This window comes from Rosa chinensis, chromosome 3, assembly GCF_002994745.2.
Source record: "Rosa chinensis cultivar Old Blush chromosome 3, RchiOBHm-V2, whole genome shotgun sequence".
Classification (NCBI taxonomy): Eukaryota; Viridiplantae; Streptophyta; class Magnoliopsida; order Rosales; family Rosaceae; genus Rosa; species Rosa chinensis.
The window spans coordinates 17,016,281-17,158,668 of NC_037090.1; the positions used below are offsets into that span (position 1 = coordinate 17,016,281).

A 142,388-nucleotide genomic window follows, 5' to 3' on the forward strand; every position below is an offset into this window, starting at 1 on the left:
ACCAGAGTAAATTTGGGAATGAGAATGGGTTCATCCCAATATAGAATTTTCTTAAATTAATTGTCATTTATAATTTTGTATGGTAATTAAGAGCGAAATATGCGGCTGCCTTCATTCCTTTATTTTCTTCTATAAATTGAGTATGTTTGCTTCTATTGAGTCTCTTCTTTTATAATCTTACCAAATTGTTTAATCTAACTACTATGGATCAATCAACTTTTATACAACGGAATAGACTACATATATTCTCTTAACTATGGTACAACATTTGCGATTGACGAAGAAAATAAAGAGTTATTGCTCTAATCAGAATTCTTCATAGTTGAATTGATAGAGATAAAAAGAAGAAGAAGAAGAAGATGATGATGATGATGATGATGATGATAAATAGTAGTAGTAGTTGTTGTTGTTGTTGTTGTTATAATAATAATAATAATAATAATAATAATAATAATAATAATAATAATTATTATTATTATTATTATTATTATTATTATTATTATTATTATTATTACTACTACTACTACTACTACTACTACTACTACTACTACAACAACAACAACAACAACAACAACTATTGAGAAATCATGTTTGTTTTTAGTATAAAACTTATTCTTTTAGTGACTAATCGCTTGCATACTTGTGACACGTTAATGATATGTTTACTCGACGAGGCATGTTATTGTTTAGTTGACGAGGCATGTTATTCAAATTTCTTAATTTCAAAGTTTGAAATAAGATACATGTATTATTAAAGTGGGTGTTATCTTTGACAAAATGTGAATGATTATCAACCGTTGATATGACGTTAAAGATACGCTCAAAAGCAAACTCAGACAAACTTGTGTTTGTAACAAAGTTGTTGAACCCCCGTTGGTACGCAGATAGTTGACTGAACTAGGAAACCCAGTTTATGGGTTGAACCAAATTGTAAGGCAACAACTGCGTACGTCTAACATATAGGCATTTTTTATTCGTAGAGTTTACTTTGAATCTGTCCAAGTTAATCACATTGGTAAACCGCTGGTCTTACCTAATATAACTTAATACTCCAAAAGCCATAGAGATGACCCAGTCTTATTTCTCTTTTTATTATCTTTTGATTTTTTTCGGCTGTAGTGCAATGACTCGATCATATTGCAAATAGCATTTTGCAATTGCATATCATCAGCATATGCGTTCTCATTAGTCGGCATCAAAATCACAAGTCTATATATGTTAGAGTAAACAACTAATAACTCTAGAATTTGACTAACAATGTATTTCAAGTTATAGCACTGCCGATTTATGAGCAAATTATAACCTAACAATCGGTTGAGATGCTAGAAGCTCATTCAAACTAGAAATATTCCCTTCTAAGCTCGCCCTAGCTTCTCTTATTCACAGTGAACCATGTATAAAATCACTGAAGTCAACAGTTTTGTATTTATATGGCCCCCCTAATTTACTATAAAAATTGTCTTTCATATGTTTTTCTTTTTATTTAATTCATGTTTCTTACTTTCCTAGCATCTACTCGGCCAACCTTTTGCTATTCACAGTGGTGGCTTTTGAATGAATCACTGTCCCATGCAACCTCATGCTTTTTCATATTTTATTATTATAAGTGATTAAATAGTCATCAGAAAGCAAAAAGGAGTCACCCTATTTCGACTTCGACACATCGTCTTCTAGGTCCCAAAAAAAAAAAAAGATTATTGTATTTTTTTTTCCGGCCCCTCCAAGATTCGGCTCCTAGTTCTGCCACTGCTTATTCATCAACAACTCTCAAGATAATTGGGAAAATGCTTGAGACACCAAATATTTATACCAAAATTGAGTGCCAAATGATGTGGCATACAACACTTCATCAATATCATTCCATAAATTTCAATGACAGGGATTTATTTATTTTCAATTTAAAAACAGAATGTTTTTTAGAAAATATTTTGTATATTATCAAAACCCTAATGTTTTACAAAAATCAAAGCAATTACAAATATAATTACACTGCTTCTCGTGAAGAGCAGCCAATGTTATTCGTTAATTGGCTTCATCTTGCTTAAATGGGGAAAAGGATGAAGAATAAAACAGATAGAGAGACCAATATTGATTATTCGAAGTCTATTATCCATCAGCATTCTCAATTTATGGACAAGCTAGTTAATCTCATCCCTGCTCAGTTCTATTTATCTAATGACGACCGGAATAAACCATGGTTTCAAGGCCTCATTAACCTGCAAAAGCTTTAGGTAAGAAAGAAATAAAGAAAGACATTAAGAAAACTCGCAGAGATCGATTCAAAACTCAAACATCAAAGACCCAGTTATAATCTTTCATGTGGGAATTGTTTTTTTTTTCTATATATATTTTGATCTGGGTATCAAGGTTGTAGAGAGCCAGATTGCTATCACAACTCCATCTATTCTAAGCCTGGGCACGGGCCGGGACCGCATGCCAATTTGCTAGGCCCGGGACCAAGCTCGTTTTTTTCCGGTCGGGCTCAAATAACGCTTTTCAGTTATAGAGACCGTGAAGGTCCGGGTTGGTCCTACATGGTTTTCGAGCCCAAAAATCCAATTTTGCTTACCTTCATTTTCTCCACAGTTTCATCATGTTTTCTGATTTTCTGGGTTTAGAAGAAGAATATAACATCATACAAATCACAAACTAAGCTACAAATCACAGCAGTCAAAAGGCACACAAGCACAGCAAGCAAACACATATCACATATACCTACCTACGTTTCCACTTTCCATCAATATCTAAGTTTCCAACAGAAAACAAAATTTCAAAACCAATGAAAGCTGCAGAAAAAACACAACAATTCCTTGAAACTAATTAAAGTAGAGAAGAAGGAAAAAGAAAAAAAAACCAACAATAATGATATTATCTAACCACAGTAGTTGTCATCAAATGATATAATCTTCAGTAAAAATGACTTGTGTATGAAACATGATATTTAACTTAATGATGATGAGATACAGAGCATCTGTGAACTCAACCAAGAACAAGAAGAGCAGAACATAAATTGTCCAAAACAAGCAAAGCTTCAAAATTGCAGATCCAGACTAGCTGAGAGAAGCGGCAATAATTTAGGCAATCAATTTGCAGAAAGCAATGGCTTGCTGGTTGTCTTCATTCCCAACTTTATTCATATTGATTCCTTCATTAGATTCGGGACCTGTGTTTGATTTCCAATCATTTTCTCCACCACCTTGATTTAACAAACATAAAATTTGGATTAATTAGTGCTCTAGAGATATTTATAATCAATCAACAGGGTTAAATTAAGCATCATCAAAATTTGAATATTACAGGGCACTATCATCACCGGCCTCAGACTGGCTGGAAGCCACCATCATCTCGTCCCCACGAACTACAGTTGCTTCGGGTCCATTACCAAAGTCCCAAAGTGATGAACAAAGGCTTCGGGTTCCACCTTAGGATTGGGGTTTCGAAATGGAAAACTGAAGGGGATTGGATTTCAAGTTAGTGATCGAAGAAGGCCAGAAGAAGATTTTTGCTGGGTTTTTGGAAATTAGGGTTCTTGATCGAATTAGAAATCTGGAAAGCTAGAAGAGTAAAAATCGATTGATTGATTGAGGGCTTCGAGTGGGTTCGAGCGGCGAAGGGAAACTGGAAATGCGAAAGGTTCTTGTTGCGAAGGGAATCGAAGAATTGAAGTCAAGACTCAAGACTCAAGAGTGTTGTGTTTGGGAAAGGATCGGGGATGGCTGCGAGTTGATTCAAAGGCTCGTGTTTGAATGTTGACTTGCCATGTCGACACTAAGACAGGCCTAAAAGTAGGGTTATATTGAATCAGGCTTATCTTCGGGCTTTTGGGATTATGGATACCAAGGCCCGGGACAGGCCCGTTTAAACTCAAATGGTCCGGGCTTTATTTTTTTGTCTATTTTTTTCCTCAAGGTAACGGTCCGGATTTTCGAGCTTTCGGGCTAAAATGCCCAGGCCTATGGCCTAATCTATTCATTTTCTAAATTAATTTGGTATTTTGTTTAATTGTGACTTTTATTTAATATAAGTTTTCTTAATTCTTAAAAAAAAACATGAAATTTATTTTATATCCAATAAGGAAATCCATGTCAACATTTAAATATCAGTGCCATGTCATTTGGTAAGTAATTTTGGTACAAAATTTTGGGATCCCTGGCACTACTTAGATAATTGACATGATTATGTGAGAGTAACATTCCAATTAGTCCAATATATGTCTGATGCATTAATTAAGTCCATGCCAGCACTGAAGTTTCTTGCACGCAGTAAGTAAAATACAAAAGTAAACATTAAACATTGGGGACAAGTAGACTGAACGTATAGTAGGGAATTAAAGAGTTGAGTAAATGTCACAAACAGTCCCTAAAATTTGAGTCATTTTACATTTTGGTTCCTAACATTCTAAAACTATCACATTAGTACCTCAAAATTAATTCCCGATATACTTGTAGTATCGTCTGTTAAGAACACTGTTAACTCCTCTATTTTTTTAAGGTATTTTCGTCTTGCCCTCTCTCTTTTTCCCTGCCACAAAACTCAATATTTTCTTGATCAAAATAATTAGTCACCGATCACTAACTAAAAATAAGAAAAATAGAAAGAATAAATAGTACTAATATATGAAAAATGAGAAATAATTATGATAATAACTAATTAACTAACATGAGAGAATGAAAGACAAAAATGCCCTTAACAAAAAAGAAGAGTTAACGATGTTATTGATTGAGGGTATCAAAAGTATATCAGGAATTAATTTTGAGATATCAATATAATATTTTATAATGTTGGGAACCAAAGTGTCGAATCGCCCAAACTTCAGGGAGTGTTTGTGATAAAAACTTTTAAGAGTTTATAAAAGCGGTGGCAATGTGAATAGGTGTTCAAGTCAAGCTCGCGTTGCAGCCATTTTTGTTGAAGTCGTCATATTTTGCTTTGGCCACCTAACCGCGCGATTACGCATTTTTCATGGTAGATTACTATATTTCACCTATTTTGGCTCCATATATCAACCTATATATAACCAATCTTATTAGTAGCAAGGAATTAGACCTTGTGATCTCCTGTCTACTATGGCTTCACAAGCCAGGCAAAAGGAGCAACCTCACTTTGTCTTAGTGCCTCTTATGGCACAAGGGCATATGATTCCCATGATAGACATAGCTAGGCTCTTTGCAGAGCCTGGTGTGATTGTTAGCTTGGTCACCACTCCATACAAGGCCTCAAGATTTGAGTCATGCATTTCTCGAGCAAGAGATCAATCCGGACTTCCAATATCCATTGTGAAAATCTCATTTTCGTGCCAAGAAGTGGGACTTCCAATGGGGAGTGAGAGTCTTGACACCTTACTATCTCGAAATCTGCTGAGGAAGTTCTTTAAGGCTCTGAGCATGCTGCAAGAACCACTAGAAAAGTACCTTGAAGACCAGAAGCTTCAGCCATGGTGCATAATCTCGGACAAGGCCCTCTCGTGGACTTCAAAATTAAAACAGCTCAGAAGTTCAATATTCCAAGGATTGTTTTCCATGGAATGTGCTGCTTTTCACTGCTGAGCTCTCACAATATCAAATTCTATAATGCACACAATTCTATTACTTCTGATTCTGAACCTTTTGTAGTGCCAGGGCTGCCCCATAGGATTGAGAACACTAAGGCTCAGCTACCAGGAGCATTTGTCACGCAACCGGATTTGGATGACTTCCGGGATAAGAATCAATAGGCTGAAGCGAAATCGTTTGGGGTGGTGGTGAATAGCTTTAATGCACTTGAACTTGGGTGTGCTGAGGAGTTGGAGAAGGTGTTTGATAAAAAGGTTTGGTGCATTGGACTAGTTTCCTTATGCTACAAGAGCTATTCAGAAAAATTTTCTAGAGGTAACAAATCCTCAATTGATGAGAGTCAATGCTTGCAATGGCTTGAATCAATGCAACCAAGGTCTGTCATCTACGTTTGTCTTGGTAGCCTTTGTAGATTAGTCCCATCAACTGATAGAGCTTGGACTAGGCTTAGAAGCCTCAGGAAAACTCTTTATCTGGGTAATCAAAACATGTGGGAAGTATGAAGAATTGGAGAAGTGGTTAGTGGAGGAGAGGTTTAAGGAAAGGATCACAGGAAGAGGCCTTTTGATCAAGGGTTGGGCTCCCCAAGTTCTTATTCTCTCAAGTCCAGTAATTGGAGGGTTCTTAACTCATTGTGGTTGGAACTCAAGCATAGAAGGGGCATGTTCTGGTGTGCTAATTGTCGGGTGCATCACAAGTATGAAAACTATGTGCAAATTTGTGTATGATGTGCCCTACTCCCAAGTATAGGAGGTCAAGTTTTAGTAATGGGAAAGTGAGAGTATCGTACCCAAAGGATTGAGTAACTCTACCCTAACTAGATCACTATGAAAAGAAACCAAGAAAAACACATGCAAAGTCTGTCTTTTTACAAATTAATAGTCTCGGCCCTTTGGAATCCAAAACTATCAATAATGATATTTACAATGGTAAAGTGGTGAATCGGCTTGGTTGATTTTACTTATTTATAAAGTAAACTAAGTTGCATAAAAATAAACTAAGCTAATAAAAACTAAATATATTAGAGACTTTGATCAATGAAATAAATAGGTTGTAAGGTATCACATCTAACCTCCTTTGTGCCAAATCTAAGTAATCAAATGTAACATGCTCATGCCAAGATGGAATCTCCCTCGATTCTCTTGATTATCGAGTAACCAAGAAACAATTATACTAGAGAATGTATTTAAGCTACACCTTGATTATCGGACATAACTCTCCTACAAACCTTTTAGTTTCTACCTATTCATTGATTATCGAACACAAGTAGACCTATGTAAATACAAGCTAAGATCCCTTGATTATCGGACACCTAAGCCACATCCACATGATAAGCGCAATTGTAAGGACCCAAGCAACCTTATTTGATTTTCACAAGATTACCATTTCTACATTTGCAATATGCTTTAGTTTACTAAGTTTGTCAAGCCTAACATACTTCCATGAAATTATCAACACTTACCAACCTTAGGTGACAAATCTAAGATGCATAAATGATGAACAATTAAACTAGCAAAGTAGAAATTCATGGCATGATCCATAATAAATTTAACTACATAGTTTGTACACAAATTTGGCTAGGGCTAAACCATAAACCCAAATTTATTCTACTCACAACTAATGGAAATATACATAAAAGCCTTAAAAGAGTAATACATCATAAAAAGAAAGAGAATATGGTGAGAAAAAGTCACAATACCATGGGTTTGGTGTGTCAATACCAAACCGAGATGAATCAATCCCCTCACAAGCTTTCTAGATGCAAATCAAGAAGATGTGATGCTTCAAAGTATAGTATTTTCGGTTTCCTCAAACCCAAAACACTATACAAATCTACAAACACAAAGAGAAGATGAAGAACAAGGCTTTATGAATATATCCACAAGTGTGATTGATCAAAAGGTATATAATCTCCGGTTTTGATTATCAATCAAAAATGCTATACCTCTCTCTCTACACATAGGCTAAACAAAACTAACTAAAAAAATGAAGAACTAAGAAGAGTGGAGAGGAAATGAAGAGTGCTAGGAAGAAGATGAAATGGATGAAGGAATACATGAAAAACATCCAAAGTGAGGGGAGGGTGTTTTTATAGGCCAAAAGTGGTGAATGGAGGGTGGAGATCAAAGGAAATGAAGGGCTAGATGTGATTGACAAATGTGTAATCACAAAATGTGGATCTAGTCTTTATCTCCACATAGAAATGACCTAGAAAACCCATAAATATTTTGGTAGAGGAGAAAAAGAAAGGGTAGAAAGATTATTGTGTAAGGGAACAAGGTAATAAATGGGAGACAAATGTGTAAGGTGTAAGAATGGAACCACTTGTCATATTTCAAATTTTGAATTTCAAAATAACCTAGACCTAAAGTCTCTAACCCTAATCAGCTCTTCCTTCTCCTCCACACATGATCTTGGCCGGCCAACTTGGGCGGAATCTGGTGTTGACCGGCGTTGACTCTCATTTCGTCATGTTTTCGTACTCTCTTTCTTCAATTTAATCTCCACTAAGACTTCAGAATTAGCATTCGATTTATTCATAAAAAATGTTCCTCCATGAGTGTACATCATCATCGTAAATTTCAGAGCTTAGTTCACCGTGGTGTGGCAGAAAATTTTGCCGGAATCCTTACAGGTCCGGTTTTGCAGTTTTTGTCTTCTAGTGCAGAAATTTGCACCAATCTTTTGAAAGCTTTTTATTCTGAAATAGCTCTTGCACTATTCATAAAAAATGATCTTTAAGATGTCTATAATGGATCTGGAAAGTTTTAACTCATTTGGAGTTCATTTGGTCAGTCTACTGCTCCTTCTTCCTTGCCTAGCTCAGTTTCTCCTAACCGGAATAGGAAAATGTGCTAGAGTTGAGTTTTTAGGGCCTTTCCAAGCTTTTCCATTATTTCCTAGCATGATAAGGAAAACATAATAAATATATATAAGGGAAAATCGTCTGTACAGTACCTGACATTTGCCCCATTCTAAACTTCAGTACCTCATGTTTAGAAAATATCATAACGGTACCTGACGTTCTAACCCCGACAGAAGATTGGTACCTGGAGCCGTTAGCTCTGTTACAAAAACTAAGAGTTAAAGGATATTTTCGTCCTTTCATATTTTAATCCATTTTTGTTTTATCTAATTCATTTTTTTTCTATTTTTTTCTCTCTTCCCTACTGTTCATTTTTTTCTTTCTATTTTCTTTTTCTCTTCCCTTCTCTCTCTCTCTCTAGACTGCAGCCTTGACTCTATCTCCATCGTGGACCTGCCTCCTCCGCCGCAGTTAAATCCGCTCAGACCGTCGCCTAACTTGGGAGAGACCATTGGGCCATGGACCGCCTCGGAAAGATTGGGATCCGAAACGGGGAAGGAGTTGACGGCGAAAGTGGCGGCCATGTACTGGGTCTAACCGGGCTCGATTTTGCTGGGAGGGATGAACATGAAGCCAATTTGGTGCTGTGGTAGTGGCAGAAGGCGGCGAGCGGCTGGGGTTGCGGACGATGACGTATTGGGAGAATGTGAAGTTGATGGTGGAGTTGAGGATGGAGAAGGAGGGGAGCTGGACGGAGCTGATGGAGATTTTGGGGTCTTTGGATCAAACCCAGAAACAATTTTTCAAAATCTAGAAGAATCCTTCTCTGCATTCTACAACATGTCTCCTCTTCTCCTAAATCTCTCATTGATGAGAACCCTCTCCAGCTGCTTTACCATTTGCAACAGCGACCCTAGTAGCTGGGTTTGTTTATTCGGTGAACCAGTTTAATCACCAGACCCACCATCCTCTCATTCTCCTCCACTTTCTTCTTGCTCTGCTTTGAATCAGAGTCGGACCCAACTTTAAACCTGTCCAAGAAGTAAACCCAATGACTTGCTCAAGGACTTGGCTTTGTCTGGGTTTCGGGAAATCAAAGTGATCAAGATGGAAATCTTCTCAAGTTGTTTTCCTTTAACCACTTTGGTGGTGTTTTGGGTTGAAATTTGCTACGGGTGTTGTTTGAATCAAAAAGTTTGGGGACGGGGTCGTATGGTTGTGGCTTTGGCTGTGGTGGTGGTGGTGATGGTGGCTGATGGATGATGACTTTCCAATTCCTCTGCTACCTTCTAACGAAGCCAGCCACTCTCGCCACTCGAGCGACTATGTTGGAGTGTTGTTGTGGTACTGGTGATGGTGATTGTAGTTCATGGATAATTGCTCACCGACTTTGTTGGAGTGCTGTTGTGCTGCACCGCCACCTTGAAATTGCTGGGGGCAGATCACGACTTGAGCTTTCCCACCGTCGCCGCCTGACCCCTTCCTACCTATGACCCTCCTCAATCCTCACCCTTTCATTTTGGCATTTTCGTAAAACAATTTTTTTTTGGCTTTATTTTATTATATGAGAAAAAGGGGGGGGGGGAAGGGTAAATTGGTCATTTAATGATCAAAATATGGCAGCTGTCAATTTTTGTAACGGTGCTAACGGCTCCAGGTACCAATCTTTGATCGGGGTTAGAACATCAGATACTGTTCTGATATTTTCTAAACGTGAGGTACTGAAGTTTAGAATGGAGTAAAGGTCAGGTACTGTACGGACGATTTTCCCTATATATAAATAACACAAAGGTTAAGCAAAAGTGAAAGATTAGGGGAATAATTACTAGGTAATTATGGATCTAACACCAATGATCACATGCCCTCTATTCGCTGAGCAATTCCTTAACGAAAAATTGATCATAGAGGTTTTAAAGATCGGTGTTCGGGTTGGTGTGGAGATTCCTGCTAGATGGGGGGATGAAGAGAAAGTTGGAGTGTTGGTGAAGAAAGATGGGGTGAAGAAGGCAATACGTTTGGAGGTGAAGAAGGAGAAAAGAGAAGAAAGAGAGCAACAGAAATTGGAGAGAAGGGAAGAAGAGCAATGGAACAAGGAGGTTCATCGCACTCAAGCATGTCTTATTTGATTCAAGATGTTAGGCAATTATATGAAGCCACTCGAAACAAAGGTCAGAAGCTTTAACTTCAGCATAAATAAATAAAATCAATGTTCCTGCATGTGAAACTTTGTTGCAGATTCAGCTTGAATATATATGGATACAAGCAAGAGTCGCCTGTAACAGTTTCAATATATTGTACATGTTAATTAGTTTCCTCTACTTTAATACTGTCAAGTTCATATCAACAACAGTAGTGCTTTAACACAATATCTTGTTGATATGAACTTCATTTCACTAAACAATTTGTGTTATATATCATATGAATAACAAGTACTGTGTTTCTTAATCCTTTTACTTTTTCCTCATTATATTTATGTTGGTCTTGTATATAATAGTCAATTGCAACCACTAGTCAGTAGTGAGTACCCATGTTAAAGATTCTCACGTCCTTAATTCAAAAGTCAAGACAATCTACAAAATTTAAAATCAATTAATAAGGCATTGTGATGAAATCATATAGTTAATTTCAATGTTTGCAGTAGATCACATGCAGCTACCAAATACACATTCATACATTGGGAGTGAACAGACAATAATAAATAAGTTAATACGTACATAATGTGCTAGATAATAGGAAGATTACAAGATATCCTAGTAGCTAAGAAGCATTTTTCTTTTTCTTTCGGGCAATACATGTACGTTACGAGAATGTCAATCAAATATCAGTATATAACAAGCTGATTATACGCATTTATATGCGTGTAATTATATCTAAAACACTATAAATAAGCAAATCCCCATGTCAATTAATATGTAATTAATCTATTTTTATTTATTTGTAGGTAATAAGCGGAGTTGCGGAAATCGGGAGAAAATTGTACAAAATGGAGCTAATTGGAATTACTGACAAAAATATGAAATTGTCGACACAGTCAACCATGGTCAATGCAAGTTTGAGAGCGAAACCCGACCAGTCCCTTGACAATATATATGGAAATATTCGAGATTGTGGAATGTGGGGAAGAAAGAAAAATAGAAAAGAAGAAAGAAGAAAATTGCAGAAAAGAGAAAATGTTATATTAATTAATCATTAGTTTGATTAATTAATCAAGCATAGCCTCCGGCCAAAACATGCAACAATTACATGAATTACCTCATGCCAATTAAGAGCCAACGTGTGGCTGGCGATCAGCATTTTTTTTTTCTCTTCCTCACATACTCAGCACGTGAAGCTTATCCATCTCTTCCTCTTGGAAGACCAACAGCCACCCACTTCAATAATTAACCATTCTCTCCCTCTCTCTCGAATATATATATCCCACGACCTATTCTCCTCTAGGAGGAGCAAACACCGACAGCGCCGCACACACCAAACAGAGGCAGCCCTTTTGGGATGCTCTCTCTCTCTCCTCTTTTCCTCCATTTTTTTCATATTTTCTTTAGTTTTATTTGGGGAATTTAGAAAGACTCACTCAAGTCTTGAAGGGAATCGTCATCAAGAGCACCACACCTCTATTTTGGGTAGTTGGGTGAAGAAATTGCTTGGTTCATACTAGCTCATAGCTAGGAGTGACTAAGCTAATTCTCCCCTCTCTTCCTTATTATCTATTCCATAATTTTATTTGCTATTGATGATGTATTTAACTATGGATAGTGAGTAGTTCAATTTTGGGAGTTAGGGTTGTGAACCCCTAACTCATCTTGTATAAATATTGATGCTTTAATTTTAATAAATGCAATTTCCATTGTGTATGCTTTAAATTCGAATTTATTGGTCCTTAGAAGCATGTTTCTAGGCTTTGTCAACCTTTGGAATTATGTTGTGGGCAATTACGATGAATAGATTGATAAATTGACAACTTATTAGTCTTGTGGCATCTAGGATTTAAGTGTGGTGACCATTAGCTAGCTTAATTGTAGCTAAGCTTGCTTGGGTCTCTATTATCTTGCTCTCTAGGCCTCTAATTTTGGATATTGCGGCCTTAACCGGCGTAATGCCCAAATTAGAGAGTTGATTGTGGCCCTAACCGGCATAATCGATACACCGAAAGGATAATTGGTTTAGTAGTCTTGACCGGTACTAGATACGGGACTTAACACATATAGGAAATACATGCATTTGTGAAATTGGTATCGATATTTGCAAGAGAGTTAGTGTGAATCACCCGACACTCCCATGTTCCCATTAATTTGAAAACCCAAATTTAATTTTCTAGTTCGTTAATTAGTTGTTTAGTTTACTTTTCGCTTGCGTTTAATTTAGTTGATTCCCAATTCAAAACCCCCTACAAATTTCGACTCATTTGTGCATATCCACCACTAGGCTCTTAGTTTTGATTAGGCTTTGGTGAAACCAAAGCCAAGCATCGCTAAGGCTTGGTGCCTTAGATTAGCCTTTTTATTTATTTTCTTTTTCTTTTCTTTGTTTGCTAAGTGTCTTTATTTCCGATTACCCAAGGATTGTGGGTTAGCCACTAATCCCCGTGGTACGATAAACTTTGGGCATAATATTTCCCTATTTTGACAATGATACGTACGTTTGCGTAAATGTGTATCCAAGTCACAAGCAGTAGATGACAACATGATCACATGCAGCTACCAAATACACATTCATACATTGAGAGTGAACAGACAACAATATATAAGTTAACACATAATGTGCAAGAGATTCCAAGATATCCTCACAATAAAAATGTTATAGTAATCCTAGTAGCTGAGAAGAGTTTTTCCTTTTTCTTTCGGACAATACATGTATGTTACGAGAATATCAATCAAATATCAGTATGCGACACGCCTGGGAGAGGGAACATTACACATACTAGTAAGTAAACTGATAATTGTGCATATGGTAATCTTCATGAAGACTGAAGAGTGGAGTATATAAAAGCCATTCATCCCCATCAATGTAGGAAACATCCAAAAAGGGTGCTGCTCAGATTCGTTGAGCTGCTTTGAATATGAGACCCTATTTGTATTATTTGCTCCTGGTCCTATGCACTCGTACTCCCCATAAAACACTTTCCTGCATTCAAATAGTTATGTAATCCCCTTAGTAAGAGTGTAAAACAAAAAATGAGCAATTGAATTTTGGCCAAATTACAAAAAATGGTCCTTGGAGTTTCCAGTTGGATTCCAATAAAAACCCTGTACTTTTTGGCTGCATCAATTTTGCCATGTGATTTCTGACATTGTACTTAAGAACAAACACTCAATGATTTTTGTGAATTTGGTGGACGGAAAGAGAGCATGTTTTGCACAAGTTTTGTCCATGTGCTTGCTTCATTTTCACTAGAGATAAAAATCATCAGCAACACATTCTCCTTTGGTCTACCAACCCGACAAAATTATTGTCTTGTCCACAAACTGCTCCAATTAGACAGCTACAGATGAAAAATTGAAATTGCGACTTTCAGACCATCTGAAACAACGAGGGGAGAAACCACGTACTGATCTCTAGAAGGGTCACTCCAGTCATTCCAACCATCTGAAGCAACAACGTCAGACATGTACGTTTTGGAGAAAACCACAGTGGCGTAAGCTCCCCAAGCTCGACCAAGCCACACTCTCCCACTTCCTCCAATACTGCAATTCACAAAGGAATACCCACTTTGCTCCTGCATTGATTGCCTTCCTTGTGCTGTGATGGCTCCACTTATCCTACCTTTCAGTGGAATCCCACCTTTCACTGGATTTGCTATTGAATTAATGGTGCACCCCTGTGTTACAAAATAGTAATATATATCCATGAATTGCTTAAAATAGTGGCATTGAACTAATGGTGTACGTGTAACAAATCACGATCCCCAAAAGTTGAGTTATTAGGGAATGAGTCAACAATGCAAATGAAGTTAGGACGCTCACAAAGTCACAAGCAACCTCATCATGCACCTGAAGCGGTACAGAAAATCACATTATAGGTGCAGCCCCTGTCCTATATGTTGACTATTGAGTTGTGATGAGGCTTAGAGGTTACGAAATTAAACCTCTTGAGTTAGTTGGGTTATTCATAATCTCTATGAGGCCGAGGTCATGCACACCAGGCTCATTGCAATGGTTTATAGCTCACTCTGGGCTCTGGCTTTATCACGCTTCCATTGTAACGAAGTCTTGGCCATGTTAGAAAATCACTAGACCAGAAAAGCGTAAGCCATTAATTTGAATCGATCAACAATGTAGATCAAGGTTGACATCATGCATCATCACTGTTATAATAATACAGCATAAAATGAAGTATATGTGATCCCCCTCCAAAGAAGCATTTCTTATATATGTAGGAAAAAATAGAAAAAGAGGTGGCAAGTCCTAATTTTAATCCATGTTGTACCTCATATAGTGATCTAGCGCTTCCGAAAATGAAATCTATGGATCCTTGAATGAAACATTCTCTAAAATAATGTCTTCCACGGTCGTCATTGAGAGTGTCTTGCGCCCCATAGAAACCACATCCATAAAATGCAGCTTGATCTCCAGAAACTCGAAGTGCCACTGCCTGTGCTCCAATTCTGCCTTTTGATGGTGGCGGAGCTGTGTTCTTCTCAAAGAAATTTAATTAACCAAATGCAATACAACATCAGAAACATTAAAGTATCAGCCATTTAGATTTGCTTTACCTTAAAGCTAATGTTGTAGGCAGTGAAATTGGGAGCAGATATAGAAACTGAAGAGCTTCGGCCAGTACCCCCAGAAGAATTGGCCGAGTCATTCCAAGCTATGGCAGTGTTAAGATAACCCTGACCTTGAAATATCAAATTGGTCTTGCTAACATTAACTGTCACCTTCTCCCTGCCATTATATATGTGATAATGCATTTCGTTAGGAAAGTAAATCCAGAGAATTTTCTCTTATTAGATAATCCAACATGTTATATTATCAAACCGTTAATCCGGACCATTAATTGATCATGTGCAGTCTTGCTTGATTATTAGTAGTCCGGATCTGACAAGAATTCATATTACCTGTAAGTACCTGAGTCGATTATGATGAGTGTCCTATTAGTGCTAAGCTCAGGAACGGCATCTACTGCCTTTTGCACACTACTAAAGTTGGTGCAGCCATTTAAGCCAACAGTCAAAACAAGTGACACATTGAATTCGGATATGAGCCTCGAGTTCCATTTTTCGTCGCAGTTTATCCTCTGCTGGTGATGATGGTGTCTGGACACAATGCTTCTCACGGTTGACAATAAGGTCTCAACACTTTGCTTGAAAAAAACATCAAACATGGCAAGATCGGAGCCAGTTTGCACAAAGTTGGAGATTACAGAAGTTGAGGAAAGAGATGAGAAGCTGCGGAGTGCAAAGGTAATGGAAACTAGTGCAATAGCCAAGGCAGAGAGCCAAAAGAAGAATGTTGTTTTGGTTCTCATGCTTAAGAGCTCGGGTAAATTAGAGTAGAAAAGGGAGAGAGGACTTGTGGGAATTGGGTCTCATGTAAAGGGCGTGTGTTGTATTTGGCGTGGGAGGTAGGAGTTGTATGGGATTTTATATGCTGTTTGTATGTATGGAGATGATTACATGGTCTGCTTTAGAAGGATAGGAAGGAATGGAGATGGAAACTGCATACGCTAAGCTAGAGATGGGAAAAAAAATCAATGGGGTTTTGTTCATGATGAAAGCATTTGAAAATGGTAGAAGGTGTGTGCATGCAATTTTTGAATGGTTTGGTGGTGATGATAGAGTCTTTACTTGAACTTCAATTTTGATCTTTTGAAATTTTTTAGTGTACTGAGAGGGAGGGGGGGAATTGAGATTCAAGCAACTCCAACAGCTTTTCTATAAATTATTTTTAAAATGAGTAAAATTGACACCCATTTTTTACAGACACCCCTTCTATTTCCACGTGTATTTCAATGCAAATGTGCATGAACATAGGAAGAGGAAGGATGGGGTTTACAAAAGAAAGGGTGTCAATTTTACCCACCCAATGACCGCCATGCACAATCTCGGGAAGCAGCTGTTTCTCTCCATGAATGCCTACTATGACAAAGGAATTCCACCTAGGTGGAACTTTTGTAGGAAATCTCAGAAACCAGGGAGTCCCAATGACTGAACATCCAGGAAGTTATAAGAAAGTTTGGAACGTGCTCCAAGCATGTAGTGATTTCTCAACGGAATATCAAAACAAATCCAAATCTACTGGACATGGATGAATTTCTACACTTGATGTCTGGCCTGATCCTATCACGAATTTATTGACACTACTTCACATATAGTACCATCAATTCTATCAACAATTTACACCAATTTCAATTAAACTCGATACCACCAATTTATACCAATAGCATCTCACTGTCATGAAACTACCTAGCATTATTCCAATAGCCGCTAGCCAGTCAGTCACTTCACCATGATTTGAATCTGAAATTCTAACTCTTGCATGGTACGATATATAAGCCTTCGGCCTTTCAGAAGCTAAAGAATAAATAGATTAAAAAATAAGCCGAAGGTCAATGAATATGTCGATATGAACAACCGAGACAGAGCTCAAAGGAAGAACAGCAGAGGCTTGACAATTCCAATTCATAAAATTTTACAACCATGAACTGGAAGCAGGGAGCTTGCAAATAATAAACATCAGCAAACATAAAACAAAAACAAAAATCTATCATGCTGTATTTACAAGTCGACATTCAGGAACCTTTTTATGCAACATTGATGTTCCTTTGAAGGTTATCATTTGGTAGCAAGTCCGCCTGTAGTTAATAAGCTGCACGCAAGGGATACACCAAAATATTAGCCAGTCAAAAAGAACAAGTAGAATTATATATGCATCGGCTCAACAAAAATCAAGCATACCTGGTCCGGATCTATCTTTGTAAAACCAAATTTTTCTGTCCATATGGATTCTGCTTCTGGGGCAGCCGGCAGCACAAGGTTCTTCACACTCAAGAAAGCTAGCAGCTTCTCAATGCAGGAAAATAATGATTGGAAGTAGCCCTGTGCATTCAAGAAATTAAATTTAAATTGGTATTAAATACTTACTTGCAGTTGATACGAAAGAGAGAGGAAAGTTGCGCGAACGAGAGCAATGGCTTTGGGTATAATTAGTAGATGTATGTACAACGAAAGAAAAAACAATTAGTCTCACCTTGCCATGGTTACCACTACTTGTAGCAACTAAAGGTAGCTCAGCAACTTCTTGACCAAAAACACGAATAATAGCAGCTGATACAACAGTTGAGCTGCAAAATCAGCATATTAGTTTTATCAATTATGTGACAAGTAAGCAAAGTCCAAGATCAGAAATCAAACAACTAATTCTTACTTGACCATAAGAATTGCACAGTACATCCCCCCATATTCTTGGCTCCTAACATTCCTTCTGAGAGAAAAAGCAGGCAGAGAGTTAGCAAATAATTGGTAAAATGTAAATCTAAAGGCAGCATCAATTATCTAAAACAGAACATTAAAAAAAATTGAATGATTACCCATAAACCATGGCAGGAATGAGATCACGCCCAGATTCTGCATCGATTATTGGATCAAAGCAATCCTGAAACAAAGATATGGGAGAAAGCCATTAAATACTACAATGGTAGGGTCCCATTAATGCTGTCATAAGTAACTAAATCCTTCCGGTATGCAACTGACGAATTACCAATATTAAATCGCATAGTATATTCTACCATTTAGACCTGTTAACTTCTATTTTTCACTCATGCAGAAAAAAAAATTAAGAATAAAAAAATAAAAAATTCAAGCTCGGCCACCAGCTCACCAAAACTGAAAATAGTAACCGGAATCTAAAGCAAATTTTGGCCGGAAACAGACATTCAAGTTCTTTTCAACACGTGCAACAAAATGGAAGAGGCAATCTGTTTCCCTTATTTTAAAGTGATATGAAATAGGACCTCTATTATATTTTTGTCCTCTTTCCTTCTTCCCTACCAACCAAATTTTATGCAATTGTAAAAGTAAAATTTCAGTGGATTACTCACAGAAGAAAAAAAATTGAGGGAATCAAAAAAAACCCACATAAAATGAAGAAACTAGTCTTCTTTAAAAATTAAAAATTTATATAAAAATGAAAACAAAACAAACAAACAAGGAAAAAGTGGAAATAATCATACTGACAAAAAGGTCATTTACCACATAAGCAATGGTATGGTGCAGATGGGGATTATATGAAACATCTCCAAAGTAAATATAACTTGCTATAGCCCAGCATCACAACTTTTAAGAAGAGAGGGCAGCACTTACATGGAAGATAGCAACAGCCTTTGAAAGCAATAACCGAGATTCCTGAGAAGCCATTTTGCCACTAATAAGTCTCCATCTGACATCAAAACCATTGACAGTCTCCAAACCATTTTCCTCGTGCTTTCTCTTCATAATATCCAAATGAGAATCTGGGAGCTCCTCAGCTCCCCTTGATAAACACTTTTGCAAAATAGATTGAATTTTATTGCATTCTGTGCAACAAAACCATTTCCCCTTTGGCAATTCCTGTCAAAGAAGTAGCATCAACACTTCCAATCTACAAAGTATACTTTTAAAGGTGCTTTAATTTATTAAGTTATCTGGTGCACCTACCTTCAAGTTTGCCATTTTATGTTTCTTCAAACAGCCAACATGATATTCCTTCTCACACTGGCACAAGTAAAGAAGAATGCCATTTAGTAGTTTGAATAAAAACAAAAGTATGTTAGTATAGAAACCCAAATGCGCAAAACTGCCAAAGAAAATTACCTGATCACAAAGTATAATAGTACGTGGACCAAATCCCGATTTGCTAAAATCATACCCCCTGTATACACGAACGAATACATAAACAATATCAATTAAGAGCACAAAGAGAACTATATCGAACCGCCCATACCCCACTGCAAATGAATACAATTAACAAAATAATTTTCTAATTATTACCTACATAATACACATCCAGTAAGTTCAGCTTCAATGTCTTTGACAATACGGATGCATCTTTGGGTTATCTGTTCTATAGGATCAATTCCTTCAACCCTTCCAGCGGCAACAGCATTTTCATTATGTTCCACAAACTTCTCCCTTTGAAACATATTCTGGCAAAACTTACAGTACCAGTCACCACGAGGGACACCTGATAGAGATGCACAATCTGCATGGGGCAAACAATTCAACAGAAAATTCATACAAGGCAGATGTAGTTGCAGAAATGTCTCAGAAATGGAAATCGATAAGCATTGTCATCATGAATGCCCCCAAAAACTTAAGTTAATCTACAAATACCAGTGAAATGAATTATATATTTTCCCCATTGACACTATTTCTAGTAGACAACAAAACAAAGCAACAAATTTGAAAGTAGTGTCTAAACATTATAAACTTAAAACATAATTAAAGGATTGCAAACAAAGCATTTGCCCTTTCCTCCCTTTCTTTCACAGCTTTCACGGGCTCCTATTAACCACCCCTCATAGTGGGTAAAGAGCCAAATAAAGTTTTGGCTCAACCAGAAGAACTAATTCTGAGTCAATTAAAAGCTAAACAAGAATTTAAGATTATACCTCTGTGGAAGGCCCGTGGGCATCCATCACAAAGAACAAGATTCCCGCCATCTGCACAAATGATGCACAAGTCATCATTATCTTTGGCTGAATACTTGCGACCCCTTGACAAAGATATGGCCAATTCGTGGAGAGACACGCCATTGGAGGTATATATGTATGCATAGCTGCCAAATATTACAAACACAAACAATAGAATAAAAACGTGTTTAAAAAAAAGTGCAATGCAGCTGTTAAATAATCATACAGAAACTTACGGTTTCCTGCGTGTAGCCCAACCTGCATGAGCCTCAAACTGCGAGGGGCTCACCTGCAGAATGAAAAAATATAGATATGTCAAATTTTATAAAATAGAATTACCGTAAGTGCAAACAGCAGTCGAAAATACCTCAGTGTTGCAGCAACGGCAAAATATTCCAAAACCCTTTTTATAACCAACTAGCAATTTCTGTACAAAAGATGGGAGTTATTGAATTGCTATAAGAATATAAGTAGCATATAAGCATCACCAATCTGTTTCACAACAACCTGTCCACGGGCATAATATGCTACTTCGCTTCCATCAGGCAATCCACCTTCCTCAAAAACCAACTTATGCAGGCGCTGATCTCTTCAGAAAAGATGCACCCAAAACGTAAACAAGAAATTCATGTCACAAATGAGAAGAAAATCCTTCAGCCAAAAATCTGTTTAACCCAAAGTTATCAGAATCAAAACCAATAACAAACAGGAGGGGAAGCAACCTACTTAGTTGTAATCCTCCACTGACTTTTCTTTTGTGAAGAAAAATACATTGAAGCAGCACTAGGGGACCTTGAGATCAGGACTGATTTTGATGACCTATAAACATACAAGCATCTCAAAATCATGAAATGATATACAGAAAGTATCGAGCATATTTGGAAGGCAAAAGAGTGTATAGAAAATAAAATAATATAATAAAAAATTACAGTTAAAAAATAGAAAAAATAAAAACCTTACAAGAATGTTTCTTGAATGAATGATACTTGTGTAAAAAAATAAATGATTTCAAGAATTAGGTGTTCTTCATGCAATTAAACAAAACGCTAGCAGAAAGAATATATTGAAACAAATCAATGATTCTATTTGGATATGGAAGAAAATTAAAAAAGATACCAACTTTGATGTTATCTTCCATCCACTCTTATATTCTGAGCGCATTGGAGAAGCACTTTTTGATGGACTTGAGATCGAAACTGGTGTTGATAATCTGCAGTGAAAGTAGAAGCATATAACTAAAGGCTCCGCAAAAAGCTTTTGAAAAAATAATTTCACTAAATATTGTATCCTTCCATATTCCATATAACTCCAGCACAAGAATAGACATACTTAGTTGTCTTCCAAAGAGAAGCACTCTTGGGAGACTTTGAAATTGCACTTTTTGGGAGCTTTGAGATTGCCCTCTTTGTGGAATTTAAGATTGCACTTTTGGGGGACTTTGAGATAGCACCTCTTGGGGGCCTTAAGATTGTACTTTTAGGAGTCTTTAAAATTCCATTTCTTGCAGACTTCGGTGTTGCAGTTTTTGGGGACTTAGCATTTTTCGGGGACATTGACAACGAAGCAGGCAGCAAAGCTCTGCAATAAGAAATAGCAAAAGGAATTGAAATATCACTACAATCCGATATACAAATATGAAAAACAGAAACAACTGAGTAACATTTTTTCTACCTTCAATATGGATACATAAAAGCAATTTCATAAAATATATAAAACTAATAGTAAAATAATAGTCTCGCATATGATGCCAGTTTATGAGTCAATTGGTCTATACAGAGCACAAACAAACCATATTTAGGCTTCCAAAAATTCATTTCACTAGCAACAGAACTTCATTCATCTGGTCAGTTTCATTAAAAACAAAAACAACAGCAGAGACACTGAATCAACCATAAGGTTAGTGACAGAATCTCAAGAGGGAGCCAACCCCAAAACTGGGCCTTGAATGGCAATACATTGCCAAGTTAAAGAATTAAAAAAAGGTATTTAATGGGAGTCAACATTACCATCAGTTTCTTTATAAATAGCCAACATTTTATAAATTTAAATCTAAAAAGCATAAATTAACACCACTGTAACCCAATTTTGACAAACATTAAAATAATAATAAAAAGTGAAATCAATGGGAACAATTACACAATAGCTTTAATTAACGAAACGAACATAGAAATGTTGATGTGACTTCATCTAAAATCCACCAATTTTATTTCACACTCAGGCGCAAGCCTTGAGACCTTCCCAATATAGGTACCTTCCCAATATAGGTAAGTTAGAAAACAGCAAAACATAGCTCAGTAAAACATAGCTCAAGTACTAGTCAAAGCCTTTACATTAGCCATTAAAAAAAATGAAAAGCAATTTTCTTCTTTTATTACCTAATAATTGAAGTTATAACTTATAAATAAACTGAACACATCCATTCTATTTTTGTATATCATCTATATATATATATATATATAACTGTTACAATTCAATGCAAGTAGCACTGTGCTTGAGATCCCAACTGTTGCTACCAAGGTATAAACATAAGAAGACAAGATGCAAAATATGGGCTAAAACATGGCAAAACTCATAATCAAAACACAACTCAGTTTACCTACAATCAAGTAAACCATAACCCACAAATCTACAGCAAAGGTTGACCTACTTTCCAAATATAAAAGAGCTATATACCTGAGATTTTTACTAGATTCCTGAGATGGGCTGTGAGGTTTATTTGACTCCATGCAAGAATAGCAAAGCGATCCATCTTCCAGAGCACAATAAGGAGGAAAGGACACTAGAAATAATAGAACAGAATAACAATCAAGAAAGATGTTGGAAAAAAATACTCTCATCAACGTGCTTCAAAATATTGCTCCAAAAAGGAACTAAAAAATGGGTCAAAACTCACCGCTACAGTTTTTACAAGTGAAATATTTGTCTATTGGTGAAGAATTGATGAACTTCTGAATTGTTGCCTCCAATGTATGCAGAGAAGCATTCCTGCACACCTTCAGAAGATCAAGCAGGCTCCTTCCATTCTCAAGGCAAATGTACTGTGCTGCTCGTCTGTATGTTTTACAAGCATGAATCTCGAATTGAGATGGTGGAATGACCTGCATTGATTAGCACAGTATGAAGCAAATAAATAAATGCTAACTGAACTCAGAAAACAACTTGGGATGTTAAACAATACTGTAGCAACAAATTTCACTCACTCTGCAGCCATTGCAAGATATACATGAACACAAAATCCCTCCATCTCTTATTGTGCCCCGCAGACCAAACGCCTGAATGAGTAATAACCAACTTTAGCAGAAGACAAGGTTGAAAATATTGATCTTAACAGATACACCAACAATCAAATTGAGGACATAACAACAGATGGATATCGACTAAATATTCCACACACATTTATGTAAAGGATAACATCTTTTTAAAATTAAAAAAATACTTTCAATATTGGGTGAACAAATTGTAGATAACTACACCATCTACATCCAGAAAGAGGTGTGATGAGGTTCAAACGTAAATGAGTGTCCTATAGAAATTGTACGCGTCAAAATATGATGCCTGTGAGTATCTTCTGCTCCGTACTATTCCATCACCAATATTGATTATGATCAGCATAAGATTTATTTATATAATTTATAATATAAAGTGGAAATGCCGATAATAATTATTCCATAAATGTAATATACTCTATAATCATAATACTTTTTTGAGTAACATACAAGATTACTTTATCCACATAAATAATCCCACTTTCTGAGACCATTATATCTACAGACACATAAAGGCCTACTTGGGTGGGTACGGCAGGGTAAATAATGGGTGCTCAATTTGAAATCTAGTTGGGCGGTTGTTTACCTCCATCATTCATTCTTTCTTACTTTCTAGTTCAGCCAAATATCTGTTCATACCAGGTAGATTTCTTCAAAGTATGTTACATGGGACCAATACAGACATAATACCACAGATAAGTGAAAGAAATTACTTCAATCCCAATATTCTGTGAGGTTAACGAGAAAAAAGACATTTCATACAATAACTGAAGATAACATTATAGACATGCAATGCATCATGAAACTAGAAGGTTCTTTATATATATATAAAAATCAAAAGTTACCTTCTTGCTACCCATGTAAATCACTGTTACCCCATCAACCAAGCCTGTATCAAACAGCTCCTTGACAGTAGTAGGCTTCCTGTCAAGCACAACCTTTTTCGACATTTTCAATTCTAGCTTACTATTTGACAGCAGTGTACTGACTTCAACTAGTTTCTCCTCCTCTACATCAGAAATTGCTTCAACTGGCACAATCTCTAACCCTGTCACGGCCTCTGATCCAGGCAAAGCCTCTGATCCTAGCACAGCCACTGATCCATTTTCCAGCGGAGGCTCGACACTAGGTCTCAATGTGGATCGCGTGAAGCGCTTCCTCCTCGATGACCTTGGTTGTGAATCCTTTCCCCTCTTTCTACTATTAGCAGCTCTGCCGTTCAAGGCAGCAGAGCGCTTTCTACTCATTTCGAAACTACAATTGCCCTCTTCTCTAACTACAACTTCAACCAACTCCCCATCGATATCGTGATCCCCAACGAAAGGCATCCATATCTCACTCCCCTTCCCACCCCTACTCCTAGGTATCACCAAACCGCTACTCCCTTCATCCCTAACTACAACTTCAGTCAGCTGATCACTCTCAAACCCTGGAGCATTTCTGACCTCATCCAATCTCGTACTCCCGGCGGCGGCGGCTTTCGCATCCTCCGACAAACCACTCCGGCCATTGATCCCGGGCTTCCTGGCCCGCGTATACACAATCAAACCATCGACAATAGCGCCTTTGAATCTCTTGGAGTTCAGTCTCTCATAAACTCGAAGCGTAGGGCTCGCCTCCTCGGCGCGAGTCCCAACCACAGAATCGGCGAGTTGAGACTGGCCCTCCAATACAGAAGCCAAATCTCGCTTCATGCCGATCCAACCAACACAGAAAATCTCCCCCCTAAATCTGATCGAAACAAACCGAACCAAAAAAAAAAAAAATCAAACACAATCCCCAACAATTCAAAATCGAAATTACTAAACCCTAGAAATCTAGGTTTCTAGGGTTTAGAAACGAAATTGGGGGAGAGAGAGAGAGAGAGAGAGAGAGAGAGTTACCGGATGTATCAGATGAGGGCCATGCGTTGGAATTGTGACGGTTAGAAAGTGAGAGGTGAGATCGGATTAGGGTTTTTGAAGTGAGTCTGGTTTTTTTGGTGTTCGGCTTTTTATTTTGGGGGGCGTGGATTTTAATAGAGAGGGAGAGAGAAAGAGATAGAAGAAGCAGAGCGGGCCACGATATCTCGCTGTTATTGGAAGCTGAACTCACCCCAACTGTGAAGAGAGAGAGAGAGAGGGATCAGCGATGGCCTAGTAGGAAAAGTGCAATGGCAGGATTCGTAATTAAAACTTAACTAGTAGGTAAAATGACCTCAAATCGCTGTAAATCAGTCATTTTTTCAAATTTCGCTTTTTTTACCGAGTTTTTTTTTTTTTTTTTTTGGATATATGGGAACCAAAAGACCCAATAAAAGCAAAGAACAAATTACATCTCAGAATTTATAATCCTAATTCTAGGACTTTCACACAAGTCATCAAGCAAGCTAGAAATAAGTTTGTGGAGGGCAGGAGGGGGTTGCTCCATGAATTTTTTTTTGCTTATTGGAAAAGAACAATCAAATTTAATATTGCAATTTTTTTTTAGGAAATAGCATTTGCTCGTAGATTTAAGAAAAAAAAAATTTTGCTTATTGGAAAAGAACAATCAAATTTAATATTGCATTTTTTTTTTTTAGGAAATAGCATTTGCTCGTAGATTTAAGGAAAAAAAATTTAATCAAATAAACAACTCATATACAACAACTAATCTATTGTAAGTCGAACTCATTACCTCCTACTTAAGTACTTGTAAAGGGGAGACTTATACCACTAGGCAAAATGGTACTTGGCTCGTGGATTTAAGATTTTGAGTTTGAATCCCTTTATTCAATTTTACAAATTACTAATAATAACCTAATATTAATATACATTCACATTTTATATTCTTAAAATGTGATTGCGATCTCGATCGAACGTCTTGTCCCTAGTCACCATCACAAGGGGGAGGAGGAACCCTTTCTCCTTTTTTTCTTTTTATTTTGTTAAATTTTATTATTGTTTTGGTCTCTTGTAGTGAATAATAAGCCCCGAAGGGTAACTGGATATGAGTTATCGCATCACCTATTTTCAAACTTTTTCCTAAATCAGATCTCTCTCCTAAGGGTTTGTTGAAGACTAAAGTTGTTATTTACTCTCAGCCTCCCCTAAAGATTGTTCCCCTAAATCTCAATCTCTAAGATTTCTCATTCTTAAATTTGTTTCTCGATCTCATCAAGTTGAAGACTAACGTTGTTATTTGTCCAAGTGCTTTTACTCATCTTCGTCATATCCAGATTCTTATTGGTTTAGAAGGAGTTTGTTGGGCAATTAGCTACTTCACGCGGTTGGATTGTTGAAGACAAAGTCATTCGATCTCATATCTCACCCATGTTCTACAGTCACTTCTTGGTTAGATGCAATGGTCCCTAAGACAGCAGTGCTTCAGTTAATGGCAATAATTATAATTTAGGTTTATGGTTTTTTTAGTGTTTTTGTTGTTTTGGGTTGCGTGAGATTAGTTACGGTTTAAATTTGATTTTGGTGTCGTGCGGTTAGTAGTTGTTACTACGGCTTTTGTTCACTTTAGTATTTATTGGAGTAATGATTGTTATTTTCTTGTAAAAGGTAGCATCTTTGCTAATAGCATGGGCAATGGTGAATTTCAATTCACCCCTTTGCATTTTCTTTTCGCTCAATGAGTAAAGGATAAAGTCAAACGTTGACCTTGCATTTTCTTTTCGCTCATGAATAAAGACAGACGTTGACCAAAGAAATAAAAAGTCACAAGAGAGTCTCTTGTGAAATTTCCGAGCTTGTAGGAAGCCACTAAACCCAGATTGTTCATCTCTGTTATCGATAAACCCCCCTCTGTAATTTTCGGCCTAAAATCCGAAAGTCCTCATGTCTCCAGTCTAATCTTCATACTGTGAGTCCTAATTTCTGGTCATTTTGGTTGTAAGCCCAACAAAGCATGATGGTGTAGTCAGTCGATTCATGCCGATGTTGTTCCTGTTCCAGCTATGTTTCCATTGACCATGAACGTAGTTACTTGTTACCCCCCTTATGGAAGTATGAGTTGATTGTGGTTTGTAATGTAGTAATAATACGTCATCGGTGGCGTCAACACCATCGTGCCCGTAATCAAAAATGATTTTGGTATGAAATGACAGGTTCAGGTCTATGTTTTAATAGAAGGAAGCGCCATATTAAGTGTTTGAGGATTTACAGTTTGATTGATTATGAGGCTGCTTATGAGGCTACTGATGAGGGTGGTGATGAAGGCAGCGATAATTGCGGTGATGATGGTAGTAATGAGGGTGAGGACCGTAATGAGACTGATTATGATGGCGATGATGATGGGCAATGATAAGGTTGAGCAGAATGGGAATGGAGTAGATGATCAGCTTCTCAATTCACAAAATGTGCAAAAAGATTAATCCACAAAATGTTCAGAACATCAATCAACAAGATGAGCACAATGTTAATCCCCTGGATGTGCAGCATGTCAATCCCCCGAATGTGCAGAGTGTTAATCCACTAGATGAGCAGCATGGAAGATTAGCAGAATGTGAGCGTGGAAGATGAGCAGAACGGGAAGATCAACCCGATATAGTCTCCTAACCCGATATAGTCTTGAGAATTATGCCTCATAATCTCTCACACTCCTATCATCTTGAGTTGGGAAGATAAATTCTCTTTCCAACTGCTCCTACATTCTCAATCTTTTTTCACCACTTTAACCCGAGAATAGCATCCATCACATCAACCACAGGTGGAACAGGCAGCTCAACCTCTGATGCCTCCACCTCATCCTCAAATGTCTCCATAGAAACATCTTGTCCCTACATCGGACTCGACCTCTACCTCAGGGTCTACCTCGACCCCTAGTTATGCTTCCCAATTTGTCCACTACCTCAGAAGCATAGCAATACATGGTTAAAACTTGTATAACACTTAAACATAGCATAAGTCAATACAAGTACATATTAACCAAAATACTAACACACTGAGGGTATTTCGTAACTCCTAATACGACTTAACGCCCTAGATGACTTCTAACGCTCTCACATACCTAATGACTTTGTCAATACTAAAGAGCACACAATGGGGATCCGCTGGAGACGGGCCATCACTCGGAAAGTATTGACACATCACCAAATATGTACCTTAATTACACTCTGATACCAAACTGTCACGCCCCGAATTTTGAATAGCAAATTCAAATCCGAAACATGAATAAAAAACCAACGCAAATAACGTCCTGAATTTTTTTCTTAACCAGCGTCTCACAAACCATAATACAAGCCTCGTAGCAAAACTAACTCTCAAGTCAATTACTACAACACCAACATAGATAAAATGTTACGCTAGAAAGAGTCTATAAAACACACCAAAATAGACCAAGTGCTGATGTCAACCCCGCTGCCCTACTCAGCTCGCTCTCGACCCTGATTATCTTGACCTGCAGGATTATCCGCTACACCGTTTGAATAATGTACCGAGATTGCAACAACACAAAACCCGAAAAGCTTTTTGCAAAGCTCGTGAGTAAATAAGAAATGAACGATTGATTTAGTAAATCACAATTCTTTTAATTCAAGTAAATCAATCCAACAATCCGAACACACATAACAATTCCAACAATTTAATCACCAACCCAACTCACGTGGCACAAAGTACTCACAATGCAATAACCTAGTTACCACCATGACCGTACTCCCACAACAGACTAGAGCTCTAACTGCATCGTAACCTGTTACCTCGGCCGAGGTTCAGCCTTACGATTCAGTACACCCAGGTTACCACTGTAACCTTCGGACTTTAGACCATTCGGCCCTCAGAACAAACCCAGGTTACCATTGTAACCTTCGGACTCACAATTGTCACATCACAACTCACAATCATTCTTTCAACAATATAAATCATCAAAAACCACATATTTCAATGTCACACCATTCCGTATAAAATCATGTAAATATATATATATACGTAATCATCCACTCAGGAATGACCACTAATACCAACTATAGTTCACTCGTAGTAAAACCAAGAAATTCATTTTCTTATATACTTTAAATCTCATTTTCTTAAAACCATTTTCTCACACATAACAATTAATTGTGAAATAAGGAAATTCGGTTCGTAAATGAACCATGTGAGATTTACTCACCTCTCACTCCCGCTGCGTCTTCTATCAACCAAATCCCAATATCTCAATTGTTCGTCCACTCAAACCATCAAGTACCTAATCAAGTGCGGTCTTAACTTAGCAAACAATTCAAAAAATAAACTTAAATGATGATCCAACGGTCGGATCCTCACCCAAGACCACACAATGTCATCGGGACAGTCATACGATCTTCATAATAAAACTACAAGTCGATCGGACGACCTGATCCTCACTGATCACAAACCGAATGATCGAAATCGTAAAATTCATAATTTAATCATATGATCTCCAAAATTTAAGTGTTGTATGTTGAAATGATCGTATCGACATGTAGAACACAAAAATGGGCAGAAAATGCCCTTAAGGTGGCCAGAAGTGGCCGAAAATGGTCGCCGGAATTAGAGGCAAAGCCGCCGCCGACCACCTCCAATGACATCAGGGACAGGCTACTCCTATTTGTTTCATCGATCTGAGAAACTTTCATAACTAGCACGAAGTCAGAAAACGAAAGGAAGTGGTCAAAAATTACCAAAACAGTCGTGTGTGGCCTGAATTTTTCCAGAAACCGATGATGCTCCGACGAACAAGAAAACCTTCACTTCAGGTGCTGTCCTTCTTGGAGCTTGATCAGAGGTTGAGGCGAGTTCAACAAGCCAAGAAACTTGAGTTTTGGTGGCCGGTAACTCGAGATATCGCCATCGACCTCAAATCGGACCAAAACCAAAACAAGCTTCCCGCCGCCACTATAGGTCGTTCCGCGGCGCAAGGCTGCCTCTGGAAGCTGCACAAGGTCAAGACGAAGCCGTGGGAGGTGGTTTGATGTGGTTTGGTGGCCGGAGGATGGAGAACGGAGCCGGAGACTCCTTGCTCTGTTTTCTGCTCGGGCTCGGGAGAGAGAGAGGTGGGATGCCCAAAATGGAAACCCTATTTCTGGCAACTTTCCATTTATATATATACCCAATTTGGCAACTTTTCCAAATGCTATAACTTCTTCATATGAACTCCGATTCTTGCGTTCCACATATGCACGAACTCGTATCGACGGGATCTATAACTTTCGTGAAGGAAGTTTTCCCAAATTCCGTACGTACAAAAAGTCGATTTTAGTGACCCCCCCTAAATAACGTTTTTTTCGAAAATAAACTCATTCGAAACCAAATTTCTCATACAACAACATACGAATCATGCCCAAAATTCATATATAATATAATTGAACAAATATCAAATTACAAAATATTTAACCGAGAATTTCAGGTCTTCACACAGAAGGCCACCTTCTCAATCCATAAAATGTTCAGAACGTTAATCCACAAAATGTGCGAAATGTCACTCCACAAGATGAGTAGAATGTTAATCCATGAATGTTAATCCACTAGATTAGCAGCATGTCAATCCCCGAATGTGCTAAATAATCTACTAGATGACCAGAATGGGAACGAGGAAGATAGCAGAATAAAGTGTCATTCCTGCTTCGAGGAGCAATCTACTTTACACTTTATGGTTTGATTTGCTTTGTGATATATTTTCTCATGGTTGCACAATTTGATTTAGGCTTAGATCTGTAGGGAGAGGGAGGAGTGAATTCAATAGGACAAGAAGTGCCATTTGCCCAAAAAGCTGTGAATATGCTTTATTTTCACATTGTCTCAATGTACACCATTAGGCATTGTAGCCAAAATCGATGTAACCAAGGTTGTTGTGTGTTGTTTAAATTTCATTAGCATTACTCTTATTTCCCTATTAGTTACTAACATGGTTGATTATGTTATAGAGAAGCTAGAGGGATTGATGTTTGCTGGATTGACCAAGTTTAGGAAGACTCTCTACCGAACTCTATTTGCATTATTCATTGTTTACAGTCATGGAGACTCTTTTTATTGTGATATCAGTCATGGAGACTGTTTTTATCTTGTGCTAATGAGTTTGTCAACCATTGGATATGGTGACAAGTCATATACTACAGGAAGGGGACGATGGTTTGCTATATATTGTTTAGAAGCTTTCATGTCTGTCTTTGAATGGGCATTGAATAAATTCTTGGCTCGCACTTTGATAATTTCTTTTGCATCTTTATGAGGTGAAGTTTTGAAATTGTATCCATGGTTTCTTCTATGGTGCCCAACAATAGCAGAATCTAATGATGTTTAGAAATTAGACTCTTCTAGGCTACTTGGGTATGGTAAGACTTCAGGTAAAGATGAAAAATTCTTATACCATTTGCATTGATAGTTATGGTCATCCTTTTAAGCTATCTGAGTTTGTTAAACATGAATATATTTGAAGGTTTTGCGATACCAAAAAATGTGAAATATGAATCGAATAACCCCACTTTTGTCTCTATCAGTTCTCAAGTTTAATCTTCACTGCATAGATTGTTCAATACTTTTTTTTTTTGAAATAGTAATTGTTCAATACATTAATAAGATTAAAACAAGAATCAAACCTTGCTGCTCATAGAGATGACTTTTTACACTCTTAAAAGAGCAATGGTGAGTTGTCTTTACTACTTTTTTCAATGAAGGTCTTTATTCATTATAGGTGTGTACTTGAAAAGTTGACTTTGGTGATAAAAAATTTCAGCTGCTATCATTTATTCTTCAATTTTTGTACTTGAATCCAGATGTGTCACTTTTGAAATGCAACATCACTGCACAATAAACTGTCATCTATAGCGGCCAAAAAATGTTATAGTATCATGTCATAGCGTTTTAGAAAACTCTATGATAGCCCCCACTATGGTAGGTCGATTGCTTTAGAATTTTAGATAGTGTTTCCCGGAATTAGTGGAACTTTTTAAGAAATCTATGGAATTTAAAAGTCTAGGTGTATTCATACTTTCAGCAGTCCATGAAAGTTTTAGGGTATTCGATTAGGATTTTTAAAGACTTTATGAATTCCACCAAAATCTAGGAGCATTCAATTAAGACTTTTAAAAATGAATAAAAGTTCAGAGGTATTCAAAATTTCATTCATACTTATGGAATTAGAAAATCAAGGATAATCATGGACTTTGTAGTGTTAAGTATACATATCAAATTCCAATAATTTTCTAGCCACCAGACCAAAGATTTGAAAAAGTCTATCAAAGATTTTTTTTTTTTTATAAATCTATCAAAGTTTTCTCTCTGCGCCCAGAGAGGTTGGTTGTCTATCATCTCTCTTTCTTGTTTCTTCTTATTTTTTCTCTAATCTTTCATGATATTAATATTTTTTGATACCTAACATGTTCATTGTAGTTGTTGAATGTGATTTTTTTTTTGTTCAATTGTGATACTTAAAACCCTAATAGCAATAAAAAATAATTTATGAAACCCTAAGACCCAAATATTGTGGTTTACCCCTAAAACCTTGAATAGTGTTGCTATGAAATAGAGGTGGCAAACGGACCAACCCGGCCCATTTTATGCGGGCCTAGTCATGCTTCGTGCCGTGCTTGGGCCGACCCATTTATTATCGTGCCGGCCCATTTACTTAAACATTAAGCCCGGCCCATGGCCTGAGCCCATATCGTGTCGGGCCGTGCTCGTGCCTACCCACTATAAGGCACGATTTTAAAATCTTAATTTGAACAAATAAAAATTAATTTTATCTAACTATTTAGAAAATTAAAATAAATTAAATTCTACAACGTTTTTCTTAATCTTAACTTTTTAAGATTAGATTTCTAATAATTTTTTATATTCCACTATAAGAAAGAAAGAAAGAAAAAAACTCAAAATATATTGTTTTTAGTATATTATTGTGAGATTAATCTTTATTAATATAATGAAGATTTAGTATCAATTATTCTTTCATTCATTCTATAGTTGTATTATTATGAGATTAGTCTTTATTAATAAACATATATTTAATATTTAGAAAAAATACTTAGAGCAACTCTAACAGGTTCTCTATAATTTCTAGGCCTGGGATTTTCAAACCGGGAACCGGTGGAACCGGCCCGGACCGCACCGAAATCCCCGGTTCGATTCGGTTTGTAGTTCTGGAAGATGTGTTTTTGTGAAAACCCGAACCGATTACCATCTTCCGGTTCGGTTTCAGTTCCGAAAATCCGTAACTGCTAGGAACCGATAGAAACCGAGGTACTGGGCTTATGTATATATGGACGCATATTTTGGAAGCCCATTAGCCCAGTTTAGGTAACCCAAAGACAAAAATAACCCTGACCTCCTACTCATTCTCGACCAAACTGACCTAGCCGTTCTTCAATTCTCTCTTCTTCGCTCTTCTTCAGTTCATTCATCACTTCATTGAAGACTGAGATGCCCAGTTGGCCAGTTCATTCGAAAAGCCAAGTTCTTCCATTTGAAAAGCTAGAAAGTCAGAAACTGATAAACCCCAAGTTCATCTTCTGATCCTCATCCCGAATCGGCGATTCCCAATTCCAACTATAGAAGGAGATGGCTTCTAATCCTTCAATTCCATCCATTCCTTTGAATTCAACTAGTCATTCTCGGTCTGGGAATGAGATTGTACCTGTTACAGCTGCACTCCAAGGAGAGGAAGAAGTTCAGTCTCACGATCCCGGCATATCGAAGAAGGGTGCTGCAAAGAGAAAGAGGGCACCGGCACAGAAACAACAGAAACCCCCTCGAAGCTGGGTTTGGGAGCATTTCACCAAGGAGGAGCACCCGCTTATGGGGATTGTTGATGGAGTTGAGCAACAAGTTGGGCACACCACAAGAGCACAGTGTAAGTATTGTCCAACTCACCTTGCATGTAATTCAACTAGTAATGGAACTAGTTCTCTTATAAAACACATCGAAATTATATGTAAGAAATATCCAGGTAGAAAACACATCGAGGTTGAACATTTGAACTTTTGATTCATTTGATCCAATTGTTGAAGTGGTTTTAAACTTTTGATTCATTTGATTTTATATTTTCAATGTATTGTACTACTGATTGTTCCATTTCATTGTCTTCGTTGTGTTCTGCATTGAAGTTTAATGATCTGTGAAGTTATGAACTGTAATGAAATGTGGCAGGAAAACTGGAAAAAGTCACTTCTTTTCTTTCTGGCTAGGAACCGATTTCAACTTGTAACCGAACCGAAAACACCGGTTCCGGTTCTGTAACGGTTCCGGCAAAAAAAAAACGGGCACACCGAACCGGAAAAAAGACTTCGGTTCCGGTTCCGGTTCCGGCCAAAAATGTCAAAACTAGAACCGATCCCAGGCCTATTAATTTCTGTATTATAGAGAAACAAAAGTCAAAGTTTTAGCCTCTTTTTCTTCCCCAACTCCAATAGATTCCCTATTTTACAACAATCTCTAAAATCTCCATATTCTTCCTTAAAATTTTAGAGTTTGCTGTAAATATAGAGAATTTGGTTTTCTGTTTCCTCACTTTCCCTAAAATAGAGATAGTTATAGAGAATCTGTTGGAGCAAAAGAGGCTTATTTTTCCCTAAAGTAGAGAAAAATTAAATTATAGGAAATCTGTTGGAGTTGCTCTTATGTAAAAACAAGGATATAATATTTTGTTTCATTATTTTGACAATATAAAAAAAAACATTGGTGGAATTGTCATGAGATTTTAAATAAAAATGTCTCATATTCATATCTCATCATTGTAGTTTTTTAATATTTTTAAAAACAAAATAAAATTTTGTGTTTGTAACGGGCCGGCCTACAATATGTCATGCTCGGGCCATGCCGGGCCCATTACGGGCTAGGGCCGGGCTGGGCTAATGGGCCAATATTCTTAAGCCCAGCCCGACTCGTTATTCTGACGTACTCGGGTAGTGCCGGGCCACTAACGAGCTTGGGCCTTGCCAGGCCACTAACGAGCTTGGGTCGTGCCGGGCCACTTTTAAGCATGCCGGGCCTTTGCCGTGCTCGTGCTTAGTGGCCCGTTTGCCACCTCTACTATGAAATACTAGGTTTTGTCTTATTAATTATTCTCATCGATTTGAATTTATATCATGGTTCAAGGAAAGCTTGAACAATTGAATTTTGGTTGATTGATTATAGATCAAGACATTGATCAATGTTTTTATGATATATGTTACTAGGTGAAAACAAAATTGATGAGAATAATTAACCATAAACATCGAGTGATCTATATTGTATCTTTAAGTTGATTGGGAAATTAGAACTGAGAACAAACTAGCTAGACACAATAATAATCATTAATTTGAGTCAAGTTCTACTATACTTGACAATTGAAGAGGCAACGAGTTATTATTTCACTTTGCATTTGGAGTGCATTAGTTGTATTTTTTGTTTTCATTTTTATTTTTATTTACTAGAAAATATATAGAAGTAATTCATAATAAAGTATATAGATTTTCAAGAATCAATACAAAGTCTGTTGCTAAAATCAATGGTTTTAAGAAATCAATACCAATCTATCAATTTTTTAAAGAGTCTGTGGACTTTTCAAAAAGTCTGTCATTTAAAAAAAGTCTGCACAAATCCAAATACAATACACCCCTTATTATAGCATTTCAATAATGTCATCTAAACATTTGTGTCGAACTGAAAATAGTTTCAAATAATGATAGCCATAAAAAAATAATTCATTTAATGTTTCAAAATGATACATAATTAATTTGTAGCATACAAGAAATTCAAAAGCTAATCCAACCAACAAGTTGTGTCTTTAGATCTAATATGGACTACATATTGAAATTTAACATACTACAAAAACATAATCATTAATTTACTGCATTACTATTGAATTGAGAGAGCTCATCATCTTCAACAATGGAGTGCTACAAAACGGAAGACAAAATCATGAGTTAGCTGCAAGTGCTAGTTTTTCAGCCAAGGAAAGGTTCTAATTTCATTGCAATATCTACCCAAACTTTTTACCACGAGTTTGCTGAGCCATTCTGTATAAATTTCAATGCTCCTCGCTTATAATCTTTTGTAGCTGTCATGAATTAATCAAATAAATTATAAAATGTTTATATAATGAATGAATCACTTCAACTAGCAAGTCAAATAGCACAAACATCAAAGGCAACCATCAGATATATATCATATTAGTTAAGAAAACTAAACTCTTTCAAGGAAACACAAGGAAAGCAAAATGAAAGTTGCTTTTAAATGAGACCCTGAAGCATTCCAGCAGTGACATCCATGCATTATTAATGAAATTGTATTGTTAAGGAAAATTATTGCCTCATTCACATAACCAATATATCAAAGAGTAAAGACTACAGGCAACAAGTAAAGACTACAACCAAAACTTGATATCCTATCAATCATCATATAACTGCACTTATTTAAAACAAACAAATCAATTGGGAGAACCTAAAATAAGAAATGAGGGAGAGAGAGAGAGAGAGCAACCTTATAAGTGGTTATGATTGAGAGCTGCTTTACACCCAATGTAGTTGTCCTTGAACCTTCCAGCAACTTGATGATCAAGCCATAGCAATAAACTATGCAATACCGATTACAATGAAATCTTAGAATGTGTTTCATAATCAAATCGTTTTTTACTACTAATGCACTTTAAAGGTATATGCATAACAAACAAGGAAGAACAAAAAAGAAGTGATAAAGAACTTACTATGTGCACAATATAATCATAACCATCACCGATCACAATATAAAAAAAAAAAAATCAAAACAAATCACATTAGTTAACTAAGTTTTCAATTTGGGTTTCGATTGAGAAGAAACATCAAAAATTGAACTTTAAAAATAACAAATTAATTAAATCTTATTCAAAAAAAAAAGGAGAAAGTTACAAGAAAGTACCTCTGATTTAGGTGTCGCCATATGCAGAGATTGAGAACAGTTCGCAGTAGTTCAATTTGACTACGAGCTCAGCTTATATCCTGGAGAATGGAATGGTTGTCGCCAATGAGACCGAAACCTTGACGTCTTCGCCGTCACGAACTGCACCTCCACGATGCTCACTGTCCTGCTAATGATTTCAATCATATCTCCAAACTAAGATTAATTAAACATATATACAAGTTAACAGTCAACAAAATTCAAATTGAGAAACAGAAACCTTAGCCCTCAACTCACATTCATGTACCCTGAAAAATTAATCAATGCATTGCAATATTAGCCCAATGAGCCAATTCAAAAAATACCTGGTGTGCATAAAATTTACCTTCCAGACTTCCATCCCAAGACGAAGTCCTTGTCTGGAATCAGTAACCCCTTCTCGATTTCGTCCTGGAATTCCCGATTGGCCCTGTACTCATTCAACCCCTTGGGTTCGGGTCGGGTCTTGAAGAACTCTTCCTGAGAAGCCCTCAAATCCTCGTATGCCAAATACATAAACTCTTTTGAATCTCCCTTCTCTTTGAATTTGTTGTACTTGTCATTGGATTCTCTTCATTTTTCCCTCTTTTCTTCACCACCACAAATTTCCTCTCCAACAGAAACCCTAACCCCCAATTTCACATTCTCGTAGCCTGAAAAATAATCCCAAATTATCCTAACATTTAATGAGATTGAGAATGTTCAAAACCTAAATTCAAATCACCCATAATATAGAGAGAACAAAGAAGAGAAAACAGAGAGGAAGAGGACTTATCATTATGTTCCATGACAGAAAGGAAGAAAAGAGAGAATAAGAGTAAGAAGTATGAGGACTGGAAAGGGTTTAAAGTTTTTTCTTTTACAAAGTTAAAAATAGTTTTAATTTTACAAATGAGGGAGATTTGGCGCTTCTCATTTTAGAAGCCCGCGTTTCATTTTAGAAGCCCAACCTCCCGTCATTTGTTTATTTTTAGTTCATTTCATAGCGTTTACAAAGGAAACATCTATTATTAATAGCACTTTGAGAAAAAAAGCTATTATTCAGTGCTATCAATAGACACTTTTGTTGTAATGCATCTACATTACTCTGAACTGCAGGATAGTTCATGTATCGGCTAATCTAGACTTTATGGTTAAAGATGTGTTTTGTGAGGACATGGATTTGAAGATGGAAAGTGGAAATACCAAGTTTTTTCTTTTCTTTTTTAAGGTGAGCAAGATGCTATTTTTTTGTTGTTTGACATTATCCGGCAAGTGATGAACACTGCCTTTCTACTCATTTTTGCTTGTTTTGGTTTCATTGACGTGTAGCCTCTAATCAGATAGTTCCACTACTTGCTAACTTGGCATAGTCATTTATGGTAATAATTTAAATTAGGAGATCTGTCTCGTTCTTTCATTTAAAGCAAAAGGAGAAAGCTGCCACAAGGCAATAAAAGCTGAACCCATGAGAACGTAATTTGCTATCTAAACTTGATAACAATACAACTCATTTCAATATGCCGATACAATTTCAAATGGTGGGAAAAAGTGAGTTAAAAGCTTCACCTTAAAAGAATGTCTCATAAAGCAAAGACTAACATGGAATAGAAAGAGAGCAATTACATATCTAAAATTAAATTATTAGAAAGACAGACTAAAACTAGACTCCATACATTGTTAAGTTTTGAGCTTTTAATTGGTAATTAACAAACTATCAATAACACAACTTGAATGCTATGATTAAATTGCAGTAGCAATTGAAGCACAAGAATAGATGAGAAAAACAACCAACTTGATTTTCGTATCTCCAATACTTACTTTTACAACAATGTTAAGCTTATGTAGTCAAGCCAAACTTAACCTATCTAACCATCTTGTGCAGTGGTGGAACTAGAAAATTATTTCTGGAGGGGCTAAAAGAATAATAAATAATTATTTATAAAAAATACATAAAATATATTTATTCTTTTCATTAAGAGCATAGATATTAAAGCATGTATTAATGTTTTCCATTTAAATTTGATTCCTTAACATGCATTTTTCCTTCTCGAAAGCACTAACTAATAGGTTGAAATCACATACATCAAGGAATTTATTAGTATTTTCCTTTAACAAAGCATATAAAATAGAGTAATTTGGAATGTGGAGGGACCACAACATAATTATTTTTCAATTTTTCAATAAACTCCAACCAATTATACATGGCCACATCAGATTATAACATGTTTTGGGGAACCTGGGCCATCTCTGGCCCCAATGACGTTCCGCCTCTGATCTTGTGGTGAGAAAATGAAGCCTAATTAACTAGATTATAATTTATATCTAGCTTAGTAATGGACAAAACAGAAAGGCAAGTAGCAGCAAGTGGACTGCATTGACTTTCCTAGTTAAAGTAGGAAAGCATTAATTTCAACACTTAATGTTTTGCTTCTTCATCCCAGTAGGCCTTTGAGATATTCAAATATCTCTCTTGGTAGTGCCTTAGTGAAGATATTTGCAACTTGGCCTTCAATATTACAATAGACCAAATCCATTTTATTTTCTTCAACTGCATCCCTGATGTAATGAAACTTCAAGCAATGTGTTTTGCCCTACTGTGATACACATGGTTTTTGCTCATGGCAATTGCAAACTTGTCGTCACAGAGAATGGATGTTGCAAATTATCCTTGTTTCCCACCAAAGTCTTCTATAACTCTTTTGAGCCAAATAGCTTGTGAAGTAGCTATTGATGCAGACTCATACTCAGCTTATGCTATGGATAGAGCCACATATTTTACTTCTTTGAGGCCTATGAAAACACACCAGTTCTAAGTGTGAAAGTATACCCAGATGTGCTTTTTTAAATCATCAGTACTGCCTCCCCAATCATTATCACAGAAGCGAAACAGTTTTGGTTCAACATTCCTCTCATACATGCATTATATTTACCAAAATCAGTGGTTCCTTGAATATATCTCAGGATTCTCTTTGCAGCTCCAAAATGAATTTTGGTTGGCTTGTGTATGAATCTGGACAACAAACTTGCAGGATACATGATTTCAGGTAAAGTAAACTTCCCACTAGACTTCTGTAAATACTCTCATCTGTATCATAACTCCCATCTTCTTTCTGAAAATTTTCATTGACAACTAGAGGTATTGCAACAGCTTTCAAATTAAACATCCAGAACTTCTCTAAAATTGTCTTTGTATATTTTTATGAATAATAAGGATACCTTCCACTGATTGAACAATTTCAATTCCCAAGAAATAATGCAAAATTCCTAAATCACTCATTTCATATTTCAACATCATATCAAACTTGAACATTGAAATAATTTCTCACAACTTCTAGTAAACACTAAATCATCAACATATAAGAAGATAATAATTAAGTATGGTGATTTACCTTCAGTTTTGGTGTAGAGGCCAGGTTCATTTTCACTTCTTTAGAACCATCTGTCTACTAAAGAACCATCTCTCTATCAAATAGGAATCAATTCACCATACCAAGCTCTTGGGCTTATTTCAAACCATGAAGAGCATTTTTGAACTTGTAAACTTTCTGCTTGTGGTTGCTTAACAAACACTTCTTCTTTTAGAACCTCATTCAGAAATGCATATTTCACTTCTAGCTAGTGCAGAAACTAGCCTTTCTCTGTTGCAATTGAGATCAGACCTCTTATGGTGTAAATGTTTCATAAAAATTAATTCCAGGTATCTGTGAGTAGCCTTTGCAAATCTTGCTTTGTTTTTTTGCACATAATCATCTTAATTCAACTTGATTTTGTAAATCCACTTCACACCAATAACTTCTTTGTTATTTGGTTTGCCAACTAGTTTTCATGTGTTGTTTTTCACAATCACATTGATATCTTCTTGGATTGCAGTCCTCCATTCATATTCTTTTACAACTTCTTCAAAATGTTCAGGTTCACACAAACATGCATTGCAGCTTTCATACACATCACTCAAGTTTCTCAACCTGATCGGAGATGAAATAGAAGTTCATTGTGCATTTGAAGATGCTCGTGAGGGCTGTTGAAGATTGTGAGCTGGTAACATTTGAGGTGGATCAAGTTCCAACTGGTCTGGAACCTCTTGTTCATCAAGAACAACACTTTCTTGTACAATTTTTTGTAAGATTGAACCTTCACTCCAATCCTAAGATGATTTCTCACTAAAGATAACATCTTCCCAGATTATCATTTTCTTTTTCTTCAAATTGTAGAGCCTATAGCCCTTTGTGTGTGAACTATATCCCATGAACACAGATTTCTCACTTGATGAATTTCTGCCTTAGTTCCTTTGGGATATGAGCATAGCATACAAACCAAAAACCTCCAAGTGATTTACACTTGATTTTCTTCCACTCCAAACTTTAAATGGTGTCATTCTGTCAGGCCCCGGACCCGATGTCGGTGGATTTTAAGCACCTAACGTTGAATCTGAGGTGTGAGTGTTACAAAGCATAATGTAAACAAGCTCTTCCTTCTAGCTCGTCTAATTTCTTTCCAGCTCAACAAACTCTTAATACTTCTCTGCAAAAGGTATTAGAGATGGGTGGGTAAGCAAAACCACGCACTCAGTGAGCAGCTCATGTTGCCAATAAAGCCATGTCATTTTATACATGCAAGAAAGTAATTTATCATATACACATCAATTCACAACAATTCATCAAATCCCATCATCTACTCTTATTGATTATTCTTCAATTTAGTGTACCTCATGGGAACTCTAATGACTTTCTCTAGCCCTATGCCATCGTGTGACACATCCTTACCTCGGCAAAATCAATCAAGAAGTTCTCATGTTCCATACTAATCAAACAATAGATCTAGCACATAATATATGTAAACCCCTCGCAAATACACATGCTTCACTTGAAAATAGAGAGATATTTCGTAAATAACTAAAATCATGCTTTTCCGTCATTTTTATAGCAAATAAGAATATTTGAAACATATTACACAACCCACTCATCTCGATAATACGAATCGCCTCCCAGAATTGTCTCAGGTTCCAAATACACTAGCCTCATTGAGACTACTCACCACTGAACACTATCACATTAAGTTTGACAAACTGATGGGTGACATCTTCCACACCAGCATTGCATAATGCATAAGTACGTAGTGTCTATAGAATTAACAAAACAAGCTAGACAAGCTCTTGTTTTCAATCTTCCTCCTAGCAAAAGCCAAGATAATTTTTTTTTTTATCTTAACTAAGAGGTATATTCAACTGCCAAATAGTGTGCGATACGTTGAGAGAATATGTGGAAAGAGACCGAGCATCTCTGTTCGAGAAAGAGAGGATAGTGAGGTTTGAAATAAATAGGGGGACCCTAGTTATTTCAAATCAGCCCAATTTATTTACGAAATCTGAGAGGTGATTTATTGAAATACAAACGCTCGTTTAAAAATGTTTGCCAAATGGGCTGGTTTGGATTTGAAAAGTCTAAATTCAAATCCTTACGTCCAAATCACCATATTTAAACAAGGCCTTAAGAAATTTGGTAATGGCATGGGCATTTGTATCTTCACATTGCAACCAAGTAGTAGATTTAATTTAAAATGTACTAATTGCTATAGGCCCCAAATAAATTTATCCAAAAAATTAGATAGAGGAGTATAAATTTCTTTGATGGATGTGTCATAAATCTAATAATATCCTGGTCCATTAACAAAGTTAGCTTGGGGATGTTGCATTCACCATTTATAGTCGTTAACTGTTTCTGATAGATTAATTCGATGTATCATATGTATGCCATTTTGATCAATAAAGTTTAAGATAGGAAAAGGGAGAGTCCAATTGAAAGTCCAGGAGGCAATGTCTGGACCATTGCCTACAATCCATCATACCCTAGCCTTGCCAATAACATCTCTGCAGTCCGGAATACCTTTCAAAGCCACTGATCGAGTGGCGTTCCAACGGTGGGCAATGATGATAATACATGGAATGTTGTATTTTCACCAGGTGCACTACTTGCAGTACGTAATTCAGGGATATATTAAACGTAATTACTAGCTAGCTGGAATTTGTGTATTTAAATACATTGCTGGTAAACTTACAGTTCCTCGTGATTTATAGTGTATACAGCTCGCAACAAGGTGAAGGATTCTGGGAAGAGTACGCAATATGTGTAAGAATTGATTACCATCCCTTAAAAAAGTAGAAAAGTAAAAACAGCAATAATCAAAATTTTGGGTACTAGTCGCGCTGAACCTAGTTGTGCATGCAGAAATTTTATGCCTTGTTCAGGTTGGTAAATAAGGTTTAAAAGAAGCAAACAGCAGTGAAGCTCAACTATCTACTGACAACAAGTAGAGTAATGCAATCAAGTCTAAAACACTTGGCCATAGGCTTGAATATAACAAACCTTGAGCTTAATTATTAATCTGGCCAAAGGCCTACGTACACACATGAAGTACAAACTAAACACATAGTTTTCATACCTAATTAAACAAGAAAACGGGAAAAGATCGATCGACGCCACTCCAGTGCTAGCTATCGTCTGACTCTGACCCGCCCCACAATAAACTTTCCTTGGGGAGAGACCAATTTCACAGTGAAGCGAAAGAGACTCTGCAGAAAGTGAAATGCCAAAGGATTGAAGTTGCCCTTTTAGAGAATCCGCCCTCAAGAAGAAGGATTCAGCTACTAATCAACCATCTTTATTCTTCCATACTGATATGAAGCAGGATTCACACATACAGTTAGCAGAAATGAAAAGAACACCACCATGATATATTGTCCTCCCACCAAGAAAGAACCGGCCACCCCCATCAGTTTTGAGCCACTGGAGCTATTAATGGTGGGGGTGGCCGGCCAGCGAAAACATGAAATGGAGGAAGACAGTAGTGGTGTACTAGGAGGGTTGAACAACAGAGGGTTGGATTGATTGTTATAAGATTTTCTTTGGCTTGGTCATGAGGGCAATAAAAGGGTGTGATGACTTGGTGACTTTTTAGTTGGCTAAAGGAAACCAAAAAGAAAGTAGAGAGAAAAAGCGAGACATGGAGGTTGCAATTTGAGCATCTTTGAAAGGATATGCCATATGCATTACCTACCTTTGCTCCCAAAACTGATCTATGACACCTCCTCCATCTTATTCTGGCTTTCATTTTTCTTTTACAAACACCTTCACCACACACTACACTAGGCATTTTATAATGTCACTTTGACATATGCTATTTTTATGCCGTTGCTGTTTTTTCTATGCAGTATGAGAGCATTCAGAGGTTTTGGGAGTGTCATACAATAGAATTCCACTGAAAGAGTTCATGTGCCTGCCAAGTGCAAAATTGTTGGGATTAGGAGGGTGACACCTATGTTTAATCTCAAGTGAATCTCACTCGCCATTAGAGTTCTGAGCTATCTTAATCCAAATTAATCCATTTTACCTCACTCATAACCTCGGCTAACCCTAAAGTCTTAGTTCAACAAACCTCTAACATACTATTAGATTCGAGCAACTCAATCATCAGCAACGTTTCACTCAGTTTGCTGGGTGTCATCATATCATTTCATGCATACAAACTGATACTTGGTATGTTTTACATAGCACGGTACCCTCTGCAATTTTTACATCTTCAGTCTTCTGGTGCATATATATGATGTTGGTAGGCATTTTTCTCACATGTTCTTTGCTACATGTCTGGGTGAGATTTCATGCTCTCTAAGAGACACCCGCAATTTTATAAAGCGCAAAAAGCTTCATCCTCTTTTTAATTGATTACGTAATGCCTTGTGAAAGAAGGCTCTCTATTGATGGTTCTTTAAGTATTATTTGCTTTCGGGGTCAACTACTATTTGAATCTTTGTGAGTCAGGTGACACCATTTTATGTAAAGTGTGGCTTTCTTTATTCAATCAATATGATTAAGCAAAACCAAATCCCTAATATTGTTGGGAAATTTCATCCCTCACTATCACTCAGACATGAAACTAGGGATCATAGTTCTTCCATTCTGAGGTATGAAATACCTGTTTTCTAAATTGGTTGATCTATATATTGAAGCAAGATTTAATATGCTTTTTTGGATGATGGTTTACAGAAAAGATATGCAATTTTTCTGAGACCTAACACAAACACAGTTCTGGCCTCTTGATCCGGTATAGTACCAAAGGCTTGACAAATCTAGGATGACGCAATACAGCACATCACTCCAAAAGAAAGTACAGTATCAATAGGCTCCAGTAAGTTCGCTTCGGCCTACTAAACGAACCCTAGGTGAGTTTTCAGGTAGAAAAATTGAATGTGACTTATCCCATATGCTATTGTTTGCCACATACAAGTCTTATCCCTAGGCAATAAAGCAAAAGTACGGCATAACGAGTTATGAACCCTTTGAATAAAAAAAAAAAAAAAAGGTGATGTTGACATGTGTGATCTCACTATATTCTTTTCACCTGTGTGAGATCAGGCACAGTGCGCCGCGCACACTATAAATTTTAGTATATAGATTATCAGATTATCATAGGGTATCCTCAAAGGTTTGGGGGAATATTATCAGATACCAAACATTATACCAACTCAAAATGTGCTAATTGCAAGGGGGACTTCCAAGCTGAACAAGGGAAAAAATTATAAAAGAAGTTCCAACACAAACCGGAAGGAATAAGGAGATATTATAATCTTGAAACTACATCTACAAAGCACATTGCACTACATAAACTGCATATATCTACTATTTTCTCCTCATCATTGATATGGACACTAAATTCTGATTAACAGTATGAAATTTGACGACATAACTGTCTACAATCATATGATTACATTATTGTGTTACACAATTTATTCAAATCTTTGTTAGCAGGACCGAGATCTACAATGAGAGATGAAATCACAAAAAGTTTTCTGTTTTTATATGTATTTGTTATTTACTTGTTTATTTTAATTTTCAATACTGGTAGCTAGCACTCCCCAACTTTGTTTTACAACCTGTGACTATACTAAGCATATTCTCCTCTAAAAAGCTATACTAAGCACTCACTTGAGCAGATGGGAAACTGTGATATTCAAAGATCGATGTGTTAAAAAGCTACCTGAGATTGGTAGACTCAAGAAAATGACATTCAGCATTTCAAACAGGTCGTGGATGGCATCAGTTGATTCATTAAAACCACCTTTTTCCACTCTTGGATTGCTTGAGCTTCATCACTAGTTCCTCACGCTCAGCTTCTACCTCTGCATATCTCAGGCTCATGTTCAAGTAGCGCTCACGAATCTCTTTTAATTCTGTCTCTAGAGATGATTTCGAGCGTTCAAATCTATCTTTTGCCACTACTTCGGCTCTTGAATTTTGATGAGCATCCGCATGGTTGTGTCGGGTTAGCCTGTGGTTTAGCAACAGAAATCAGTCTGTCAAGACTGAATCATCAATGATTTGAGGAAAGAAGGAAAATGTTACTGTCATTTAATGCATTTTGAGCGCTTAATGTATTCCTCTTACACTCACCTATCAAGTTGAAGTTTATAAGTGTTATTTGCTTCCAATGCCTTAACAAGTTCATCCTCAAGCATCTTAATCTTCAAACCAGAGTCAACTCCAACATCACGAGGACTTGCATCATGGCTGTCAATTCCATTATCATCCTGTAAGGGAAAGATAAAATCAAAATAGATGCTTTGAAAAGATGCATAAGATCATCACATTGAGAGGCTCCAAATATATATATATATATATTATGCACAAATCAATCACCTTTCTATGTCATTGTGTATGGGTGTCTGTAATGTGATAACTTAAATGAAAACCAACTATTATTGCAATATTAGCAGTAGCAGCAGGATGAAATAAATATTTTAGATGTCTAACCACTCTCTAATCTATAACGAAAATATTGATCTTTCATAAGTCCCTGTACCTGACCATTCTTCACTAGTGGCTTCCTTCTATTATCACGACGATGACTGCTATTCTTCCCCATTTCATTCTGTTCAATGAAAGCACGTCAGAAATACATATTGTTTCAGTCTTGAGAGTAACTATCGACATGCACATAAAGAACAAACGGTACTTACTTTTGAGAGCTTCTTATCTTCAGTGACTTTGGCACTGCTTCTTGACTTGAGATCCCTCTGGTTCTGTTTTTCTTCCCTAATTAGTTTCAATTCTTGTTCAAGGGACTGAGATCTTCTTAGGCACTCATCTTTCTCCTCCTCGAGTAGCTGTAGTTTTTGTTGATACTGCTCGTTGGCTCTTCTGAACTGGTTGAGCTCATTCTTCAGCTCAGCATCTTGTGCAAATAAAGCCTCTTTCGCAATTAGATCACCTTCCATCCGCAGAACTTTCCTCTCCAAGACGGCTTTATTATGTTTGCAATCCTCCAATTCAGATAAGACCATATCCAATGTTGAAATCTTCTCGAGGAATGAATTCTTCTCTGCCTTCAGATATTCATATTCCTCAGACACGGAATCCAGCAGTGCTTCCAATTTCTCTTTCTCAAGCTTGATCGCGTCAAGCTCATTCTTTATAGCCAACACTTCATCCTGACAATGAGTTAAATTCTGTAGTTGAGTATCCAGTAGCGATTCCAATTTCTCTTTCTCAAGCTTAGTCTCATCAAGCTCATTCTTAACAGCCAACATTTCATCCTGACAATGAGTTAAATTCTGCAGTTGAACCTTCAGATTGGTAGATTCTTCCACCAGCTGTTGCTGTTCATAATCAGAAACTGTAAGTTTTAGTTCCAGATTGTTCACAGTGGTCTTCAATTTTGCTTCACTTGACTTGTAATTCTCCAACAACTTCAATAGCCTTTCATGGTCAGCCATCATTGTTTCCTGGATTTGTTTAGAAGCAGTAAGATCAACTGACAGGCCTTGTAGCTTCTCTTCGTATTCTGCTCTCATAATATTGAGTTCATTCTCAGTCTGTATCGCTCTAGATTGAACCTCTAGCAGAGCAGACTGAAGATCTACCTTCTCAGCTCGTAATCTGGATGCTTCGTGGAAAGCACCTGAAGCTAGTTCTTCGCTTTCTTTATGAGTCTCAGAAAGTTGCTTGGTGAGTTGTTCTACCTCTTGCTGAAGGTTCTCAACTTCAACTGCCTTCTCCAAATACATTTTATTCAACAAGCTCTCTTCCGAAATAAGTTTCTCCTTATGTTGGATGGTTTCATCACGAAGTGCATCTAATTCCGAATTTAGGATTTTCTCTTTTGAGGCAATGCTTTCCATCATCAAAGATAGATCTTGTTCCAACACTTCAACTCTTTTCGAGCAATCTGTAAAGCGCTTGTGAGATTCAGTCAACCTTGCCTCCAAGTAGGTACATTGCTCATGCAACGCCAGCTTTTGTGTTCTCAGCTCCTCATTTGATTTCTCAAGTGAATTGCACTCTTCAATGAGGGTCTCCACGGTAGCTTGTAACTTTGGATTTGCCCTTCTAAGAAATTCACATTCTTCTCGAGCTTCTGACCACTGACTTTCCAATTCCTGTAATTTCTGTTTCAATTCAACTTTATCAGATTCCATCTCAACTTTTAAGCTGATGATTTCATCTTGGAGCTTTAGAGAATACGATTTGGAATTCTCTAGTTCTAATTGATTAGCCTCATTTTCATCTGTCAAACATCTTAGCTGAGCTTCTAGAGCAGAAATACGTTCTGATAATTGTGTGTTTTGTTGTTCAAGCTCAGACAAGTGAAGTTCCAGTTCATATTTATCAGCTTCAAGCTCTGAAGATTTCTTTTCAAGTATCTTATTGGTAGAAACATGCGAATCCACATTGCTGCTGAGCACCACTAGATCATTTCGCAAATCATTCAAACACTTGGTGGTGAGCTCACTTTCTCTTAGCACGATTTCCATGTGTTCTTCTAGCTCGACTTTTTCCCTTTGTAGATTGGAAAACTGAGCCTCTAATTCATTGTGCACCTGTCGTAGAGCCCTGGTTTCTTCTTCTTTGGTTAGCCAGTTATCCTCCAGTTTGGCTATCTCAGACCTTTTCTCTGTCAATTCTTTCCCCAGATCTGTAACTTTAATTTCGAGTTCCATTTTTAAACTCTCAAGTACTTGAATTGAAAGATCATGATTATTCGTAATCTCCCCAAGCACCATCTTATTGCAATTCTCCTCTGCATTTTGTATGTGGGATTTCCGTTCAGTCACTTTGGACTCAAAGCTGGTAAAAGAATCCACCAAAAGCTCAGTGGTGGGAAGATCAACAGGTGCATGTCCCCCTGCAGAATTGTTCTTTGCTTCCTTAAGCTTGAATAAGAGTTCAAGGTTTTCATCCGTCAGCTCATTACAATCTGTCTCTAGCTCCTGCAACTTTTCTTTCAAGACTTCAATTTGTCTGATCAGATCTGTTTCACCTCCATTCATGGTAATGGACCTCAATTCTGCAGAATGGCTTTCTTTGAGAGACTCAGACAGCTTTTCTCTCAATTGAATAATCTCTTCTTCTTTATCGAATATTGTACTGCTGTATTCTGTCTCAATATCCGAAAGGCTTCGTTTTTCCAGACCTGACCCCTTCTCTACATCACGGTTTTTCTCTTCCAGAGCCTGTTCCAGCTGCTGCACCATATCTTGCAACTTGTTCTCTGATTCCTGCAATTTTTGCAGCTGACGCGTTAGATTGCTGTTCTCCTCTGTAGTTATTTGGATTGAATTTTCCATTTCAATAAATTTTGATTGCAGTTCTGATAGATTCTCTAACTCCATCTTTTGTTCTTCCATTGTCTCTTCCAGCTCCTGGAGAACGGAAACCAGCTCAATATTTGATTCTTGGCTCCTTTTCAACTGCAGGTCCAGATTGGCAATGGATTCTTTTTGAAACTTCAGTTCATCTTGTAATGCCTTCTCTATATGAGACACTCCACCTTGAGATAAATCCTCGCTGGCTGTTTGTCTCATCACTGAACTCTCAAATGACACTTTTAAGTGTTCAACTTCTTTCTTCAAGCTATCACGTTCAGCATATGCTGCTGAAAGCTCCATATTCAAATTTGCCTGCTTTTTTGACTGATCAGAAAATTCTGTCCTCAGTATATCCAGATCAAGCATTAGTTTCCGTGCATTCCTCTCCCACATCTTAGCTTCTGCATGTAGCTCCTCAATAGTAACTTCTGCGGTTTCCAGAAGGTTTTTAGAAGAACTAGTGGTTCTTAAAGGTGATTCTGGAATATCTCTGCGAGAATTCTGAGAATGATTTCCTGAACCTGTGATCCTGGAGTTAAATGATGAATGATTGGATGGAGAAGAAATGGCTGGAAAATTGCCAGGCATTGAACTAGTTTGAGAGCTGGTTGAATCTTGTCTTCCAATCAGGAGGTTCCCTTCACCAGTAAGGTTGCTTCCTAGAAGAATAGGATCCCTTCTTATGGAACCCTCTGCTGACTCATAGCTGCAAAGTGAACCTGCAGCAGAGAAACTACTTCCCTACAAAAAGTGATGAAGGTATTTATTTTCTTAGCAAGGATAGACTGTTGAACAGCATGTGCATAATGCAGATTATAAAAATATAATGGTTTTGACCAAAAAAGTAAAAAATAATGGTCTAGATCTTCAAACTCTTCAAAAGTTTGAATAGATACAATTTCTAGAAATGAATCCGTTTACATAGGAAATATTCATTTGATAAACTGTGTCCAAAAACGGATAAGTTTTTGTTTCTAGATCACACTCCAGGTTTATATTTGATGCAACACAAGGAAAGGTACTAAGGAAGCAGTCAATGTTTATGTTGCAACAAGATTCTGAAAATACATAATCACTGAATTAAGGAAAGATATTATACTAAGGGAAAGTGTAACATACCCTACTTCCAGGTTCTCCAGGATTTGAGGTCAAGCCAAAATCTTTTGTGGAGGAAGATCCGAGACTCCTTCCAAATGTACTACCGGATCCATCTGATTTGCCGTCCACATCATTACCAGTTCCATTTTGTTCTTCCAAATGACTGCTTGTCTCTTTTGACTCTTCATCCCTGAAAAGTGCGCAGAGAATATTCACAATCAAATAGAACACTCAGTTAGAATCTAATACAAGCAATATATTATTACTAACCTGACCCTTGCTCTTGGCTTTAGGCAGTTAATTTTCACCTGAAAAACAGAAGCACAAGAGAAAAACTGCTTAGAAGACTACTCCAACATGACCTTCTAGTGGAATAAGTGGAGTTAAGGCCAACCAAAACAATTCATGTTTTTCACAGAGATACTTACGATCACATGCACCATCCTGGATTGACCACACACACACACATATATAAACTGCTGGCCATGCCAGTATCTTCAAAATGCTTGAGAAGGATGACAACTTAACAGGGTTTTTCACAAGTAAGAATACATCAAGCTCCCGGATTTAGAACATCAAGAATGAACCATATTTTAAAGAAAATAAGCATCAGACTTTAAAGGCATCACAGAAGTATAATCCTCAGAGAAACATATTCTACCATGTTCAATCAGTACACTGTGCAAATGTTGCGAAACATAACAAATTCTAATTTGACTCAATTCAGCATATAGCTTTCTAATACCTCAGGGAGAGAAAGGGGATCAATAGTTGGGCAACACGTCAAACATCTACACAGAATAAATACATAAATGTGTAAAATGCAAACCTGTAAAACTGTCCCATAGTTGCACTTTTTCAATGGAACCGAAACTGGAGCAGTAGAACTTGAAGTTATATAATCCGACATATTGACTGTAGCCTCTCCAAGGATTCCAGATCTCGCCGATCCCTATCAGCAAAAAGTAATTCGAAACAGTACTGTTAGAACTCACAACAACAAAAGGCCAGGCCAGAATTTCCATTCTGGAAATGGTCGATAAACAAAAATCTTCACTGAATCAACCAAAACTGGAAAGCTAAATTCTACTCCTGAAAAAAGTAAAGCACATTTCAATTAAAATCATTGACATTGACAAGCACAATACCATGGCAACCACCAGCTTGAAGAAAGAATCTTCCATCTCCTTGGAAGAATCATCCTGCGAAATCCATATAGACTCGGAAAGCGCCTCACTCCATTGACAGCTTCCATTCCGCACCGCCGCTTTGCTCGACTTAGCAATTGTCTTCCCAGTTTCCACAGACACAATGGACACATACAGCTTGTCCCATCCTCTCGGCACCTACGAGCATAACCATAACCATAACCATAAACATCACCATCACTAACCAAACAAAAATTCTCCATACTCAATTCCTCATTCATCACACAAAATCACCTCACTCGTCACCACATAAGCATCAAACACACATTTCCATAACTAGACTAAGCAAAAAAAAAAAAAAAAATTCACAAATCCAAAACTGGAAGGAGTAATCCAAATCAGGAATCATCACAAATGTCATACAGAGAACACAATCCTCTACCTCCATTACTGATTCTTCACTCTCAAAACGCAAATGATCGAAGGAAAAAGAGAAGGAATTAGTAATACCTGAACGGCTTTGAACTGAGAGAACTTGAAATCGATTCTCTCGCCTGACTTCGCCGGCCTGTTCCTGTGTATCCTAAACATCTTCTTCTTCTTCTTCTTGCTCTGGCCGACGAGAATCGAACTCTAATTCATCACCTCCACCATTGCCACGTCTCCCTCACAACCACCATTACCAAACAGAGAAAGAGAGAGAGAAGGGTGGGGGGTTAGATAGGTGGTCATTGTTGCGGAAGGGGTTAGATTAATTAAACCCCTCCTCTACTTTTTTTGGCGTTTCTTTATTGCCGTTTCGGCATTTTGCCACTACCCAAACTGAAACCCAGACATTACGTACTATACTGTATCACTCTCTCGAGCCTTGGCTTTCTGTACTGTATAGAGGACGGGCGTACGGTAAGCCCCGCACACCCGCGTCTGAGGACGCTACACGTGTGGCATTGATGTCAGCTCCCGCTACGTGGCGGAGATCGAGTGGCCGCGAAGGTCGCAATGGGGGGAAATGGATTAGATTAAATTAAGTAATGGAGGGAATGTTTAGTAGTTATAGCATCGACGCCATCGACTAATATAATATTTCCCTAGATTTAGTGGGGCCTACCATGCGAACAATGCTTTCGTCGCTGTGGGGTGTCGGGTCTTTGTAAACTTCGTTCTTTTTGGTGGGATTTGGGATTAAATGATTAATAGTGGTTTCAATTTGTGAGAGAGTGCATTAAACCAAAACTGTTTCATCACATTATGTCCCAGGGTGGAAATTTCTTGGAAAGTCACGCCGATCGATCGACTTGTTTTTGTTGGGTTTAGGGTACGGTTGAGAATTTGACGGTGAAGAATTGAAAGAATCGACGCAGTGTTGATATTTCGAGAGATTTTTCTTATATTTCAAGTGGTGAACAAAATTATAATATAAACTAATGATTCTTACCGAGTAATGTCAGTTGATGTTATGTATAGCTTGTGACTTTGCATTTTCAACCTTTCATCGATGATGGGTAAGAAAATGGATGTAATTCAATGGTGGAGTGTCATATTCATATAGTTGAACTCATGATTTTCAAGCATGATTAATTCTGTCCAATTCTATTGTGAGTTGTCAATGTTTACTTATACTCCACCGTAATTGAATTAAAATGGATAAGATTGTGAGGATCTTGAGATCGAATGTTGCGAGAAATGACAATTTTTGGAAGGAAATTCTTGGCATCCTAATAGTAGTTTAAACTTTCTTACTTGACAATAAATGGATCAAATATCTATTCAAGTCCATATAGAAACAACATATCACTCTCCTCAAGCAAGTTACGAGACAATATTTTTAAAGAAATATACGACTTACTTAATTGGATTTTCGGGTAAACCCATGAATTTCTTACTAGAGGATTGATGTAATTCTTTTGCCTCAGAATCGGATTTTTTACTCAATGGCAGGCAAGTGAATGGATGTAATTCAGTGGTGGAGTGTCACCTGATGTAGTTGAAGTTCTCTTTTTTTTTTTTTTTTTGTTTCTTTAATTATGCCTAATTCTATAATGAGTTTTTAACGTTACTAATACTTTTTTTTTTTTAGAAAAGAAGAAATTCATTAATTCAAGAAATTACAATGACGGGGATGACTCTGTAAAATCCCAATTAGTCCACTAGAGAAGAAGACCTACTCATACCCCAAATGTAGAACCAGCGGTTAAAGAAACCATGAGCCGATAGGGGCTCAACTCTAACCATCAACCTTTTCCAAGAGTCCCGACACATCCTTATAGCCAACCTTAAGAAGAAACAATCCCCTTCCGACACCATATACCGAAACCGCCATTATATGTGTAGGGGCGTCTCCCCATTACATTGACAACAAGAAAACATTAAAATTAAACAAATAGTCCCTAGAATTGACACCATAACAATGACACAACCACGAAACCAAGACACCAAACCCTCGCTCAATTGAGGAAGGACTAATTAGACCTAACCAAAAACCAAAAATAAAACCTAACAAAACGATAAAATAGACTGCAGCAATCAACTTTCCTCATCCACGATGTTAGCTCCAGTAACTCGGATTCAGCCGCAATAGAGTCAGGGTGCGCAGCTCCGGTAAGCTCGACCCCAATAATGACACACCTTGGCCAAAGACCAAACCTCCACCACCAACCCCATGGAAAAATCTTGAAATCAATCAAGCCACCAACAAACTGTGCATATACTCGCAAGACATCAATTCCAGATCACCCAAAGTTTCCCCCAAATCCATATACTCACCAGCCACTTTATCAAACCCCTCCAAAACTGATGTAGCCTTCAAAGATCAACCCAGATCTTGGTGACCGGTCAAGCGCAGCCAAACCAATCCCACTAAACCTACTTTGACCGTGCACTTCAATCGAACCTACCAAACCATGCTTCCCCAACAGCCGCGCAGCAGCCCTCCACAAACCAAGTAACTGTGTGATCAGATCCCATCGCTGCCACCTAGTTCCTCACTTGCAGCTGACCACCAAAACTTGAACCATGAAGCCACTGTCGCCACCATCATAAGATGAAAGAGAGATTCTTGCCGCAGCCCCACCGCTGACCACCACCCAACCACGCCTGTCCGGCAACACCCACCGCCCGTTGACGAGACCAAAGGCCACCATCGGAGTGGGGGCGCCGCCGGACAAGCAAACAAACCAAATCCTGTTTTTTACGAACCCTAAAACGTCCCTGTTTTTACTGACCAAAGAGAATACGTCAGTCTCGTATGTAACTACTTCTACTAATACTTCATCATAATTGAATGAGAACGGATAAGATTGTGAGGATCTTGAGATCAAATGTTTTCAGAAATGACTATTTTTGGGAGGGAACTCTTACAATCCTACATCCTAATAGTAGTTTAAACTTTCTTATTTAACAATGAATCAGATCAAATCTAAGTGCACAGTAGAAACCACATATCACTTTTCCTTTGCGTGAAAGGAGTCAAAGGGACAGCTTTCCGAAGCACGATATAAATTTAGGGGTCTTACATACAAGAATGCGAAACAAGGTGCAAGTTTTCTTGAGATTCGGTGCAAAAATGGTCTATCATGCAAGTCTAACGTTGATACACGTAGTTTGTACGAATCTCCTTCAAAGCATACTGAGTCCTGAATTGGAGCAATCATACAGATGTAAAATGATCACTCATTTTCCATTAATCCATTGTTAGGTGTCAAGTTAATGATTCAAATTGCAAGTTTACCTACCGAAAATGTAGGTGCAGATTGTATAATGCCTATAAAATAATTTTATTTTGTATATAGTGGACGATATATAATCTTCAGTGGTGCATTCCATCAGAATGTCCAACACTAATCAGTCTAATCTCATGGATGACGTCTGGGTTGGAGACTTGGAGAAGTTAATTAATTAATTGATTACATTTTTGACAAAGTCGCAAAACACATATGCTTCATATTCTGGGCTTTAATTAGTTATCGGTTCAATTTCAAACTAAGTGACGACACACAGAATTTTTCAAGAATACACTTCAAAATTAATCTCTCGTAAGTATTATCACATTCCTTAGTTTACTACCCTTATTAATCAATCCAATTAGTAGTAGGAAAACCAATCCTTCTTCTGAAGGCCTTAATCTCTTTATATATGGAGAAAACATGCTGTCTAATATATAGTTTAACCTAGCCTAACTAGTACGGTAGTACCTATAGCTTTTCCTATTTAATCATGAATTGATCTTTCCTTATAAATGTGATCACACCATTTTTAATAGGGCAATGATATAGGGCCTCAATGAGGCCTAAGATTTGTGGCCTCAAATCCTAGGTGTCATGCCATGTAAGCAAATATAAATTTTATTTTTAATTTCACATAATATATCTTGCCACATCATGTTATTGCAACACCAACTCTACCCTTTTATACTTCCTTGTAGATGTTAGGGGGTGAATTACTTACAATAATGAATTTAATTAGGTGACGAAAAAAAAAGATAAGCTATTAATTATGTATTAATTTAAGAGATATGTCTACAAATTCTTTGACCAATATTTTTCTTAATTTAATTAAATTCTTTCCTATAATTTTTCTTTCCAAATAGTATTAATATATTGATTTAGGTGTCAAGAAATAGGCATTAACTTTTCTTTCCAAACATTGATTAATTCCATCCAAAAAACTAGCATTAATAAATTGATTTTGGAAAATACATATGTCTAAATTAAGAGGTAAGAAAAAATTTCATGTTAGTAGCAGCCATTAATTATCATCTACAATCTAAATATATGGGGGAAAAATAATAAAAAATAATAAACTCAAATATAACATTTAAACCCCAGCTACATAAAGAGAAGAAATGAACAAAAGAATATATATATAATCGTATGAATATGTATTTTTCACACTATATATATTTTCAAAATTTACAAGAATCCAACAAAGGTTGAATTCATATACATGTGTTAAGCAAATCTATTGTGATCGAATGTATGTGTAAATCCATTGACTGAATTACATGAAAATTTTCTATTCTTGATTGGAGAAAAAAATTGTTATTGAAATCTAAGCATGAGTATAATGAAAAGAAAAAATGCAAAAAAAAAAAACTAAAATATTTTTTAGAAAGCCAAAATAACATAGTAATTAAATTTTGGAAGGATAAAATGGTATTTTTCTCAAAAGTTACATAGCATGATTTGACAAATAGTTGATGTGTGTAGGTGACATGGCATGACACCTAAGATTGAGGCCATAAATCTTAGGCCTCATTGAGGCCACAAATCATTTTCCTTTTTAATAATATTAACATCTTAGGCATTTCATGTTGGCCACCTCTCTTAGCCACGGAGCCACCTAGCTAGCCTCTATCAAAGAAGCTGCTTTGGTGCCATTATCCTACTCTTCTTCCCCAACTTCTTCGGGCTTCTCTCTCAGAAGAACGTGTATGGCGCGGAAGTGCCGGGGCCCTGAGGTGGTTGTCAATGCGATTCCAAGAAGCCCTAATGGGATTTGCTCATAGGAATTGGGTTTTGGTCCTTCAGTTGTATCGTGAAGTAATTAATCAAAGTTGTAAAACATATGAGTTTGTTGCTATCATTAAGCAGGGCCTAAATAGCTCACCTTACATTGTAAATTTGTAATATATTTGTGCCATGTATCAGTAGCCAATTTAAAGGGCCATTTGTGTACGTTGTTACCATTTCAGTGTTGCATGTGAGGATTCTGTAGGATGCCCCTTCTGGTGAAGTTAATGAAGTTAAGGGATTGATTTGTATTCTCAGACAACTTAATGAAGGTATGATTCATAAACCAAAAACTTGTATCTGTAAGTTGTCTGACAGTTCCAATCCATTTACCCTCTTAAATGTGAGAGTCAAAACATTATTCATGTGTTCATGACCAAAATCTGACATTGTTATTTTTGGTATTTGACTAAATAGCAATCAAAATCACTTTTGGAATTCTAAGACGGTATAAAAGTAATCAATATAGATTGGTCTGAAATGAGAGAAGCCAGCGGAGTGACCAAGCTGCTGGAATTCTTCTTCAGTCCTATTCTTGCCCTTGGCGCGATATATAGTCATCACGAATATGTCATTCTCTAAAAGAGCACGCGTCCTGTGGCTGTCGTCTGATTTCTTCGGCACCACGGGCTCACAAGCAATCAATTTCCCTCCTGCAGGAAGTGCCTTGTAACAATTCTCCAGTATCAGCTTGCACTCACTATCCGTCCATGTTGATAAAATCCACTGGCAATTAAGCAATATAATATATTAATCATACTATCATAGTAATTAAGCATAACAAGTACGTCATGAAATGCAAAGGATTTAGTTCCTCAAACACCACCATCGATCACTAAGCAAGCAGTGTGGGTGTTAAAAAGTGAGATCATGCACTTGCTAGGAATAGGATGGTATAAGCTTTGTTTGAGATTGCTTCTAGAATTCGAAAATAGCGGTTTTAGCTCAACTCGTTTGAGTTTTGACACCATTCGACAAAAAAAGCTGAAAGTGTTCTCTAAATAATAGAAGTGATTTTTGATGGTTTTTGAAGAAGCACATTTCAAGTGCTTTAAAAAAAATAAAAATATATATAAAAAATTGCACATTACTTGACAACATTATTATAACGTAGGTATATGTGGTGGTCAAGATTGATATTATTGGTCTATATAATTTGTAGTTATTTTTAATTGGTTTCTTGGTATAATATTTTTTTTTGTCCCTAAATTATTGACACTAAATTCGAGTAATATTATTAATTTAGGCAACCACATATGTCATGTCGTACTCTGCAACTAAAGAATAATTCCTCACTTTAACATCACCAATCCCATATCATAATACTAGGTACTACATTTGCACAGACTAGTCTTGAATCAATCAATAATTGTACGAATGCACCAACCACTTAATTTAAAGGTATCACTTTGTATAGATATGGCATTTTCCTTTTGAACATTCAATGGTTCTGATATCCGAACCATTTAGTCACCCATTGACTGTTCTTTTTTGTCACACATTTAAAATAGTCAAGTAAGTTTGGTGAGTAATGAATGAAAAAGAGGTCAAGAACAGCAACTGATTTGAAGGTCTGGCTAGTTAATCAGATACATTCATCCTCCCTATATATTTATGGGCCAGTACTCATCTGTTCAACTAGTTAAAAATTGGAAACAGCTCATAGTCAAACGGGTCGGTGTTCTTTGTTTTATATGTTCTTTTTCTAAATTTTTGTTGCTTTCTATTTAACTAGTGGTGTAAATTTATTATTATTATCTATACTATTATTAAGAGAAGAGGCTTTGTTAGCCAAAATTGAAAATTTTGACAGATTTAACCCTGAAAGATTAAAAAACTTTAACAACAAATTAAATCACAAGGGTAAATAGGACAATTATAAAATAGATTTTATTAAGAAAATTGAAAAGAAATTATCCCACAACCTCCCATTTTCTCTCCCACTATTTTCTCTCTGCAATAACTACCCACTAAATCTATTTTCTTTTGCACATAACTTTTTTTATTTACAATTAAAATTTTTCTTACACATGCAGAGCATGTGATTGCAGACTAGTTATATTGAAAAAAAGAAAGTTATTCAAAAAAAAAGAAAAAAAAGTAAGAGTTTATCTGAATGACCCATAATTATTCTAGATATGGGTAGTTAATTGTTTGAAAATTTATTTACTTTCTTTATATATATATATACTAGAAAATGTCCACACACCCGATGGGTGTGAGAGTAGTGGGGAGTTATAATTCTGAGAGTGGAGAGTTTAAAATAGTTATTTTCTTTTATTTTATTTTTTTTATTGTTTTATTTTTCTTTTTACATTTTTATCCCTAATGTTAAAATGTAATCCATGATATTTTAATATTTGAAGGTTATAAAGGTAAAAAAAATCAGTTTTGGCTAACAACACCTCTTCTCTTAATAATAGTAAAGATATATATATATATTTTTTTTAATTTTTTTTTTACCATACTACCACTCAATAATTAAAAATTATTTAAAATTAAAATAAGATCTAAGAGTTTTACTGTCTTTTCACATTCACTTTGACTAAATATAATATAGATATAGATATAAATGAAAAAAATAATTTCAAACCAAACCCAACATAAAAAATGTAAACTGACCTTCATGAAGATAACGTCACCACTAGGAATTGACTTGAACATGTCACCACCAACATGAGTCACTCCTGCAAACTCATTAATAAAAAAAATTCATCTTCCCAATCAATACTCATAAATCATAATATTGAATTGAGCTTTCTGTACATTTTAGTATCGAGTGAAATCATGTTCTCAATCAAAAATCGATCATATAATATTGAATTGAGCTTTCGGTTCATTATTTGTAGCCTGTGTAGCAAGGCCAACAAAATTTATGAAACTATCTCACCGGCGATAGCTGGGGCCTTCGAAACGACCTCAGGCAGGTCAAAGTTAATGCCTTCCCGTACATTGGGATATTTGTCTATGATCATTCTCAGGCAATCTCCCGCACTGCCACCCACATCCACCAGTCTCGTCACCCCTTGAAAACCATCGTAACCGTCTAGTACTGCCTTGATGAACGGCACAGATACTCCCGACATTGCCTTTTGCATCAACCCATTCATCTCCGGCCTCTTCCCGTAGTACTGGTACGCCGGCTCGCCGTTCGCCTTCACGAACGGTTCCACAGTGGGATCCACCACCGCCTCATGCACCAGTGGCCACGCCCCCATTAGTGCATCCTATTGACAATTATCATGTTGTTCCAATTATCATATTGACAATTATCAGATCGATAAATACAAAAATTTTATGACATTATTTTCACATTCTCAATCTGTCATCCTTTACAAATAATTGAACTCTAAAATAATGACGACAACATAAAATAATGACAGACCAAGTGTGAATAATAGCCGTTAATGTTGAAAAATATCTGATAACCTGGTGGTGCTGGAGGACATAGGCCCTATAGGAGAGACCATCTTGATTGGTGACTAGGGTTTGGCCGACCTCGGTGAGGGAGAACTTTCTCTCGGAGCCGTCGGCGTTGAAGTGCTCGGAGAACACACCGTAGCTGGTGAGCATGCGGAGGATGCGCTGGAGGTTCTCGGCGTCACCACCGCCGGCAGGAAGGACACGTTCGAGGATCTGAGAGGCGGAGAGGGGGGTGTTAGAGCCGGATTGCCAGATGGCATCGGCGACGTTGAGGCGGACGACGGCGTTTAGGGACATAGGGACGCTGATCATGTTGGCCAGCTCCAGTATGGCAATCCTTGCTTCGTTGCTTGCCTCTTTGGTTCGGTTTACGTCTTCCATGACCAGAGAGATTATCGTCGACCTGAGATTCTGAGTGTTCTAACTTCTTCTTCCTAGCTCTTGGTTGTGTTTTTTCTCTCTAAGTCTCTAGCTTGTCCATGGCAGGCCGTTTATATAGCCAGCCGCGAATAATTGAATAGTAAAAGTGGATTGTGGAGATCGATATGTTTGGACGGAAATGTTTGAGTTGTCAGCTTCTCTGACGTGCGCGCATGTGATGAAACCTGACAAAATAGCAAGATTCTCTGATTGGCTAAGTTTAAATTGAGAGGAAAAAGTGACGATTCTTGAAGAAAATGTAACTAAACCATATTTTATATTATTTGGTTTTCCTTGTTTGATATTGAAGGAGAAAAGGTGCTGGTATTAAGGCTGACTAAATTATTATTTGCTCAACTCCGTGGTGAATTTCCTATTGGTCGTCATTAATTTATGGACATTTACCAAACATTTCATAACCGAGATTGTTCATTGTGAAATCTAGATAATCAATTAGAGATAAGAAAGACATTGAAGTCGGAGGTTGGAAATCGTTTAGTTATCAATGTGTATCAGATAAATGATTAATATATAATAATAATTTTAATTTTTATAAGAACTGTAGCCGAAGAAGTCCAGGGTCGGTTTGGCGGCTTATGGGTAAGGTTAGGATCGATCTCACAAGGAGAGGGAGGCGGACTGCCGGAGGTGATGTCGTTTGGTGGTGCAAGGACGGATTTTGAGCGGTCTAGATCGGTTCGGAGTTTTCCAATCTGATTTGTGTCGTTTGGAGCTGCCCTGTGTAGAAGGTAGTTGGGGAGAGAGGATGGACGGTCTGGTTTTGTTCAAGCTGGTGGTTTGGATGCCGGTGGTTGGACAGAATGGCTCCGGCTTTTCGGACGGTGGCGAGGTGACCACAGCAACCTGTACTTTCGGACTGGGCTGAGCTTTGTTTTATGTTCATGCTTTATTGTTTTCTTACTATTACTAATTAGGGGTAATTCCCGCATACCCAGAAAACCTTGGTATTTTTCCCAATTGCCCAACACTTTGGTATTTCACTATTGATGAAAGACAAACACTTTGGTATTTCACTATTGATGAAAGACAAAGACTAACAGGGATAGTTTTAACAGACAAATGCCATTTGTATCCTATGTTGACCTTAGATTCCTCTACCGTTCTATTCAACAAAAAGGAACAGTAAAAACTTTAAAACAAAGACAAGACTAGCCTTCAACATGCCACATTTCGCCTAACGACTTCCTGTCTAAACGGCTACTCACAGGGCGGAATCACTGCTGCTTATCCTAATTTTTCCATTTTTAAAACTGATTCTTTTGGCTGAACAGTAAAGCTGTAGAACTTTAGCTTTCCATGGGATACATGCATACGAATGTTAAACTTTGACATAGTAAATCATGCATGATAAAGATGATTACGAAATGTAATGACATAAATATTTGATAAAGAAGTGGGTGAACAACCATCTGAATTTATTTATTCAAATATACATATAAAACCTTTAAACAATCAGAGCCTCATTCTCAGGTAAACATCAAAAGCTGTTTAGCTACCCATAAGAATGAGACCAGTTACTTACTTGTACTGAAAGCACACTACTTCACACCTAAACAGGAAAAGGAAGCACACTGCTACTATAGCTTTCTTATTTCAGAGGATATTTTCTCAGGTTTCGAATCTAGTTCTTAGTTGGACCAGTTTCCGAATGCCTTCTAAGAGAAGCTAAAGCTCCTTATATAGGGAGCGGAACTCAAACCAGAATTCAAAATACAAAAATGTACAGGACAACTCCGTGACTCTTGCTTTTCGTAGTGCTCCTGCTGGTGGAGGTCGGTCAGGGAAAAGCAAAAGGAAAAAGTGAAATGTTTTTCACTTAACCTTTTCTTTTTTGAAAAGGAAAAAGCAAAAGTAGCTTTAGAAAAGTCTAAAGTTCTACAGTTGCTATTTTGGTGCTGATTCTTCACCTGTAGCTTCACATGTTCTCATCTGTTTCAGAATGGTGGCCAAAGACAAAGGAGTTGTTGTCCGCCTAGGCCATGCGAGCTGTTGTTGCGTTGTCCTCGACGTCTGTATCAACATACATCTTGTAGTGGTTGTTATTTTCAAGTTTTTCCACCCAGCGCATGCATGCCATTGTCGAGTCTATCTCTTTTCTGGTTAGAGATAAGAATATATCACTGCTGACTACGTCAGGATGATCGTAAGCGGTGATAATTGTTTTTTCTCCTGCTGCCAGGAATGTGTTGTTGCTGTCTTCAGAGATGATCTTTTTGATGTAGTCAAGAGCCATGGCCTTCATCCAGGGAATGCTAGAATTTGGTTGGCCGTTGTATGCTACACAGGCTGGTTGAAGATATCTTCTTTGAATAATTCTCACATAATGATATGGAGGAATATATTCAACTTCACCATCTGTCTTCTGGATCCATTCTGGAGGAGTGGACCTGAACTTCAGACGAAGCATACAGTTGTCTCTTCTGATGTTCTTGACCGTGTTGACAATAATAGGCGGCAAGCCTCTTAGATCATCATTAGTTTTAGTCCACAGATTATGGACAAAACCATTTTCAACAAGCCAAAGCTTGTGTTCTTGAGGATGTTCACTCTGAACATTTACCAGGTATCTTCCAACATATGGTCATGAGACAATAAAGAGGGTTGGAGGAACTAGGTTTTCAGGATTGTGCCTTCCTATCAGATTATGGAATTCATACCAGTCTGATTCCTTGAGTGCCATGATAGGGACCTTAGCACTTTCTGGACTTTCAAGGAAGGATAGTTTTTCCTTTCTGACAGCACTCTGCTGTGTAAGAAGCTCTTCACCTTGTGGTCTACCATTCTCGTAGAGTTCTTCAGCTAATGCAAACAGAGCTGGGAACATTAATCCACTGCTTCTTTCTTGAAAGGCAAATAAGAGATTATCCAGGATTGCCTTCTGGTGATAAGCTAGTCTCCTGCCAGTTCTGAACACAGGAGTATCAAAAGTTCTTAATTCATAATTAAAAACATTTATAACTCCACTCGGAGTTGGTCTGCTTTTTGGCAAAGCAGCAGCCATCAACGGTCTTGATGTGCCTTTACCGTCTGCCGTTTGAGACGGGCTAGCCAATCCTTTACCCTGGGATTGATCAGTTGAAGCCAAGCCTTTTGAGCTTAGCAGAAACCTTTTAAGGATTTTCTCCTTGGTTTCTTTTGGATCCTCTTCAGGTTCCTGTTCTTTCCCAGTCCTTCTGCTTCTGGGATTACGACCTTCGTCGTCTTCTCTTTGGCTGAACATTGCCAATTCTCTGGTCAATGCGTCTGGAAGATAGTTCTTGTTACCTGCAATTAATTCAACAGTATAATCATATTGGTTAAGAAATAATTGCCAGTTTGCTAATCTTCCTCTATCAGCAGCTTTGTCAAGTTTAAAATTTTTAAAATTCTTTACTCTAGCACAATCGGTGCGGACAGTAAAGGTTTTTCCCAGATAAGCTGGAGAATTTAAAATCGTTTTCTTGACAGCTAAAATTTCTTTTTCCCCTGTGGGATAATTCAGTTCTGCAGGGCTGAACTTGCCACTACAAAATTTGCAGATCTTTTCAATGTTAGTTCCAGGCGCTCTCGCCAGAACAACACCGGACCAGTAATTATCACTCGCATCTGTCTGGAGGATAATTTCATCATTCTCTTCTGGTTGTTGAAGAGGAGGGAGGTTTTTGCAGAGATTTTTTATCTGCTTCACGATCTTTTCATCATCTTCTGTGAAGTTCCATTTTCTCTTGGAACTTGTCTTTGGAGATAACATTGCTGTTAACCCTGAGATTCTAGGGATGAAATCTCTCCCATAATTTATGACACCAAGGAATCTCTCTAGACTCTTAGCATCAGGAATTCTGTCTGGGAACTTCCAGATCTTTTCAAGGATGTGAGGTTGGAGCTTTATGACTCCATTCTTGATATTTATTCCTAGGAAATCAACTTCATCAAGGATAAAGAACATTTTCTTCTCACCTAGGATAATTCCATGCTGAACTATCAGCTTTGTTACCTCGTGGAGGTGCTTCATGTGTTCTTCTCTGTTTTTGGAGAAGACCAGGATGTCATCTATGTAGACGACGCAGAACTCCGCTACATGCTTGAAGATGTTGTCCATCTTTCTTTGAAATATGGAGGGAGCTTGCTTGAGACCAAAAGGCATTACTAGCCACTCGTAATGACCTTGTGGTGTTCCGAATGCAGTGAGAGGGATACTCTCAGGATGCATCTTGACCTGCCAGAAACCCGACTTTGCATCGAATTTCGAAAAGACTTTGGCTCCTCTGAGCTGGTTGATCAGGACTCTGACTTGAGCGATCTGATATCCGTCTTTGACAGTCTTCTTATTGACATCTCTGTAGTCAATAACCATTCTAGCTTTGCCTCGTAGATTCTCTGCATGGTTTCTCACGTAAAATGCTGGAGCATGATGAGGGCTAGTGGAAGGTTGGATTAATCTCTTTTTCAGGAGATCTTCAATATCACTTCTGAATTCTTTTTGATCTTCCTCTTTATACTGAGGAATAGCTTTGACATGGCAGATAGCGTTCATGTCATGCAATCTCAATTCACAGACCACTGGGTCTTTTTCCCAAAACTTCTGAGGATTTGTATCCACATTCTGCTCAAGTAGTTTCTTGATTTTGTCAAGAGTGGGAGTTTGTTGAGACTCAAGCTTGTTCTGAAAGTGCTTGAGATTATGCTCATGGATGAAACTAGCTTCTTCATCTTCACTAGTTTCTTCTTCTTCTTCTTCTGAGGATTCTTCAACAAGCAGTTCTTCTTGTTGTTTGATTTGGAGTATGGGCTGAAATTTGGGTTTGTAGGGGGTAAGATCACCACTATTCTGTTGCGATCTCTGATAGTGAGTAGTAAAACCGGGACCGACCACACTGAATGCATGTGTGAGTCTGTCTGCCCAGAACACCCGTTCTCCTTTTCTGAAGCCGATTGCTTCTTCATCCTGAATGAATCGTTGTTGGAGAATAAAATCATTTCCCAGCAAGAAATCAGATCCTTGACCTTCAGACTGCCAAACATTATGGATGATAAATGTTCCTCCACCAATGGTGATATGAACATTTTTGGCTACTTTCTTCATGGTGAGATGGCTTCCATCAAATGTAACACCAGTAGCTGACTTTTTCTTATCTTCGTTCCAGAGTTCATCTGGAATTGCAAATCTCTTTGCAACAGTAAAACCTGATCCATTATCTACAAAAGCATGTAGATGATATTTCCTGTGATCAGGGAACTTGAGTCCAATCTCGATGTAGTTGCTGTATCTACTTGTAGAGACGACTTTCGATTGGTGAAGCTCTTTTTCTTGAGCTTGCTCCTGAGGAATGAATGGTTTGCATTCTTCTGGAATATTTTCCTGAGTGGGTGATTTGTCATCATCATCCCAATCTGTAGGACTTATCTCTTTGCTGTCTGGATCATTGAACCAGGAAGGAGGATCGTATCTGACCTTATAATCAAACTTGCCGGAAGGTTGGCCAAGTAGATCCCATGTGTCAGTATTCTCCTGTCGTTCTAAGAGATGAACAATTTCTGGTGGTTTCACCAGTTCTTCATTTTCTGGTATTTCAACCAGTTCAATTTCTTCATCGATTGTTTCTTCACCGATGATTTCTTCCTTTATTCTTGAGGAAGAAGGTTGTTGTTCCACTGTTGTTTCTTGGAACACAGTTGTTGCAACTCCTTTTGCTTGTTCCATGGTTTCCTGGAACAGAGTTTCAACTTCTTTCACCTTTTTCTCAGCGAAATACTCTTCATATTCTTGCTCAACCCAGTGGCTGACAAGACCATTCTTGGTTTTTCTTCTAGCTTCAGCTATGAAGCATTCTTTGTGATACGTCTTCTTAGACTCTTCACAGAACATAGGGAGACCATTCTTTTCGTGACAAAAGCAGTAGTCACAAACGAATGAACCAGGGTTCACCTGATAAGAAGACATGAAGGATTCTGTCTTGCTTTCTTCCCAGTTTTTGACTTTCAAAACATTCATCTGTCTGGATTCGAAGTACTCTACTTCAGAATCAATCTCAGACTCTTCTGATGAACTTTCTTCTTCTTCAGACCAGGCAGAGTAGACTGATCTGTCGTCATCCTCATCATCAGAATAGGCTATTTCGTAGCCTTTCATGTTTGCTACCTCTACTATTTGCTCATATTCTTCAAAGAGAGCATTAGTAGATCTTTTATCCTTTTCCGGGCAGTCATTGGCATTTACATAACCAACATCGGCAAGCTTTCTTGCTAGGTTGTTTATGCTGATGAGTATTCTTCTTTTTCTTGAAGAATTTCTTTTTTGGATCTTCATCCTGTTGCTTCTTGTAATTGGAACTTTTCTTGAACTTCCAATTCTTCTGATTACTCTTTTTGAATTTTTTAGAGTAATATTTTTCTTTTTTCTTTTTTCTGTGGAATTTGGATTCGTGACATCCCCAGTTTGTGGGCATATCTAGTATTCCATAGCAGAAATTCTCAACTCCTTTGAGTTGCTTCTTGGCCATCTTAGCTCTAAGATTGGCTTTGCATTGCTCCTTCAGTAGTTGCCGGATTCTGTCGGCAATTCCTCCAACTGAAAATCTTTCAATTGGTTTTTCAGCTATGCTTTCTCTCACAGCTGTTCTCCATGGTTCAGGGAGCTTTCTGTGCAACAGATTAACTAGATCAGTATTTTCTAGTTCACCAATTGTACAGTAATATTCCTGAAATTCATTCAGGTATTCTTCGAAATATCTCATGTCACAGATTTTGAGAGCATAGATATTCGACTTTGCCGTTTCTTTGGCTTTCTCACTCAGATTTGAGAGATCTCCACAGAACTGATCGTACATGGGTACTGCAAAATCATACGGAGACTTTGAATGTTTTATCTCTTCAAGCCAGTCTCTTCCTCTGGCGGTTTCTTTGAAAGATAGGTAGTACTTTTTTGCCACTCCAGTGAGAGTAGTTTCATAGTACACCTGCAAATCTGGTGCTTCAAATTTTCCAAGGGTCAGTGCAGAAGCCATCATCAGGCTGTCTACCCATTGGTCAATGGTTTTTCTTTTGTCTAGACTCTTGTCTAGATTCAACCAGATGCCGTAGTTCGTGATAGGAACTCTAGGCAGATTGTCCTCTGGGACAAATCTTTGAGAATTTCTTTCTCCTTTTTTACCCGTGGGGGCTTTCTGAACTGGGAGTTTCATTTCCCTTGTTTCTTTTTTGATGAAAGTTGTGGAGCTTCCTCCTTCTTCCATTTCAACATCTTGGTAAGGAAAGACTTTTCTTGTCTTTCTGCATTTGAATTCTTTCATTTCCTCGATTAGTTTTTCTAATCGTTCAGGACTTTCGCAATTCTCAGCTTCTTTGTAAAGATCATAGAGCCTCTCAGCTCTGAGTGTATGGACTGGTCTGCATAGATCAGCTTCCAGATCTTCTTCTGATATTGGCTCTTCAATAGTGGGTTTTGTACCACTGACACCGGCTTCTCTGGTGCTGTAGCTTCTTCTCAGAAGACTGCTGTTTATCCTGATGTTCTCAGGACAGACATCACTTTTTCTGTGATTGTCGAAGTTGAGGCTGATTTCTCCAGTTCTTCTACTCTCGTAGATCTTTGCTTTTGCTCTTTCCGGTAGCTTTTTTGGACCGGATAGTTTCCATTCAAGAGGAAAAGTCACTTCATTCCAAGCAACCTTGTGAATCTGCTGTGAATGGTTCTTCTGGCTGGTGAGGAATCCAGTAGTGAGACCAAGGATATTGGAGATCCTTGTCTTTGGTTCCACTGTGGTGCTCATCAGTTTATAGTACACTCTGTATACTATTGCCAATTCTTGCATTTCTTCGTTCATTGAGATCCCATCTGTCTTGACTCTCAGTCTGAGGCAGTGGGCTGCATCTTTCAAGCTGGTTGAAAAGTTGGGGAAGCAGTTGAAATATGCTACCTGGTTGCATAGTGATGCTTCTAGAGTTCCCAACAGACTAGCTTGGAAGTCTGTCAATCTGTTGTCTTGCAGGACACATAGGACTGAACAATTGATGCCTTCTCTTGCCAACAGTTTTATGCCGACTTGGACTGCTCCAATGTGCATAAATTGGTACTGTTTTGCTTGTGCTCTGGCAACTTCAGCAGGAGTAATCATCAAGAGATCTGTTTCTCCTGTTGTTGAGGGGGTTGTGAATTCAAGTACTTTGAAATGATGGCTATCCATCAGGTCAAATGTTCCCCGTCTGTAGATCTGTTTGAAATCTAACTTTGGAATTGAGGCGTTTTTTACCTCATGCTCGATTTCATTGTATTCAAATTCTTCAGAATTTAGGAGTTGAACTCCTTTCTTTTTCCCAAAGATGCGTAACATCTTCATTTCTCTTTTTTCTGTATTCTCCGGGTTTTCATACCGGATACTAGTCTGACTAGTAGATGGTTCCAGAAAAATCATGTTAGGAACACGATTTGTATCTGGTTTTTCTAATGGTTTGAACCCATTAGTCTTCTTTTTTACTGTAGGCAATTTCTTGTCCTTCAGTATAGATTCCAGCGTTTTTTGCTGTTCTTTGATTTTTCTACTGACACTTGTCAGTCTTTCTTCTTCCGTTTTTGGAAGTTCTTTGATATAATCCAGTTTGTTTTCCAATCTTTCCAATTGGTGGATTATAGCAGGTATTGTTTCTAGTGTCGACTGACATCTAGATATTTCTAGTAACATCTTCTGATATTTCTCATCAGAAGCTTTTAGTAGAGAATTTATTTTCTCTAATAACAATTCTGACATTGTCCCCATTAAGGAGGGGTTCTCCTTTGAGCCTTTTACAAGCTCTGATACCAGTGAGGTGCGGATCTAACCAATGCTCAAATAATTCAGAGGGTTTTGTTCCTCTTCCAGAACATATAGGAGATTTTCTATCTCTTCTTCTATTTTATAGATTCTAGTCTGTAGTCTATAAATAATATCCCAGTAATTGGGAGATTCTCTATCAAGGCTGTCCCGATAGGTTTTTAATCTTCTCAGTTTTTCTCTCTCTTTCTGCAGTTCTTTAGTAGTCTGTTTGCATATAGCAACTAACTCAAGTCTGTCTACAATTGAAATTATGAATAGTAAATTGTACTGTTTACCTTTCGAATTTAGAGGATGACTGTCAGTTTCATATATATATTCAAATGAAACAAACTCTGATGGGCCCACCACGTTTCTAAAACAACATATATAGTATAGAAACTTATGAAAGAGATATATGCAGATGCTGACTCTAACAGATCAAGATCACAAAGAAAAAGGGTACTAATGGTAGTGATTTTGAAAAGACGGGTAGGTAGGGAAGAAAGTGAGAAAAAGTTGTGTAAAAGGGAACAAAAATAATACACTGGGGTGTATGAGAAGTATTTTCCCAGATTTGGGGTGTATGAGCATTATCCCTACTAATTAAGGGCAACTCTGACCATAGGGTTTAAAATTAGATTTTGTTGAATTATAAGACTTTTCATCTCCAACAATGCTTTTTAGGGGGAGTTGGTCCTAAAATTATAGGCATCCCAAATCTCATATTTGAGACTTTTCTAAGACCAAGACTTGGATAATGTTCATGGGGCCCAGCAAATGGGTTATTATTTACTTTTAATCAAATTGATCTTATTTAATCTGACGGCTCAGATTTGAGGAAAAAAGTGATCAATGGCTCTTATTAAATCAAGAGTTATTATTTCTATTTTGTTCCAAATAAATTTAAAAAATTACCAGAAAATTGAGGGAAAAAAAAATATGTACCTATTGGAACAGTAAATTGTGGGAAATTCTATAATTATCAACCCATTCTTTTCTATTTCCTCACACCAAATATCCTCCATCTCCTTCACAATTGTTTACCTTATTTAATTATATTAACATACTTTTAATATAAGGGAAATATTCATCAACATTGCACTCATATTATATTTAATCAAGAATAGTGAAAATAGCACCCATATAGCACTTCATTGTTAGAGATGAGAATTAAGTCATATATGAATAGTGCAACAAGGGGGTGCTAAAATGAGAATAGCACCCCCAAATAGAGCCTATGGTTGGAGTTGCCCTAAAGGTAGCCATATGCCAGAAATAAGTCCTTACTGCTTTTTGGTAGGGAGAAATTGGTGTTGTCCCGTAATGCACACTCTGTGTGCCTTGTCTGGTCTAGTGAGGTGACGAACTGTTTGGTTGATCAAATGATGAAATTGAGTGTCGCCGAATTTATTTATGTGTGGCAACAATTTGGGAAAACTATGCTATTTGTAATGATGCTTCTTTATTATAGAGTTATCTTTCAACTATGTTACCGCTATGTCAAAGCAAATAGAGTAGTCATTCGTGCACTCTTTGCTAATTGGTGTTTGTTACAATACATAGATTTTGTGGAGAATCCTGGTATTATTTCAGGATGTTCTCTTTATGCTTATTGTAATATGGGGTTCAGACTCTACGTCCCCCCTATGTATTCTGCAATTTCATTAATCAAGGTTTGAGGGCAGCCGCACCAGCCCCATTTAAAAAAAAAAAAAAACTTTAGTATATATATTTGATACATTTGAATCACTAGATATTTGGTTTGGTTGAATTTTTAATTGTTATAAGAACTGCAGTATATATATTTGATACATTTGAATTACTCTCAGATATTTGGTTTGGTTGAATTTTTATACTATTAGGTGATATATATAAATTTGTTAGAAGATGATTTGTTATCCTTTTTTTTTTCTTTTAGAAAATAACAAACTACGATTCATTTTATTAATATCACAAGAATTGTCATGTTGAAGGTGACTCAAACTAATTAATTATTAACTAACTTTACAGATTTCATCTCTCTGCTAGGGTTTTTAGAGAATGTCACTCATCGGATTGTGGGTTGCAATGTTTTCCTTTTGGTTTTTGTTAGGGTTTTGTCTTTTCAGTTAGGTTTTTGGTTAAGGTTAATAAGTCCCTACTCCTTTAAGTTAGGGTTGTGTTCCTACTCTTTTGAGATAGGATTAGATCTAGGTGCTATGCCATATAAATGTTGTCATTCCCAAGGACGATTTGGTTCAAATTTGCTTTACTGTGGTGGTCGATCTGTTGACGAATGATCCTTTACACGTGGTCTAGTACTTTTTCGACATGGTGTTGAAGAGGACCCAGTCATTTTGTTGTTGACTACGAAGTACTACTTGAACATTCGGGATCATCTATTCAAAGTAGCATTGAAAGGAGGTGTATTGTGGTTAGAGTTTGGGCCCTTTGGCCTGATGGTATTTGTAACCACAGTTTCTTGGAGATTTGGTTTATGTCCTCCTCCCTCTCACCCAGTGTTTGTTTTTCGATTGATTGAATGAACTTTCTATCTTGCTCTAAAAATAAAAAATAAAAAAAGAGAACACCACTTATGGGTGGGTGTTTCTGTACCGCCTTCATTCTGATGGAGAAATTTTTTGACCCTGGTATCATAGCTATCGAGTACAGTACAGGCCGTCGCTCCCATTTTTCTACTTTCCTCCATGAAGTTAAGGTCCACGACCCTCTTTGTGGCTGAGGCTCTCTCTCCTTCTCAGATCGCTTTGCACTTGGGTATGGAGTTGTGTTGGTTCGACCACCAATAGAAGTGGTGGTTGCCAGTGGCTGGCGGATTTGAGATCCATGATTTTTATGGGCTTCGGGCCTTCTGCAAGTTGCAGTCAAATCGGGTTCGGATGGAGTCCCTTCTCCACGGATGGTGGCGAGGGCAATTTCAAACATATTAGAGGCTAAAAAGAGGCTAGTGGCAATTTAAGGTGGTGGTGGAGAGGAGTAATGGGGAAGATGCATGGATGCCGAAATCTCGAGAGATTAACGCCGGTGACAACTCTCTATCTGGTCGCCTCGTGGTTCGGTAGTCAAGATCCCGTGCTTGTGTTCACAGGTTCCGCATTACCGGCCGGCCGGAGGCATGGTGAAGGGGTGGTGCAAGGGCGGCATGGTCAAAGGCTGTTTGGCTGTAAGGGGAAACCCTAATTGGGTGTAGGCTTTGCTCTATTATTCAGATTTGGGTCAGAGCCCTTTTGGGTTGACTAGGCATGCGGGCTTACTATTTTTTGGATCCGGATTTGGGACCCCGGTGGATTTTTAATAAAAACTTGGGATCTAGAGTCATTTTTGTCTCAGTACCTAAATATTTATTTTTATTGGGATCAATACCTGCAAGGAACTGCAGGGATTATTGGTATGAGGTCGTCAACGAGTCTACTGATAGATGTTGTGGAAAGATTTTATTTTCAGTATCATATTAGTTTACTCTCCACCTGAGCTTCACTCAATAGGTGGAGTGGTATTGCGTCTGGCGGTGTCTCTTTCTGACTGCCTCACGCGGATCACTGTTTAATATTTTTTTTCTTATTGAATAAAATGACTGACCTCCTTTGATTCAAAAAACTACGATTCTTTTTTTTTTTTTTTGTAAAAAAACAACAAAGTACATTTCATTAAGAGTTTTTATCAAACAATCCTTGAAGTTTGGGTCATTTGACACTTTGTTTCAAAACATTCTAAAATATCACATGCATACCTCAAAATAATTCTTGACATACTTTTGGCACCCTTCGTTAATAACACCGTTAACTCATCATTCTTGTTAAAGGCATTTTTGTCATTTCCTCTTTCATGTTAGTTAATTAATAGTTATCGTAGTTACTTCTCATTTTTAGTATATATATGCGTACTATTTATGCTGTCTATTTTTCTTATTTGTAGTGAGTGATAGGTGACTAATTATCTTGATCAAGATGACGCTGAGTTTTATGGCGGGGAAAAAGAAAGAGGGCAAGACGAAAATACCCTTGAAAAAATAGAAGAGTTAACGGTGTTACTAACGGAGGGTAGTAAAACTATGTCAAGATTATTTTGAGGAACCTATATGATAGTTTTAGAAGGTTGAGAACCAAAGTGTCAAATGACCCAAACTTCATGGACTGTTTGTGACATTTACTCATTCATTAAAGATACTCGGTGATAAGATACATGCTTAACTTTTTAGTAAAGGAAAATAAAAAACCGGGAGGACATGATTCAATTGAGGCCTACTGCATTATGTAATGTTATCTATAAGATTGGCTCCAAGGTATAACCTACAGTTTGAAGTGTATTTTGGATTCTATTATCTCCCATTTACAAAGTGTGTTTGTGTCGTAGAGATTAATTTTGGATAACACTTTGGTGGCACATGAGGGGGCTAATCACATGCATTATAATTAGAGTTCTCAAGAGATGGATCTTTTCCTTTGAAGCTAGACATTAATAAGGTATGTAATAGATTAAAGAGGAGCTTTATGCAAAAAATAGTTGTCAACTAGCGGTTTGATCTGGAATGGGTGGAGCTTGTTATGTCTTGCCTTACTTTGGTTCGATATTCATTATTCTTTAAATTCTTTAATCACCATATTTATTAATCCTTTGCGCAAAGGGTCTCTGATCTCTTCTCGTACACTTTATTGATCAAGAGTGGTTACAAGGATTACAGTGCCAATAAATTCGTAATAAACTCTATACCTATCAGATAGCCTCAAGTCAACAGGTGAATCTTTCTGAGATTAGTGTGGTTTTTTTAATAAATGTGAGATTGGTGGTGTAGCTTCAATTGGCTAGAGTGTTGGGAGTTCCTTAGATAGACAAGCATGAGCGTTACCTTACGTTACCGAAGCATATGGAGCGCTTTAAGCCACTTTTGAATACTTGAAGTTAAAGTTATTTTTTGTAAAAAAATCGTTTCGGCCAAGTGTCACTTGGCCAAGTCTTCTTTGACTTACACCTGTTCTTTTGGCTTGGTGATGTGTGCACGAGCGTGCCAACTCATAGCCGGGAGGCCAAGCAAGGTTTTGGTCTAGTTTTTTTTTTTATCTTGCGCTGATATGGCTTCTAATAAGTCGATTGTGGGCTGAGGAAGGATCGATCTCGGTTGAGGGATTCTCTCTGCCTTATGTGCAAGAACTTTAACACGGATGAGCCTTACCTAGCTAGAGCCTTCGTGTTATGTAGCTCAGAGAGTGAATGTGATAATGCAAGTGACTATTGATAGATCTATGAGATGTCGATATTCACAAGTCACAGTATAAACAAAATCAACGTACAGGGTGTTGCTCAGATGACTTAATTCGATACGGGTACGAACGAAGAAGCGAATGAATTCTATAAATCTTGTTGGCTGGATCCAGACGCTCTTACAATGTTTTTATGATTTTCTTAATTTGATTTGCAGAAAGTAAATACATGAAAGTAGATGCAAGCAAATAAGTGCAAGAATGTAAAGTGCAACAAATAAAGTGAAGTAAGATAAAAGGCAAGAATATTAATTGCAGGAAATAAAGTGCAGGAAAGTAACGAACAAGAAGATAAATTGCAGGTATATAAAGAATAATAATGTAAAGTGCAAGAAATATAGATGAATATCAATAAAAAGATGGGGAAATGATCATTTACCCAATTTCAGCTTAAAAATTGCCCACTTGCTCCACTAACAGTTTTTTAACCCAATTTACCCAAAACACTCTAAGGGATTATTTCCCTAATACCCAATTAATTCTTTTTTTATTCTTTTTATTTATTTTTGGGACTTTTTTTCCCTCTCCTTCTTTCTCACTTAGAGAGAGAGATCATCCTCCACCTTGCTGTGCTCCAATAACCAGTGGCCGGCCGCGGTCTCCGGCGACCAGTGACCTGAGACAGGCGTCTAGTGACTAGAATCCGACAACCAGTCACCGGAATCCAGAATCCGACTGCCAGATTGGTGATCGGATTCCGGCGTTTGATTTTATTACCCCCCAATAATCATATTATTGTCCCTTAATTTTTTTTTTTGTTTTTTTTTCTTTCCTTCTGGGCATTCTGCCCCAATTTTACCCAAAAAAAATATTATTACCTCCCAGTAGAAACATTACTGGCCCCTAATAATATAATTATGGGCTAAATACTGTTTACCACCCTGTGGTATGAACTTCGCATCAATTCAGTCCCTCGACTTTCAATTTCATCAAAAACACCCCTGCGGTATTATTTTCTCGTCCAATAGGTTCTTCTGATTCAATTCCGTCAGTTTCTAACGTTAACTGCTGACGTGGCATTCCAACTCAGCAAAAGTGGGAACCACACGCATGTGAAATTCCCAAAATGACCCTGGGCAACAGAATATGGAAAAATCCAAAATTAATTCCAGATTTGAGGTTGAGGAGATTCGAACCCCTCCCAAAGCATATGCAAATGAATGGCCCAACCACCAGACCACTTGCATACTTCTAGTATATTGCAAACAAAAATAGTATATATATATCTACATAATAGTGTTTTTTTAAAAAAAAATATATCCACCCACCTCTCTCCTCGTCTCCTCTTCTTCTTCCGCAACCCGCGCTCCCAAAGCCTCCTTCTCCTGCTCCATGCCTCGCCCTCCAAATTGAAATCGCCGAAACCGCAGAAGAAACTCCAACAGAACCACCACCACCGTCCCCACCGCCAAGCCCGCCTTCTACACTTCTTCTGACCCTGAAAACTTCCAAGCCACCTTCAACCTCAACAGTCTCTACCACTCCGACGCAATCACCAGAATGTGGCCGTCATCCACGATCGACCAGAGAATTGAGGGGTCCACGAGCGCCATCTCGCCGACAAACCCTAACTTGGCAGCGTTGGGGGCGGGGAGGGCGGTGATGAGCTCGCCGTCGGAGCCGCAGAGGCCGATGGCCTTGACTCCTTCTCGGTTGATCAAGGAGACCAAATGCTTGTTGACTTTGCCGGCCAAGACCATGGAGACGATCTCCATGGTGGGCGCGTCGGTGACACGGAGGCTGTCGTGGAAGTTGACCTCAATGTTGAGGCGCTTGAGCCAGAGGTTGATCTCGGGGCCGCCGCCGTGGACCAAGATGGGGCGGAGGCCGACGCAGGCGAGGAGGACGAGGTCTCTGACGACGGTGGCCTGGAGGGTCTCGTCCTTCATGGCGGCGCAGCCATACTTGACGACGATGGTTTTGCCTCGGAATTTCTGGATGAAGGGTAGGGATTCAGAGAAAATGTCGACCCGGAGCTGACCTGGAGTGGTATGAGCCGGGTGTTGGGCTTTGATTGAGAGTGAGTGCGAGTGCGGTGGACATTTGGGGTGGAAGAAGGTGAGGGTGTTGGGGAGGTTGCGGGGTGTTGGGGAAGGAGGGAATGAGATCAGAGATGGACAAGGGTGGGTTTTAGAAGCCAACATTTTGAGTTTGATTCTAGGGTTGTTTGGGTCTTCTGATCTCTTTGATTGAGAAAGGGTGGGTTTTCTCACCTATCGTCGGTGAGGAAGAGCTCAATGGTGGCTGGCATGGAGCAGGAGAAGGAGGCTTTGGGAGCGCGGGTTGCGGAAGAAGAAGAGGAGACGAGGAGAGAGGTGGGTGGATATATTTTTAAAAAAAAAACACTATTATGTAGATATATATACTATTTTTGTTTGCAATATACTAGAAGTATGTAAGTGGTCTGGTGGTTGGGCCATTCATTTGCATATGCTTTGGGAGGGGTTCGAATCTCCTCAACCTCAAATCTGGAATTAATTTTGGATTTTTCCATATTCTGTTGCCCAGGGTCATTTTGGGAATTTCACATGCGTGTGGGTCCCACTTTTGCTGAGTTGGAATGCCACATCAGCAGTTAACGTTAGAAACTGACAGAATTGAATCGGAAGGACCTATTGGACGAGAAAATAATACCGCGGGGGTGTTTTTGATGAAATTGAAAGTCGAGGGACTGAATTGATGCGAGGTCCATACCACAGGGTGGTAAACAATATTTAGCCCTATAATTATTGCCCCCCAGTAATATGATTATTGCCCCCAGTAGAAACATTATTGCCCCTCAATAATGTTATTATTGCCAAGTCAATTTTGAAAAGTTTGATACCACCCAGAAGAAGTAAAATGTTAGAACTGAATTGTAGTCAGATGCCAACACATATACAACAATATATTTGTCCATCTGATGCCAACTCATTAAAAAGTTCATCAAAACAAACAATGAAAAACAAAATTTGATTTGGGCACCCATCTAGGCAGCCAGCTCCTCTTCTCTCTTCTTTCCGGTTGCAGATCCGAAACATGGTGACACACCCTACATCTGTTCGTCGGGTTTCAGCCCACGGTGGGAAGTGTGCACAATGCTATTGTCGACGACAGGAAGCTCGTCCACGTGGTTAAGAGGACGAAATACCCGAAGCAAACCATGTCGTTGGGGAGGAGATCAGAGTCGCAGACGTCGATTTATATGGAGGTTGGCGTCACAGACGTCGAATGCCCAGCGGAGATCGGAGAAAGACAACTGAAATCAACGGCCGAATCGCTCCGTATTCCGAGATTTTGAGGCAGTTTTCAGATTTGTTTTTGGCGAGGAGCTTGATCTCCATAGCCGCTTGGTTCTGTTCTTCAATTGAACAGGACTCGAGGACCCCAATTTTCTAGGCTGACGGTGGTCGCTGAGTCGACTTAGCCGGGAAGGAAGAGAGAGAGAGAGAGAAACTGGTGGAGATCGGGGGGAGAAAGAGAGAGAGAGTCTGGGAAGGAGGGAGAGACTGAGAGGAGATGGATGAGTTTTAATTTAATTAATAGGGGCTAAAATGTCAATAGATGTTAGATTGGGTAAATGAGGTTAAATAACTCTTGGTGGAGCAAGTGGACAATTTTTAAGCTGAAATTGGGTAAGTGGTCACAGCCCCTAAAAAGATATCAAGAATAAAATTGTTTTATGGATAGTGGGTATTACCCGGGAACTATAATTGAGTGGGTATTACCCGCGAACTACAATTGAGTGGGTATTACCCAATGGGTACAAATGCCAACTTGATTTTGGTGGTGGACAAATCAAGGATGTCATCATTGTGTCCATCCTTGGCCATGGTGTTTACACGCGGTTAGGTAGGGGTCAAGCTTCCTAGCATCAAAAATTTCAATTTTTCATGGTTGTTTCAGAGGCTAGAGTAATTTGTTTGGGCAATGAGAGCAACACACTTCTTATCATTTTATTAAATTTGTATTTTTTTTGGTTTTGGCTAGGTCAAACAAGTTCTTACTCAATTGAGCTAGGATTCAGTGGTCTTGCTACTGTGGGTGTGTCATTTTTATGGTGTTATTCTTAATAATTTTTTTTATCCTGGGTATTTTCTTGTCATAATATATCATATCTCTAGCTACTACTATAAATGGAGACCCTCTTTTGGTGTCAAAAGACTTCATTAAATTTTGAAGTGCCTATAATACCCTTCAATAACATAATTATCAAATTAAGTTAATCAAATATAAATAGATAAAAGTGTAAATTGAAAAAAAAAATAACTAAACCACTACTATTATATGTCTAAAAAATAAATAACCACTATTCTTTTTAGTCGATCTATTTTCTATTAACATCACAATATCACCTACGTGAAATATGGGCACATTGCTAGTTGTAAATAATGAAAGAAAGGAGAGAGAGAGAGAGAGAGAGAGAGAGAGAGAGATTTTCTCAAGAAAAAATTGTTGTAGATGAATAAAAAAAGATATTTACCATAGTAAATAATGAGAGAAATTAAGACAAATTATTATAAACATAAAAAATAAAATCTTTTCAAATTGATTAAAATCAATGATAGTCTCTCCACAATTGAAATTTTTTAAATTCTAAAATCGAGAAATTATGCAATTTTACTTTGACAAAATATCACAAATAGTAATTTTGTTGTCACTAAAGTGATGTTTGGTAATAACTGTTAAGGTTAGCACGTGACCTTAGTGTTGAAATTGTACGTACTAGAAGATTTAGGACACGTTTACTTATTTGGAATGGAAAAAATTATGAATTGGAAACAACTGGAATGAGAGAAGAAATGAATCCATATGAGAATATTTCATTTCCATTAAGCTGTTTACATACCATATGGAATTAGAATATGAATGTTCATGAATCAAAATTAAAACTAGTTTGATTACTGTAATACACTTACAAAAAAAAATGTTCATGAGAGAGGTATATATATTTCTAGGATTTATGGGTAATTTGGGGTTATTAAAAATAAGTAAAGACATTTTGGGTAGAAAAAGTGGATGGGGGGGGGGTGACAAATTTTTTTCAATCCAATTTGATTTATGCATATGTATTTAAAGGGTGTTGCTATTTGAACCCAATAAATATCTAAATGCAGCACTAAAAAATTATTCTATATTTTTTCAATTGTACCCTTGTTTGATTGTATCCAAGAGCCACCGCACCGCTCATGTGTCTACAACTTCACTAGTCATCAAATACAACTTTTTGCATGTAATATCAAACCATATTTCAATTTGTAGAAAATAACTTATTCCTTTCCAATGCAGAGGAAAGCTTCACTTCGATGCTTCCTGGCAAAGAGGAAGGATATGATCAACGACATGTACCAACTGAGCAGCCTCAATTCTTCTGGCCCTGCAAGGCCAGCAGTTGAAAACAAGTCATGGTTAGGCTTGGTTGCAGTACGTAATTTGGGCTATGATAATATGATGCCTACTTAGGTTTCAATAGTTTCAAGCCATGTTGTTTTTTCTCTCTTCGAGGCTTGCCCCATCTGATCGAACTTGCCATAGATCATCTAACTATTGATTAAATTTCAGTTTATGTATCAAAGGAAGGAATTCATCAATGAATAATTTTATTCAAAGAAGAAAAAAATTAAGGCTTGTATTGTGAAAATTTGCTGGGTTTATATTATGTTTCCTGGGTGTATATAAGGGTAAAATTGAAATTAACTGATAACTTTTTTAGTGCCGAGTGTATTAAGAATTTAAGATATTTGCTGAGTTCAAATAGAACCACCTGTGTATGCAAGAATTCTCACAAGAAGCACAAAAAACTGAAACCTAAACCTAGGTTTCGCGAGCAGTGCGCCGGTGCTTTGGCTCCGATCTGCTACAGGGCGCTCCGGCGTTGCAAGAGGTAAGAGGACAAGGCTTCATCTCCTTATGCGTAGCGAAGCTGTTTTTGCTGGAGGAAATAGGCGAAGTACAGACTTTGTTGTGGGTTTGCAAAAGAGACTGGCATTTTGCTTTGGTGGCATCGGGTTTGACAAGGAGGAGATCGGCGTCACGATTTCAGGATTAGAGGAGGACCGAGGTCGGAATTTTCTACTAGAGATATGCGTTCAGTTCACCGATTGAGGCTTCTAGTTCGTGCTTGAAGAACTAACCTAGTGCAGCAAGTGCAGTCACTAGCACAGGCTTTGGTGGGCAGCGAGATGGCTGCCGTGGTCTCCTACCTGGGGAGGCCGCCAGACTGATTAGGCGGTGGCGGGCGGCTTCTCGGAAGGGCCAGATTTGGCGGTTGGTTGTGAGGGGCGTAGGGTGTGGGCAGTGGGCCTCAACCTTCCTGGGCTGTAAAGATGCAGTCTAGAGAATTGGGCCTTGGTTAGCCCAATTCCTTATTTTTCTCACACTTGGGTTGAGTTTGGGCTTTTTGGGAGTGATCTGTCCTGCTCTTTTGTCCTGAATCTGTTCCTACCATGTTGTTGTGGGGGTGTTGAATGTTGCGACGTACACCAAAAGGGTCTTAGACGTCAAGATGTTCAGGACATTGGTTCCATTTTAGGGCAGTGTAGGATTAGGGAGTTTTTAAATTCTGCATTTTCTTTTTCAGTAGTTCCTTTAGGATTTTAGTTTTGTTGAAGTATGGACTTTAGTTTTTTAGATTTCTTTTAGTTTTAGTACTCTTCGTGAGCTTGCATTGTAATATGAGGGGTGTTATGTACCCTTCATGCTTGACCGAATGAAGTCGTATGATTTACCATCAATGGATTAGTCTTCCGTTGCCCTAAAAAAAAAAAAAAAAAAACCTGTTAGCTCAAAAATTTTCTTGGCCACCTGTCACTGGGCCGAGGGCTTCTTTGGCTTACATGTGTCCTTCTAGAGAGGTGACGTGTGCGCGGGCATGCCAACTCGTAGCAGGTAGGCCAAGCGAGGTTTTGTTCTAGATTGTAGATCTTGCGCCGATCTGACTTCTGATCAGTTGATTGTAGGCCGAGGAAGGATCGATCTCTGCCGACTGCTGCGGGGTTGTCTCTGCCTTGAATGCAAGGACTTTAGCACAAATCAGCCTTATCTAGCCGCAGTGCTGTGTAACTCGGTGATTGAGGTGAAAGTGAAGTGATGATGATTCTTTTTGTGATTTTGTATTTATGAGCGCAAGAATGTAAATAATGCAAAGTAGAAGGGCAGCAAATAAAGATAAACAACAAGAATATAAACCGCGGGAAATAAAGTGCAGACAAAGTAAATAGCGAAGAGATAAATTGCATGAACGTAAAGAGCAACAAAGTAAAGTGCAGGAAACATAAATACCAGTAAAGAAAGCGATAAAATAAACACGTAAAGATTGATAAGTGTTGCTAAATTGTTGAATTGTATTGAGATAAAATTTGAGTAATCCGTTTGGTCGAGGACCTCTAACAATGAAACCTATGGTCATTTTTATAGTGAAACTAAACTACTGAATGAAGGAAAAGAAACAATCTCAACCTATACAACTAAGACTGCATTGATTACAAATAGAACAATATTCATGTTTGTGATATCGTTATCAATGATCAATGATTGATTCTATCATGAGCAATCAATCAGGTCATGTAACTGATGATTGGCAATAACACCTCCTGATGCTCATTCAAGTTAATTGCCCCAAACTTCGGTAACATTTCTCCTGACAATCAACCTCTTTGATGTGCCGCGGCTAATTCATTATGATCTCTACCTATTTAATAACGGCTGTTTGAACACGTTATTTTTGGTAATCAATTTGACAATAAACATTTAATGTGCCGCGGCTAATTGGCCGCTGTCCTTCATTAGGCCTTGCGGGCCGGGTCCACCTATCTGCTATGTAATATAGGTTTAAACAGAACCGCCTGTGTTTTAATTACATCCCTTATAGGATTACGTTTAGTTTGAAGCCTATATAAATAACCTCATCTCCACCTCTACCTTTTCTTCCTTGCTCGATCTAGTATCGTTGTTTCTCGTTAACGAGTATGAATAGCAGAAAACGCATAATAGATGACTACAACAGGTGGTCCAAGTATCTTCTTGATGAATTGATTGAAATGATTGTGAAGCGTCTAACCCTAGTCGATTCAAGAAGATTCGCTACTGTGTGTCCATCTCGGAGAAAGGTATCATCACAATGGTTTCAACGAGTAACCAGACTTCTATGGCTCTTGAATTCGGCCGAGTTTCTAGACTTAGAAGATGTGAAATATAGTCTTTACAGTCCAAGTGAAGACAGAGTCTATAACCTCAAGTTTCGAAGAGAAGATAATAATACGGGTGCTTCACGTAGTAATCAATCAATACGGTGCTTGGGCTCAGTTGATGGCTGGTTGATAATGTCTGAATTAGATGTGGCAAACGGGCCAGCCATGCACGTAGTAATCAATCAATACGGTGCTTGGGCTCAGTTGATGGCTGGTTGATAATGTCTGAATTAGATGTGGCAAACGGGCCAGCCAGGCACGTAGTAATCAATCAATACGGTGCTCGGGCTCAGTCGATAGCTGGTTTATAATGTTTGAATTAGAGGTGGCAAACGCCCTGGCCTGGCCCATTTTAAGCGGGCCTAGTCGTGCTTCGTGCCGTGCTTGGGCCTGCCCATTTATTATTGTGTCGGGCTTGTACTGGCCTATTTACTTAAACATTAAGCCCGGTCCGACCCATGGCCCGAGCCCATATCGTGCCGGGCCAATAAACGGGTCGTGCTTTTGCCTACCCACTATAAAGCACGATTTTAAAATCTTAATTTGAATAAATAAAAAATAATTTTATTTAACTATTTAGAAAATTCAAATAAATTAAGTTCTACAATGTTTTTCTCAATCTTAGTTTTTTAAGATTAGTTTTCTAATAATTTTTTATATTCCACTGCAAGAAAGAAAGAAAGAAAGAAAAAATAACTCAAAATATATTGCTTTTAGTATATTATTGTGAGATTAATCTTTATTAATATAATGAAGATTTAGTATCATATTATTCTTTCCTTCATTCTATAGTTGTATTATTATGAGATTAGTCTTTATTCATAAACATATATTTAATATTTAGAAAAAATACTTTATTTCAAAATAATGATATAATGTTTTTTTTTCTCACTATTTTGGCAACATAAAATAAATAGCATTGGTGGAATTGTCATGAGATTTCAAATAAGGAGGTCTAATATTCAAATCTCATCATTGTGGTTTTTTTATATTTTTAAAAACAAAATGAAATTTTGTATTTGAAACGGGCCAGACCAAATATGTTGTGCTCGGGCCGGGCCAATGGGCTAATATTCCTAGGCCCAATCCGGCCTGTCATTCTAACGTGCTCAGGTCGTGCCGGGCCCGTTACGGGCCGCTTTTAAGCGTGCCTGGCTTGTGCCGTGCTCGTGCTTAGCGGCCCGTTTACCACCTCTAGTCTGAATGGGCATCAAATAAGATTGATCCGATGTCCATCAATTACTTCTTGAACCCAATGACAGGTGATCGTATTAAGCTGCCCCAGCTGACCTAAATCCCATGGATTTCCGCTGCCTCTTCAAATCCCAGATGTTCTGATTGCATCGTTGCAGTAATTGCAGGAGAAAGGAAGGAGTTGGTGTTTTGCAGGCCATGTAGTCATATATCATGTATTTGGCAAGGGCAAGAAAATTGTTATATAAAATACGTTAAATTTCACGAGGATGGGAAGTTATACGCAATAAGAGAGGATATGGATTCTATACTTGTTTTTGTTTTAGACAGAGATGCCAGGATCGCTTAGTTTGGCGGCAAACCGCGAACCCGATCGCACGACCCGAAACGCAGTACGATCACGAACCAAATCGGTGACTCCAGCGATCCCATATTTACTCAGCGGTCCCATCTTCTGCATCAGCTCTAGTGCACTTGTTTCTGGACTTCATCCATTCCCAGACTTCTGCAACAGATTGGTTGGGCTTTTCATCTTCTTTTCTTTTTCTTATGATGACTATTCCGATAAGAAAAAAATGCTAATATCTAAAAGATTTTTAACCTAATTCTTTATAACTTCTAATATCTCATTTTACTTGTTTACCCTTTTAAATTTATGTGGTTTTCATAGTATATGTATAAGGGATATTTATGTAAAAAAGTTATGTTTCCAAATACGCAATTAAAATTATGTTTAGGAATCCTGATTTTTATTTATAGTATGGTATCTATATTTTTTTTATAATTATATTTATCATATGTAATTTATTTTTAATTAAAAATTTTAGCTAATACATATTAGCGTACCGCGTTCTACAGAGATTGGCGTACCGTGTACCCGTATTGCGTACCCGTTCCGCAACGACCCGCGATCCAGGTAACACTGGTTTTAGATCCCTTAAACCATTGCCAAGGCAAAGGCAAGCATGAGAAAATTATTGCTTGCAAGGAAAAAACAATGTTAGCTGGAATCTCACCTGGGGCTAGGGATCAGGACGACTGTGGCGGTGGGTTCTTGTCTGCATCATTTATCTGGTCCTCCAAAGGTGAGGTTTTACTGGTTTGGCAACCGCATTACGAGCCCTACGGCGATCAGAATGCTATTCCATTTTTTATGTGTTCAAGATAGATAGAAGTGGTTCTAAAACTATTTGGGTGAAGACGAATGACGTTGATGAAGAGCAAGTAATCTTTGTATCCGCCTGTCGCACAGCACCTCAATGTCAATGTCGAAGCTCGCCGAGTCATTTATGACAACCAAAGATGAGGCTTTTCTTGGACTTGGATGTGGAACATACTGCATCTGCTATAATTGGGATGAACATAATCGACTTGGTGTTTTTGCTTGTAACTTAGCCGACAAAACTTGCAGTTATCTTTCCAGAAGCGGTCTTCAACATGCAAAGGGAGAGGGTTCGTCGAAAGACTTGTATATTTCACATGGGGTATGGTTTACGATCATTTCATATATTGAAGGAGCTTTTAGATATAGGTCCTTTGTTTTCTAATTTGTTAGAATGACATATTATGGATTTCAATTTTTTGATTGAATGGCATATAGAACTCCATAGGAGATTGGTAGAATCAAAACGAAATCCTTATTATGCACGAACACTACAAAAAACCCAGCCAGTTGGAGAATGAGGGTATCTGTCCCTTTTGGTGTGTATGGGCGTGAATAGGATGTGCCTATTAGAATGATGTACTACTATTAGTATTGGGGTTTAATGTGTTCTTGCATAACAATTAATGGGAACGGCTATTGTAATGTATCCAAGTTCAACATAGTGTCATTCTATTCGCTTGCTTATTAGGCCAATACTTCCGTGTCTATATCTCTATATAGCCTCAATTAGGTCCGGGATCTATCGCCCTATATATAAGCAATTCAAATTTTCAGCAACATAGGAGATTGCAGGTGGAGATTGATCACAGAGCAGCTCAGATGGCGCCATCAATAGGTGAGTGCTTTCAGGGTTCACCTTATTCAGTATGCATGTTTCGTGACTTTTATGTTATTAAGTTTATCAAGTAATACTTTGTTCTTAACTTCTTATGTTTAGTATATGCAGCAAGATGTCTATGTATTATATAATCATAGTTTCTTACGATTATAACTAGTGAAGACGATTCCTTCTCAGATGGTGGGATTGAAAAGAAAGGCAACCTTTGGCAGATGATATGACATGGAAAAAATTCTTAAGATTATAAGTAAATCTGCATGGCATCTGTTGATCATGACTGAATTTTTGATGAAACGTCCTAATTGGTCTCAGAATTTTTTCATCAATCCAATGACGGGCTTGGCTTATGCTGCCACCACTGGTGAGCGCCTGCCCATGGATCTCCCTGGCCTCTGCAGATCCAAAATGTTCCAAATGCATTGTGGCACCAATTACATATAACAGAAGTAGGTTGGTGTTTTGCAGGCCACCTGATGAATCGTGGACTCTCCAACAGATTAAAGATGATGAACACATGGCTGAAATTAAATTCCAGGATGGGAAGCTATACGCAATGGGACGGGAGTACGTAGTTGTTTCTGATCCCTTAGAAGTTCTTGATCAATAATAAGGGAATAAAAGTAAGAATATTGCTTTCATGGCAAAAGACTCACATTTGGAAGCCTTCTTAGGAGCAAAGCGTAGGAGAGCGGTCTTCTACCTGGTCTTCCAGAGGTGAAATGTTACTCCTTTGAAAGCCAGTGTCTCCTTTTGTGTCCAAGTATTCAGTGTTCAGGTTAGATGCAAGTAGTTCTGAACCTAAATGTGTACAAATGAATAGTCTTGGGGGCCAGATGTTCCTTAAAGGCTGCAAGCCTGCAACAAGATGATCTCGATTTCAATGTAGAAGCTGACCAACTCAATGACAACAACAATGACAGACGAGGCTCAAGGACTTGATTCTGGAAAAAACTACATCTGCCATTGTCCACACACACTTGAACCTACCCAAGTAAAATTTTTTGGTATTAGTGACTTGGCTGATGGGACTTCGTTGGCCACAATGCCACATCAGGCATCTGGGATTTGGTTTACCCCAAACTGTCATGAAAACGTAGACCAAACAAGATTAGTATTACATTGGTTGCTGACATATATCTTTCTTTTTCTTCTATTTTCTGGCTCATTGTAAGTGGAGGTCTGTAGCTCAGTCATGACTAAAGTTCAAATCTCTTTAACCTCTGTAATAACAAGAAAAAGTGGCAGTTTAAATCATACATTAAAGTGATTATTATGAATAAGCTGGTTCCGTTGGAATTTAGTTCATTTTGGTAAAACACTTCACAAACTTCTGACATTTCCAAAGGAGGTAAATGCTAAGAGAAACAGTTAGATGGATGAAGCAGCAAACGCAGATTTTGCTTGCCGTTGACTCAATTTCATGTACAAACCCTGCAACAAACAGCAACCCTGTTAGATCTTCTGTGCTTTCATAAGAGGTGAACCCAAAATAAATATCGGTTTTACAAAAGATATCATTCCTCTTTCATGTTTCACTTCTTCAAAACCATAGTGAAAGTTATATAGATTGAAACAGGCCAAAAGAAAACAATGAATATGACTCTAAAATATTTTACCAATCACATTACTTACCACATCTATCACAAAGGTGAAAACTATGTACAGAAGTTTTGTGATCAGCAAATATGCTACCAAGTACCAAGGCAAATATAAAGCTAACCCAACACAATTCATTTGATACGATTCTATATTTCTAATCCACATTGAATTTGGGGAGAAATGAGTAAAATATTCTTGCATGTGAGGTGAAAGGCATTACATTTGTAGTGTGAATTGTTGCTCCTGTTGTCATGCTAATGTTCTGATCAGGAACAAGCTCAAAGTTCAGGTGCTGAATAAAGATTGCCAGAGCAACAATAGCTTCCAGCAAAGCAAACTGATCACCAACACACTTTCGTGGCCCTCCACTGAATGGAATGAACCTACAAGCAATAGATAAGTTCGTTTAACCATAATTTGCTGCTATGTGTGTGAGGGATCTATAACTACAAAACGTACCTGAAATCTGTATTCGTTTCATTGGGTATAGGACCTTCCATATCAAATCTCTCTGGTGAAAATTCTTCTGCTCTCTCCCACACCTTGTAAAATCATTAGGAAAAAGCAACCAAAACAAAAGTACACATCCAAAGAACGAGAACAAGTCATATTTCAATTGTTTTAACATGTAAACTCGCACTAGGGAGGAAAGCACTGAATTTGTCTGGAACACATAGAACTTTCTTGACATATAATTTCATACCTCTGAAGAGCGATGGATATTATATACCGATATCATAATATCCTGACCAGGGTTGACTTTGTAATTTCCAGGGAGCACGTCAGCAACTTGAGCCCTTCTTATCAAAACCTATATAAACCAGTAGAATGCAGCCATCACCAAAAAGCACGATTCTCTATGCGGTTATATCCTACACTGTCATCAAATTTCCCTAATTGTGTTACAGTTCAAATAACAGAGAGAGAAAACATACAGGAGGATGTGGAAAGAGACGCAAAGATTCCATTATGCAGCGAGTTAAGAACTTCAGATCCTTTATGTCATCATAGGAAGGACGTCGTCCCTGTAAAACTGTGTCAACTTCTTCCTGTGCTTTCACTAATGAACGGGAATCCTGCAATAAAGAAATTAATCATGAAGAATACAGTACATATTGCCTGGTATTTCAGTAACCTATTTGCACAAGAAAAACACATAAATGGAAGGATACCTTACTTAGAAGATATAGCGTCCAAGTCAATACTGAACCAGTTGTCTCATGTCCAGCAACCAACATAGACAAAAGATCATCTCGTAATTGTACACTTGAAACCTGAAATTATTTTGTCATCCGTTATCACTTTAGCACAAAAGAATATAGTGTCCTTAGTCTAATCTTTACAGCAAAATCAAAGACAGTTAATTCCAGTTTCAGATTAGTGTTGAACTTATGAATTCAGTTTCAATCGTTCTTAGTAACATAAATGAAATAATAAGGAACTTCTTCAGAACCTGTTATATAAACATTTAGATGCCTATATAAAATTCAGTACAAGCCAGCATAGATTCACTTGGACAGAAAAATCAAGATATCAAGCTGAACTGATAAATGCAAACAATACACTTATTGAAAAGGGATAATGATAGTCACAATAAAGAAATGACACTTTCAATTTTTTAGGGGTCGGTGTGGGAGTTCGGAGTGTAATCACAGACTCCTATTTGAAATCAGCGTATTAAAGAAGAATTTGTCAACTCAAGCGTATTGCTCAAACTAGAATGGGATGAACAGTTTCAGCATATGCATCAAGAAGAGGAAATGAGTGTTTTCCTGTTCTACATGAACCTTAATTTTGTACAAACAGGCCTATCAACTTTTATTGAAACATGGTACTTGACTTTCCAATCCAAAATGAACCTTTCTTAAGCCTATAATTGTTTACTGAAACATTCCTGTCCTAAATAAATCTCTCCGACTTACTGCATTCTAAAGATAGAAGAGAACAGTTACGATGATGATTACAAGATTATGCAGACCTCTTCTCTACTTGCAAGCAAAAACCGAAGGATGCTTGGATCAGCTTCATTTAAATATTCTTCCTCATCAATTCTTTCACCCTCAGCTTCCACAATTGCTTTGCATTTAGCAATAAGTTCTTCAACAGAACTCCTGATAATTGAAACTGCTTTTTCAGCTTTTATTTGTCTTGGGATTATTTTACACAGAGCATCAACCTGCAATAATCAAAAATCAAATCACAAAGTACTGTCAGAACCCAAGAAAGGAAAAAAAGTACAGCAGCCCAGGATTAAGCGAGTTGGGAAAACCTGCCTTCCAATATGGTAATATATCAGTAGAACGAAGCTCCGCTTCTTTCAATGCAGTGTAAACGGCATCAATGACGGGGCTATCAGTATTAAGAGAATCAAAATTGTAGTTGAATAAAGACAGCCCTATAACATCAAGAGTTAACTGACAAAACTTTTCCTCCATGTTTATAGCAGTTCCACTAAGTGCATCAGCTTGTAGCTTCTCCACTAATCTATCAGCACATTTGCAAAATACCCGATCAACTATCACGGACAAGTACTTCTTATGAAGAGATGGCACCACAGCCCTGCGCCTAGCCTAGCATATATCAGATATTATGCTCAAATGAGATGGAAAGAACCCTACTGATCCCATATACAGTTTCATCTATTTAATGTCACAGGTTGGAAGCTTGTGGAATGAAAACTATAATATCATATAAGACCCTATTTAAAATTTTCATGTACTCATTAGTAGCATTGATCTCTAAAATCCCTTCGAAACATAACAGGCTTAGCAAAACAATCAACAAATGTTGATGCAAGATTCAGTAGAGCCAAAGATGGAGTAAAAATCGTCAATCTTGTTGCTTCTGAAAGTTAGAAACTGACTTTGCCTTTCTATTCTTTTCTCTCAATGTGCCCAACCAATTTGCCAAGATTGAAGGGAACAAAAAGAAAAAATCTATAATCAATTGAACCTAAGTGGCAGAAGCTAGTAAAGCTAAAACATTAATTGAAATTATGCAATAAAAATGTCCTGCTAACTGTGAAGTAGAAACAAAATCTAAAAGGTTTCCCCAAACGGCTAAAAGAGAGACCTTGAGGTACCACATTACTAATGAAGCAATAATCCAATACCTAACTATAACAAGTATGAAACCTTAAAAAGCATAACACCAACTCTAAACAGATAACTAAACAAAGCTACATCAGAACAAACTACACCCAACATCTAAAACCAAGCAAAGATCCGATCATGAACAACATTACCGTCCAAAGTGAGCCTTCAGCAATAGCAAAACCCGACCCGAACAAAAACTCGGAGACCTCGGCAACAAGACCCTTGGCGTACTTGCCATAATTCCTAAGCACATGTTTAGCGATAGCAGGGTCACTGACCACCACGAAGTTTCTGGGCCCAGCCGCCAGCCTGTATATTGGGCCGTACTGGTTCATCCACTTGAACAGAGGCAAGAACAGAGCACCACCCAGAAGATCGGACACGTCATCGAGCTTGGCGGAGGCGACGGGAATGCCCGAGTCGTCGTTTTTGGATATGGTCAGGGAGCTGGTCAGGGAAGTGAGCCAATCCGGGCTGACCCACGAGCTTGGTTTGGAGGTTGTGGTGGGCTTGGAGTTTGAACTGGGGTCCTTGTTGGTTGAGGCTCTGATGGAGAAGGAGTGGAATGGAGTGGTGGGTTTTGGAGAAGAAGGAGTGGGGAGGAGAGTGAATGATGAGAAAGAGTGGAGAGAGCTAAGCATGGCTACTGTTTAGTGGGTGATGAGGAACTCTGCAACTATGGACATCTCCAACTCCAACTCCAACTCCAACTAACAGCTTAGTGAGAGAGAGCCAACCGTTATCTATGATCTTGGAGAATGGAGATTTAGCGCGGGCGGTTCCGGTTCGGTGCACGTTGCCAATGGGTGGGTGGACCGGTTGGGCCAAATAGATTGGGATTCGTACATTGGAATTGGTAACCAACCAACTGGGCCATAAATCCCTTAAACCCTCATTTGAGGCTTTTTAACCAGTGTTATTCCATTAGAGTTTGACTCGTTTTTAGTTCATTCGAACTCATCTTGTTTCATTACAAGTCAAGTTTTAAGTTTAGTATACTCAGCACGTAATTAATCAAAAGACAGCTTCAATTGAGCTTGAACTTGATGAAGATTGGCTTGTTTGCTTAAGCATGTTTAATTTTAGCTATATTTTGATGTTGTGTTTATATTCTTCATTAAAAAAATATGGTATTTACAAAAGTATGAGGAAAGAAAAATTGTTAACAAAGAAAAAGAGAGTTTAAGACCCATACATGAAAACAAAATTGAAGTATTGAAACCTAGAGATTACGAACCAAAAGCTTTTAGGGAAAAAGAAAAACCTTGCAAGCCAAGCTCATCAAACACCACTAATTAAGTTGGATATTCTAGATAATGTTATGATTGGCTTTGAGGTGATGCATTTTGTGAAGAAAATTGATGATAGAAATATGGGTTAATTACATATAAGTGCATCTTTGAATTTTTTTTTAGCCATAAAGCCACCAACAAGTTTTTTCCCTCGTAAGGCCACTAGATTAAAAAAGGTGTTATATTTTGGATATTAAAAACCAACATATTTACATAAATGCCACTAGAGTAAAAAGTCAACAATCATTCTCTCTCTCCTCTCCGGCAAGGTCTCCGACCAACTCCGGCGGGTCTCCGGTCGACCTCCGGCCAACTCCGGCGAGTCTCAGGCCGACCTCCGGTGACTACAAAAGCTACTGTCACTAACACCAAAAGCTACTGTTGTCAGCAATAAAAGCTACTATGGTGAGATTTCCGGCAACCTCCGGCGAGGTCACAAAAGCTACTATCGCCAGCAACAAAAGCTACTCTCACCAACACTAAAAGCTACTCTCTCCCACCGACACTAAGCTACTGTCGCCAGCAACAAAAGCTACTCTCACCATAAACAAAAACTACTATCACCAACACCAAAAACTGCTTAACCATCACCAAAAACTGCTTAATCTATTCCGGTGAGGTCTCCGGCGATATCACAAATGCTACTGTCACCCACACCAAAAGTTACTGTCACCAGAAGAAAAAGTTACTCTCACTAACAAGAAAAACTACTGTCACCAACAGTAAAAACTACGCTCACCAACAAGAAAAAATACTGTCCATATTACTACCATCTCCAACAACAAAAGTCACTATAATCAATACCAAAAACTACTCTTACCAGCACCAAAAGGTACTACCAAACTAAACAAAATTACTCCCGAAGACTGAGAAAACTATTACTCCTAATTTCAACAAACACAAATCCAATTGGGTGCAAATTTTGCCAAATCGTTTGAAATCAACAACAAACCAGTCAATAAATATTCACGTGCCACACTCCATAGAGAAACCAAAGGCGAGTAGAGAATCGGAGCTTGCTTGCTGACCTTGAACATCTACACGCACTGGTGGAGCAACGTGACCTTGTTGGCACCGTGGATCTTCGAGTTGCAGGTCAGACATAGGTAGACCAAGTCGGTGAGGCAAAATAAGGCCGAAGGCAACAATTTGCTGGCAAGAAATCTCAACGCCTAAGTTCGAGCACGAGGTCGAGTTCACAGAGAAGCCAGAGGCGAGTAGAGAATCGAAGAGATTTGAGCTCCGATCGGAGCTTCGTCGTTGTCTTCAGGCATGGCGGCGCTGTTTCGAGGTTTTGAAAGCTTGTAATCTCACCAGATCGGAGGCGGGGGTCGTTGGAATCGGGGAGGTGAAGAAGTGTGCAGAGAGCGTCCCTTAATCAACGATGGAATCTCACCAGATCGGAGGAGGTGGTCATTGGAATCGGGGCGGTGGAGAGGTGTGGAGAGAGCATAGTGCCTTAATTGGCAATGGGATGGCTAGGCTTTGGTCGGGTTTGTGCTGTGGTTCAATTGATGGTGACGGTGATGAGAGATGGTGGCCGGAGTTGATACTTTCTGGTGATTACAGAGGAAAGAGAAGAAGAAAAGAGATCGGGGAAAGAGAGAGAGAGAGAGAGAGAGGAAATGAATTTCTTTTCGTTTGGCTCAGATCATGAAGTTAGTTTTCTTCACGAAGGGTAAAATTGTCAGGGTGAAAATAACTTCAAGCTACAACTGGCCTTATGTGTACAAAAAAACTTTGGTGGCTTTATAACTAATTTAAGTTTCAAACTGACAGTTGTGTGTAATTTTCTATAGAAATATGGGGGCAATGGCAATTAAGTTGGATATGGCAAAGGCCTATGATAGGGTGGAATGGTGCTTTTTGGAGGCAATGATGTTAAGGTTGGGGTTTCATCGCTTATGGGTGAAACGTATTATGGATTGCTTGATAACGGTTTCCTTTTCGGTGCTATGGAAAGGGAATCCTCTGGGGTACTTTGTTCCATTACGTGGAATCAAGCAGGGCTGTCCTTTGTCACCATACTTGTTTTTCTTTGTGGCAGAAGGCTTCTCAAGGCTGCTCCAACAGGCAGAGGCTGCAAGAAAGATTTATAGTGTTTAAATTTCAAGGTTTGCTCCCTCAATATCTCATTTATTTCACTATGATGATAGTCTTCTATTTTTGGAAGCGAATCAAGCCGCTCCACAAGTCATAAAAGATATTCTCTGCATATATGAAGAAGTCTCAGGGCAACAGATAAATCTTCAAAAATCAGCTTTGTCTTTCAGCCCAAATGTGAAGGAAGAATATCAGGAGTTTCTAAGTGGTTTTCTGGGAATTCCGGTAATAGTCTGCCACGAGAAATATTTGGGTTGCCAACTCTAGCGGGAAGAGGCAGAAGATGTTTGTTTAAGACTGTTCGGGACAGGATTTGGCACAATATAAATGGCTGGAAGGAAAAGCTTCTTTCCTAGGCGGGTAAAGGGATTCTTCTAAAATCAATGGTTCAAGCTATTCCATCTTACTCAATGAGTGTGTTCCGGATGCCTGTGACTTTGAGTTATGAATTATCGAGTTTATTAGCCAGGTTTTGGTGGGGGAGGCAGAAAGGTAAACGTGGTCTTAATTGGCTGCGGTGGCATCCTTTATGCATAAACAAGTTGAAAGGTGGGCTAGGCTTTTGAGATTTGTTGATTTCAATCAAGCACTCTTGGCCAAACAATGTTAGAGTTGTTCTCTCTTCCTGATCTGATGGTTACGAAGGTGTATAAAGGGCGCTACTATTCTTCTTCCTCTCTTCTAAATGCACCGGTTCGGAGATCAAGCTCACTGATATGGAGGTCCCTCCTTTGGGGTAGGGAACTATTAGCTTATGGTTTACGATAGAGGGTGGGTGATGGTATGTCAATTTTCATCTTTCGTGATGCTTGGATTCCTATTCCATACACATTTCGCATTTACTCCCCACCAAATTTTCTTTTCAATTCTCTTGTTTCTGAGTTGATTACTGTGGATGGTTATTGGAACATTGAGTTATTACATCACAGCTTTTGGCCAAGAGATGTTGAAGCAATTTTCTCCATTCCTCTGCTGATAGCTCCTACTCCAGATAGATTGTGTTGGCAATACACAATAAATGGAATATATACGATCAAGAGTGGTTATCAATTGGCACAAAACTGCAGACTTCAAAATGAGGGGGGTGAAGGCAGTTCTAACCCACAAGAAGACCCGGTTTGGAAGTATGTGTGGAATCTAAAAGCTCCAGCTACTGCAAAGGTCTTTTTTTGGCGTGCAATCTATGACATCTCTATTATCTTCTCTGGTCTGTTCCTGTTGCAAAATAAGCTATGAAACTATTGTGCATGCCTTATGGTCCTGCTCTAAAGCGAAAGAAGTTTGGCTGCTCACTTCTATTCGTACTGTCGTGGGAGGGTGGAAACATGGCTCTTTGAAAGACCTATTCAGATTTGGTATTTTTGTTCTCTCTAAATCCGAATTGATCTTTGTCTTAATGTGTTGTCATCGAATCTAGCCAGCACGAAATGAAGAAAGTTTTCAGAACATATATATCCCTGCTTCTGTTCTCTTCTCATAGATTCAAGCTTCAGTTTTAGAGTAGGTTTTCTACACACTCGGCCTTCTCAACTTTCACCTTCAACAGGTAATTCTGACATATGGGTACCACCAGACTTTCGTTTCCTCAAATTAAATGTAAATGTTGCTTTGGATGATGTACATAGTGTTAGAGGTATGGGAGCAATCTCATGCAATGAAATAGGTGATCTTCTGATAGCGGCTTCTAAAGAATTTAGTGGAGGATTTGGTGTTAAGGCAGCAGAGATTTATGCGGCTGCTTTGGGTTTGCAGGTGTTATCCCAATCCGGTTTTCACACTTTTCATCTCATTATGGAATTAGACGCTTTATCTGTAGTTAATGATCTTTGCAAGACAAGTGATGACTAGTCTGTGGATGGAATGCTAATTAAGGAGGTCAAAGACTTGTTTCATCTTTTTTCCTTTGTTATTTGTACATATTGCCCTATGAAATGTAATCAAGCAGCGCATGCTTTAGCTAGAAAAACGCTTTTGTTTCCTGCATTTCAAGTTTGGGTAGAAGACGGGCCAAAAAAATAAGAAAGTGGCAATCACTGTCGTGCTCTCTCCCGCAAAGACAGAAAAACCCGACGGTGTGCTCTCTCTCTCTCCCTGACGGACGCCGCCGGCGTTCCGGCTAGGGAGAGGATGTTGTTTTGGAATCGCAGGGCTTCAGGGCAGCGGTGTGGTCCACTGATGGAGGATAGATCTTTGATCTTGGGCTGTACAGATCGATCTCGATCTGACCATCTCGGATCGGAGGTGAACGAGGCGCTGCGACTTTCCAACGGTGGGATCTAGCGTCATCGCATCTGAGATCTGGGTTATGGCTAATCAGATCGAAATACTGCAATGGCACTCCAAGGCTGTTTCATCTATGGTTTCGGATCTGCTCATGGTCGTTAGCAGGGTGTTAGGGTTGTCTGCGGTGTGGCACGGCTTTGCGATGGCGTAGGGATGCGGTGCGGCGGCGTGGTGTTGCAAGGCAGCGGCGTGGTGATGAGGGAGTTCGCCGGCGGTGGGAGTGGTTGCCTGCAGCGCGTGTTCTTTGCTGTGGGGAGCGGTGTTTGGACTGGGCCTCTGTTCCTGGGCCCTGCTGGTGTTTTTTTGTTTCAAGTTATGTTGGTTTTAGTTGTTTGTTTATCGTTGTTATTTTGTTGATAATAAGTCTCTGCCATGATTTGGTATGACGACGTGGGCTTTGGGCCGGTCTATGCACCTTGTGTGCCTTGTATGCTCTAGGTAGGCGGCGAGTTCCTTGCTTTAGCAAATGGTCGCAACCTCCTAGTGGTAGTAACGTGTCTGCTCTAGGTAGGTGGCGAGTTTCTTGCCTAGTCAAATGGTCGCTGCCTCCTAGTGGTAGGGTGAAACTTAGTGTCACTGGATGTATTTTCCAGTGGCAACATGATGGGAAAGCTGTGAGTATGGAAATTATACTATGCTGTAATCGAGTTGCAGATCGAGTTATCTTTCCGTTGTGTCACCGCTGTAAGGCAAATAGAGTCGCCTGTAGAGCGCTCTTTGCTAGTTGGTGCGTAATTGAATACAATTGTTTAGTAGAGAGTCATGATATTATTTCCGGGTGTTCTTTAGGTGCTTATTGTAATCCGGGGTTTAGGCTTAATGTCCCCCCCTTGTATTCGACAGTTTCATTAATTAAGGCTTGAGGGCAGCCGCACCAGCCCTTTATTCAAAAAAAAAAAAAAAAGACGGGCCATAATGGCTCTCTAATGATCTTCAAGCTGATGTATCTATCTAATTTGTTTATCAATGAAAGTTAATTTCTTCTTCTTAAAAAAAAAAAAACACCAAACTAATTAGTTTCCACAAAAAACAAGCTAAATCTAACTAGACAAAGCCTCAAATGCCTTGTTATTTGATATTGTAAACTGTAGTAGGGGATTTCAAATAATTAATAGCCTTTCTTGTATTAAAAAAGAGAAGCTAAATCTAAACACCAAATTATTTTCTTGGCTCAACACCTCAACTCATTTACACCTCTACATTTGTGACATAATGTCACCAGCTACTTAATTGATGTGATTATAATTGATTTGGAGGTTGGAGTTGTTATTAGCTCAAAATGTAGTCCTCACCAAGCGGAGTAGGGCCGAGGACTTTCAAACCAATACGGGTCTTTCTAATCTCGGGATATATTGGTGGCATGGGTATTCCACGGAGATTGTTAATTAGTTGTGCAAATAATGTGAAATCAACTAGTGGTGTTAGGTAGTGCAAATAAAATGTAGTTAACCTAACTTTATTTTTCATAATAAAGCAAGTTAACATTTTTTTTCATATATATATATACACAAACAGTCATTCTCATATAAGGATATCCTTACCTTAGCCTTAGGAATAGATTTTTAGTTTTTGACCACTTTTCGATCACATATTCACATATTAACCGTTCAGTTTTTAGGTTCTAATGCATATATCACTTATGTAAATTTTCAGCCAAATTGATGATCGTTAAGGTATTGAACTTGATTAAACCAATGAACGAACCGAATCTGTCGAACCGGAACCGTTCTTGTTCATTATTGTAAATTGCACTTTTGAATGCCTTAACGATCATCAATTTGGCTGAAATTTTGCAGAGATGATTTATACATTAGGACCTAAAAAATGAACTGTTAAGATGTGAATATGTGATCGAAAAGTGTTCAAAAATTTGAAATCCGTTCCTAAGCTAAGGTAAGGACATCCTTAGCCAAGAAGGATTGATATACAGTCCTTCTCAGGTTTGTGTGTGTGTGTGTGTTGCATGGGAACTCTTCTAATAAGGACTAGTTGAAGACTTTTTTGTGAAACTCACTTTTCGATCACATTTCGGCAAATCAACAGTTAGATGATTATATATTTATATGTAGATCATTTATGAAAATTTTCAACCAAATTGAAAATCGTTAAAGCATTCAGAATCATGATTTATTAGTTATGAACATAAACGGTTCATGTTTGACAAATTTGGTTTCTCTATTGATTTGATCTAATTTGGTACCTTAACGATTAGCAATTTAGAAGAAAATTTTCAGAAGTGATCTACTCATGCATACATAAACATCTAACAGTTGATTAACCGTAATGTAATACAAAGTAATTAAGTCTCTCAAACCGTTGATTAGAAAGTACTCAACTAGTCTTATTTTAGATTTTTAGTGGTTCTTATTAGAAGGTCGCCCTATATTTCATAACATCAATGTATTAATTAAGACTGAAACATAAGTAGACGTTGTAGGTAAGATAAAATACAAGGGCGATTCATGGTTACAGGTTCTAAACCTATAACTCTTATACTAGTAACATGTTAAAAAATCAATCAATAATGTACTATCCAACATGTTAAATATCAAGACTTACTATAGACTAGTTTTCAAGTTTTTGAATATCGCATAAATAATCAATATGGTTAAATTACAATAGCACTTTCGATCGATGTTGAGTCACAAATTACTTATGCAATTGTGCCCCATAATTATGAAAATTGATTTGTCTTCCATGATATTTACCCTTTTTAATCAATTTTCTTTTACTTGTAGGAAACTTTGCATTGAGAATAAAATGACTATTTGAGGCTTGAAATGCGGAGATTTGAAGCTAGGAGAAGAAGACACGAAGATTGGAAGAAAATTGCAAATTGAATTTTCCGGCGAGCCGCCCCTCATGGATGGTCTTTTCTCCAGCAAAGGAGGACCATGGCTGTGAGAATATCCCATCACTTGAAATTCAAATATCTCCCTACACCTTGTCCTTTTGTCACCTTGCCAATTTGGGACCATTTGGGGGATAATGGTGTAAGAGCATTTCTTGCACACTTTGGGACCAAAGAGGACATACATAGCTGATCAAAGAGAGGCCAAAGAGGGAGAATTCAGCATTCTTGACGCCATTCAATCATCTTCATCCTATCCAAGATCCATTTTTCTCTCTAGAGAAGACACCACCATTTCCACCACTAAAACCACCATCTCCACCTCTAAAACCTCTATTTCCACCACTACATCCTCCATTTCTTCCACCACTCAACACCACAACTCACCTTAGAGATTCTAAATTTCACTATTCTTACCACCGCATCATGTTCTTGGAGACCCATCTCCACCACCTCTTCCGGCATCATCAATAGTCACCCTTTACTCTCTATCTCTTTATGTATTTGATGTTTAATAGAATGTTGAAGCTTGTGTATCTAGCTATGTGTGAGTAGTGAACTAGTTGGGGCTAGGGTTGAAAGCCCTAGCCAAATTTGCTTGGATTGATGATTTTGTTTATAAATTGATGCAAATTCATGTTGTCATTCTCACATGATAAGTCAATAGTTGAATGCATTACTTAGACCTAATCAATTTGAGTTATGTGTTTGCCATGACATGAAGTTTTTCCTAGAGATTGATTACCTTTAGGCAAAAAGGGAGCATGAAAGCACACCATGTGTGCATGTGAGGGTAGTGAGCTAAAATCATCTAGAGATAGGATTGGTTTGCTTGCTTGGTTACCTAAACTCTAAGCTTTACGTATTTAGGGGCAAATGATTGAGACCTATCCGGTAATTGAATTTGTCTCTAGGTAGTTAGCTCTAGACTTATCCGGTTAGAGTTAATAAAATGAAAGGGGTTTAAGCCTTAGTAGTCCTATCCGGATGCTAAGAGGGTAGTTGGACAATTAGCTTTGCATCATTCATATTCAATTGCTTTACTGCTTGCAAGGGAGCCAAAAGGTGAAACCCGATGCCTAATTCCCATCCATTTGATAACAACTTGTTTTGTTTAGCTTAGTTTATATTACTTGCTTTCATTGTTTCAATTTGAATAGAAACTAATCTCAAAATCAAAATCAAATCTCTACACACCATCTCGCACATACTCACCATGAACTTTGGTTCACTTGTGAGCCTTTGTTTGTGATTGTATATTTGCATATTTTTCTAGTTTTTCCTTAGGTTTTCCCTAGCTAGGAAAAGATTTACCAATCCTCGTGGGTTCGACATCCTTACTTAATCCCCTATTTTATAACTTGTACCTCTTGCACTTGAGGGTGACTTCAATGCTAACAATAGACGTTTCAATTGTTTTGAAGATATTGAAAAATCTTAATCCTAATCCCAATCTCAATCCCAATTCTTCTGTATGTGTCTTGGTAGGAGCATTTTATGCAACGTTTATATTGGTAATCCCTATATTAATCTTTGTTAGTTTATTCTATTTTCTCTTTATTTATTTGCTTTTGTGTTTATTAGGTATTTTAGAGAAAATATGCGAAAATGAGATAATATGGAGAAAATATGCGCAAATAAGGAAAAGCTTAAAGTCTTAGCCCAAGCAAGAGACCTTGATAGATCGAGTAGCCTAATCCATGGAGATATCGCAGCAAATAAAAGATGAAAATTCAAAAAATATCATTGATGACGTGGCGCATTCTCATTGGACACGTGATATGGAGAAATCCTAATTCATGAAGAAGATCAAGAAGTTGGTTTCTCTCTATTTCAAGGAATCTCAACCAAAAAGAAATAAAAAGAAAACTCAAGGAGCAATATAAAAGAGTGGTGAAACATCTGAAAAAGCTCTCCTCTGTCTCCCTCCCCATTCTTCTTTATTTTATTTTAGGACTAAATACTGTTTAGTCTTTGAGCTTTTGACCATAAAACACTTCAGTCCCTGACCTTTTAATTTCACACGTTTAGTCCCTGTACTTCAAAATTTCAGACTAATAGGTCATTGCCGTCTAAAAGTCGAGGTGAAATGTCTATTATGCCCTCAGTTCTTTTTTAAAAATAAATTTATTCCTTTCTCTTTTATTTATTTATTTATTTTCTTAATTTTATTATTATTATTATTTTCAAACAGAAAGAAAGAAAGAGAAAAAAATAAGCAGAAAGAAAGAAAGGGGAAAAAAATTCCTTTTCCAAAAATAATTAAATAATTAATAAAAAAGAACTGAGGGCATAATAGATATTTTGCCGCGACTTTTAGACGGCAATGACCTATTGGTCTGAAATTTTGAAGTACAGGGACTAAACGTGTGAAATTAGAAGGTCAGGGACTGAAGTACTTTATGGTTAAAAGCTTAAGGACTAAACAGTATTTAGTCCTTTATTTTATTATGTGTAACTAAATTCTTAGGTTAGGTGTTGTTGAAGCCCTACACATGATTTTCATGCATGATTATTATTTCTTTCTCTAAATACTTATAGTCGGATAAAATTTGGTTTACTAGTTTATCATTGATGATTTTTTTATTTGTTTTCTCTGGATATATGCATGCGTAAAAGTATATTATAGGATATATTGTTTGAAGCATGTAGACAACCACCTTATTGATGCATGTTTTACAAGAAAGAACCAAGCAACTCAGCCATGTTTGTGTAAACCAAGTTCCTAAAGACCTAGTATATATCTAACATCCTGTGCTAGACTTTCTGCTATTGACTCAAACGTTTTTAGAACTTCATGATTTCAGTTAGTTAGCTATGTTTTAGATAACACCATTCTATTTCAATTAATTGAGAATAGAGCTATGATTGATAACACCCTTCACATGGCAAGGCAAGTAAGAAAACGTAATATGGTTTGCCTTAACACCATAAGCTTATCGTGAGGATAGTCATCCAATTATTTGCATTTAGATTAGAATAAGTTGTCATTTTAATGATTGTTTAGTAGTGGCACTACTACAAAAACCAGCTTTGGAGACACGTGGTTAAAAATTACAAGGACACATTTTTAAAAAGATGTCCTTATAACTTATTAAGGACGCCCAAGGATTCTAAATTTCATTTATCTAAAAACCGGGTGGGTCATTTTTATTCGATGCCCTACGAAACTTTGACTTAACCCTGCCCTCTCCTCCCAGCTTTCATCTCTCTCCCTCGCAGACTCGCCGCCGCAGCAACTATCACTGAGAACCCATAGCGATAACCTTCATGGATCTCTGTTTTGGCAGTCATTTTCTCTTCGTCATCTTCGATCAACACTTCTCTGGTAAGGATGAGTCACGTACTTCTCTGGAACTTCCATTGTCAGAACTCTCTCTCTACCCCTGGGCATTCTCGTGTTCTACCTCTGAGAATGATTTCAACTAGGTTTATCTTCTAATCTTGTTTTAACTTCAATTTCGTACTTCTAGGGTTTAAATCTGTGAACAGGTTAGTAGCAAGCCTGGCTCGATTTATTCAATAAATATATTACAGATCTACTTTTTTAAACCGAAATATCGCATCCCTTCCCCTAATCATTGTATCTCTTGTAATGTCAGAATATTCCCCATATTCTAGTAATCTAGTTCTCTTAATTTCATACCAAGGATCAATCGATGCTAAAGTTGCTAAATGACCAATAAGGGGAATTATTGGTAATGATTCTAATCCCTTTATAAGAATTGGTCTTCCAGTGAGATTCGGGTTCAAGGAACTTGTTCATGTCGAGCATGATCTTGAAACCAATACAACTCATGTCACTGGATTTTCTATAGATGTATTTAAAGCTGCAATTGGATCTTTGCAGTATGAAGTGCAGGACGAGTTTATTCCATTTGAGGATGCCAATGGAAACTCTGCAGGGACTTATAATGATCTTGTTTACCATGTTTATCTCAAGGTACACATATGGATAATTGAGCATCCTACTAATGAAAACTTCCAAGGCACAGCAGCGGAACAAATTGGGACGGTATTCTGGTTCTCCTTCTCTACTCTACTTGTGTTCACTTATAGTAAGTGCTGTATCTGAGTTATTCCAATTATATACAAGTCTTCTTGTCAAGTGTCAAGTGATTGCGGTATGTTCATATATTCAAATCTTGTTTGCAAGTTGATTAAGTTGATTCTTAGTTGCTCTTGTAGTGCTCAGTAAGCTTCAATAATTACGTTTTGCTTGTTTTCTAACATTTGTTCTATATAGACGCTAGCTAAGAACATGACACATAAACTTTCTTGTTCATTCTGCAGCGGAGAAGTTGTCAAATAATTTGGCAAAGTTTGTAGTGATCATATGGGTGTTTTTAGTGATTATATTGACGTCACTTACACTGGAACTTTAGCATCAATGATGACTTAAACAGATACAATTAAACTCAAGAGAAAACGATATAGGCTACCAATCGGGTTCCTTAGGGGTTATAGTGAACTTGAATTTCAAAGGGCTTAAGCCATATCGTTCAAGCGAGGAGTATGTTATTAGAGAGACTAAATCTTCTCTTGAAATAAAGTCATCTAATTCTTCTCTATTGATTTGTTCATAAGCTGTTTTGAATCTGAGCTATAATTGCTTATCAGTTTTTATTCTAGCTGTAAATATAGGTTATTGCCTGCATTGTAACAATTTACTGCTAATTCCCTTACTGTGATTTTGTTTTGCTGCTCTTCTTCCAACATGGTTTTCGGCATTGTGATTGTTGCAGGATCAAGGAACAGAAGCTAGGTTGGTTAGTTTGGTTCTGGCTATTTGTCAATGCCTTGACTGGGTAAGCCATGTTTGATATATTCTGTTTGGTTTCACATCAAGTTTGTTATGTGTTATTTTTGCCACTTGAAAATGGCAATTCAAATTGCATTTCATTCAAGCACATTTATTCTATGCCATTCATTTTAATCTGTTCTTATCTCTCAAAAAGACTGCAAACTAAATTTGATTCAATCACATGGTCTTGTGTGGAAGGCAGCTAACAAGCTTGTTACTCCTCCATATACAAATTAAAGACTACAAACTTAAACGCAAGATAAACAAGTTGTGCATGCAAAGTGAATTTCATTTACATCGCATAGCTTCCGATTGGGTTTGGCATAATTTCTTAGAGGTCTCCAATGTTGCATGAAAATGAATGCAGGATAACAGCAGCAATGGAATTGTTTTACTATGGCCTCCGAGACACCACAGCTACATATACAAATTTGTTTTTATCTATATTGTTGGTACCACAACCTTCTAACTTGGTTCTATTTTGAAATTTTTGTTTCTTGCTTCATGATGTTAGCTTGTAGCCTTCTTGTTAGAGTAACGGATACAATATGTTTCTTTTTTCAGATTGTAACCTATATAATAATGGATGGAGACTTGGTTTGCCCTGAAAAGATGGGAAGATCTGTAGAGGTATCCTGAATTGTTGTTTATCCACTATTGGATGCGGATATGTTTTTCATTGATGTATTTGTTGCTTGTTTTGCCAATGTCTACCATCAAATTAATTGGTACAGGAACAAAAATTACCCTTGATTAGAGAGATCTATGCTTGTCTTATACTTGGTTAGAGATAATTATACATCTTGCTTGGGACAAGATTTTTGCATTGTGCTTAGAGGTGCATTGTTTTTTCTTTCTTGAATAGGAATCCTGTAGTGCATCATCTCTTCTACTTGTTTTTTTTTTTTTTAATGTGGAAATGCTATGTCATTTGTATGTATATGTCCTATATGATGCTTTTATGCAATTTGCATTTTGTGAATTTACTAGTTATGTAACTCTATCTCTGTTCAGTATAAAAAACTATTTGGATGCTTAATGGAAATACATGGAACTATCTAAGGGAATGACTAATACTATCAGTTGCAATATTTGAAGGTTGGAGTATGAGCCAGTATGAACCGTTTGAAAGCTGCAATGTTTTCTCCAGGTATGGAACTGTCTAAAGGCATGACTAATATTATCAGTTCTCTTACTTGTCTGCTCTCTTATACTAAAGATGTTACTTTGATTACCTTACTGGTTCTTCTATCTTGTGAGTCTCAAACTGAATATGTGGTTGAATATTGTTCTTTAATTAGGTGCTTTGAAGTTTAAGATGGAGGTTTATGGAATAAAGAAAAACACCCTTACTGAGCAGGAGCTTGAGTTTACGTGTTAGAAGTTGCAATCTCCAGAATATCTAGTACAACTCACTTTTTAATTTGGCAAAGTTATAGTTCGATCATTGTTAGTAGTTGTTTATTGGATCATTACTTATAGCTTATTAACTTTGTGCTCATTGTAGTGTATTTTAGTTATAATATGTACATTTGGTTAGTATTGTATCAAATTATGTAATTTTTTTTTTGTGTCATGAAAAAGATACAAGGACGTTTTTTGTACGTCCTAATAGACTTTAGATGACGTTTTTATGAGATACCAGGACGTTTTTCTTGTGTCCTTTTAGATATTAAATGACATTTTTTTGAGTTACAATGACGTTTTTTAAGTGTCCTTGTAGACATTAGAAGACGTTTGTAAATAGAAATAAGGACACTTTTTCAACGTCCTTATAGACATTTAAGGACGTTTTTTGAACGTCCTAAAAAATGACTTACTATGACTCCTCCATAGAGGACGTTTTTTTCGAGCGTCCTTAAATGTTTTTAAGGACGTTTTTCGAATGTCCTTAAATCCATTTTCTGTAGTAGTGTGGAAAACTGGAAACACTCCTAGCTAGTTTTCTTCATTGTTTTCTCTCAACCATAAAATCGGTTTTCTCTTTTTAACCTTCTGATCTCCTTTTTTTTTCATACCAAATTAATTATACACTGGTTTCATTCTGTTTCTAGTACATTTAAAATTAATTTGGTTATTTTTAGAGTAGTCTAGGTTATTTAATTAATTTAGTGTTTGACTGTTGTTCGCTAGAAACAGCAGTCTCTTTTATGACATTGTTTTGAGTAGTTAGAATCTCTAGTCCTCTATGGAAAAGACACTTTTTTATCTTTGCTATAATTGACGATCTTAAATGTGAATAAGGAAAATAATTGACTTTTAATTTTACTGATCATGTCACTTACGTACGGTTGTAGTTTGTGCATTCACATGGTGATGTGATGTGATGGTGCATGCACTTCTTCTCTTCTAGACCAGAGTAGTGGACCGTTATCCCAAATTAGCACCGTGCCAAGTCCCCTGCAAGCCGACGATCGCCAAATATTTGGCTCGCTAGATCATAAGACCAAGACCAGTTTTTCCAAGTCAAGACCACTTCGGCCTTTAATCAAACATGGGTGCGTGGTCCAAGCCATCTATATATCCTGAAATTCAAACACACAATTTGACCCTAGGCGGCTTGAAATACTGTTAACCGTTGTGTTAAAAATTGAATCCAAATTTTGTTGAACGAGAAATGAGTGGAAAATCGATCACCCCCATCTCTGATATTGGCATTTATTAATTACATACTCCGAAACCAATGAAGATTGAAGGAAATTAATTATCAAGGTACCTGTCATGACTATTGTGTCATCTAGAAATCTACCTGTTTTGGGCAGTAATTTCATGTAGAAATCTAATGAAGCTTAGTTATGCATTAAATGAAAGCGACGAAGCTTTGAAAACATGAAACTGGCTGGAAAAACTAGCTTGTAACTCATGGAGAATTTTGTTATGAGCTAGTCGAGGGGACAAATTAAGTTCTCTACAACTGTATAGAGCCCTTCATGAAATTCTCGTAAGGTTTCTCAAACATTAGAACAGAAAAGATGTAGATTTGTAAGAAATGATTCAAATTCAATATTATTAGCGTAAACTAAAAGAATATAAAAACTAAAAACTAAAAATAAATCGAAGATTGACATTTGAGAAATATAGTTGTCTGTTATATCATGTCAACGATTTCTATCATGTATATGCATGATTTCAATAATTCATAGCATGCATGACGATGTTTTGATCTGTTTTGCTTTGTATGTTCTTCAATTATTAATAAACATGAGCAAAAAAAGTCGTCGCCTTATTAAGTGCTTAAAATCATCCAACCATCTCCATATATATGGCCAAATAAACTCATTTAAAAGTCTTTGTCAACCTACCAATACGTAGTTTTACTTCGCAAATATGCATTTCCAAACTATCTATGCAGCAGTGATTGCGAGTTCATATTTAATTTGTTATTGTAGTTTCATGAGACAAAGTAGCTAGCAGTTTTTGTATATATTTATTTATCTGTCCAAATCCAACTAAGTATTGGTTTATTTCAAAATTCAGAAAGAAGAAAATTAAACCAGGAGATGCATGCATGGAAGGATCCTCAAATGATTGACCTGGCCGGTACTCGATCGATTATGCTGAAGTTGATTTCTTGTTCATTTATTAGAATCTAAAGTGTGAAACAAAAGATGAATTTCATATAACACTGTGACGAGAAATCATGACCTACTTATAACTGAAAAAAAGTGTGAATTGGCTCTACTTCTGCCACAACCCTTGCTATCCTCTTTTCCTATCGTTGGGAAGTCAAGGGTAATAAGAAGATGCTAGAGTTTCATAGGATCAAAGTCATCTTGTGGACTTTACAGTTGATCCTTGCTGTTAACTAAACCAATACGAAGTTATGAACATTCCTTATGTTATCAGGGGTATCCCCATTTTATGATTGATTCAGCGGCGAAGCATTAGTACGTGGGCGTGGAGCCAGTAGCAGCGGTTGCTGAATGGTAATTAACCAGCTGGCCAACTCCACTGTTAGGTCCTATAGCTAGACTGTTGGTTTCTACACTTCAATGTTATACGAGGTTTGCGTTACTGGCCGGCAAGCTTCTATATTACTTTTTTATGACAATTGATCACATTTTTTTAATACTTCTTCGGTTCATAATTGTTGCACATGATTGAATATCTAATGTTTGTTTATGGAAGGGCTTTGATTATCACACATTCATGAATAGTATTTATAATCTAGTTTGCAAAGTTATTCTGAACGAAGCTATAGGCATTGATCAAGCTAGGTAGTGGTTTGGGTTTGATTCTCATCCCCGCTCCAAAAATGCAAAAACAAAAAAACAAAAAAACAGAAAGGAGATACAAATTAATTCCCACTGAACATTGCTAAGGCTGCAAAAGGTCAACGTGCTGATTTTCCAAGTTGAGTAGCTAGCTAGCTCCATGCCTCCATAGTCACAGTATTGCCTTTTTCAATTGTCAAGTCAATTTCCTGGACTCGAGGAAATTCTTCTTATTATGCTCACGGGATGAAATATACTCTAGAAAATTGGCAAAATCGGTTTCTTTGTATCGCCTTGGATTTGATTCATCCACAAGTTTTGGTGATGGGCCAACGGGGCGCATGAAAGGAAGACTGTGCAGAGAAGCCACCGAAATCCTATCTTTTCTAGAGTTCACCAGGACTCTGTGTAGAACACTCTTGTATTTTCCGTTGCTAAATATCTGCCGCAAGAACAAGAACCAATCAGTCAACAATTCACTGTTGAGTATAAAAAAACAAGGCTAAACTTACATAAATTATTACATGAATTTGATGTCAAATCAATGGTATATTGTTTAACTCAAATATATATTATACGATATACATTATTGATCGTCTGCACTATTTATGATCTTAAAAATTTATATGCAGAATGATTTTACCGTCCCTCTTGTTTGGATACGCAATAATAAAGATGTATCGTTCTACTTAACTTTCATTATATTTAAAAATAAACACAACATGACTTTAAATAATGGAACATGTTACCATACCGTAAATAATTGTGGTATCCAATATTGAAATAATTCATTAGTTACTAATTATTCAAACTTACCTCAAGATGATCACCAACGTTGACCACGAAAGAGTTGGCTATTGGTTCAACGGTAACCCATTTATCTTGGAATTGAATTTGAAGTCCTTCTACCTCATCTTGGAGAAGAAGTGTGAGGAATCCATAGTCAGAGTGAGGAGGCATCCCTAGGGTTAGATCAGGTTCTGGGCATGGCGGGTAGCAATTGACAACCATTAGCTGGCTTCCATCTTCGAATTCTTTCAACACCTCATCTTCTTCTGTCGTTTTCTTCTTGGCAGCTGATGAATCCACAAGTCCTAAGCTCTCAAATATGGCCTCCATTAGCATTAGGAATAAGTATTTGGTTTCTTTTGCGTAGGTAGCCGCCAAATTCCTATATATTAGGTAGAAGAAAGAAACAAATAATTAAAAACATATACAGGACAACAGATTGAGCTAGCAAGTGATACTGATCTATCATCTTTTTTAATTTAAATTGTTGGATAATTAAGAAATAAATTAGTTTGCTGAGTAGCTGGTGTAGAGCTAGTGGCCAATTCCTCACGAGCCATATATTAACGACAGCCCCTAATTCTAGGGTTTTATAATAGTTTCTAATTATGCACGCATACAAAGGGAAGTTAAAACTAATTAACCAATGAACAATTTAACTTCAATTGACCAATCTCACATACACGTGCAATTAATACCCGTGGAACTCACATATGAAAGTTCCCAAATATGTTCTTCCATCAAATTTGTTTGTGGAGCATAAAAATATAACTATCCATCAGTGCTTCACTTTTATTTTCTCACTTGACTAGTTAACAGAAAGCAAATCAACTAATGGCAAAATACTTGGGCTATTATCATCATCGATTTATTGTAGAAATTTCGATCTAGCAGTTTATCATTAAGTTAGGATGATTCTGATTAAGTCTAAAAATATTATTATTCCAATCAAATGAAGGGTCCAGAAATAGGTTAGATTGTGACAGGTGAAGACCATAATATATGGTTAAAGTTGAGCTCTTACCTTATGTCGACAGGTGAAGAAGGCCAGTGAGGAAGAACGTCTGGTAGGGGATGGCACAATAGCTTCAAGAAGTCCCTCCAACAAAACACCTTATCCTTGTTCTGGTTAAAGCTAGTTCCATACCGAACTGGAGCTCGCATATCCGAGGACATGTACTTGGCTCTCTCCTCAAACGGTAGCTCAAAGAACTTTGTGCCCACTTCGATCATATTGCTTATAACATCGCTTGGAATGTCATGGTTTACCAGCTGCATTAACATAAAACTGATCATTAATTAATATTCCTTCAAAGCTCGCCGTATCTAGAGTTCTAGACTACATCTTTTAAAAAAAAAATTAACTCATAAATGCTCTGAATCGGTGATCTGATAACGTACCACATACCAGACTTTCAGAAAGAAAAAAAAAGTGAAATTTTCTCTTTCAACATGGACGTAATCAAAACTCACCTGAAAGAAGCCGTATTGTTCACAAGCATTGGCGAGGGACTGAAGGACTTGGGGTCTATTGGGACCCTGCAATTCTTGGAAGTCAATGATGGGGAGCTTAAGATTATTCTTGGTTACATTTGCTTGCTCGTGATTTGTAATACCGGGTCGCTCCAATACGGGCAGTATGTACTTGCTTGGAACTTTGCTTATTCCATTCTCATGCAAGCACTTCACTCCATTCTGGTACTGGCTCTCCTCATTCTCAGTTGTAAAACCTGCCATTGCTGGAGACATGGCCTGAATTGCAGAAACCCTAATCTCGATCGATCAAATCTGCAAGCATAAACAATAAGGATATAGTGTTAATATATTGTGAAAGCAGTGGTTTATAGGGCTTTGATCGTGGGTGTAGGGGTGTGTTCAAAGAAAGATGGGGAAAAAAGGACATGAAATAACTACCTGATTTCCTAAAACAGAAGGAAGGAGTGGGAGAATAATATAGAAGGGAAGAAATGAACAAGTTGGGGTATTCTGAGAAAGTTTTGGGGGAATATATAGCAAACAAATCTGACGACTATCGTGTACAGTAGCAAGTTTTGGAGAAAACTGGAGGACTGACTGGTTCCTTAGATTATAGATACAAATGAAACCGTTGACAAAGTTGGAGTCAGACCACGGGAAGGTGTTGTAGGGACACAAGATTAGAGCATATATCTTAATAATCTCATGTCTTTGTCCTCTTTCCTAGAGCTTTCCATTTTTTCATCGATCTCTCTCTATCTTTCCGGAAATTAAAAATGGCTTTTGGCATGCAGCTTCGTTCAATTAATTTAAGTAGCTATACATAGCCTGGGGTCCATTTCCATCTTTGGAAATGGTCTTTTTATTTTCTCCCAATAATTTCATTTACCTCTGTCTAAAAAATAAATCGTTTTGCTCATTTTCCCCTTATTGATCCAGAAAAAGAAAAAAAGAATTCATGTACTAAATTGTAGTACGTATGAACTAGTATCAAACTTTTCTATTGTCTTTTCCAAAGAAATTGTCAAAGTAATATTTAAGGTCAAAATGATAGAAAAATATTATGTTAATAACGGAGGTGTACCAACACAGACTTTTGAGTCGAGAATAGATAACATCACCAAGTAATGCAATTTAGAATTGATTCACCTATAAACAACAAGAAATTGTAGTCAAAAGTTCGTCCAGCATGCACTACATGCGAATCAAAAACAACAATCCTCTTTGACTCTTAGTGAAGGAATTCACTCAAGCTCTAAATAGATACATGATTTCAATTCCAAATATCTCACAACTATACTGAGCTATAAAATTATGGATCTTCAATTTGTTGAGAAGATAAATCACACATGAGAAAATGAGGACATTGCCTATGGGTTTATAAGGCGTGTTGAGATTTTTTTTTTTCCATGTAATATGAGCTTTAAATCCAAAATCAAATGGCAATAGATGGAGTGACTCAAATCTTTATAAACCCCATTTGCAAGGTCCCCATTTATCCCACCCCATTTTCTTATATGGGATTCATATTCTCAACATGTCTCCGCACGTGTAGCAAATTTTTAAAGCCATACATGTAGATAACTTATATATATTGGGCGACGTTGAGCCTGTGAGCCATGCACACGTGGAATAACCATATTCTGATACCTTGATAAAGTAATATGAGCTTTACTTCCAAAACCAATTGGCAAATGGCAATGGATGAAGTTGATTCAAACTCTTATAAACTCATATGCAAGGTCCCCATCTCTCAACATGCCCCCATGCACATATGTGGTGAATTTTCAAGCCATATAAGTGGACAACTTATATTAGGTGACATAGAACGGCTGCGATGCATTCACACATGATAAAATAATATGGGCTTCACATCCAAAATCAATTGGTAATAAATGGAGTGGCCTAAAACCTTATAAAACCATAGGCAAGGTTCTCATTTTCCAATGTGGAATTCATAATCTCAACACAATTGAGATCCAAGATTCACCTAATAATTAATTAGGTGTCAGACACAATATGCAAAGAAAGCACACACCCCTCACTCTTGAACCACCATCAGCCACCAACACCATATGTAATTCATACTCGCAGTCGAGTCTCAACTATGTAATTCATACTCGCAGTCGAGTCTCAACCATCCCATATATCCTGCACATCAGGATCCCCCATGCTCTCGACCTTTCAATACCACTGTCTCCATATCACTCCACAACATGCTAGCCCATATGGCAACAAACATAATATGCTTTTTTTTTTTTTAATTAAATAAGGGATGATGTGATATTAGCTCCTCATAAATAGATGCTTTAGGGAGCAAGTCTCACCCTCAAACCCGAATCGAAAATTAAGGGTATACCACACTTTGAAAGCCCACCGTCCGTCCCGTTATTTATATTTTTGTTAGTAATAAAGAAAAATACAAAAGAGAGGGGAGGACAAAAGTCAAACCCTAAAAGTACAGACATGAGAAAGAAATAACAAACATAATATGTTAAATATCATAATAAATTTGTGTTTTGAAAACCTCCTTGCTCCACGCCTCCCAAATGAGATCATTCGACATAATCATCACTACCAATCAGATATAAAAACGACTATATATCACACAACTGTGATGTCCTTGATTGAGAGAAAATCACCCACCATCATTTTTTGTTCACCGGTCGTAGGGAAAGGAGGATGAAACACTAGGCTTTGATTGAGTAGGCGGCGAGAGAAAACCCTTTGAGTTTCATTTTCAAAGTTCAGTTTGTTTAAAAAAAATAAGGAATAAATTCACCAAAGGTGTCTGGACACTTAGGGAACTTTCATAATAATACCTAGACTCATTATTTTGTATCAGCGTCGTACCTGCTACCAATTTCGACCACGGAGCCGTTACATTTTATACGTGTTATGCACGTGAGTCACTTAATGAAGACAAAAAGACCGATTTACCCTTAAAAAGTTTCTTTCTTTCTTTCTTTCTTCTTCTTCTTTGGTTTCTTCTTCCCCCAATCAGCAGCGGGCCATTCCGGCTACGTCATAGTCTTGAAGAACACCTGCGCTGCCTTAAGCCATTACGGTCACGGAGAATCACAGCAGACACAACTCACACAGGGGATTACTCCTCCATCATGACTAGCGACCACTGGACTCCACCGCCATTGAGCAACTGCCTCTTCCTCCTCTGCCGCTCAAACACCTCCCTCTGCCTCTACCTCCTCTGCCAACCTTCACTCCAAGCCTGCCGATCAAGTGCGCCACCGGCTTACCGACGATGCCGATGGAGGTTCAGAAAACGAGGATGCAGGGGTTAGGTTGCCCATTGCTGAAGAGGACGAGGATGAAGAAGAAGATGACCATGAGGAAGAAAAATGATTTCGCCGGAGATCGAGAAAGGAAATGGGCTTGATGGGCACGGGTGGGAGTTTCTATGTTTCTTGATCTAATCGACTGGTATGGTTTGGTGTTGGTTGTGGTGGTGTTGGCGAGGAGAAAAGGAGAGAATAAAAGATAGGGTTGAGAGAAGAGAGAGCGAAGAAATAAGAAATTTCTTCAATTTTTTTTTTAATTAAAAAGTGTAATAAGACAATTTTACCCTTGAAAATTAAGTCACATGCGTGACACGTGCAAAATTTAACGGCTCCATGAAGGAAATTGGTTATAGGTACGACGTTGATACGAAAGAATGAGTCCAGGATCACATTGATAACTTTGTAAGTTCATGTATCATTATAGAAGTCCCCTAAGTGTCCAGACACAGTTGGTGAATTTTTCCTAAAAAATAATGCTAGTTTTTCAGATTAAAATAACGAAGATCATTAACTTTGTAGTGCAAAATGACAAATTTTAAAAGAGAATAGCAGCTCATGCAGTTATAGCTAGCTAAGAGTCGTCTCAATGGAAACTGCTATAGTTCTCACTTTAGAAATTTTTTGACTGCCTCTACAAAATCAATGAGGCGCCTCAATGGAAAAGTTCTCGTGTTTCCACACCAGTTGTTCACTTGCAGGACTCATTCTAATGTTATCATTTGCTTATGGCTTGATGTCATCGATTAGGTTACCATACGATTTTTAATTGAAGAGATAACTGCGAAATCTTCTACGATAGGCTAGAAACAAGTACTTCATATATATCTGACACACAATTTCAACAGAGTAGTTTTGCAGTATCTAGATTCAGATTAATCTCTTGGTTTTGGCTTTATATATTTCAAATGACAAAGACTTCCATCATATGCATACAAGTTAAACACAAAGAATCATTCATTCTGTAGATTTGCAAGGACATGTTGCTGTCTATAGAGATACAATGTGAATATATCTCCTAGCCATGTTTCGAAGGATCCAAAGGAAAGACGACGATTTCTTTAGAAGCTTTACTGTTGAAAATCACTGACAAATCAAGGGCTCGCAACATTCAAAGCTTTTGTTGAGTCCACACAAAATTCCCTAACCTAGTAGAGATATCGGCCTTCTATCGTTTTCATTTTCATACATGACAGTTTACTTAATTAGTTTCGGGAAACAATTAAATTGTACGCGCGTTAAAGAAGTATTTCCAAAAGGTTAGAGGTATAATATACATGTGTATACCATAGTATGCTAGGATTATGGCTAAGATGGATGATAATGCTGCAAAATTATTTGGGCGATTGAAGAACCAAATTTGTACGAAATAATTAAAGTTATTAAACTTGTGGGGTGTGGATACTGTGGGGATAAACTATAAAGGCATGTGAACGAATAGGATTCACTACCAAGAACTATGTTCACCGTTTACTATACCGACTGTTTTCAATTATATCAAATTAAAAATCTATATCGTATTTTCTACTATGTTAACCTTCGACAACTAGAGATGACAATGTTGGAAAATTCGAACTTGAGATAATAGTGACGTACTCTACAAATTCTACTACGCACCACCACATGCATCATGGATAATATGGTATATTTTATGTTTTTTTTTTCTTTCAGAAAAGAAATAATTTTTTTTTTTGGTTACAAGAAAAGAAATATTCTTCCTCAATGAATAATAAGTAAGTTTTGGTGAAGGTGATATGAAAAGAGAGGAAAAACAAGAAAAACTCATCTCCTACTACAATCGTAGACTTCAAATTTTTATCAAATATACGGATGGTATGGTAAAAACTAAAACGTTAAAAGCTAGCCCTTGCATGGAGATCATTTCTTGACCCATCAGCCAGTCGTAATTGATCGCGTTGACATTGTGGTATGGGCTCTGCGTTGGAGTCATTGGTCCATTGCTTTGTGACGTCCATAACCCTGCCTGATGCAAAGTCATCACATCTTAACAATTATATGTGCCACGTGGCAGAAAAGTAGAGATGCCACGGTGGCATGTAAATCATTGGCCTGCTTAGGGCAACCAAATATTACTTCTCCTTCACATTGCAAGCATCTAATAATAATACCAAACAAACAAAACACCATAGTAAATTATTTAACAGTACGGTATAAAGTGGTTATAATTAATGGCAACTCTTTAAATATGACAATCTTATCCATGCATATACAGCTGTTAAGCTCAAAGTTCTTATGCTTAATCAAGCGATTATAATTTTTCTAATAATTAAGATAAGCTTAATCAAGTAAACGTGCGTGTGCATAGATATGTGCTTAGTTATTAGAATATGATGAAGTTGCCATATATATTAGCTAGCTAAGCTATGGGGTTGTAGCTAGACTAGCTAATTAGAGTAGTATAACCCAACTAATGTTAGCCTCATATAGACCTTGCTGGCCATAGCCAGGAAGCAGATATTGATTTTCTTTTTAGTATTAGAAACTTGCTAATTGGTTGGATTTATTAGTTGTAACATGATTAGGTGAACCCTAAACAACAACAAAAAAAACCCTAACAAAAAGCCAAGCTCTCGTAGTACGTTTAAGATACCTAGCTTAGCTATATAATAGTACTTCTTATGGTCCTAAGATACTATTATTATTTCTGTATTATTTTTAACTAAGTTCTACTCAGTTGTCCAAACTTATGGTCTGCATTTGTTCCCTACCCTATTCCCTGAATGCATTTCTTCACCTAATTAGCTCACTCTCAATTATGATCCTGTCCTTTGTTCCCTACCATATTTCTTCAATAATGCCTCTTCACTTTCGCTCACTCTTATGATCCTTTAGGCCATGTTTGGCACTTTTTTTTTGGATGGGATAATAGACAATCCCAAGTCCCTAAACTATCCCAAATTTAAATGATCAAACAAGTGAACAAGAGTTGCCTCAAAAGAGACATATATGGAATCCATATCCTTTCGATCATTTGCAACCGCATTTGCCTCTTCGATAGTTCGATATATAGGCTTGAAGCTCATGGACTGAAATTTCTCTGGAAGGCCCTCGTTTGGCCGGTATGAGTGCTCTCCTGGATTGTTTGGTTTGGTGCGTTAGACTAATTGTACAAAATTAGACTTCATTGATGAAAATTTAGTCTATGTTTTGGATATATCACATTAATTGTTACTATTCCATTAAAATGACTTCCATATTTTTAAAAATTTAGTCCACCTTTCAAAGTTTTAGTTATGTAGATATTAAGTTATGTTTAAGCAAATTTTTTGGAGCCTTAATGAGTATATGACTGTATTTGAGTGACAACGTATAATACATAATCTCAGGTATACTAAATAGTTACTCATATGATGAGCAGTTTTATATAGTGGGTACTTGTATTAAACTGGATTAGTGTTGTCCAATGTAATTAGGTCATCGCCCCTATAAGTTTAGAATGATTAAAAAGCTAGCAGCTATGGAGGTAATGGTAGCAATTAATTAATCAATTTTCTAGCTATTTGTTACGTTACTAATATTTAACAGTATTTAAAGCTAATATTTAACTGCAATAGTTAATTGCATAGCAGACCCCCAAACAAAACCCTGGCTAGCTAGTTATTACTGTTTATAACTGTGAAGCACTAGTGACCTAGTAGAAGGTATCAAGGACCAAATTCCTCTCCCTAATGTCTTATATATGTAATTTCCAAGTCAATGCCATTGTCAAAACCCTACCATGCAAAGCAGAGACGACCCGCTTGTGTGTGGGTAGGGGTGACGCCAAGCTCGTTCGTGGTCTAATCACTCTAATGGTGGTTTCGTGCTTCCCCAGTTGAATTCTACTTTCTAATATTTGTCCTTTGCTCCTCATTCGTTGCATTTTTTTCGGTCCACGTCAGCTCCCAATATTTTAATCTCTTTCCTATATTTTCTTTGTTGGATTTTTATTTGGATATATATGCATTATTCAAAATCTGTGGAACTTCCTGATGTGTGGTAGCTAGTTCCGTTTCATATCTAGAAATTAGCTCCCGTTCAAGTGTTTGTCAAACTCGAGCGTCTAGATAGTCATAGGCCGTGTTGAATTCAACTTTTCCGGTGCGCGATGATAGAGAGGAGTACTTTGATTAAGCATAATAGCAGATCATCATTTGATTTATTAATTTGTTTGAAAATAATTCCGGACACTAGTCGATGTTACAAACTTGTATATGTGATGATTCGTTTTAGCGTTCATATTAGGTCTAGTCATATATGTGCTGTTTGGACCAAACCAAGCCGATTTGTGTCGAAGTATTTAGCTACTGACATTTCAGCTCGACTGAGTCGTACTGAGTGTAACATTCTGTCAGTATATCGTACAATATGAGAATTTGCATAACGTCGGTATACCATACTGACCAAATATATCTATACATACCCTCGAACCGAACCATTGTAAATGGGTTAAATTTGGAAAGAGGCAAGATTCGAACCCTCTGACATAGAAACTCTAATTTCAACCACTACACCACAAGTTGTTCTCATATACAAATTCTATGTTTATACACTTATTACGCAATAGAAGTAAAACAAAACAAAAAAGTAAAACCTCATTTTTTTTTTCATTATATTCTTTTTTCCATTTATTTCCTCATCCTCTTCTTTCATCCCCCTTTTCTTTCTTCCAGTTCTTTCATTGTCCTCTTCTTTTATCCTTTTCCTTCCTCTCCTTCTATTTTCTCCATCAACTGAATCATCATCGTCATTAAATCAACATCATTAGATCATCCTCATCTCCAACATCATATCTGTATTTTCATTGTCGGATTTACATCTTCATCATTTGATTCCAGATCCAGCTATCCTCTGAATCTTTGCAATTAGGAATGTGAAAAATATTACGTGCAAAATATATTTAATAAGGGCACATTAGGAATGTGAAAAAAAAATTAATTCGGTAAAATATAAAAGGAAATAAATCTAATGTGGCAACTGAGTTATTGGACCGCAATTAACAAAAAATATTGACCCGGACTACAACCAATATAGGGTTCAGTTTTTGGACTTAAATTCAATAATGTGTGCTTTGGTTTGCTTGGTGAAGGCGCTTTGCTTGAAGCAGTTGGGTCCTCAATTCATTTTTTTGTATCTTTTTTTTGAAAGGGTTATTTTTCTTTTTTATTTATGAGAAATTTTAAATACACTCTCTCAATTACTTAATGCACACCCCTAATATTTTTATCTCATTTTTTCACCAAACTTCCACCTATGCTTCTCCTCATTAAATAAATAAATGAGAAAAACTATAAAAAAAAAAGGTCATAAATTTTTATTTAATAATTCTTTTACTATAATTTTTTTGATTTATAGTGGAATTAATTGTTAATTAATTCCGGTACATGTCAATATGGTAATAACTAATTACCTTTCTTCTTTCTTACATCAATGAAATTTGTATATCGCTAGAAAATTGAATAACTTAACTTTTTTACCGTAGTTGTTCTTTAAGTTTTTTTTTTTGACACAGTAAAAGAGATTTCATTTAATCCCAAAGCCAGAACGGCACGTACAAATAGTCCCCGTATACTTGTACCCTACATCAGTGGTCAAGCAGGTAAGGGAAAACGTGTACCATCCACTAGTACATTGTCGCTCACTTATTCAAGAGCCTACAGTATTACAACTCTCAGATTACACAAACAAAACTACATCGAATCTGCCTTCGTCAATGCACTCAATTGGGGTACTCCAGGAGATTCATTAACTTGGTGTAATAAGAACCATAGCAGTGCAAACTAAAATTGAAATAAAAACTGAATTTAACTTTTCTCCTTGCCCTTAGAAATAGCGCACAGAGAAACAGTAAGGTAAGTCAACCTGAGCCGTTCCAAGGTAGTAGCAGTCTTCTTATTCTTGGGAGGAATCTTATTCCTTGATCCTAAAGGTCTCCCCCGCTTCTTCTTCCCTTCCTTGTTGTCCTGATAGACCACAATCTTTGGCACTAATGTGCCTGCCGAAGTCTCCACCAAACCCAAAGATTTTACAGAGAACTTAGTAGTGAATTCTGGCATCTTCAGTTTCTTAGGAGGCAAAAATAAGCCTCGTCTATCATCCAGCAACTCAGGCAACCTTTGCTTAGGCTTTTTTGGAGAGACATTTGGGGACGCAGGCCTGTCCCTCTTCTTCAGCAGGTTCTCCTCCACCGAAACCACTGCCAGGCTATCATCAGAGCTACCCTCTGACCTATTCTCCATATTCCTCAACACTATGGCCCTCTTCTCCTTCCTCGGCTTTCCAAACTGCACCTCAGAGAACAAAGAACGCACTGCAGGCGTTGGGACATTCAACTGAAACTTGAAGGTTGCATTCCCCAGTTGAAAACGCCCTTCAGCAAAATTTAATGTCGAGGACCCAGCCCTAGTTGTAGGCTTCAATGGCGCTGAAGCATTTGCAGTACACACTCCAGTTTCATGATAGATCAGCGCACAAGTACGACAATGACCAGTCAAATTTTCAAAGAAAAAAGAGATCTCCTCTTCAATACCTGGAGCAATTTGCATCCTCTTCTTCAAGAAAAGAGGTTTAGTGATTTCATGCGAAACCCTAACCCTAACTTCCTTTTTGTACTTGAACAGCTGCTCATCCATGTCAAGATATTTGCCCGCCATCGAAGCAATATTCACGATGTTCGCCTTCACCTCAAACAGCGATGGAATATCAGTGATTCGGACCCAATAGATGATGGATCACAGATCGACCCTATCAATCGGAGAAACCCCATCATACTCTTGTAATATCAAGGGAGTCCGGTTATAGTGCCATGCTCCTCCCTTCAGAATCTTCTTACAATCTCCACGAGCATCAAAGGAGAACAACAATCGATCCTTTGGTTTCTCCTAGATCTGGAAAGCTTTCTCTAGTACCCAAATCCGCCAGAAATGGTGCCTCACCTCCCGGATATCCACTGCCTTGGTGGTCAGAAAACTACCGAGTAGAAATGCCTGAGAGGCGCGCTTCACTGGTCCAACAATCATTTTGGTGAGATCCACCACTTCATCATCTGCAAGTGCCATAGAGGATGCGAAACTTGTTGTCATACTCTCGATGGACGTCATGGATGATGAACGAAACACGTCAAGATGGACGCCACATAAGGGTATATTATTGCAATATCGTGACTGCAGTGAAAACTAGGGTTTTTCTCACAGAAAGAAAAACTGGTTTTGTATATATCAATGGAAAATTAGTTGTTCTTTAAGTTGAAAAACTTGATGCCTCATTTAAAAGATTCAATATATATGTGAATATTTTCATGATCCATATAGTCATGGTCATTTATGGCTTGAGATGAATGATAAATCGTTTTGATTTGATTCAAAAAAAAAAAATAGTCATGGTCAATATTAAAATTGGTAAAGAACGAGTTATGGTAGTTGTTTTGCAAACGAAGTGATTGGTGATGATGTATTCATGTATCCAAGATATGTTTGATGGTTTTATAACCTCTTTCAATATGTTTCAACCAATTTCGTTGTTTGCTAATTCTTCATGTGGACTACAATTATTTCATTTGTCATTGACGTTCACATATATTCTTGAAGAAACATTGATTGTATATCATGGCGAAGAGGAGAAAATTGAACCTGCAAGAAAATATTTAATTAATATTTTGATATATAAAGTACTTAATTCTTATTTTATTTTTGTGAATATTTTTATTAATTTTTTATTTATTTATTAATGAAGAGGGGTATAGATGGAAGTTTGATGACAAAAAACTATAGAGGGTGTACATTAAGAAATTTGGGAGGATCGGGGAGAGGGTGTATATATAAAACTTTTCTCTATTTATTTTTTTTATAAGCTTTTGTTCTATTTTATTTAAGAAAATTTTCTTCTGCTTTTGTTCTTTACTTTTTCGCTTCCGTTATCATTTTTTTTTTCCTTAAGTATTTTCATAGAAAGTTATGATTAACAATATCTCATTTAAATTTGAACTTTAAATTTTCGCACTAGATCTTAAATATGCATCTCTTCTCTCAACTCTCTCGTGGGGTTATATACTCTAACTTAAGGTCAAAAGACTGAAAATTATGATAGTCTTATCGAAGTCATACGATATAGCTAATGACGTACAAGAGAAGCCAAAGAACTATGACATCATTTCAGTGGCCTCCTTGTAGTTACCACTAATATATGGTCACTAAATGGGTTTTCTGACCAACAATTTGCTATTTTAAGTGACCACTTCAATGGTCATTAATGAGAAGCACAGAAGCTGCAGTTATGCAGTACACTAGCATGGCCGTCTCCTGCAGTACTTGGAGCAGGTTCTGATGATAATTCACATATAAGACGATGGGAACGACCAATATCAGCCCCAAGTCCACCATTGGATACCATGAATAAGATTGATGATCTTCCTGACACTTTGCTGGTTCAAATCCTCTGTAGACTTCCTTGTAATATATAAGTCGGCTTTTCAACGCAAGTGTGTCTCGAAACGTTGGCTCACTCTCATGTCTGATCCTTATTTTGTTCGGCGCTATGTGCGTTTCCAACATGTTGAGCAAGCCTATCGGAGGTGGTCTACTGGACACATATAGCACATTCTTTCCATTGTGCGAAACAAGCAATCTTCCATTGCATTTCATGATCCCTAGCTTTTTTTTTGATGCAAGGAGTAATAGCAGAGGAGCAATCTCTCTAACACTCCAATTTATAAGCTAAAAATTGCGAATGACAATGGAGGGGGACCTAATCAAAACCTCCAGAATAAACAAACAAGTCAATGAAATCTAAACTGTACGTGGAATACCCAAAACATCACTCTCAAAGAACGACAAGAGAAATGGAGAAGGCATATCTCACCATACTTGTTCCGACAAAGATGTTCATGATTAGCTAGATCCCTAGGTTGTTTTAGAGCCAAAGAAGAATTGGAGTCCCAATGTTAACCAAAACCAGTTTTGTTCGGGATGTGTAAATGGTGTAATGACTTGGTTTTGTGTTGCTCAACCTTGTATGATCTAAGTGATTTCTACATATGCAATCCATTAACCAAGCAATGGGTTGCTCTTTCTCCTACCGTTTATGATTACTTTGGAAACCTCTGAAAACACAAGAAATTTAATGAAAATAAAATTCATTAAATAAATCGGTCAATCTTTGAAATTTTGACGAAACAAGCTTAGTTGGCACATGGGTCATACAAAAGGTACATGTGGCTCATACATCACCAAAATTATGTGAGATTCGAGGATGACACATCTCAAAACACGAGTGATCCATTGATTGAATGACGCGGAAACATCAATTGTGGAAGCGTCAATTTATCGCTAATTGATTGTTGCTCGAGTTAAGCATTTAAAGCGGATCAATCATATTAAACTTATTGATCTTGATGAAAATCAAGCATCAAATACAAATATCGATCAGATTAAATTGTTTAATTATGATTGAAATCAAGTATTAAATTCAAATATCAATTAAATTAAATTGTTTGAGTCTGATTGAAATCAAATATTAAATAAAATCATATTTGATTGGCTTATTCCTTAAATAAAAAGTAATTAAATCAATAAATTAAAACTGATTGATTTAATTACATATTTACGGAATGTGATTAATACTATGTCATCAATGCATTCCAAATTATGGGAGACGACCGACAGAGGGACGCAAGCAGATGAAAGACACATCTCCAAAGCCTAGAAGTCTCCCAAGCTCGTGAAGAACCATCAAGCTGACAAATAGTCTGTCTCTTCACCCCACCGACTTCAGACAAACAAGGGAAATCACCTGCAAGCTCAGAAGTCGTCAAATTCGCGGAGAATCAACAAGCACCAAGCAAATGTGCCGATTCATCATTCATCCCCTACCAAAGCTGAAGAACGCACACCACGTGACACCACTCGTGGCCCAAACCCAATCAAGATCAAGCCTCTACAGCCCTTGGTCAATCGTCTTCCTCAAATCGTTAACATAACAAGAAGTTAACACTGCAACCGTTTGATTCACGATCAAGTGCTTGCCACCCTTGGATCAAATCAACGTCAGAGAAGATTCTTGTGAAAGAGCATCTACAGAGATTGTAATCCTCAAATTCATTAACAAAATATATTATTTTGTACACGTGTCATTCTTTCATTCGTCATAGGAAATTCGTGTTTACAACCTCAAAAGAGTAAGGGATCGAATTAAGGGTTCATCTGTGAACCCTACTACAATTACCCAGAGGAATTAGGTGATGATCGTTATCCTAGTCATACTAGTTCTATACTCAGTGTTCAATATACGTACGTGGAGAGTTGTACAATTAAGACCGTTATCTTCTCAAGTGCAGATCTTTTCTTTCGAAACTGGTGAATATATGGAGAGAGTTGGTTTATTCCTTACGCTTTGACGGGCTCTTCATCTCTGCTGTAAGCCTTGCTTGCAATGGATTGTTGTATGGGCCGGTTTGGTTTACTTAATCATGGAGGTATAGTGTAATACTGTAATTGAGGTGGACCTGTTTGGGAGTACAATCAGTTTGGTTAATTAAGGTGCCGTTTGAACTTCGATATGTATCTAGGTGTTTGCCGAGGCCTGAGGGTGTCTTCAGTTGTGCCTGCAATAGGTTCATGATGATTCAAGTGTTTGGGAGTCGAGAGAAGAGGTAGACAACGCCAGAGGCAATTAAATTGAAGAAATGGTATTCGATAGTCAAAGGGTTCCCTTAAATCAGATGATTAAAGATCTATTCTTTGATAACTGACTTTCATATAAGCTTGAGCAAAGAGGTATACTAGGTTTCCACCCAAATAATGAGGATATCCTGGTTTTTGGTTTAAGTGACTTCATTGTCATGTGCAATTTTCGTGTTAGTTCCCCAAACTTGCAGTCCATCAGTTTCTAAAATGGTCTACCCATTTGTGCTTCCATGGTGGCCAACACCAGTTCCTAGGCTCTAGATAAGATTCAGTTAATTTCATTTCTCTTGCAGTTATCTTATGCTTCTCAGTGTTGTTATGTTCTAGTAATTTACTTGTAGCATTTAATGGATATTAACTTATATATCATTAACATGACTGGAAGAGACTGATATAGCAAAATTTAATTGGAGATGTTTTTTTTTTTATAATTATTTTTCAAAAGAGGATCAAAGGGTTTCACTCCTGCCCCCATGGTGACTCGAACCCATGACTTCGTACATAGGTAGTGGGTGCTCTAACCACTGAGCTAACACCATTAACAAGTAATATCTCAACCAACTTAACCTCGTGGTATTTGTCTTTCCAATATCGGAATAACTGTCAGTTTGAATCCCTCATCTCTGTTTAAAAAAGCATTATGTGAATTGGGTATGAACAGCGAACAAATTGATTCTGAAATAGTGTCAGAGTTGTATCGAAGGCAGATGCATGAATGTAAGCTGAAAGTGTAGCGAGCAAATGTTGCTGCTTTGCTTGATGGGTATGAAATAAGGATGGTATTGTTATTAAAAATTTAAAACTCCCTAAATTGGATTGGGGTAGGAACAATTTTGGGTGATAGTAGCAAATTGGTCTTGAACTCTTGATGTTAATATTGGCCAAACAGTGAGATCCAAGGAACACTAAGAATTTTCAGAACAATCAAAATCTGAGAGAGGTGAATTTGGTTCATTTTAGTAAACTTGGATATTGGTAAAGGCATCCAAGTTTAGATTGAAGAAGTACAAGTCCTGGTTTTCTCCGTGTTTGAATGAACCAAGCACTGCTAAATAAATGAAAACTGAAGGGACAATACCAATAATGCATCATTCTTTCATGCATCAAGTTCAAACTGTTATTTGCAGCATCATATTCGTATATACTAAAAGTAAATTGCTTTAGGAGCCATAATATTATTATAATTTACAAAGACAGGTTTACAGCTTTGAATAAAGATTTCATCTTCACAAAATGTATGCAAATTTATTGTGTTTGGAATCAAAACCTTAGTTTGCAGGAGGCAATAGTGGGTCTTCTGAAGCGTGAGACTTGTTCTGTTTTCTTTTCAAAGCTAACAGAAGCCAATAGAGAAAACCAGCAGAGAAGAAGCTAACAAACCATGCATTGTTGTAGATGATCACAAATGTATGTGATACTGAAGAAAGAACCCCAACTTTTTGCAAGAAACCTGGAACCACGGGCAAAATCCCAAACACAAGAGCTGCCATTGCTGGCAAATTGTAGCCTCCCGTATAGTAGTAAGCGCCATAAGGACTTTGTGTGTACAAGTCCTTCATGCTTAAGTTTGTATTGTGGACAAGATAGTAATCTGCGAGAATTATGCCTCCAATTGGACCCAACAGAGCAGAATATCCAACAAGCCATGTGTAGACAAAGCTCTCACTTGATCTAAGAAGCCTCCATGGCTGAAATGCAATTCCAAGCAAAGCTGTGAAAATAGCTCCCCTTCTGAATGTGAACTTCGAAGGACTAAGATTGACTAGCGCATTTGCTGGTGCCACAACATTAGCTGCAATGTTGGTGGTAAGGGTAGCAAGGCTAACACCCAAAATGGCTAGGAATATTGTTGTTACCCCTCCGATCTCACCAAGAAGTTGGATTGGATTGGATATGACACGCCCAAAAATTACCTCAGTGGAGCAGGTTACAGCTAGGCCAACGAATGTGAATGCCCCCATGAAGATTGGCAGCCCCGCCTGACCGATGACCTGATCAGTCTGGCTCTTGGCGTATCGGGTAAAATCGGGTATGTTGAGAGCAACAGTAGCCCAGAAGCTTATGTTTGCAGTGAGGGAAGGAAAGAAGAGGGACCAAAATTGTTGGGATGTTAGTTTGGAGGATATGGAAAGCATGTGGCTAAAACCACCAGCTTTGACATAAGCCCAAATTACTAGGCAGGACGTGAGTGTGATTAGAATTGGAGCAGAGTATTTCTCAAGCTCTCTGATTCCATCCATGCCTTTCCAAACAATGGCCGATTGGGCAACCCAAAAGACAATAAAACAAGCAAACTCTAATGGGGATGTGCCTAGCCATGGCAGGAATTGAGACAAAGAGGAACTTTTGATTGAACTTGGTAGTAGAAGGAAAATTGCTTCACCACCGATCCACGTCTCAATTCCATACCAACCACAACCTACCAAGGCTCTAAGAAGAGTTGGGATATGAGCACCATGGATCCCAAATGAGGATCTAGCCAAAACCGGGAAAGAGATGCCATATTTAGTGCCTGGATGACCGGTGAGGATCAGTGGGACTAGTAGTACTACGTTGGCTGCTACAACTGTGGCAATTCCTTGCCACCAAGCCATTCCAAGGTCAACTAGACTACCAGCCAAGTAGTAAGTTGGCACTCCCACAACAAGGCCAACCCAAAGACTAGCCAATTCCCACCGGGAAAAACTCCTCTGGTCCGGCGTTGTGGGCTTGAGATCGTCGTTGGTGAGCGTGGGATCGGCTTCAAAGTCATCGAATTTGGGACTAGGAGTGGATTGGATTGAAGCCATGGTGGTGAAAATGGGGCTTCTAAGAGTAAGATGATGATGAGCTTGTACATGGGTGGTGTGGAACTTGGCAGTTAAGTTAGTTGGCAGAAAAGGAGAGGTCAGAAAGCTAGAGCAGGGTCTTGGGTTTCTTGTTATTGCAGGAAAGGAGGGATGGACATGAAAGCTGAGACATTTGGGCACCATGATTCACTGGGATTCCTAATGACTCTGGAATCTATGGTATCAGTTTGAGATAGATGATGAGTGGTTGCTATCAACCAATGAGAATTGCTTTGTTTTTGTGTGAATGAATGGGGTTCCTTGGAGTCTAAGTCCCACAAGTTGACTATTCTATATTTTGAAATTTGGAATCTTGGATCAAATGACAGATCAAATCCGCAACTCTAAGAATCAAATGACAGAGCAAGTCTGCAACTATAATATATTTTATCTCCTTAATCAAACATTAGGAAATTTCCAGGTAACCTACAGCAATGTACTTTCTTTGTTGAAGGGATTAAAATAACATACTTTCAATGTATCAGCATCCTTCTTACTTTGTTACAAGTCAGGAAGTTACTCGTAGGGGGAATTTGGAGTTCTTTTTCTAACTCTACTTTCACTATGCCACGTTTTTGTTAAGCGATTAAGCAAATTATATAAGCTGTATTATATATAGCACCATCATATCGGTTCTAACAACAAAATTATTCGATTAAGTTGTTCCCCAAAGCCAATGATGCATTAGTGGGTGTCCAAAGAGAATTGGAGCTAAATATGTAACCACCCACTATCACACATATCATGTTGAACCACCTTAGTGTTTTAACCTTAATGTAACCAAAAGTAAAATCAACAAAAACGGGTCTCAAATCATGTCGGCAGATCTTAAAATGGGAGCTAAATGATTTAAGAATTGAACACGAATGATGCATGAGTAGTGGCAAACTACCAACAACCAGAATAGGAACCTTAAGGTGTCCAGGGATCATGAATGTGTAGATAGAAATCATAGAATCACTCATTTTGCTCAAGTCGTGGAAATATTAGGGTCTACATCCCCTTATTCTATCGTTTCTTTCGCCTTGGGACAAAAGCTTCATTGATTTGTAGTCACCGAGACAAAGTTTCAAAGAAGACTCACCTGTTGAATGACGATAGTTCTATAGTGCTCTGGAGCCGAAAGTAGTCGTTTGAGTATGAAAACAGAAACAATGAGCATCTCTCCGCCGTTTGACATGGATTTCAAACATGAGCGGCTGCAACAGAAGCCATGAATCTCTATCCAAACGAATGAAGACAGAGTCCACACCGACAGCCAAAGTTATACGCAACAACCTTGTGTGCTTAACTGGTCAGCATCCACCATTCCAACTCACAGAGCACAAAAAGCCACTGAAGACGGAGCTTCCGTAACCATATGGGGGCACCAAGTCAAAGATTATTGGATAATCTCAACACAGAACCATCTACTTATCACCCGTGAATCACTTACCTGTCCCTTAAGCAATCCATCTGTCCAAAATCATATTCAAAATTAAAATCCGGTTGGTGCTTGGATATCTCCAAAAGACCAAATCTTGGTTGTCTGCATCACCAAAAATAATATTCATGTCCACTGTCATAGTTACACTTGGGCGACCTGTAACCATAAAAGCGGAGCACTCTCAATGTCCACACCAGCACTGGGTACGTGTAAGCCACTTGAAGCACTCAAAGCGGATCAAAACCCAGCATAATCGGAACAATCTACGAAATCAAAGTGCTACCCTTTAGTCTCTTATATATACGTACACTCAACCAAGTGTCATAGCGCATATATAGTCCCACAAAACTCTCTCTTCTCTCGGTCATTTCGTCGAACGCTTTCAGAAACGAGCTTGATTTGCAGAAACCCAGAAGTGAAATGAGCGATGGAGGACGTTGCATCCAACTTCCAACCTTCTTCACGGTCCTACTTCACACCCCTTTTGATTTCCATGGCCGGAATAGTCTCCACTACTCTAGCCGTAATAGCATACCATTTCATAGTGACGAAGTTTTGCTTGAGGCATAGGCGTAGGCAGAGACAGAGAATACTAGAAGGATTCTCTAATTTCTCACCGCAACCGAACCCCAACAACAACCAAACTGGGGTAGATGAGAAAGTCCTGAGCTCTATCCCAATTCTCTCTTACTCCACAAAAGACGGACTGACCGGTCTAGATCAGAGCGAGTGTGTGATCTGCTTGGGTGAGCTGGAAGATGGTGACATGGTGAGGCTTCTGCCCAATTGCAAACATCTGTTTCACAATCCATGCATAGACAAATGGTTCTTGGCACATACAAACTGCCCGGTTTGTAGGGCACCTATAGCCGCGCCCATTAAAATTGTGGAGCCTTTGCCTACAGATCAAGAAACCCGAGATCAAGAAGTTCGAGATGAAGCCAGAAGCGTTGAATGTTCTAATTCGAATTCGTCTCCCCAGAGCCATGAGGAGGAAAGGGGACTACTTGGCAATAATGCAACCACTGTTCAATTGCCAAAAAATGGTTTGCTAAGGAATTGTGTGTCCCTCAAGGTGTTGCCTATAGAAGGAAGTAATAAGCAGAAAAGATTTGTGAACGGGTTGGAGAGGTCATTGTCTTTGGATCTGTCACATATCCTCATCAACGTACAGAGAGAATGTGGTGATTATCACAAGCCCTCTTCATCATCATCACCATCTTCTCCTTCTTCTTCTTCTTCTCCCCTGGCGAAAGCGGTTCTTGTAGAGTGTGGATCATTCAGGGAAAGATCTTTAAGACAGTTTGATCGGATGTCTACAGTGTTAATAAGATCACTTTCGCAGTTGCGGGTAGGGCAAAGTAGCAGCACCATGGCTAATGGTCATGAAATTCTTCCTTGTTAGGAGGATGTTCATCTTTTCTTTTTTGTTAAATGACTTTGCTAGGAGACTATTTTCTTTGTGAAAGTAATAAGCGGGCCAGGATCACATTATTCATTCATTCAATCCAAAAAGAGAGACATTATGCATTTTTTTCCTGGACTCCAACAATACTAGACACCTTTTTTTTTTTTTTTTTGGAGTAAAAAGTTCATCCATTCATTATAATTTAGCAAGCAGTACAAAAACAATGTACCCCTAAAGGTCATCATAAAACGTCGTTTACAGAGTACCCAAAATCCTATTCTAACTATAGAATAAGAAGCCAAATACCCCAAGTACACCCACCTTTTAAAGTTACGCACTTTTATTCTAAACAAGAGCTAAAAACTCCAAAGGTTTGAAAAGAACAACAGAGTTAATAGTTCCTACGACCTGAAGAAGAAGTTAAAGAGTACTAGGAGAAGAGGATGCAAAATCACCCTCAACTCCATCACCTTCTGTATCCAATGCCTCAGCCTCAGCAATAACCGCATCCTTGGACAAGCTACCTGCGGACTCATGCACAGCACCAGAGTCAATATGACTCTTCCATTTGCGAGATTTCCTCTCAGGCAGCTCCGGATCCAAAGTCCTACCAGCCTTCGGCTTATTCTTGCTACCTCGAGGACGACCCAACTTCTTCTTTTTCTTGGGCGAGATTATAAGCTGCCCATTCTTATGTTGTAATACCAAAGCGATGTTTTCATCCACTCTAAGACCAGGAGCTGGAAGCGACACCATCTTCTTACCCGCATTGAGCAAATCATAGCTCGCTTTTCTCTTGGTACCAGCAGCAACCAAACCAGTCGAACCCAAATCAACCCCCGGCTTCAGAAGGCCTTTCTTCACTGTGGTCCAAACGTTGGTTGGCAGGGTGGCTGACTTAGCACCATTTGGGAGTAGCTTCTGCCAATTCTTGAACCAGCCGACACCGTTGTTCTCAATCAAACCTAAGGATGCACATATTGTACTTCCATCAAGCTTGGAGCCATGCAGCACTTCACTACCTTGTGACGCATGGGCTTCCACCACTCCCAACAAATGGGAACCATGCAACTTACCATCCGGTTGCACCTCCAGGGCCATAACCATTCCCCCAACCTCAGCAGAAGGCATCGGTTCCGTCATAGGAGCTGGCATTGGCTCCAGAGGGAGAACACCCACGTCTAATGACAACCCGGCCGTCGCCACTGCTGGAGGCCCATTCTGAATCTCTGCCTTCTCTTTTAGCAAAAAGCCATCACACCCTGAAGTCTCATGCTCAAATAAACCGCAGTCCTTATAGAATCGCTTAACTTTCTCATAAATGAGAGTAATCTCAGGCTGCACTGTGGGAGAGAATTCAAAGAGCATCCAAGTACGCACCCTCCGACGCGTATCCAACACCAATCGGATCCTCTGCTCCTCCTCCTTCCTACGAAGAGCCGATTGATCAAATCGAATAACCTGGCCAACCGCAGATCCAATTAGGGTTAAGGCATGCTTGTTGCGAAGGGCCAATGACAAACCTTGGACCGCAATCCAGGTCTCCATCTTCCACAGAGGAACCCTCTCCACTGAGCCAACGCCATCATAATCCCCTACTAACAGCATCGTGTTCCTGTAGAACCATGGCCCGCCATGCAGCGCTCTATTACGATCAGCTTCATGAGTGAATTGGAAAAGGAATCGATCTCCGGCATCATGAACAGAGAGACCGGACTTCAGACGCCAGATCGAAGCAATGGTGCCCTTGAACCTAGGAAACCGCGACTTCGACCCTAGCAATCGCCCAACCATATACCAGTTGTTATCTTGCAGCGCTACCCGCCCCGCCTAGCCCAAAGACACCCTGGCGGAATCAGAAGGAGGACGAACAACCATAGTACCAGTAGGAGTCTGCAGCATAGAGTCCAGACAAAAGTTTTGGAGATTTTGGTCGAAGAAAATTTCTGCTAAAACTCTAGCAGAGCGAGCGGCTAGGTCATAGATTAATGTAATTTCAACTGTTCATTGTCCAAAAGATAATGAGGGGGGAGCTTAAACACACTCACGTAATATAATGTGTTGAATGAATTGTCTAAAACATATATGAGCAATAAAACAAGTATGTGATGAATAAAACTAATATGTTACGATGTTACGTAATAACTCGTTATTCGAACTCAAATACTAGACACCTATTCTTTGTCAATTTTTTAGTAAACCAAAAAATGGTAAGTACCAAAACGAAAAGTAATATGAAGCGTAATAGTTTTAAATTTGGATAATTCTATTTGCACATCCCAAAATATGTTGGTGATGAAAAATTTTAATCAGACTTTGACTCATAAATAAATTCGGAATAGAGTTGGGGTTGGCCAATAAAAATCGAAAAGCTTTGTTTGACCGTTCACTCGTATGCATGGGGTACATGGACAATACCTTCCAATGTCTAAGTCAATATTTTTCTTACTTGATTGTAGTAAACAGGTTTGAATGAAATGTTTCACCTGACAATTCATGGACTCTCTTTAAATAGCGTGAAGTGCTGTTTGGGCTCCAAGCCAACCTTCTTAAACTTGGGCCTGACTCCTCGAGGATGTGCCTTGGGCCTTACTCTACTCACCCTGACCCAATGGCGTGTTGCCATTTGTCACATATTTCTTGAATCATGGTGATTAATTATTATTGAATAAATGTCATTAAATTTTAATTCACAGCAAGGCCTTCTGTTATAATTACAGGCCCAAAATTGATTGACCACCCCCACAATGCCCCATTTTTCTCTTGCTGTGCACACTCAAATACAAATAGGGAAGGGAAAAGCCATTACTTTCAACAATTTTTCATACTCAATTATTTAACAGGAATTGGTTAGCATAATTAGAAATAAACTATGCAATATTCACATGTCCGCACTGGGAATAAATACATTAAACAGTAGAAAACAAAGACATTCAACGATATTAAGAGCGAGAAATCAAATCATATAAGATGAATCAATCTCTACGATTGTCCTACTCGAGTAGGAACCAGTTCCAACAAATCAAATGCAACTGTCTTACTCTAGGAACTAGTCTCGAAGCATAACGGTAACTGTCTTACTAGAGGAACCAGTCTTGAAGCATAAAGATAATTATCTTACTTGAGGAACCAGCTCTTATGAATCAAATGCAACTGTCCTACTCGAGAAATCAGCTCCTATGAATCGAATGAAACTATCCTACTCGAGGAACCAGTTATACAACAATTAAAGCCAACTTGCTCGACTGCTCGAGGAACGGTCTCAATAATATTATTCGTGCGAGGAATGCACTAGAAATAATTTCGATAGTCTCTTGAATAATCAACATGAGCAAAAATCACTAAACACTTTTTTTTTCTTACTTGATTTTTATCAGGTCGTACCAATCTTTTAAGGTCAAATGAAGTCAGGATCTTGAGAAGAATTTTGGCACGTGGTCGTTTTCATGATCCCTCTTGTTACCCGACTCATGTCATTATATTGAAAAAGTTGCCCAGCTTTCATTGCTGCGAGGATTGCTGGTCGCACTCTCTCATACTTATATATCTCGTGCCCTCTTGCATCGTGGAGCGAACAATATCGACTCCTCTCAACCTCATTAGCCTCCAGTCTGGGTTTTTCCACAAACAGTCACTTGTTGGTGATGAAAAATTCTGATTGGACTTTGACTCACCAATAAAGTCTGATGCCTAAGTCAATATTTTTCTTAGTTAATTTTAGTAAATAGGTCGGAATGATATGTTTTACCTGACAATTAATTGGATGCTCTTTAAATAGCCTGAAATGTTACTTAGACTCCAAGCAAACTTTCTGAAACTTGGGCCACACTCCTCAAGGATGTGCCTTGGCCTTACTCTATTCACCATGACTAAATAGTGTGATGCCACTTGTCACCTATTCCTTAAATCATGTTGATTAATTATTATCATGTGCCAAAGTATCTTTTGAATCCCACGCATCCTAACTGGGGCCAAGGCCTATAATGCCACAGTGCCACTTTCTTTGACGTTTGCGCCATGCCTACCTCCATGTAGGGTGGCGCTACGTCCTTTCGTAGGGACGTCCTTCCTTGCAGCCATGTTTGCAGCAGATATGTATGATCTCGTCACTTTATTGGGGATCGAGATGAGACATAGTGGGGACATGCCACGACAATTCATGTCGTTCATGTTGAACATCCGTGTTCTTATCTCCCCCTAACGACGGGAAGATTGTCTCATCAAAGTGACAACCGGCAAATCTAGCGGTAAGGAGATCGCCTTGCAAGGGCATTAAGTGGCGGACGATTGTTGGAGTCTTAAATCCAACGTAGTTTCGCATTCGTCTGTAAGGACCCATCATAGAGCGCTGTGGAGGCGCAATTGGCACATAAATAGCACACTTAAAGATGCTTAAATACGATACTTGTACCCAATCACTAGCTGTAACGTAGAGGTAGATTGAGTGGCAGTGAGTCATAGACGAATTAGCATAGCTGCATGCGATATTGCATCACCCCAAACGGATATAAGAAGCTTGGTGTGCATTACCAATATCTGGGCTACCATCGTAGTTGTTTCCGCGAGACCATTGAGTGTGTTCATGGGAATATGATGTCCAACATCAGTCCCAATGCAATAACTATCGAAAGTCTTCGATGTAAACTCTCTAGCATTGTCAATTCCAATTGACTGAATAGGATGATCTGGGGGGTGAGCCTATTGTTATATGGTATGTGCTAGGAGTGTAGTATAAGCAGCATTTACAAATGGACAATGGCACAACAAGTGACCAGCGTGTTTGCTTGTCAACCAACATCATTAAATATTTAAACGTCCATAAGTTGGTTAAACTAGTCCACAGAATCCCTACGGATTCTATGTAAGAACAGAATGAGTATTTTCATATCTTCTGCATAGGACGGTCTCAGTCCTAACTTCCTTAAGGAACAGGCTTTGTAAAATGAGCGAGAGGCTTTAGAAGCAACCAATGAGGATTTTGGGTGGGCCTGAGTGTCTTAACCGCTATTTGAAGCAAAGCTGGTGATTGCAGCATCACCTAGGGTGCCATCATCATGATTGACGCCATCTATGGTGTCATGGATAGGGACTGTGCCAGCCCTAAGCTAGTGGTGGACGGCGGTGATCACACTTAGTCCATGAATCAACTTTTGATTCATGATTCATTTCGCTCTAGAGAAAGGATGTCCATGTAAAGTCTTTAATAGATCGATCATCATATTATGACTAGAATGACCTATCATGTCGTGACAAAGCCAATATGTGTCTAAATTCAAGGGATCTTCTCTCATAATTTTATTGGATTTAATAGCTCGAATAGTGATATAAAGTCCACTAGAGAGACACATAAACTTCTCTATGATGTGCCTTTGTTTGCAATCGTTAGAGGCATTGCAAAGGAACTCATTTCCATTCTCTACATGCGTTTTCGCATGGAATCCGTTGGCTATTCATAGGTGAGATTTTCCCTAGGAGCGTAGGGAGTTTCTGTGACAGTAATCAAGGTGCCATTTGGCAAGGGGAACTTGAGCTATTCCATGTCCTTGAATTAATACTGATGGCCCACCCATCGTAGTCACAAAGTAATATGTTCATAATCAAAATGAAGTCATAATGAAAAGAACTCGAAATTTTATTCATAAGCCAATGGAGTACATCATTGTCTCTTAACCATTAGAAGTCTAATCCAAATGCTAGTTAATGCAAAATAATGGTAGTCGTTTGACTTATTTTGGTAACTCCAAAATAAATATGACCAGGTGAGTAAAGAGATGTCAGTGGAGCTAAGCTCGCTTAAGTACCACTTATCTCAAAACCTTCCTAGACATTATATATACTCACTTTGGATGAGCCTATGTGAAGAAAAACTAAACCAATGACATTTACTACAAAGTATATGACAATTGCCAATTACATGTCTTGGATAAGATTTGAATTGGCGATTGATTATGAATTGGCGATCTATTGATTCCATCCAGATTTGTAATCTTCAACCCTTCACTCTAGATCATCTTCTCGATCTTCTTGTTCCACATAGTGAGCTTCTCTTGCTTCACAATATGCTTTGTAGGCGGTGACAATTTCTTCACGAGCTATACAAATGTGTGCCCAATGACCGGATACTCCACATCAAGAACATACATCTCTCTACTCAGACTCCATTGATTGAGGCGCTTTGAAAGCATCATTTAGATGGCTCTTAGTGTTGGTGGCACCACCTACATGGCCAGAGGCATTGCCTCCCTCTCTCTTTCTACGTTGACCTCTTCGGTTATGTGTTCACCTTTTTTGGCGGTTACCTTCCCAAGTAAAGCGATTATATGGACCAGAACATCCAGAAGTATCCCTAATATTAGGGTTTCGCTCTTGGCGCCCTCTCTTAGGGGCGCGACTTTAACTGGATTCCGGAATATGCTTTGTTTCCACGGATCTCGAATTATAGTTCTTCACATGGATGTTGTCATGCTTTTCAGCGACATTCATAGCTCCAATGAGCTCATGAAACCTTGTGATCAGTCCTGTAGTAACATCGATTTGATAGTTCTTAGTAACCATCAATACAGAGACGGGGAAGGTAGAGAGAGTCTTCTCAATCAACATCGCATTTGTGATCTGACGCAGACGGATTGATAACTAGGTTTACCAGCAATAAACCTAAGCAAAAGATTCTGGAGTCCACCAGAGATAAAAGAGAATAATCTCAATTGTATTGATAAAAGATGATAAAAGATCCCTCCTGCAGCCTTTAGGCGGCTTATTTATAAGAAAATAAACCCTAGGGCGACTAACATTGAAACCCTAAAGCCCATGGGTAAAAACGAAAACAATCCAAAAACAACTAGAAAAACCAAAACGTCAGAAAATAGAAAAATGCAATTTTGAGGCCCTAAACTACCCCGAAAGCCCGAAAAAGGTCACAGATTGTAGCTTTGCTACAAGTTTGATTTCTGGCGCGATTCCCTTTCCGGAAAGGTAAAGTGCGTCCCAATCGGACTCCGGAAGCCCATTTCACGTCTACTAGTCACTTTTCGTTTTCCACCTTTGGCACGATCCAATTGTTCTTCAAATTGGACTGCCATCTGTTCTGCATCAGTCTCCTCCACCTCCGAAGAACTCGACCCCGAGTTCTCTTTAGGATAAAGAGCCCCATCTTCACGAAACACATGCAGATCAGCAACATTGAAAGTGTTAGAAATGCCCATTGAATCTGGAAGTGCAACAACATAAGCATTATCATTGATCCTCTTCACCACCTTAAAAGGGCCATATTTTCTGGGCTTCAACTTATTATAGGTACCAACAGGAAATCGCTCCTTCCTTAGAAACACCATCACGTCATCACCTTCCTGGAACACTTTAACACGCCGATGCTTGTCAGCTACAGCTTTCTACTTTGCATTAGTTTGTTCTAATTTGGGCTTAACTGATTCTCTCACAAATTGCACATCCTTGGCCATGCATTCAGCAGCAACACTAACACCAGGAACTTTAGGAAGCTTTACCAAATCCACCACATGTCGAGGAATAGCAGTATAAACTAAGGAGAATGGGGACTTCCCTGTTGCACTATGCACCGCACTGTTATAAGCAAACTCCACCTGTGGCAAAGCATAATCCCATTGTTTGGGCCTATCTCCATAAACACTCCGAACCATGTTGCCCAAAGTTCTGTTAGTAACCTCTGTCTGTCCATCAGTTTGAGGATGAGCTCTGCTGCTACGGTTCAAGGTTGTTCCAAACATTCTCCACAACGTAAGCCAAAAGTGACTAAGGAATTTCGTGTCTCTATCAGAGGTGATGGACTTGGGCACTCCATGCAAACGAACCACCTCCCTGAAAAATAGTTTGGCTATATTGGATGCATCAGCAGTTTTCTTACAAGCTATAAAGTGCGCCATCTTAGAGAACCTGTCAACTACCACAAACACATAATCCACACCTCTTTGGGTACGGGGTAATCTCAGCACAAAATCCATAGCAAGATCCTGCCAAATATCATCAGGAACAGGTAAAGGAAGATAAAGTCCTGTGGTTTGGGACTGACCCTTAGAAACTTGGCAGGTGTAGCACTTCCTCACGATAGTTCCTGCATCCTTTTTCAACTGTGGCCAGAAATACCTCTCCTCAAGGCTAGCAATAGTTTTGTCTCGGCCGAAGTGTCCACTCAATCCCCCTCCATGCAGATCTCTAATCAGTTTTTCTCGCAATGAAGAACTAGGTATACATAGACGATCGCCTTTGAATAAATATCCTTCATTCACATAAAAATCTGCAACTGCATTATTGCTACTGCACTTGGTCCAGATCTCCTTAAAATCAGTATCTTCCTCATACAACTCCTTCAAGAGCTCAAACCCCACAATCTCCTGAGCTAAGGTGACCAGTAAGGAAGCCCTCCTACTCAAAGCATCTGCCACCCTATTAAGAGTACCATATTTATGTTGAATCTCAAAAGGAAATTTCTGCAGAAAACTCACCCACCTTGCATGCATCTTATTCACAGTTTTCTGACTATTAAGGTACTTCAAAGCTTGATGATCCGTGAACAGTACAAATTCTCTTTGAATCAGGTAGTGCTCCCATTGCCTCAATGCTCGGAACACTGCATAAAATTCTTGATCATAAGTACTCCACTTCTGGCGAGCTTTACTCTGCTTTTCACTAAAGAATGCTACTAGTTTCTTCTCTTGTGACAATACAGCACCTACTCCCACACCACTAGCATCACATTCAACCTCAAAAACCTTATCAAAATTAGGAAGAGCGAGAACTGGTGCAGTACAAAGCTTCTCTTTGATCAAGGCAAAACTCTTCTCTTGTTCTTCTCCCCACTGGAATTTACCTTTCTTTAAGCATTCAGTAATAGGAGCAGTAATGGTACTGAAATTCTTCACAAACCTCCTGTAGAAGGTAGCTAAGCCATGAAAGCTCCGCACCTCAGAAGCTGTTTTTGGAGCTGGCCATTCTCTTATATATCTCGTACCTTCTCTTCATCAACCTGAATACCTTCCTCTCCAACCACAAATCCCAGAAATAATAGCTTGCTGGTGCAGAATGTACATTTTTTAAGGTTGATGTACAGTTTATTCTCCTGTAAAGCTCCCAAAACCTGCTTCAAGTGCACCAGATGTTCTTCTTTGGTCTTGCTATATATCAGTATATCATCAAAATACACTACTACAAAGGAACCTATAAAAGGGCAAAGAACCTGGTTCATAAGCCTCATAAAAGTGCTGGGTGCATTAGACAATCCGAATGGCATAACCATCCACTCGTACAAGCCATCCTTGCTCTTAAAAGCTGTCTTCCATTCATCTCCTGGCTTGATTCGAATCTGGTGATATCCACTTCGAAGGACTATCTTGGTAAACACTTTGGAACCCTCTAGCTCATCAAGCATGTCTTCCAAACGAGGAATAGGGAACCTGTACTTCACAGTTATCTTATTAATGGCCCTGCTATCAACACACATCCGCCATTGATTGCCCTTCTTAGGAACAAGGAGGACTGGAACTGCACAAGGACTCATACTCTCTCGAATGAACCCTTTTTTCAACAAGTTTTCAATCTGTTCTCTCAAAATCTCATTCTCCTTGGGACTCATGCGATAATGTGGCAGATTGGGCAAGCTAGCTCCAGGCACCAAATCAATCTGATGTTGAATGTCTCTCATAGGTGGCAGTTCGTTGGGCAACTCATCTGAGATCAGCTCTTCAAATTCCCCCAACATGTCCTGCACTTCCTTGGGGATCACCACTTCTTCCTTTTCTGCAGACAACAACCCCTTTATCACCACTGGACAGAAAACCTCAGATTCTTTAAAGGCCCTCTCCATCTCAAGTTCACTGCTAGACAAGGTCAGGAAACTCTCCCCTTTCTTCACACCAGATTTCTCAAATTGACAAACAGGAGCCATAGCAATTTTATGGTTATTCCACATAAACAACATCACATTGTCCCTGCCTTTATAAGTCACATCCACATCATATTGCCAAGGTCGTCCAAACAAAATATGACAAGCATCCATATCAATAATGTCACACAAAACCTCATCTTTATAATGCTTACCAATGGATACCGGTACCTTGCAGGACTCCACAACTCGAACTTGTGGACCTTTCTTGACCCACCCGAGGGAATAAGGTGTCTCATGAGGCTGCGTAGGTAACTGCAAATACTCCACCAGTTTCTTGGCTACAAAATTTTCGCAGCTTCCATTATCCACAATTAAATTGCACACTTTGTTATTAATGGAACAAAGTGACCTGAAAATATTGCGCCGCTGCCCCTCTTCTTTAGGACATAGTAGAACCAGCTGCAACACAATATTAACCTTTTCAGGAGATTCCTCCTCTGCAAACTCAGCCCCATCATAATCGCCATCTCTTCCAACTTCTTCTTCTTCCTCATCATAATCGTCTATAAGGGCAGCTCTCTTCTCAGGGCATACATTAGATCTATGACCAGGCTTGTTGCATCGATAACAAACTTCTGTTGTAGGCCTAACATAGGGATTATTAAACCTCTGGTTCGGGGCCCTGTTTTGAGCACCACTGGAACTGCCAGCCCTTTTAAAAGGAGGATTGGAAGCCCTAAAAACACCTTCTGTCTTCTGCAGTTCTGTTTTCTGCAGTGTGGGTTTACCTTTGTCAGTTGAGGCGTTTGCTAAATCTGTGCTCCTTTGGTAGTTATATCTCTGGACAGAAGAAGCTCGTGAAGGCTCTCTAACAACTCTGCCTTCAATGCTAGGTTTGAAGCTTCTGCCATAGTATGAACAGTTTGCAACCTGATTTTCTCCTGAATGGAAGGTTTCAGCCCACTGACATATCGAGCCACCTTCTGCCCCTCAGTTTCTCCTAATTCATTACGCTATGAGTAGCGTAAGAACTCAGCGGTGTAATCAGCCACTGTCCTGGTTCCCTGGACACATTCAATATACAACCTATACAAAATTTGCTCATAATCGTCCGGCAAGAACCTCTCCATCATCAACTGCTTCATTCTTCGCCATGTTTTTACACCCTGCTTCCTCTGCTTCTTTCGAGTGTTCTGCAATTTATCCCACCAAACTGCAGCAGTACTCTTCAATATCCATGCAACATGCTTAACCTGCTTGTGTTCAGGAACTTCCATAATCTCAAAGAACCTGTCCACCTGAAGCTGCCAGTCTAGATAATCTTCTACACCCAAGTTGCCCGAAAAGAAAGGAATTTCGGCCTTGACTTTGTAATCTTGGTCAGCTTGTCCTTGAGGTTCATCTTGCACGATCTCTTCTTCAGACTCAGATTCTGAAGTATGAACAACAACATCTCTACGTGGAGCCCTAACTCGCTGGCCTCCTTCCCTGCCTCTATTCCGATCGTTGTTGTTGTTGTTGTGGTTGTTTCTCTCTCCCAACAACCCACGAATTTCTCCAATCTGCTGCTCCATCCGATTGTTCATGGTGTTGATGGCAGCGGTAAATGCTGCTGTGAGAGCTTCGATATCTGATTTTGTAACTTCACCCATTGCTACCAAGGTAAATAGGAGAGATAGGGAAGACCTGCTTTGATACCACCTGACGCAGACGGATTGATAACTAGGTT

At 38.1% G+C, this 142,388-nt stretch overlaps 11 protein-coding genes, 2 long non-coding RNA genes and 1 pseudogene across 22 annotated transcripts; 4 read left to right on the forward strand and 10 right to left on the reverse strand.

Moving 5' to 3' along the window:
* Positions 1 to 2,690: 2,690 nt before the first annotated feature.
* LOC112193231 lies at positions 2,691 to 3,772 on the reverse strand. The gene is made up of 2 exons (XR_002933811.2): positions 3,298 to 3,772; positions 2,691 to 3,196 (listed from the first exon to the last, which is right to left on the reverse strand). It is a non-coding gene; the product is annotated as an uncharacterized LOC112193231 (long non-coding RNA).
* Positions 3,773 to 4,895: 1,123 nt separating this feature from the next.
* On the forward strand, positions 4,896 to 10,685 carry LOC112193229 (annotated as a pseudogene).
* Positions 10,686 to 13,091: 2,406 nt separating this feature from the next.
* On the reverse strand, positions 13,092 to 16,700 carry LOC112193230 (probable pectinesterase 15). Its single transcript, XM_024333300.2, has 5 exons — positions 15,413 to 16,700; positions 15,068 to 15,239; positions 14,782 to 14,988; positions 13,905 to 14,173; positions 13,092 to 13,479 (listed from the first exon to the last, which is right to left on the reverse strand). Exons 1-5 carry the CDS (start codon positions 15,820 to 15,822, stop codon positions 13,236 to 13,238), a joined length of 1,302 nt encoding a protein of 433 aa, XP_024189068.1. The 5' UTR covers positions 15,823 to 16,700; the 3' UTR covers positions 13,092 to 13,235.
* A 235-nt stretch (positions 16,701 to 16,935) lies between these two features.
* On the reverse strand, positions 16,936 to 25,328 carry LOC112193226. The gene is made up of 21 exons (XM_024333298.2): positions 25,112 to 25,328; positions 24,074 to 24,959; positions 23,163 to 23,234; positions 22,856 to 23,060; positions 22,636 to 22,741; positions 21,292 to 21,540; positions 21,083 to 21,172; positions 20,689 to 20,781; positions 20,470 to 20,551; positions 20,330 to 20,389; positions 20,199 to 20,251; positions 19,942 to 20,108; positions 19,322 to 19,532; positions 19,145 to 19,202; positions 18,989 to 19,045; positions 18,656 to 18,901; positions 17,884 to 17,948; positions 17,721 to 17,777; positions 17,544 to 17,637; positions 17,252 to 17,392; positions 16,936 to 17,162 (listed from the first exon to the last, which is right to left on the reverse strand). Exons 2-21 carry the CDS (start codon positions 24,920 to 24,922, stop codon positions 17,061 to 17,063), a joined length of 3,057 nt encoding a protein of 1,018 aa, XP_024189066.1. The 5' UTR covers positions 24,923 to 24,959; positions 25,112 to 25,328; the 3' UTR covers positions 16,936 to 17,060.
* Positions 25,329 to 35,831: 10,503 nt separating this feature from the next.
* Positions 35,832 to 37,820, reverse strand: LOC121052121. 2 transcript variants are annotated; one of them, XR_005808062.1, is made up of 5 exons: positions 37,380 to 37,820; positions 37,016 to 37,176; positions 36,602 to 36,693; positions 36,119 to 36,179; positions 35,832 to 36,018 (listed from the first exon to the last, which is right to left on the reverse strand). It is a non-coding gene; the product is annotated as an uncharacterized LOC121052121 (long non-coding RNA). The 2 variants fall into 2 exon arrangements; XR_005808061.1 differs by having other exon boundaries at positions 37,016 to 37,181.
* Positions 37,821 to 45,704: 7,884 nt separating this feature from the next.
* On the reverse strand, positions 45,705 to 52,734 carry LOC112192094 (sporulation-specific protein 15). Of its 3 annotated transcripts, XM_024331654.2 has the most exons (10): positions 52,409 to 52,730; positions 51,899 to 52,096; positions 51,580 to 51,702; positions 51,021 to 51,058; positions 50,772 to 50,940; positions 50,174 to 50,393; positions 47,025 to 50,080; positions 46,868 to 46,936; positions 46,459 to 46,595; positions 45,705 to 46,336 (listed from the first exon to the last, which is right to left on the reverse strand). In XM_024331654.2, the coding sequence occupies exons 1-10, from the start codon at positions 52,487 to 52,489 to the stop codon at positions 46,117 to 46,119; spliced, it is 4,311 nt and encodes a 1,436-aa protein (XP_024187422.1). In that variant the 5' UTR covers positions 52,490 to 52,730; the 3' UTR covers positions 45,705 to 46,116. The 3 variants fall into 3 exon arrangements, 2 of the variants coding, with proteins under 2 accessions (XP_024187422.1, XP_024187421.1); XM_024331653.2 differs by having other exon boundaries at positions 47,025 to 50,393; XR_002933351.2 differs by lacking the exon at positions 45,705 to 46,336 and having other exon boundaries at positions 46,559 to 46,595; positions 47,021 to 50,393; positions 52,409 to 52,734.
* A 4,965-nt stretch (positions 52,735 to 57,699) lies between these two features.
* LOC112193328 (nicotinate N-methyltransferase 1) lies at positions 57,700 to 61,395 on the reverse strand. Its single transcript, XM_024333428.2, has 4 exons — positions 60,835 to 61,395; positions 60,296 to 60,632; positions 60,028 to 60,092; positions 57,700 to 58,131 (listed from the first exon to the last, which is right to left on the reverse strand). Exons 1-4 carry the CDS (start codon positions 61,207 to 61,209, stop codon positions 57,832 to 57,834), a joined length of 1,077 nt encoding a protein of 358 aa, XP_024189196.1. The 5' UTR covers positions 61,210 to 61,395; the 3' UTR covers positions 57,700 to 57,831.
* A 15,375-nt stretch (positions 61,396 to 76,770) lies between these two features.
* Positions 76,771 to 77,439, reverse strand: LOC112194198 (acetylglutamate kinase, chloroplastic). The gene has a single exon (XM_024334442.1). It carries the CDS (start codon positions 77,437 to 77,439, stop codon positions 76,771 to 76,773), a length of 669 nt encoding a protein of 222 aa, XP_024190210.1.
* Positions 77,440 to 85,632: 8,193 nt separating this feature from the next.
* On the forward strand, positions 85,633 to 87,792 carry LOC121052402. 2 transcript variants are annotated; one of them, XM_040517306.1, is made up of 4 exons: positions 85,633 to 86,141; positions 86,543 to 86,657; positions 86,973 to 87,021; positions 87,126 to 87,792. In XM_040517306.1, exons 1-4 carry the CDS (start codon positions 85,917 to 85,919, stop codon positions 87,265 to 87,267), a joined length of 531 nt encoding a protein of 176 aa, XP_040373240.1. In that variant the 5' UTR covers positions 85,633 to 85,916; the 3' UTR covers positions 87,268 to 87,792. The 2 variants fall into 2 exon arrangements, 1 of the variants encoding a protein (XP_040373240.1); XR_005808950.1 differs by having other exon boundaries at positions 85,633 to 86,657; positions 86,838 to 87,021.
* A 94-nt stretch (positions 87,793 to 87,886) lies between these two features.
* LOC112191404 (carotene epsilon-monooxygenase, chloroplastic) lies at positions 87,887 to 92,147 on the reverse strand. Its single transcript, XM_024330749.2, has 9 exons — positions 91,504 to 92,147; positions 90,533 to 90,829; positions 90,238 to 90,435; positions 89,432 to 89,533; positions 89,195 to 89,335; positions 88,963 to 89,070; positions 88,719 to 88,801; positions 88,480 to 88,642; positions 87,887 to 88,091 (listed from the first exon to the last, which is right to left on the reverse strand). Exons 1-9 carry the CDS (start codon positions 91,993 to 91,995, stop codon positions 88,029 to 88,031), a joined length of 1,647 nt encoding a protein of 548 aa, XP_024186517.1. The 5' UTR covers positions 91,996 to 92,147; the 3' UTR covers positions 87,887 to 88,028.
* Positions 92,148 to 102,986: 10,839 nt separating this feature from the next.
* On the forward strand, positions 102,987 to 106,388 carry LOC112192806. Of its 6 annotated transcripts, none has more exons than XM_024332681.2 (7): positions 102,987 to 103,312; positions 103,827 to 103,898; positions 104,629 to 104,691; positions 105,055 to 105,139; positions 105,252 to 105,317; positions 105,786 to 105,837; positions 105,989 to 106,388. In XM_024332681.2, the coding sequence occupies exons 2-6, from the start codon at positions 103,858 to 103,860 to the stop codon at positions 105,795 to 105,797; spliced, it is 267 nt and encodes an 88-aa protein (XP_024188449.1). In that variant the 5' UTR covers positions 102,987 to 103,312; positions 103,827 to 103,857; the 3' UTR covers positions 105,798 to 105,837; positions 105,989 to 106,388. The 6 variants fall into 6 exon arrangements, 3 of the variants coding, with proteins under 3 accessions (XP_024188449.1, XP_024188448.1, XP_024188447.1); XM_024332680.2 differs by having other exon boundaries at positions 102,991 to 103,211; positions 105,989 to 106,334; XR_005808873.1 differs by having other exon boundaries at positions 102,993 to 103,211; positions 103,734 to 103,941; positions 105,055 to 105,135; positions 105,989 to 106,334.
* A 2,404-nt stretch (positions 106,389 to 108,792) lies between these two features.
* On the reverse strand, positions 108,793 to 111,785 carry LOC112192805 (probable 2-oxoglutarate-dependent dioxygenase SLC1). Its single transcript, XM_024332678.2, has 5 exons — positions 111,605 to 111,785; positions 111,164 to 111,478; positions 110,715 to 110,962; positions 109,718 to 110,072; positions 108,793 to 109,343 (listed from the first exon to the last, which is right to left on the reverse strand). The coding sequence occupies exons 2-5, from the start codon at positions 111,437 to 111,439 to the stop codon at positions 109,098 to 109,100; spliced, it is 1,125 nt and encodes a 374-aa protein (XP_024188446.1). The 5' UTR covers positions 111,440 to 111,478; positions 111,605 to 111,785; the 3' UTR covers positions 108,793 to 109,097.
* Positions 111,786 to 126,211: 14,426 nt separating this feature from the next.
* Positions 126,212 to 128,484, reverse strand: LOC112193904 (purine-uracil permease NCS1). The gene has a single exon (XM_024334167.2). The coding sequence runs from the start codon at positions 128,111 to 128,113 to the stop codon at positions 126,410 to 126,412; it is 1,704 nt and encodes a 567-aa protein (XP_024189935.1). The 5' UTR covers positions 128,114 to 128,484; the 3' UTR covers positions 126,212 to 126,409.
* Positions 128,485 to 129,443: 959 nt separating this feature from the next.
* On the forward strand, positions 129,444 to 130,927 carry LOC112192730 (RING-H2 finger protein ATL5). The gene has a single exon (XM_024332589.2). It carries the CDS (start codon positions 129,823 to 129,825, stop codon positions 130,798 to 130,800), a length of 978 nt encoding a protein of 325 aa, XP_024188357.1. The 5' UTR covers positions 129,444 to 129,822; the 3' UTR covers positions 130,801 to 130,927.
* Positions 130,928 to 142,388: the final 11,461 nt, after the last annotated feature.

Coding starts and splice junctions, on each gene's coding strand:
- LOC112193230 (XM_024333300.2), bottom strand. CDS start 15,822: ATGAGAACCAAAACAACATTCTTCTTTTGGCTCTCTGCCTTGGCTATT. Junction 14,989..15,067: donor CCTACAACATTAGCTTTAAG/GTAAAGCAAATC, acceptor TTCTTTGAGAAG/AACACAGCTCCGCCACCATC. Junction 13,480..13,904: donor AGTGACCCTTCTAGAGATCA/GTACGTGGTTTC, acceptor ATTTGAATGCAG/GAAAGTGTTTTATGGGGAGT.
- LOC112193226 (XM_024333298.2), bottom strand. CDS start 24,922: ATGAAGCGAGATTTGGCTTCTGTATTGGAGGGCCAGTCTCAACTCGCC. Junction 22,742..22,855: donor CACTTGTAAAAACTGTAGCG/GTGAGTTTTGAC, acceptor TATTATTTCTAG/TGTCCTTTCCTCCTTATTGT. Junction 19,203..19,321: donor ACTGGATGTGTATTATGTAG/GTAATAATTAGA, acceptor TCGTGTATACAG/GGGGTATGATTTTAGCAAAT.
- LOC112192094 (XM_024331653.2), bottom strand. CDS start 52,489: ATGTTTAGGATACACAGGAACAGGCCGGCGAAGTCAGGCGAGAGAATC. Junction 50,941..51,020: donor AAGCCAAGAGCAAGGGTCAG/GTTAGTAATAAT, acceptor CGCACTTTTCAG/GGATGAAGAGTCAAAAGAGA. Junction 50,394..50,771: donor CTGGAGAACCTGGAAGTAGG/GTATGTTACACT, acceptor CACTTTTTGTAG/GGAAGTAGTTTCTCTGCTGC.
- LOC112193328 (XM_024333428.2), bottom strand. CDS start 61,209: ATGGAAGACGTAAACCGAACCAAAGAGGCAAGCAACGAAGCAAGGATT. Junction 60,093..60,295: donor GAAGGCCCCAGCTATCGCCG/GTGAGATAGTTT, acceptor ATGAGTTTGCAG/GAGTGACTCATGTTGGTGGT. Junction 58,132..60,027: donor GTGACGTTATCTTCATGAAG/GTCAGTTTACAT, acceptor CTTAATTGCCAG/TGGATTTTATCAACATGGAC.
- LOC112194198 (XM_024334442.1), bottom strand. CDS start 77,439: ATGTTGGCTTCTAAAACCCACCCTTGTCCATCTCTGATCTCATTCCCT.
- LOC121052402 (XM_040517306.1), top strand. CDS start 85,917: ATGTCAATGTCGAAGCTCGCCGAGTCATTTATGACAACCAAAGATGAG. Junction 86,142..86,542: donor ACTTGTATATTTCACATGGG/GTATGGTTTACG, acceptor ATCTCTATATAG/CCTCAATTAGGTCCGGGATC. Junction 86,658..86,972: donor TCAGATGGCGCCATCAATAG/GTGAGTGCTTTC, acceptor AATTGGTCTCAG/AATTTTTTCATCAATCCAAT.
- LOC112191404 (XM_024330749.2), bottom strand. CDS start 91,995: ATGCTTAGCTCTCTCCACTCTTTCTCATCATTCACTCTCCTCCCCACT. Junction 90,436..90,532: donor ATATATTACCATATTGGAAG/GCAGGTTTTCCC, acceptor TGATTATTGCAG/GTTGATGCTCTGTGTAAAAT. Junction 88,092..88,479: donor CAACAATTCACACTACAAAT/GTAATGCCTTTC, acceptor TGTTTGTTGCAG/GGTTTGTACATGAAATTGAG.
- LOC112192806 (XM_024332679.2), top strand. CDS start 103,858: ATGAAAACTTCCAAGGCACAGCAGCGGAACAAATTGGGACGGTATTCT. Junction 103,942..104,628: donor TCTACTTGTGTTCACTTATA/GTAAGTGCTGTA, acceptor TGATTGTTGCAG/GATCAAGGAACAGAAGCTAG. Junction 105,136..105,251: donor AATTTGTTTTTATCTATATT/GTTGGTACCACA, acceptor TTCTTTTTTCAG/ATTGTAACCTATATAATAAT.
- LOC112192805 (XM_024332678.2), bottom strand. CDS start 111,439: ATGTCTCCAGCAATGGCAGGTTTTACAACTGAGAATGAGGAGAGCCAG. Junction 110,073..110,714: donor TCTTCACCTGTCGACATAAG/GTAAGAGCTCAA, acceptor CCTAATATATAG/GAATTTGGCGGCTACCTACG. Junction 109,344..109,717: donor ACGTTGGTGATCATCTTGAG/GTAAGTTTGAAT, acceptor TTCTTGCGGCAG/ATATTTAGCAACGGAAAATA.
- LOC112193904 (XM_024334167.2), bottom strand. CDS start 128,113: ATGGTGCCCAAATGTCTCAGCTTTCATGTCCATCCCTCCTTTCCTGCA.
- LOC112192730 (XM_024332589.2), top strand. CDS start 129,823: ATGGAGGACGTTGCATCCAACTTCCAACCTTCTTCACGGTCCTACTTC.